The sequence below is a fragment of the Zalophus californianus genome, chromosome 17 (genome assembly GCF_009762305.2).
Source record: "Zalophus californianus isolate mZalCal1 chromosome 17, mZalCal1.pri.v2, whole genome shotgun sequence".
Taxonomy (NCBI): domain Eukaryota; kingdom Metazoa; phylum Chordata; class Mammalia; order Carnivora; family Otariidae; genus Zalophus; species Zalophus californianus.
The window spans coordinates 45130635-45274813 of record NC_045611.1 but is presented as its reverse complement, the minus strand read 5'-3'; the positions used below and the strand labels follow the sequence as shown (position 1 = coordinate 45274813).

General features: G+C 37.7%; 2 protein-coding genes across 4 annotated transcripts; one reads left to right on the top strand and one right to left on the bottom strand.

Annotated features, from left to right (window-relative positions):
• Positions 1 to 47878: 47878 nt before the first annotated feature.
• On the bottom strand, positions 47879 to 108859 carry LOC113935561 (zinc finger protein 569). Of its 2 annotated transcripts, none has more exons than XM_035725284.1 (6): positions 108782 to 108859; positions 107338 to 107493; positions 92853 to 92910; positions 60109 to 60251; positions 59702 to 59797; positions 47879 to 52312 (listed from the first exon to the last, which is right to left on the bottom strand). In XM_035725284.1, exons 4-6 carry the CDS (start codon positions 60245 to 60247, stop codon positions 50490 to 50492), a joined length of 2058 nt encoding a protein of 685 aa, XP_035581177.1. In that variant the 5' UTR covers positions 60248 to 60251; positions 92853 to 92910; positions 107338 to 107493; positions 108782 to 108859; the 3' UTR covers positions 47879 to 50489. The 2 variants fall into 2 exon arrangements, with proteins under 2 accessions (XP_035581177.1, XP_027473496.2); XM_027617695.2 differs by having other exon boundaries at positions 60109 to 60235; positions 108782 to 108858.
• Positions 108860 to 117622: 8763 nt separating this feature from the next.
• LOC113935586 (zinc finger protein 570) lies at positions 117623 to 143139 on the top strand. Of its 2 annotated transcripts, XM_027617795.2 has the most exons (6): positions 117623 to 117802; positions 118538 to 118723; positions 123694 to 123820; positions 124152 to 124247; positions 135947 to 135976; positions 139231 to 143139. In XM_027617795.2, exons 2-6 carry the CDS (start codon positions 118619 to 118621, stop codon positions 140586 to 140588), a joined length of 1716 nt encoding a protein of 571 aa, XP_027473596.1. In that variant the 5' UTR covers positions 117623 to 117802; positions 118538 to 118618; the 3' UTR covers positions 140589 to 143139. The 2 variants fall into 2 exon arrangements, with proteins under 2 accessions (XP_027473596.1, XP_027473597.1); XM_027617796.2 differs by lacking the exon at positions 135947 to 135976 and having other exon boundaries at positions 139231 to 143138.
• Positions 143140 to 144179: the final 1040 nt, after the last annotated feature.

Genomic DNA, 144179 nt, shown 5'->3' with positions numbered 1-144179 from the left:
GGTTTAAAATCTAATTTGTCTGATATAAGGATTGCCACCCCAGCTTTTATCTATTAGCATGATAAATGGTTTTCCACCCCCTCACTTTAAATCTGGAGGTGTCTTTGGGTCTAAAATGAGTCTCTTGCAGACAGCATATCAGTGGATCTTGCTTTTTTATCCAATCTGATACCCTATGTCTTTTGCCTGGGGCATTTAGCCCATTTACATTCAGGGTAACTATTGAAAGATACGAATTTAGTGCCATTGTATTGCCTGTAAGCTGACTGTTACTGTATATTGTCTCTGTTCCTTTCTGGTCTATGTTACTTTTGGGCTCTCTTTTTGCTTAGAGGACCCCTTTCAATATTTCTTGTAGGGCTCATTTGGTGATCGTAAATTCTTAGTTTCTTTTTGTCCTGGAAGCTTTTTATCGCTCCTTCTATTTTCATTGACAGCCTATCTGGATAAAGTATTCTTGGCTGCATATTTTTCTCGTTTAGTACCCTGATATATAGTGCCAGTGCTTTCTGGCCTGCCAGGTCTCTGTGGATAGGTCTGCTGCCAATCTAATGTTTCTACCATTGTAGGTTACAGACCTCTTGTCCTGAGCTGCTTTCAGGATTTTCTCTTTGTCAAAAATATCTTTTTGGTATTAGCCATTCTGACTGGTGTTGAGGTGATATCTAATTGGGTGCTCCTTACTATTAGATGTCAGGGTGTTGACCTATTTTTATTGATTTTGAGGGGGTTCTCTGTGACTCCTGGATTTTGATGCATTTTTCCTTCCCGAAATTAGGGAAGTTCTCCGCTATAATTTGCTCCAATATACCTTCTGCCCCCCCTCTCTTTCTTCTTCTTCTGGGATCCCAATTATTCTAAGATAGTTTCACTTTATGGTGTCACTTATCTCTTGAATTCTCCCTTCGTGATCCAGTAGTTTATCTCTCTTTTTCTCAGCTTCTTTATTCTCTCTCCATTATTTGGTCTTCTATATCACTAATTCTCTTTTCTGCCTCATTTATCCTAGCAGTTAGAGCCTCCATTTTTTATTGCACCTCATTAATAGCCTTTTTTATTTCAACTTGGTTAGATTTTATTTCTTCAGAAAGGGATTCTCTAGTGTCTTCTATGCTTTTTTCAAGCCTAGCTAGTATCTTTATAATCGTTATTCTGAACTCTAGTTCCGACATCTTACTAATGTCCATATTGATTAGGTCCCTGGCAGTCGGTACTGCCTCTTGTTTTTTTTTTTGTTTTTTTTTTTTAAGATTTTATTTATTTATTTGACAGAGAGAGACACAGCGAGAAAAGGAACACAAGCAGGGGGAGTGGGAGAGGGAGAAGCAGGCTTCCCGCTGAGCAGGGGGCCTGATGCAGGGCTCAATCCCAGGATGCTGGGATCATGACCTGAGCTGAAGGCAGACGCTTAATGACTGAGCCACCCACCCAGGTGCCCCTCTTGTTCTTTTTTTTGAAGTGAGTTTTTCCGTTTTGTCATTTTGTCCAGAGAAGAATGGATGAATGAGACAACAAAATGCTAAAAGGGTAACAATGACCCCAGAGAAATATACACTAAACAAATCAGAAGAGACCTTGCAGAAAGTGGTCGCTTTTCTGTTCATAGAGTTGCTGCTATTTTCTTCGATCTCTTGTTGAGTTTGTAGGTGTCAGAACGGTTTGACAGCTATCTAGCTGAATTCCTGGAATTCCTGAAATTTAGGTCTCCTATTCCTCCGCCATCTTGGACCACATCTCAAGTACCCTCTTTAATACCCATCACTCATCCAGCCCATCCCTCACCCACCTCCATCAATCCTCAGTTTGTTCTCTATTGTTAATAGTCTCTTATGGTTTGTTTCCCTCTGTCCTTTTCCCCCCTCCCCATATGTTCATGTTTTCTTTCTTAAATTCCACATATGAGTGGAAGGCCCGCAGGGAGATGGAGAGGCCGTATCACTCTCTTAAATGTACTCCAAGCAGGAGAACGACTTCTCCCCATGTTACCCTGGGGGCCCTCAGGCTGCCCACCCTTGGGCTTCACCCTGCTTCCCCACTGGAGCACCACTGAGCTCCCTAGGCCTGACCCTGACCATGTCACAGACATCCAAAACTTCAGACTCTGCACTCCACTGTTTATAAAAAACTGGCAGTATTGTAACACTCCTTTTTTCCCATCAATGGTTTTGGGGAATATTTTTCTTGTGCAGTCCCCTGCATGTGTTTTCACTCTTTTTTTTTTCTTTTCCACACTTTCTTCTTTCTCTCTCACTACTCCCTCCCCAGTCAGGGCTCCCTACCCTGGGCAGCACTCATGGCTCTTTTATCCCATGAATCAACTCTCTGCAGTTCCTACTTTCCACAGGTCGTTTTTCCATTTTGTGGATGTGCAGTTTTGTTCTCTAAGACTTCCGATTGATTTCTTGGGTGTTCAGAATGACTTGATACTTATGTAGCTGTGTTCCAGTGAGAAGGGAAGCTTAGGGCCCCTACTTCTCCGTCATCTTACGTCTTTCCCCTACGCCACATCTTCTTCATCCATTCATCAGTCAGTGGACACTTGGGCTTTTCCCATAATTTGGCTCTTGTAAATAATGCTGCTATAACATCAGTGTGCATGTGTCCCTTTGAATTAGTATTTTTGCATTCTTTGTATACCACATCTTCTTTATCTATTCATCTATTGATGGACACTTAGGTTGCTTCCATATCCTGGCTATTGTAAATAATGCTGCAACAAATATAGGGGTTCATATATCTTTTTGAATTAGTGTTTTTGTTTTCTTCAGGTAAATATCTGGAATGGAATTATTAGGTCATGTGGTATTTCTCTTTTAAATTTTTCCAAGAACCTCCACACTGTTTTCCATAGGGGTTACACTAATTTACATTCCCACCAACAGCGTACAAGAGCTCCTTTTTCTCCACATTTTCACCAACACCTGTTACTTCTTTTTGATAAAATTTTTAAAAGATTTATTTATTTATTTTAGAGAGAGTGAGTGAGCATGAGCAGGGGGAGGGCCAGAGGGAAAGGAAGAATCTCAAGCAGATTCCCCACTGAGCTTGGAGCCCATCATGGGGTTTGATCTCGTGACCCTGAGATCATGTCCTGGGCTGAAATCAAGAGTCGGATGCTTAACCAGCTGAACCACCCAGGCACCCTGTTTCTTGTCTTTTTGATTTTAGCCATTCTGACTGGTGTGAGGTGATATCTAATTGTGGTTTTGATTTGCATTTTCCTGATGATTAGTGATGTTGAGCATGTTTTCATGTGTTTGTTTTTTTTTTTTTTTTTTAAAATGTCTATTTAAGTCTCTTGTCCATTTTTTAATCAGATTCTTTTTGGTGTTAAACTTCTTTCACCCAGGAAAACCATGTCTAGTTCCTTTATTTTAACTGCTCCATAATATTCCACCTTTATTTGCCCATTACCTGAGTGATGGATACTAGATTGCCTCTCAACCCACCATCAAACACCACCCCTTCAGTAACACAACAAACAAGACTGATTAAAATTCTTATAGATCTCTCTTAAGGAAATGTAAAAATTTCTCTGGATTATTTTCCTGGGAATGGGATTGCTCTATCATAGGGTTCACTTGTACTTAATTTGACTAAGAACTGCCAGGCCACTCTCCAGAAGGGCTGTATATTCCTGCCAGTGGTGTATATGGGTTCCTCTTTCCCACACTACTACCAAGATCTGGCATTATCCAGCTTTCTAACTTTTCACCATCAGGCAAGTATAGTTGGTATCTTGTTTAAATTTTATTTATCTGACTACTGAAAAGTTTGACTATTGTTTATTTGACTTCTTAACTGTTTGGTTTTCCCATTCTGCAAATTGACTTTTTGTATCTTTTTTTTTTTTTAACTGGGGTATTTATCTTTTTCTTTTTGGTTTGCATGACTTAGTTGTGTATTCTACTTCATAGTCTAGTTGGTAGTTAATGGTAGTGTTAGATGTTACAAACATCTTCTCTTAGCCTTCACTTTTTTCTGGTAATTTTGGGGTCCTTTGCTTAATAAACATTAATTTTGGTGTAGTAAAAGCCATTAATTCCTTTTTCTACTTAGTTTTTGCTTTCCTGGATCTGTTTAAGGTCTCCCCAATTTAGATTACAAAAATATTCTACAAGATTTTCTCCCATTAGTTTTATCTTTCACAATTAGGGTTTTATTCCACATGGAATTGTAATTTGTATAGGGCACAATGTAGTAACCCACTTTTATTTTTTCTCATGTAATGAACAGTTTCCTAATACTATTTCCTTTTTTTTTAATGATTTTATTTATTTGAAAGAGTGAGAGTGAGCAGGAACGGGGGAAGGGGAGAGGCAGGAGAGGCAGAAGCAGACTCTCCACTGAGCAGGGAGCACAATGCAGGATCCATGGGATCATTTTGATTGAAGGTATAGTTTCAGTACTCCCATATAAAGGAATGTCACAAGAGTCACAAGATTTATTATCACTTAGGGATCCCAGAAGTGAAGGGGTGAAATTGAGCTTGGGGAAGGGCAGTCTTCTATCCCAGGTCATGAGCAAGCAGGACTTAATGAACAGGGTAGCAAGCACCTATTACTTATAAGGTGGTTGGGGTGGAGGTCACTAACTTTTCACAGGCTTACCTCTAAGTGGTTATTTAAAAAGGTGCCCCAGAAAAGTAAAGTTCGGCATCCTAAACTCAAGTCCTTTTCTAAATGTTTAGACTCTGGATGTGAGCAGGGTTATCATAGTGTAAAATGCCTAGGTACCACCTTAGAAAAACAAAGGTGTTTTCCTCAACGGTTGTTTTTCTCATCACACAATGGCCTAGAGACTACATCCTGGAAGCCAAGAGAAAAGGCCAGAACTCTTTTTGGGCAAGGTTAAATTCTTTACTACACAGTCTGTCTGATATTATGCCAGCACAATGCCATTTTCATTACCTCAGCTTTGTAGTTTGTTTTTAATCTGATGAGGCAAGTCACTTCTTGATATTCTTTTCTACGGTTGACTTAACTATTCATGGATTTTATTCCTCTAAATAGATTTTAGAGTAAGATTTTAAGATAGCTCAGAAAATTCCACTGGAATCTTACTGGGAATCTCATTGAATTTATATATTAATTTGGAGAAAATTGATATCTTTATTTTGTTGTCATTTGATCCAAGAAGGTAGAATATCTTTATCATTATATTTACTCAGAATTTCTCCTTTAACAGTTTAAAAACTTTTCCATAGAGCTTTGTGTGCTCTGTGTTAATTCCTAGATACTCATTGCTCATGTAGAGAAATACTGTTGTTTCTAATAAATTAATCTTGAATCCAGCAAACTAGCTAATTTCTCTTCTAACAGTTTACATGTTGATTTGGGTTTTCTAAGTAGATTATCTTAATTTCTTCAAACATTGACAGTTTTCTTCTTTCCATTCAAGGCCTTCCACACCTTATTGTCTTAGAGCATTGTTCAGGAATTCTAGTAATGTCACTTACTAGTAGTAGTGGTCATTCTTGTTTCTTCATTATGAACTACAATTTGCCATAGGATTTTGGTGTGTAAGTTGCATCTAATTATCAAAGATCTCTTTTAGCCATAATTTGTTAGAGGTTTTTGTTTTCAGTGACTAGTTCTTGAATTAAATCAATTCAGTATTCACCTATTGAGATTACTGTATTTTTACCCTTTTACGCTATTAATGTGGGGAATTATTGGGGTTGACTTTTGGTGTGTTGAACCATTATTACAGTCCTAGAATAAAATTTACCTGAATGAGAAATAGGCTTTGAGTATAATTTAAATTCCTTTAAAGGTTATTGGTACATTCTATTTTTTAAAAAGATCTTAATTACTTTACCAGAGAGAGAGAGCACATGTGCACAAGCAGGGGGAGTGGCAGGCAGAGGGAGAAGCAGGCTCCCCATTGAGCAAGGAGCCTGATGTGGACGGGACTCTATTCCATGACCCTGGGATCATGACCTGAGCTGAAGCAGATGCTTTACTGACTGAGCCACCCAGGCGTCCCTTATTGATACATTCTAGAGTTCTATTTCCTCTTGTGCCTAGTTTGGTATTTTAAATAATTTGTCCAATTCATTTTGGCTTCCAAAGTTATTTGTGTATAGTGGCTCCTAATATTTTATTTCTTTAATCTCTTCTTTGTGGTTAGTTATTTCTGAACTTCTTTCCTATTTACTAGACAATATTCAGAATTTTGCTTCTTATTTCATATCCATGCCTCCTTGCCCTTCTCTCCTAGGCTGATGTCTCCAGTTTCCTTGTGGGTATAGTCTTTTGGTTTTGTGGATGGGAAGAAAACTTGGAAATCTCTTTGTTTTGAATACAGACTTGCAACAAACTTCCTATTTTCAGCCTCCTCCACTATGACATCAGCCTCCTTTTTCTTGCATCTCCTGACTCTCCTGAGTCTTTCTAGGGTTCTATGAGGCAAATCACCTCATTTTTCATTGGTATGTCTTTCTGCATGTACTAAATTGCAGAATTATCTGCACTGCTGAATCAGTCATTAGTATTTCATACTTTTATCTTCTTTTAAAAACTATACAGTCACTATATGCAACACAGTGCAGTCCTAAAAATCATCATGCTATGCCAAATGGCCCAATAAAAACCACACGGCTTATAAACAAGAATAGAGGCACAATGTCCAAAATTTTCACCATTGACTCAAAAAATATAGGAACTTAATAAAAAATGGCAGCACAGTTTTTTTAATGGCTAAGTACATTGACTATTATAATAAATACAGTAATTTACCTTGAAAAAGACCTGAAGTTTTCTTATGGGTGTGGGCATCTATGTTCCCAGTGGCCAGCCAGTCCAGCTCTCACTCCTGCCACCGAATGTGCAAGAAGTAAATGAAAGAGAGAGAGAATAACAGTAAGAGAAAAGACAAATACAGCAAAGGACACAGAGGGAAATAGATTGAGAGGAAAGAAGGGGAAATGAAAGGGAGATATGAGGCTGCAAGGCCAGGAGGACCATGTTGTGAGTTATTGTGAAGTTATGGGTAGATGGTTATCTGAAATTGGACAAAAAGTTGTAACACATGGATCGGTGTGACGCATTGTTCTTATGAGGTGTGTGTCTATATGTGGTTAGTGTTTTCCCATATAGCTTGGTTCAGCTGAGTTACTTTTTGCATTCACTTAGTGTTCCTCAAATGAAATTACACTTAAGCAAATCAAAATCCATATTATGCTCAAGTTATTTCCTAATGTATAATCATGTTAATACATGCTCACATTTAAAAGCAAGGATTATCACAGAACTGACTATATTTGAAATCTTTGCCCATTGTTTTCTCCTTACTTGTCCTTATCCATGTGAATGAATTCCTGTTATGTGGTTTCAGGAGGAAGACATGTGGTCAATATATTATGCTTAACCAGAAGTCCTAAAATGACTATTCTTAGAATCATAGCTCTGTATCTTTTTTTTAAAGATTTTATTTATTTATTTGAGGAGAGAGAATGAGAGACAGCATGAGAAGGAAGAGGGTCAGAGGGAGAAGCAGACCCCCTGCTGAGCAGGGAGCCCGATGTGGGACTCGATCCTGGGACTCCAAGATCATGACCTGAGCTGAAGGCAGTGACTTAACCAACTGAGCCACCCAGGCGCCCATAGTATCTCTGTATCTTGCTAGCTGAGGTATGGACTTAACCCCCATTGATCTTTTTTTTTTTTTTTTTTAAGATTTTATTTATTTGACAGAGAGAGACACAGTGAGAGAGGGAACACAAGCAGGGGGAGTGGGAGAGGGAGAAGCAGGCTTCCTGCTGAGCAGGAAGCCCGATGCAGGGCTCGATCCCAGGAGTGTGGGATCCTGACCTGGGCCGAAGGCAGATGCTTAATGACTGAACCACCCAGGTGCTCCTATCTTTGATTCTTTATTTGTAAAAGGAAGGCAGTAACTTTAACCTAATTGTATATTGTTGAGAATAAAATGCACACACCTGATATAGAATACTAGGAGAAACTGAAAAAGTTGTTACAGATGCTATTTTTATAATTCTCAATTTCTTTATGGAAAATGTAGGATATATAACCAGAGTCATTCAGTGAGAATTACATTTTTTATAGTTCTGAAACATCTTTATTGTAGTATAATTAACAAATATTAAACTACACATATTTAAAGTTGTTCAAGTTGATACATTTTGACATATGTATACACATGTGAAACCATCACCACAATCAAGATTGCTAACATGGGGCACATGGGTGCCTCATTCAGTTAAGCGTCTGACTCTTGGTTTCAGCTCACATCATGATCTCAGGGTCATGAGATCAAGCCCCATGTCAGGCTGCACACTCAGTGGGGAGTCTGCTTGAGATTGTCTCTCTCTCCTTCTTCCTCTGCCCCTCCCCGTCCTCTCTCATGCACACTCTCTTTCAAATACATATATTTTTTTAAAGATTGCTAACATATTCATCGTCCCCAAAAGTTTCCTCATGCTCCTTTGTAATCCTACCCTCCTGTTCCCTTGTACCTCCTCCCAAATACCCATTCTCTCCCTATAGATTAGTTTGCATTTCCTAAAGTTTTCTATAATATGTACTCTCCTTTTATCTGGCTTCTTTTACTCAGCATGATTATTTTGAGATCCATTCATGTGGCAATAATCCATTCCTTTTTATTGATGAATAGAATTCCACTGGGTGGATACTACAATTTATCCATTTACCTATTGATGCAATTTTTTTTTTCCTGAGGATCTGGCTATTATAAATATAGCTGTTGCACATTTCTACAAGTCTTGGTATGGACATCTGACTTCATTGGAAAATATTTAGGAGTGGAATGCTTTAGTCATGGTAGTTATGTGTTTAACTTTAAAAAATATTTTAAAAAGTTTTCTAAACTGTTTTCCAAGGTGGTTGTACCATTTTATATTCGTAAAAGTAGTGCATGAGAGAACCAGTTCCTCCACGTCCTTGCCAACACATGGTATGGTCAGTCTTTTTAATTGTACACATTATAGTAGGTACACAGTGTATCATGTGGTTTTAATTTGCACTTTCCTAATAACTGATGATGTTATGATGTTGAGCATCTTTTTATGCTTATTTGACACCTGTATATATTCTTTTTTTTTTTTTAAAGATTTTATTTATTTATTTGAGAGACAGAGAGAATGAGAGAGAAAGCACATGAGATGGGGGGAGGGTCAGAGGGAGAAGCAGACTCCCTGCTGAGCAGGGAGCCCGATGCGGGACTCGATCCAGGGACTCCAGGATCATGACCTGAGCCGAAGGCAGTCGCTTAACCAACTGAGCCACCCAGGCGCCCGTATATATTCTTTGATAAAATATCTATTGAAATATTTTGCCATTTTTTGTATTTACGTTTAAAAAACTTAAGTACAGTTGACATGTAATGTTAGTTTAAGGTGTACAATACAGGGGCGCCTGGGTGGCTCAGTTGTTAAGCATCTGCCTTCAGCTCAGGTCATGATCCCAGGGTCCTGGGATCGAGCCCCGCATCGGGCTCCCTGCTCCGTGGGAAGCCTGCTTCTCCCTCTCCCACTCCCCCTGCTTGTGTTCCCTCTCTCGCTGTGTCTCTCTCTGTCAAATAGATAAATAAAATCTTTAAAAAAAAAGGTGTACAATATAGTGATTGAACAACTCTATGTTATGCTATGCTCACCATGAGTGTAGCTACCATCTGTCAGCACACAATGCTATTACAATACCATTGACTATATTCCCTATGCTGTACCTTTTTTTCCTGTGACTGGTTCATTCCACAGCTGGAAGCCTGTATCTTCTACTCCCCTTCAGCTATTTTGCCCATCCCCCTCCCTCCCCTCTGACAACCATCAGTTCTCTGTATTCATAGGTCTGATCCTGCTTTTTGTTTGTTTTTTAGATTCCAAACATAAGTAAAATTATATGCTTTGTTTTTAGATTCCATATACTAGTGAAAACATATGCTCTTTGTCTTTTCCTTGTCTGACTTATTTCACTTAGAATAATATCACCTTGTTCCATCTGTATTGTTGCAAATGGCATGATTTCATCCTTTTTATGGCTGAGGAATATTGTGTGTGTGAGTGTATATATACATCCTGTTAATCCGTTCATCTGTTGATGGACACCTGGGTACATATATCTTTTTGAATTAGTATTTTGTTTTCATTGAGTAAATACTCAGCAGTGGAATTAGAGGATTTTAAGGTTTTTAATTTTTTGAGGAGTTTCCATACTGTTTTACAAAGTGGCTGTACCAATTTACATTCCCACCAGCAGTGCACAAATACTCCTTGTTCTTCAAATCCTTGCCAACGATTGTTATTTCTTGTCTTTTTTATTTTAGCCATTCTGGCAGGTGTAAGGTGATAATTTCATTGTGGTTTTGTTTTGCATTTCTCTAATGATTAGTAATATTGAGCATTTTTTCACGTGTCTATTGGCCATTTGTATATCTTCTTTGGAAAAATGTCTCTTCAGGTCCTCTACCCATTTTTAATTGGATTATTTGTATTTACGGTTTGGATTGTATAAGTTCTTTATATATTTTGGGTATTAACCCTGTATCAGATGTATCATTTGCAAATATCTTCTCCCATTCAGTAGGTTGCCTTTTTGTTTTGGTTTCCTTCACTGTGTAAAACTTTTTATTTTGATGTGCTCCCAATAGTTTTTCTTTTTGTTTCCCTTGCCTTACCAGACATATCTAGAAAAATGTTGCTATGACCAATGTCGGAGAAGTTACTGCCTATGTTCTCTTCTAGGAGTTTTATGGTTTCAGGTCTCACATTTAGGTCTTTAACCCATTTTGATCCTTTTATGTATGGTATATAAAACTTACCTGGTTTCAGTTTTTTGCATGTAGCTGTTCAGTTTTCTTAGCACATTTGTTTTTTAATTTAAATTTTTTCATCGTGGTAAGTGTACTCTTTAATCCCCATCACCTATTTCACCCATCCCCCCACCCACCTCCTCTCTGGTTTGTTCTCTCTAGTTGAGTCTGTTTCTTGATTTGTCTCTATTTTTTCCATTGCTTGTTTCTTTTATTTCTTAAATTCCACATATGAGTGAAACCATATGTCATTTGTCTTTCTCTGACTGACTGACTTCACTCTGGCTCCATCCATGTTATTGCAAATGGCAAGATTTCATTATTTATGGCTGAGTAATATTCTATTGTGTATATTTATACCACCTCTTTATCCATTCATCTATTGATGGATACTTGGGCTGCTTTCATAATTTGACTATTGTAAATAATGCTGCTCTAAACATAGGGAGCATGTATCCAGTTGAATTAGTGTTTTTGCATTTATGGGTGAATACCCAGTGGTGCGATTACTGGATTGTAGGGTAGTTCTATTTTTAATTTTTTGAGGAAACTCCATGTTGTCTTTCACAATGGCCACACCAGTTTGCATTCCCATCAACAGTGCATGAGTTCCTTTTTCTCCACATCCTCATCAACACCTGATGTTTCTTATTGATTTTAGTCATTCTGATAGGTGGGAGGTGATATTTCATTGTAGTTTTGATTTGTATTTCCCTGATAGTAAGTGGTGTTGAGTATTTTTCATGTGTCTATTGGCCATATCTTTTTGGAGAAATGTCTGTTCATGTCTTCTGTCCGTTTTTCAACTGAATTATTTTTGGTGTTGAGTTGTATCAATTTTTGTTTTTTTTCTTTTTAAAATTTATTTAAATTCAATTAGGAAACATAGTACATCATTAGTTTCAGATGTAGAGTTCAGCAACTGATGACTTGTATCAATTTTTTATATTTTTTGGACACTAACCCTTTATCAGATATGTCATTTGTAAATTACTTTGCCCATTCTGTAGGTTGCCTTCTAGTTTTCTTGATTGCTTCCTTTGCTGGGCAGAAACTTTTTAGTTTGATATAGTCCCAATAGTTTATTTTTGGTTTTATTTCCCATGCCTCAGGAGACATATCTAGAAAAATGTTGCTTTGGTTAATGTCAGAGAAATTACTGCTTATGCTGTCTTCTAGGATTTTTATGGTTTTAGGTCTCACATTTAGGTCTTTAAACCATTTTGAATTTATTTTTGTGTGTGGTGTAAGAAAGTGATCCAGTTTCATTCTTTTGCATGTAGCTGTCCAGTTTTCCCAATACCATTATTGAAAAGACTGTCTTTTTCCCATTGGATATTCCTGCCTCCTTTGTTGAAGATTAATTGACCATATAATTGTGAGTTTAGTTTTGAGTTTTCTATTTTGATCCATTGATCTATGTGTCTGTTTTTGTGCCAGTACCATACTGTTTTGATTACTGTAGCTTTGTAATATAACTTGGAGTCTGGAATTGTGGTACCTCCAGCTTTGCTTTTCTTTTTCAAGATTGCTTTATCTATTTGGGGTTTTTTGGTTCCATACAAATTTTAGGATTGTTTGTTCTAGCTCTGTGAAAAATGCTGTTGGTATTTTGATAGGGATTGCATTAAATGTGTAAATTGCTTTGGGTAATGTAGACATTTTAACAATATTTGTTCTTCTGATACATGAACATGGAATGTTTTCCATTTCTTTGTGTCTTCTTCAATTTCTTTCATCAGCATTTTATAGTTTTCAGAGTATAGGTCTTTCACCTCTTTGGTTAAGTTTATTCTAGGTATTTTTTTTTTTTTTTGGTGCAGTTATAAATAGGATTATATTGGGGTGCCTGGGTGGCTCAGTTGTTAAGCATCTGACTTTGGCTCAGGTCATGATCCCAGGGTCCTGGGATCAAGCCCCGCATTGGGCTCCCTGCTCAGTGGGAAGCCTGCTTCTCCCTCTCCCACTCCCCTTGCTTGTGTTCCCTCTCTTGCTGTGTCTCTCTCTGTCAAATAAATAAAATCTTTAAAAAATAGGATTATCTTAATTTCTCTTTCTGCTGCTTTATTATTGTCTAGAAATGAAGAGATATCTGTACATTGACTTTGTATCTGAGAATTTACTGAATTTATGAGTTTTAGAAGTTTTTTGGTGGAGTCTTTAGAGTTTTCTAGATATGTTATCTGCAAATAATGAAAGTTTTACTTATTCCTTGCTGATTTGGATGCCTTTTATTTCTTTTTGTTGTCTAATTGCTGTGGCTAGCACTTCTAGTACTATGTTGAACAAAAGTGGTGAGAATGGAAATCCTTATCTCTTGTTCTTGACCTCGGGAAAAGCTCTCAATTCTTCCCCCACTGAGTATGATGTTTGTTGTGGGTTCTTCAGATAAGGCCTTTATTATGTTGTGCTATGTTCCCCTCTAAACGTACTTTGTTCAGGGTTTTTATCATGAATGGATGTTGTATGAATCATCATGAATGATGTATTTTGTCAAATGCTTATTCTGCATCTGTTGAAATGATCATATGGTTTTTATCTTTTCTCTTATTGATGTGATGTATCACATTGATTGATTTGTTAATATTCAATCACCCTTGCAACACAGGAATAAATCCCATTTGATAGTGGTGAATTTTTTAAAAATGTATTGGATTCAGTTTGCTGATATTTTGTTGAGGAGTTTTGCATCTATGTTCATCAGAGATACTGGCCTGTAGTTTTCTTTTTTTTGTGGTGTCTTTACCTGGTTTTGGTTTCAGGATAATGCTGGCCTCACAGAATGAGTTTGTTTTTTCCTTCCTCTTGTATATTTTGGAATAATTTGAGAAGAATAAGTATTAACTCTTCTTTAAATATTTGGTGGAATTCACCTGTGAAGCCATCTGGTCCTGGACTTTTGTTTGTTGAGAGTTTTTTGATTACCTACTCAGTTTCCTTGGTAGTAATCTGTCTGTTCAAATTTTCTATTTCTTCCTGCTTTACTTTTGGTAGGTTATATGTTTGTAGGAGCTTATCCATTTTTTCTAGGTTGTCCAATTTGTTGGCATATAAGTTTTTATAATATTCTCTTACAACTGTGTTTCTGTAGTGTTGGTTATTATTTCTCCTGTCTCATTTGTGATTTTGTTTGAGTCCTTTCTCTCTCTCTCGATAAGTCTAGCTAGAGATTTATTAATTTTGTTGATTTTTTTTTCAAAGAGCCAGTTCCTGATTTCATTGATCTGTTCTATTGTTTTTTTTTAAGTTTCTTTATCATACTTTCTGCTCTTATCTTTATTATTTCCTTCCTCCTGCTGGGTTTGGTTTTTGTATGTGGCTCTTTGTCTAGCTCCATTAGGGGTAAGAATACGTTGTTTATTTGAGATATTTCTTGCTTCTTGAGGTAGGCCTATATTGCCATAAACTTCACACTTGGAACCGTTTTTGCTGAATCCCAAATATTTTGGACCATTATGTTTTCATTTTCATTTGTTTCCATGTAATATTTTTTTATTTCTTCGTTGATTTCTTGGTTGACCCAGTCATTGTTTAGTAACATGTCATTTAATCTCCATGTATTTTTGCTCTTTCCAGATTTTTTCTTGTGGTTGATGTCTAGTTTCATAGTGTTGTAGTCAGAAAAGATGACTTGGTATGACTTCAGTGTTTTTGAATTTGTTGAGACTTGTTTTGTGGCCTAATACGTGATCTATTCTGGAGACTGTGCCATGTGCACTTGAAAAGAATATGTATTCTTCTGTTTTAGGATAGAATGTTTTGAATGTATGTGTTAAATCCATTAAATTCATTGTGTTATTCAAAGCCACTCTTTCCTTGTTGTTTTTGTTTCGATTATGTGGCCATCAGTGTAAGTGGGATGTTAAAATCCACTACTATTACTGTATTGCTATCAATTATTTCCTTTATGTTTGTTATTTATGTATTTGGGTGCTCCCATGTTGGATGCATAAATATTTACAATTGTTAAATCTTTTTTTTTAAGATTTTATTTATTTATTTGACAGAGACAAAGAGCACAAGTGGGGAGGAGAGGGAGAAGTGGGCTCCCTGCTGCAGGGCTTGATCCAGGACCTTGGGATCATGACCTGAGCTGAAGGCAGACGCTTAACTGACAGCCATCCAGGTGCCCCAGTTGTTAAATCTTCTTGTTGGATTGTCTCCTTTATGATTATACAGTGTTCTTCTTTGTCTCTTGTAATAGAATTTGTTTTAAGGTCTAAAGTGATAGAAGTATTGCTAAACTGGCTTTCTTTTGATATCCACTTGTATGATAAATAATTCTCCATCCCCCAACTTCAGTTTGCAGGTGTCTTTCAGTCTGAAATGAGTCTCTTGTAGGCAGCATATAGATGGGTCTTGTTTTTTTATCTACTCTGTCACTCTGTGTTTTTTCATTAGATTGTTTACTCCTTTTACATTTAAAGTAATTACTGATAGATATATTTTGCCATTTTGTTACTTGTTTTGTAGTTGTTTCTATAGATTTTCTCTGATCCTTTCTTGCTTTCTTCTATGGTTTGTTGGCTTCCTTTAGTGATATAATTGAATTCCTTTCTCTTTTTTCTTTGCATATCTGTTACTGGTTTTTGATTTGTGGTAGCATGAGGTTTGTTATACTATCTTCTGCATATACCAGTCTATATTAAGTTGATGGTGGTTTAAGTTGAACCCATTCTTTACTTTCTCCTTTACATTTTAGGTATATAGTGTCATAGTTTACATCTTCGTATTTAATGAATCCATCCACTGATTTCTTTTTTTACAGAAAAACTTATTTTTACTGCTTTTGTGTTTTTAACTTTTCATACTCTCACTTCTGTTCTTTCCTTTCCACTCATAGAATCCCCTTTAATATTTCTTCTAGGGCTGGTTTAGTGGTCATGACTCCTTTAGTTTTTATCTGAGAAAATCTTTACCTCTCCTATTCTGAATGACAGGTTTATGGATAGAGTATTCTTGGGTGCAAATTTTTCCTTTCAGCACTTTCAATATATCATGCCCCTCCCTTCTGACCTGCAAAGTTTCTTCCCAGCACATTTATTGAGGAGACTTTTTCCCATTGTATATTCTTGTTTCCTCTGTCATAGATTAACTGACCATATAAATGTGGGCTTTTTTTCTGGGTTCTCCATTCTGTTCCATTGATTTGTTTTTGTTTTGGTACCATGTTTTTTTTTTTTATTATTATGTTAGTCACCATACAGTACATCATTAGTTTTTGATGTGGTGATCCATGATCCATTGTTTTTGTATAACACCCAGTGCTCCATGCAGGACGTGCCCTCCTTAATACTCATCACCGGGTTAACCAACCCCCTCCCCCTCCCTCTAAAGCCCTGTTTGTTTCTCAGAGTCCATAGTCTCTCATGGTTCATCTCCCCTCCAATCCCCCCCCCGCTCATTTTTCCCTTCCTTCTCCTAATGTCCTCCAAGCTATTCCTTATGTTCCACAAATAAGTGAAACCATATGATATTTGACTTTCTCGGCTTGACTTATTTTACTTAGCATAATCTCCTCCAGTCCCATCCATGTGGATGTAAAAGTTGGGTATTCATCCTTTCTGATGGCTGAGTAATATTCCATTGTCTGTGTGGACCACATCTTCTTTATCCATTCATCTGTTGAAGGGCATCTCAGCTCTTTCCACAGTTTGGCTATTGTGGACATTGCTGCTATGAACATTGGGGTGCATGTGGCCCTTCTTTTCACTACATCTGTGTCTTTGGGGTAAATACCCAGGAGTGCAATTGCTGGGTCATAGGGTAGCTCTATTTTTAATTTTTTGAGGAAACTCCACACTCTTTTCCAAAGTGGCTATACCAACTTGTATTCCCACCAACAATGTAAGAGGGTTCCCCTTTCTTCACAACCTCTCCAACATTTGTTGTTTCTTTCCCTGTCCATTTTTGCCATTCTAACTGGTGTAAGGTGTATCTCAATGTGGTTTTGATTTGAATTTCCCTGATGGCTAATGATGACGAACATTTTTTTATGTGTCTGTCAGCCATTTGTATGTCTTCTTCTGAGAAGTGTCTTTTCATGTCTTCTGCCCATTTTTTGACTTGATTATTTGTTTTTTGGGGGTTTGAGAAGTTCTTTATAGATCTTGGATACCAGCCCTTTATCTGTAGTGTCATTTGCAAATATATTCTCCCATTCTGTGGGTTGCCTCTTTCTTTTGTTGACTGTTTCCTTTGCTGTGCAGGAGCTTTTTATCTTGATGAAGTCCCAAAAGTTCATTTTTGCTTTTGTTTCACTAGCTTTTGGAGCTCTATCTTGAAAGAAGTTGCTGTGGCTGATGTCAAAGAGGTTACTGCCTATGTTCTCCTCTAGGATTTTGATGGATTCCTGTCTCACATTGAGGTCTTTCATCCATTTTGAGTTTTTCTTTGTGTATGGTGTTAGAGAATGGTCGAGTTTCATTCTTCTGCATGTGGCTGTCCAATTTTCCCAGCACCATTTATTGAAGAGACTGTCTTTTTTTCATTGCATATTTTTCCTGCTTTGTCAAAGAAGATTATTTGACATAGAGTTGAGGGTCCATATCTGGGCTCTCTATTCTGTTCCATTGGTCTATATGTCTGTTTTTGTGCCAGTACCATGCTGTCTTGGTGATCACAGCTTTGTAATATAGCTTGAAATCGGGCAACGTGATGCCCCCAGCTTTTTCTTTTTCAACATTTCCTTGGTGACTCGGGGTCTCTTCTGATTCCATACAAATTTTAGGATTGTTTGTTCCAGCACTTTGAAAAATGTCATTGGAATTTTGATCGGGATGGCATTGAAGGTATAGAGTGCTCTGGGTAGCATAGACATTTTAACAATGTTTATTCTCCTGATCCATGAGCATGGAATGTTTTTCCATCTTTTTGTGTCTTCTTCAATTTCTTTCATGAGTGTTCTGTAGTTCTTAGAGTATAGATGAGTATAGATCCTTTACCTCTTTGGTTAGGTTTATTCCGAGGTATCCTGTGGCTTTTGGTGCTATTGTAAATGGAATCGTTTCTCTAATTTCTCTTTCTACAGTTGCATTGTTAGTGTATAAAAAAGCAACTGATTTCTGTGCATTGATTTTGTATCCTTCCACATTACTGAATAGCTGTATGAGTTCTAGTAATTTGGGGGTGGAGTCTTTTGCGTTTTCCACATAAAGTATCATGTCATCTGCAAAAAGTTTGACTTCTTTGCCAATTTGAATACCTTTTATTTCTTTTTGTTGTCTGCTGTTGCTAAGACTTCTAGTACTATGTTGAACAACAGTGGCAAGAGTGGGCATCCTTGACGTGTTCCTGATCTTAAGGGAAAGGCTCTCAGCTTTTCCCCATTGAGGATGATATTCACTGTGGGTTTTTCATAGATGGATTTTATGAACTTGAGGAATGTTCCCTCAATCCCTATACTCTGAAGAGTTTTAATCAGGAAATGATGTTGTATTTTGTCAAATGCTTTTTCTGCATCAATTGAGAGAACCATATGGTTCTTCTCTCTCCTCTTATTAATGTGTTCTATCCCATTGATTGATTTGCGAATGTTGAACCAACCTTGCATCCCGGGAATAAATCCCACTTGGTCGTGGTGGATGATCCTTTTAATGTACTGTTGGATCCTATTAGCTAGGATTTTGTTGAGGATTTTGGAATCCATATTCATCAGGGATATCGGTCTGAAATTCTCCTTTTTGATGGGGTCTTTGCCCAGTTTGGGGATTAAGGTAATGCTGGCCTCATAGAATGAGTCTGGAAGCTTTCCTTCTGTTTCTATTTTTTGAAACAGCTTTAGTAGAATAGATATTATTTCTTCTTTGAATGGTAGAATTCCCAGGGAATCCATCAGGCCCTGGACTCCTGTTTTTTTGGGAGGTTTTTGATCACTGCTTCAATCTTGTTACGGTTATTGGCCTATTCAGGTTGTCAATTTCTTCCTGTTTCAGTCTTTGCAGCTTATAGGTTTCCAGGAAAGCATCCATTTCATCCAGATTTCTCAGTTTATTGGCATACAGTTGTTGATAATTTCTAATAATTGTTTCTGTTTCCTTGGTGTTAGTCGTGATCTCTCCCCTTTCATTCATAATTTTATTAATTTGGGTCCTTTCTCTTTTCTTTTGGATAAGTCTGGCCAGTGGTTTATCGATCTTATCAATTCTTTCAAAGAACCAGCTTCTAGTTTCGTTGATCTGATCTACTGTGTTTCTGGTTTCTAGTTCATTGATCTCTGCTCTAATCTTAATTATTTATCTTCTGATGCGTGGCTTAGACATCGTTTGTTGCTTTTTCTATAGTTCTTTAAAGTGTAGAGTTAGTTGGTGAATTCGGGATTTTTCTATTTTTTTGAGTGAGGCTTGGATGGCTATGTATTTCCCCCTTAGGACCGCCTTTTCAGTATCCCATAGGTTTTAGACCAATGTGTTTTCGTTCTCATTGGTTTCCATGAGTTGTTTAAGTTCTTCTTTGATTTCCTGGTGGACCCAAATATTCTTGAGCAGAGTGGTCTTTAGCTTCCAAGTGTTCGAATTTTTGCCAAATTTTTTCTTGTGATTGAGTTCCAGTTTTAAAGCATTGTGGTCTGAGAATATGCAGGGAATAATCTCAATCTTTTGTTATCGGTTGAGACCTGATTTGTGACCCAGTATGTGGTCTATTCTGGAGAAAGTTCCATGTGTGCTCGAGAAGAATGAGTATTCTGTTGTTTTAGGGTGGAATGTTATGTATATATCTATGAGGTCCATCTGGTCCAGCGTGTCATTCAAAGCTCTTGTTTCCTTGTTGATTTTCTGCTTAGATGATCTGTCCATTGCTGAGAGTGGAGTATTGAGGTCTCCTACAATTAATGTATTGTTATCAATATGACCTTTATTTTGGTTAACAGTTGGCTTATGTAGATGGCTGCTCCCGTGTTGGAGCCGTAGATATTTACAACTGTTAGATCTTCTTGTTGGATAGACCCTTTAAGAATGATATAGTGTCCTTCTGTGTCTCTAACTACAGTCTTTAGTTTAAAATCTAATTTGTCTGATATAAGAATTGCTACCCCGGCTTTCTTTTGAGGTCTGCTGGCATGGAAGATCGATCTCCATCCCTTCACTCTGTCTTGATGTATCTTTAGGTTCAAAATGAGTCTCTTGTAGACAGCATTATGGATGGGTCCTGTCTTTTTATCCAGCCTGCAGCCCTGTGCTGTTTCATGGGAGCATTTAGGCCGTTCACGTTGAGAGTGATTATTGAAAGATAGGAATTGTCATCATGTTGCCTGTGAAGACCTTGTTTTTATAGATTATCCCTGTAAATTTCTGTTGTATATCTCTCTTGGGGTCTTTCTCCTTTTTTTTTTTTTTTAAAGATTTTATTTATTTATTCATGAGAGACGGAGAGAGAGAGGGAGACAGAGAGAGAGAGAAGCACAGGGAGAAGCAGGCTCCCAAGGAGCAGGGAGCCCGATGCGGGACTCGATCCCAGGACCCTGGGATCATGACCTGAGCCGAAGGCAGACGCTTAACCATCTGAGCCACCCAGGCGCCCGTCTTTCTCCTTTTATAGAGCCCCCCCTTAATATTTCTTGCAGAGCCGGCTTAGTGATCACATATTCTTTCAATTTCTGCCGGTCTTGGAAGCTCTGCATCTCTCTATCCATTCTAAATGACAGCCTTGCCAGATAAAGTATTCTTGGCTGCATGTTCTTCTCATTTAGTACTCTGAATATGTCTTGCCAGGCCTTTCTGGCTTGCCAGTCTCTCTGGATAGGTCTGACGTTATTCTAATGTTCCTCCTCTGTACATAAGGAATCTCTTCCCTAACTGCCCTTAAGATGGTTTCCTTGGTTCTAAGATTTGCAAGTTTTACTATTACATGCCGGGTGTTGGCCTGTTTTCCTTGATCTTGGGAGGGGTCCTCTCTGCCTCTAGGACGCGAATATTTGTTTCATTCCCCAGATTAGGGAAGTTCTCAGCTACGATTTGCTCAAGTATATCTTCTAGTCCTCTCTTGCTCCAGTCCCTCCGGGATTGCGATAATTCTGACATTGGAACACTTCATGGTGTCACTTATTTCTCTGATTCTATTTTCATGGATTCTGAGTTGTTTTTCCCTGGCCTCCTCTTTTCCCTTTTTATCTATTAAATTGTCTTCCAGGTCGCTTATTCGTTCTTCTGCCTCAGTTACCCTAGCTGTTAGATTATCTACATTAGATTGGATCTCATTGATGGCATTTTTAAGTTCTGCCAATTCAGCTTTCATTTCTGCCTTAGAGACTCTATGTTGCCATTAATTGATTTCTCCATTCTAGCTATTGTCTTCACAATTGCCAGCCTGAATTCCATCTCCAACATCTTGGTTATATCTCAATCCATTTGTAAATCTGTGGCATAAGTCATAATCTCTGAGTCTTTCCTATTTTGGGGGTTCCTCCTCCTAGTCATTCTGTTGATGGGTGTTTTAGGGAGTGTATAGAGTCCAAATTATTGACCACAGTCCAAGCAAGATGCACCTGTTTTCTAGGGACCTTAGGGTTGCTGACCTCTTGTTTTCCCAGGCTGTCTTCTGGGGAGAGGCGTGCTGTGCTGTTACTCAGGCAACCCTGTTTGGGCAGAATGGCCCTGCCCCCTGGGGGGGATGGGCTCAGTGAAAACCGTTTTGGGGGGGCTTTTGTTCTCTAGCGGCTTTCCACATCTCTTTATGAGAGTCAGACCAGAAGAGACCCATTTCCAACCCTTTGCCTCAGAGCAGAGAGATCGCAGTCTGTGCTTCAGTGAGCTCTCCAGGCCACACTATCTCCGTTTCTGTCTGTGCTGCTATAAACTGCAGTGTCCTGGGTTGTGCTCCCCTCAGCAGGGCTCCCAGTCCTCGCCTCCAGGTTGGGATGTCTCTGCCCTTTGTGCTTCTAAAACCACCAGCTGTCCCCAGTTCCCACGCATGACCCTGCAGCTCCAGTTTCCATCGGGGGGCTGCCCTAAAGTCCTTTCCCCGCTGCTACTGGTCTGCAAGTCTGTGTCCCGTCCCTGGCACAGGAGGCTATTGCTCACTGGCGGTGTAGGATCCCCATGGACAGACTCCTCCTGTTGCCATTTATCCTCCGATATCTGCCTGTGGAATCACGCTCCCCGCTTCGTACCTCAAAAACAATTGCCTGTGATATTCTGTTTGTAGAGATCCAGATCTTCTTACATCTCAGGCTGATTTTGTGGGTGCGCAGAGTGGTCTGGTAGATATCCAGCTCAATTCTGGGGACCAGTTGGAATAGGGTCCCCTACTCTGCCATCTTTTCAAAATTCCCCCATATGGTTTTGATTACTATAACTTTGTAGTGTATCTTGAAATCTGGATTGTGATACCTCCAGCTATTCTTTCTTAAGATTGCTTTGACTCTTCTGGGTGTTTTGTGGTTTTTAGTTATTCATTATTCTAGTTCTGTGCTTTTGGTATTTGGTAGGGATTGCTTTGAGTCTGTAGATTACTTTGTGCAGTATGGATATTTTAACAATATTAATTCTTCCAATCCTTGAGCATGGAATATCTTTCCATTTCTTTGTGTCATTTTCAGTTTCTTTCAACAATGTTTTATAGTTTTCAAAGTACAGTCTTTTACCTCCTTGGTTAAGTTTATTTCTAGATATTTGGTGCAATTGTAAATGGAATTTTTTTTCATTTTTCATTCTGCTACTTATGAGTATATAGAAATGCTACCAATATCTGGGTATTAATTTTTTATCCAACTTTACTCAATTCATTTATTCTAATAGGTTTTTGGTGGAATCTTTAGGGTGTTTTATATATCATGTCATCTGCAGGTAGAGACAGTTTAACTTCTTTTTGGTACTGATGCCTTTTCTTTTTCTTGTCCAATTACTTTGGCTAGGAATTCCAGTACTATGTTGAATAAAAGTGGTGAGAACAGACATCTTTGTCTTGTTCCTGATCTTAGAGGAAAAGCTTTTAGTTATTCATCATTGAGTGTGATGTTAGCTATGGGTTTTTTTTTTACATATGGCCTTTGTTATGTCAAGGTATGTTCCCTCTATACCCACTTTGTTTTGATCATAAATGCATGTTATGTTTTGTCAAATACTTTTTCTGCATTTAGTGAGATGATCATGTAATTTTTATCCTTCATTTTCTTAATGTGGTATATCATATTGAATGTTTTGCAAAGATTGAACCATTCTTGAATTTATAGATAAACCCCACTTCATTGTGGTGAATGATCTTTAAATGTATTGTTGAATGCAGTTTGCTGATATTTTGTTGAGGATTTTTGCACCTATATTCATCAGGGATATTGGCCTGTAATTTTATTTTTTGGGGGGTGGTTCTTTTGTCCATTTTGTTATCAGGGTGATGTTTGCCTTGTAGAATGAATTGGATGCTTTCCTTTCTCTTCTACTTTTTGAAATAGTTTGAAAAGATACTCTTCTTTCAATGTTTGATAGAATTCATTGGTACTCATGTATGGTCATCCCCTGTGGTAGACTGTGTTGCGTTTGGTGACTTTCACTGGCTGGATGGAGCTGTTGCTTACATGGGCTGGGGGTTGTGGGGTAACTCTGCTGGGGCTGCCCCTGGCAGGACGGCTGGGGCCGAAGTGGACACACACTGGGGTGTTCCTGAGGCACTCCGCATAGAGCGTTCTCTGGCAGGAAAGCTGATGCTGATGCAAGTGCAGGGTGAGGTGTCCTGGGACCCTACACACAGAAGGCACCTTGGTAGGATACAGAAGCTGAAGTGGTCACAGTCCAATGCAGCCCCTGTGCTCTCTGTGCATAGGGCACCTTGGCAGAACAGCAAAAAGCTGACATGGATGTAGACTGGAGTGGTCCCTGGGTTCTACATGGGACACCCTGGCAGGACAACAGAAGCTAAAGTCATTGTAAGCCTGAGTTTTTCTGTTCTGTGTAGATGATGCCCTTGCAGGATGGATGGAGCAGAGGTGGGCATCAGCCAGTGTGGTCTTTGGGCTCTCTATTAAAAGTATGCCTGGCAGGACAGCTGAAGCTGAGGTGGATGTCAGCTGGATGTCCCAGGGTTCTCTGTACTGAGGGTGACCTAGCAGAACAGCTGAAAGTGAGGTGGATGCAAGCTAGGGTGTCCCTGGGTGCTCACTGCTCATGGCAGTGTGTGCCCTGGTGGAGTGATGGCACTTAGGCTAGTATAGGCAGCGCCAATCCTAGTGCTTTCCATGCAGGGGGTGCCTCTGTGGGGTGGATGAACCAAAGCAGGCATGGGCCATTGTTTCCTGGGGTGCTCCATGAAGGGTGGGCTGTCCCGTGCTCTCCAAGCAGGAGGTGCTTCGGCAGTGTGGCAGGGCTGAAGCAGGTATTAATGGGAAGGTCCTGCAGTATTCTGTGTTGGGGTGCCCTAGCAAGCCATCTAAAGCTGAAGTGGCGTAGGCCTAGTATGTTCGAAGGTGCTTTGTGCCTGTGTCACCCTTGATGCAATGGCTGGAGCTGTAGGGAGCACTGACCAGGTGTATCCTGGTGTGCACTGCCCTGTGTCTACCTTGGTGGGACAGTTGGGGCTGGTGTGGGCTAGGGGCCTGGGGCTCACTGATGTGGCAGACCAGGTTAGGGCACTGGATCCTGCTCACATTCATGATATCAAGATGGAGGGAGAGTGTAAACCATGTTTCTCACCAGCCCCCCAACCTGGAGAGTTCCAGGAGCTTTTCCAGCATTTGGCAGAATTCTAGGGTCGGCTCTTCTATATGTTAGTTGCTCTTTTAAATTGTGGCTTTCTTTCTGTGTCCCTGAGTGTCTGGGGCTGGTCTAGGCTAGGAACATGCGCCACTCTTGAGGTGACAGGCCAGCTGTGGGATCTGGACCCTGCTCCAGTCTGCACTCTCAAGGTGGAGGAGTAGTGTAAATCATGGTGCTCACCAGCCCCACCAACCTGGAGAGAGTTCCAGTAGCTCTTCCACCATTTGGTGGAATTCTAGGGTTGGATTTTTTTTTTTTTAAAGATTTCTTCATTTTAGAGCAAGAGAGCCAAGTGTGTGTGTGAAGGGTGGGGAGGGGGGGGAGCCGAGGGAGAGAATCTGAAGCAGGCTCCCTGCTGAGCACAGAGCCTGACATGGGGTCTGATCTCATGACCCTGAGATCATGACCTGAGCCAAAATCAAGAGTTGGACGCTCAAACCACTGAACCACCCAGGCACCCCTGGGGTTGGATCTTTTATATAGTAGTTGCTCTTTTAAACCATACCTTTTTACCTGTGCCCCAGGGCAGATGAATCTGCTTCTGGTCCCTCCATGCTATCCTTTCCCACTGCAATTTACTTCATCGGAGATGGGTGTTCTCTCCATTACCAAGTCTCAGTCTCTCTCGCTGTTCTCAGTTGTTCTAGGTTTTGTTCTGCAGAAGCTGTTCAGTCATCCCTCAGTTCTTTAGGAGGAACTGATGTATAAATAGGTATAGATCTGGTCTGTGCAGGAAGTGAATTCAATGTCTTCCAAGTCCAAGTCACAATCTTGGACTAGACTTTCATGAATTAAATATATTTAAGTACCTCTTTATACCAATGGGGTAGAAGGTATATTCCTAAACAGGGTTAATTACTACATAATTGCTGAATTAATCATATAGGCTATCCTTATGACAAATATGAATTTTATTGAGTCTTAAGGAGAAAACATTGTATAGTAAAGGGCATATACTGTGGTACCAACTAGATATGAAATTTATTCCTAGCTATGCCATTTTCTCCATGTCCTTGGAAAAAAAAGCCTCAGTTTCCTTATCTGCAAAATGGGGTTGCTGTGAGAATTAAATTGGAAAAAGACCTAAGCTAACTGTACCCAAGAACTGGTCAATTATTATTAAAGACAGGATGCACAGTATTTAGGTATAGGGGGTGAGTAGGGATTCCTGATGAAAAGTGAGTTAGATATTCTTCAGAGTAAAATCATTTGACTAAATTAGATTACTTAAGTTATATTTACTAATGTGGTTATGTGTATTCCAAATGACATGCAGCCTCAGGTGCCTCATCTGGGACATTCTCAGACTCGTTTACCTAAAAAGTGGCAGCTAATGTTCTCTCCCCTGAGCCTTTAACACATTGTTGCTCATAGGGTACCTGGAAGATGATGATGGAGGTTTTAGCCATAGAAGGGGCTCAAATATTATTCTTCCCTCCCTCTTCACATTCCAAGGAGCATTACTGAGGTAGCACTTTTTTTTTTCCACCCATGTAGGGCTTTTCCTCCCACTATTACAGGTGTAGGATACTCCCAAATCCTGCCCTTCCCATGCAGGAGATGGAGACTTAGCCTTGACATTTCTTCTCTGTCATTTGCTTCCTCTGGAAATGACTCGCCTGGAATCAACAAGATATCTGTGATGGATTAAAAATAAGCCAGGAGTCATTTGACATTTTTCTTATTGTGGAGAAATATCTAATGCCTTACCTCCTGAATCTGGGATGTTCTTAATGGTTTGGTTGACCATAGAATATGGCAGAATTAATGTTCTTTTACTTCTGAAGCGAGGTTATAAGAAGCCTGTAGCTTCTGCCTAGTTGTCTTGGAACACTCAATCTTGGGATGCTCCATATTGGAACCCAACCACCATAGTGTAAAAAAACAAAGCCAACCTGGGGTCATATTCAACTGCCATTCATATAAGTGAATAAATAGTGAGCATCCCAAATTTCATGAAAGACCTAAAACTACACATACAAGAAACTCAATGAACTTCAAGGAAGATAATCTCCAAGGTCCACACCAAGACACGTAAAATAAAGTGGTTGAAAGACAAAGAGAATATCTTGTCACAGACAAGGGATCGTCAATAAAATTAACAGCTGATTTCGCATGAGAAATCACATGGGCTAGAAGGCAATGGGATGAAAAATTAAAGTACCAACCAAATGTGTATTGGCAAAACTTCCCTTTGAAAATGAAGGAAAAATTAATACATTTCCAGATAAACAAAGGGCAAGAGAATTTGTCTCTACTAGACCTGCCCTGCAAGAAATGCTAAAAGGAGTTCTAAAGGCTGAAATAAAAGGACACGAGACAGTAACTCAAAGTCATACAAAGAAATAAAGATTACCAACAAAGGTAACTACATAGGTGTACATATGAAAGCTAGTGTATTTCTGGCTTATCTGTTTCCTACATGATTAGAAGAAAAAAGCATAAAACAATAATTCTAAATCTATGTCAATGGGCACATGATATATAAACACGTGATTTGCAAAATTACAACAAAAATTTGGGACAGAGTTGGATAGGAGCTACTGAACTAATTTGGCATTAGTTCAAAGTAGATTGGCATAAAGTTAGAATGTTAACTGTAATTCCCATAGTAACCTCTAAGAAAATGTATTAAAAAGGAAGGGAAATAAAAATGTCACACTAGAAAAAGAAGGTATTAGAAGAGTTGAGGGACAAAAATCATATGGAAAATAGTAATAGCGGAATGAGTCCTGCATAATCAGTAATCATTTTAAATGTAAATGAACGAATTAAAAAACGAGTCAAAACGGATTAAAAAATGAAAGAAAAAACAATGCAACTATATACTGCACAGAAGAGACTCATTTTAGACCCAAGACACTAGTAGATACAACGTTAAATTATGGAAAAAGATATTCCATGCAAATAACAACCAGAAGAGTTCTGGGGTAGCTATATTAGTATACAAAATGTGTTTTAGGTTTAAATTGTTACAAGAGACAAAGAAAATTATATAATGATGAAAGGGTCAATTCATCAAGAAGATAAAGATATATGCACCAGACACTCAAAATATATGAAGTACACATGGACAGAATTGAAGGGAGAAATAGTTCCACAACAGTAGTTGGGAGACTTAAATACCTTACTTTCAGTAATGGATAAAACATATAGACAGAAGATCCGTAAGTAACTGGAGGACTTGAACAATACTAAAACCCAAATAACCCTAACCAATATATTTGGACACTCCACCCAACAACAGCAGATACACATTCTTCTCAAGTGCACATGAACATTGCAATTCTTATTTAAAACAAAAGACTACAAAGTATTTTCTCTGACCAATAGAATGAAGCTTGGCATCAATAGTAGAAGGAAACTAAATTTCACAAATATGTGGGAATTAAACAACATACTCTTAACTGGTTAGTCAAAGAAATCACTGTGTAAATTAGAAAATACTTTGAGATAAAGTACAATAAAAAAAAATATACCAAAATTTATGAGAGGCAATGAAAACAAAATTTAGAAGGAAATTCACAGCTGTAAATGCCTACTTAAAAAAAAGAAAATGTCAACCTAACTTTATATCTTAATTAGAAAATGAGGAGCAAACTAAATCCATAAGGATTTAGGGGGGGAGGAAGGAAGAAAATAGATTAAAACAGAGATAAACAATATACAGAATAAAAAAATATAGAGAATCAATGAAACCAAAAATTGGTTCTTTGAAATGATCAACAAAATTGACAAACTTTAGATAAACTGCTTAAGAAAAAAAGAGAGTGCAAATAATTAAAATTGGAAATAAAAGTGAGAACATTACCATCCTTACAAAAATTGAAAAGGATTTTAGGTGAAAAACAATTGTACCTCAAATAATGTAGATTAAATGTATAAAACTCTAGGGGCGCCTGGGTGGCTCAGTCGTTAAGCATCTGCCTTCGGCTCAGGTCATGATCTTGGGGTCCTGGGATCGAGCCCCACATCGGGCTCCCTGCTCCGCGGGCAGTCTGCTTCTCCCTCTCCCACTCCCCCTGCTTGTGTTCCCTCTCTTGCTGTGTCTCTGTCAAATAAATAAATAAAATCTTTAAAAAAAAAAAAATCTACATAAACAGAAATTACCAAGATTGACTCAAAAGAAATAGAAAATCTAAAGTGACTTACAACAAAAGATTGAATCAGTAGCTCAAGACCTCCAAAAAAGAAAAGTCAAGAACTAGATGGCATCATCAGTGAATTTTAAACATTTAAAGAAATGTAACACCAGTCCTACTCAAACTGTTCCAAAAGAGGAGGGAATGCTTCCTTGAAGCCAGCCTTATCCTGATACAAAGCCAGACAAAAATACCACTAGATATGAAAACTGATGAATATCTCTCATGGCCACAGATACAAAAATCCTGAACAAAGTATTAGCAAATCATATCCAGTAGCACATTAAAGGGATTATTACAGCATGATCAAGTGGGATTTATGCCAGGAATGCAAGGTGGTTCAACATATGAAAATAAATCTACATAACACACTGCATTAATAGAACAAAGGGGGAAAACCCCACATCATCTCTCAATTGATGTAGAAGCAGCCTTTGAAAAAAGTCAACACCTTTTCAGGATAACAGTGCTTAGCAAACTAGGAAAAGAAGGGAATTTCCTTAACGTGATAAAGGGCATTTATGAAAACCCACAGCTAACATCATTCCCAGTAGTAAAAGACTGAAATCTTTCTCAACATCAGGATCAAAACAATGTCAGCTTTTACCACTGATACTCAGTTTGCTGCTGAAAGTTGTAGCCAGAAAAATTAAGAAAAATAAATAAAAAGCATTCCAATTGGAAAGGATGAAGGAAAACTCCAATTGGAAAGGATGAAGGAAAACTATCTCTGTTTGTAGATGACATGATTCTAATATAGAAAAGCCTAAGATATCCACACACAAAAACTGGCCATTAGAGCTAACAAATTGAGCAAAATATAGGGTACAGGATCAGCACATAAAAATCAACTGTGTTTGTATTCACCAACAATTAACAGTCCCCAAAGGAAAGTAAGACTATGATTCTATTTATAATAGCATTCAAAAGAATAAAAAAACTAGGAATGAATTTAAGGAAATGAAAACTTCAAAATATTGCTGAACAAAACTCAAGTCATAATTAAATGTAGACATTTCATTTTCATGGATTGGAAGACATAATATTGTAATAGTGTGCTAGGGCTACCATAAAAAAATACCACAGACTGGACGGCTTGAAAAACAGAAATTCATTTCTCACAGTTCTGGAGGCTGGATATCCAAGATCAGGGTGTTGGCAGATTTTTCCTGAGGTCTTTCTTCTTGACATGCAGATGGCCACTTTCTTGCAGTGTCCTCACATGGCCTTTTCTCTGTGTGCTTTCCTGGTGTCTCTTCTTATAAGAACATTATTCCTATTGGATTAGGGCCCCACCCTTATGCCTTCATTTGACTTTAAATGACTCCTTACAGGCTCCATCTCCAAATACAGTCACATGATTGGTTAAGGCTTCAACATATGAGTTTTGGGGACACAATTCAGTTTATAACAACTGGTAAGATATCAACATTCCCCAAAGTGATGTACAGATTCATTGCAATTCCTATTAAAATTCACAGTCTTCCTTTGTAACCTGGAAAAGCTGATCCTCAAAATCATACAGAATTTCACCAGCCCCAAATAGCCAAAACAATATTGAAAAGGAAAAGCAAAGTTGGAAGATTCACACTGCAACTTCACTACTTACTTCCAAGCTACAGTAATCAAAACAGTGTGGTACTGACGTAAGGAAAGACATAGGGACTAGTGGAATAGAGTTGAGTCTAGAAATAAACCCAAACATCTATATTCTTTTGATTTTTGATGATGATACCAAGACCATTCAATGGGGGAACAAATAGTCTCTTTAAGAAATGGTGCTGGGACTACTGGCTAAATACACGTACAAGAATTTAAGTGGACCCTTGACTGACTCCGTATATAAAAATTAACTTGGAACTGACCAATGACTCAAATTTAAGAGCTAAAAGTAGGATGGTTCAAGATGCCAGCATGGGAAGATCCCGAGCTTATTTCCTCCAGTGAACACAACAAATCTATGACTACAGATGGGAATAACTCCCTCTGAACTAGAAACTGGATGAATTGAGATGGGTAAAATAAACATGGATACGGTCTTGCTAAGGGGAAAAAACACACCCCAGGTGTGGTGTTCCATGGTTGGGAGGTACCTCAAAAGTAGAGAACTTTTATCAGAGGAACAAGAGATTCAGGAGAGAGGAGAGATAAAAACACCTCGCTTTGAAAACCAACAGGGAATATGTCTAGGGAAACTACAGAAATGTAGATAAAGGAAAACTCGCTCTTAAAGGGCTTATACAGACTCACTTGGCCTGGAAACCAGTAGAAAAACACCAGATCAAAAAGTGCATAGATCATACATGAGGAGATTCACTTACTAATCTTGGAGCCTCTGTTGGAAAGGCAAAAGGAACCTGGGCCTTTTCCCTGGGACTGAGACACTGGTGGAAGTTATTTTTGCTCTCTTATTCTGCCCTGATGATTCTGCTCTGGCAGGTGCCATTCTTTAATCCTCCCTATAGACTGTTGATGCCAGAGGGCATAGGCTGCTGAGTGCCCCACACAATCCTGCACTTTGGCGAGGCCTTGCAGCCAACAGGATGATAACCCTGCTTACTGGCCTCCCCACAGCAGTTTCAGCCAGGCTGAGGGCCAGCCCTGTGCATGGCACATATGCAGCAGTAAGGCTCCACCAGGACAAGAGGGTGCACACCCCCCACAAACTGGATACCCCTGGAGCAGCTGGCTCTAGTGGCCAGGGGGGATTGCACTTCAGGGCTCCATAGGCCATCTCCACCTAAGGCCATTCCTTCAAGTCTGGGAGATGTAGCTGAACTACCTAATACATAGAAACAAAGAGGCAAAAGGAGGAGACAGAAAAATACGTTTCAAATGAAAGAGTAAGACAAAACCTCATGAAAATAGCTGAATTAAATGGCAATAAGCAGTCAACCTAATGAGTTCAAAGTAATAGTCACAAAGATGGTTTTTGTACTCAGGAGAAGAATGGATGCACACAGTGAGAACTTAGAAAATAGAAGGAAGTACCAATCAGAGCTGAAGAATACAATAACAAATGAAAAATAGAGGGAAGAAACAGCAGATGATACAGAAGAATAGATCAGCAATCTGGAAGACAGGACAGAGGAAATCTTGCAAACTGAACAGCAAAAAGAAAAAAAGAATTTTTAAAAATGAGGATAGTTTAAGGGACCTCTGGGACAATGTCAGATATACTAACATTCACATTAGAAGGGCCCAGAAGGAGAAGAGAGAAAGGGCAGAAACCTTATTTGAAGAAATAATAGCTGAAAAATTCCCTAAGCTGGCAAATGAAACACCAGGTCCAGGAAGCATAAAGAGTCTCAAACAAGATGAATGCAAAGACATCCACACCAGGACACATAATTAAAATGTCAAAAATTAAAGATAAAGAGAATCTTAAAAACAGCAAGAGAAAAGCAACTCATTATGTATAAGGAAACCCCCATAAGATTAGATTATCAGCCGATTTTTCCCCCCCCAGGAGATACTTTTCAGGCCAAAGGGAATGGTGCAATGTATTTGAAGTGCTGAAAAGAAAAACGCATTACAACCAACTATATACTACCTGGCAAGTTTATCATTCAAAATTGAAGAGGAGGGTTCTGGTCCAAGATGGTGAAGTAAGACCTTGACCTCCCCTCCTCCATAGAACACACCAAATTATACCTATTTATAGTGCAGTTCCTCCTAAAGAAGAACTGAGGGCTGACTGAACCGCTTCTACACAAAATCTAGAATGGCAAAAGAGAACAGCAAGAGAGCTGGAGACATGGTAATGTACGGAACTCCCATCCCCACTGCTGTGAACTGCAGTGGGAAGGGACATAACTGAGCAAGTGCGAACAGATTCGTCCATCTATCCTTGGGCACAGGTTTAAAAGAGCAACTAGGTTATGAAAGAGCCAGCCCCAGAACGCTGCCAAATGGCAGAAAAGCTGCTGGAACAATTGTGGGGGGTGGGGTCAGAGGGACTGGAGGTTTACTTTCCTCCCTCCACCTCGAAAGTGCAGATGGGAGCAGGGTCTGGACACCATAGCTGGCCTGGCACTTCAGGCCAGGTCCCCTAACTCACACCAGTTCTGGATGCACTGGGGCACAGAAAAAAAAAAAAAAGCCACCATTTAAAAGAGCAACTAGCATATAAAAAAGCCAGCCCTAGAACTCCACCAAATGGTGGTGGGGGGGAGGGGGTGGGGGACTGCTGGAAAACTCTACATACCTAATGGGCATGCTGCCTCAGAGAACACTGGGGATCCCTAGCCCACACCAGCCCTGGATGCACTGAGGAACAGAAAAAAAAGCTCTGGTTTGAAAGAACAAGCAGCATGGAGCCACCCCTAGAACTCCACCAAATAACGAGGGAGCTGCTGGAACTTTCCCCTGGTGGGAAGGGCTGATGATGGACATGGTCTATGCTCCCCCTCCACATGGAAAGCACAGACCAGTCAATGGTCCAGGTACCTTAACTAGCCTGTAGCCTGATGCCTCAGTAAGCCACAGGCTCATGGCCCACACTAGTCCAAGTTATCCCACCGGGGCAGCCACTGGGCAGTGCACACCAGAACACCCCTGCTTAAAGTGCACTGCAACCCCAGCCTTGCACCGGTGATGCAGGCACACTGGACCCTGCAACACTCCAGGCCCTCACCAAGTCAGCTTCAGTTTCTTTGCTAGAGCACCCCTGGCAAGAGACAGCTTCGGAGACTTCTGGCTGGCATCTGCCTTGGATCTAGCTGCCCTGGTAGGGTGCCCTGGTGTGGAGTACCTTGGGAATCCCCAGCCCATGTCTACTGTGGCTGCAGCCACCCTGCCAGGCCAAATCCTACATGGAGTGCCCTGCCACACTGCTGCCTGCACTTGCCTCAGCCAGGGCACCCCATGCTCTGAGCACACTGAGACACTCCAGCTTCTAACCACTTAACTTCAGCCATCCTGCCATTGCACGTTTTGCACACAGAGCCCAGAAACCACATTGGCTCACACCAAGTTTAGCTTTGGCTGTCCTAGCAGAGTGTCCCAAGTGCAGGGCACCCCGAACTACCCCCTGGCCTCTACCCCACCGCAACATACTAGCCACTCCTCCAAGGCATCATCTGTGCAGAGTTCTGGTTTACACCCACTCAGCTTCTGCTATCCTGCCAAGGTGCCTTCTGTGCACAGGGTCCCAAGACACCTCACCTTGCACTTACATCAGCTTTCCTGCCAGGGAACACTCTATGTGGAGTGCCTCAGGAACACTCCAGTGTGTGTTCACTTCAGTCCCAGCTATTCTGCCAGGGCAGCCCAGAACAGAGTACTCCACAACCCCCAGCCCATGCAAGTCACAGCTCCAACCATCCATTAAAAGTCACCAAGTGGGGCGCCTGGGTGGCTCAGTTGGTTGGGCGTCTGCCTTCGGCTTGGGTCACGATCCCAGGGTCCTGATCCCAGGGTCCTGGGATCGAGCCCTGCATCGGGCTCCCCGCTCCACAGGAGGCCTGCTTCTCCCTCTACCACTCCCCCTGCTTGTGTTCCTGCTCTCGCTGTGTCTCTCTCTGTCAAATAAATAAAATCTTAAAAAAAAAAAGAAAAGTCACTAAGCACACACAGTCTACAGGGGTGACCATACCTGAGACCATTCCTTCAAGTTTAGAAGTAGCTGTTCTGCTTAACTCATAGAAACAAGCACAGAATGTCAAGCACAACGGGGAGACAGAGAAATATACTCCAAAAGAAAGAATACAACAAAACCATAGAAAAAGAACTAAATGAATCAGAGATGAACAGTATGCCTGACAAAAATTTAAAGTAATAACTGTGAAGATGTTCACTGGGCTGGAAAGAAGAGTAGAAGAACTCAGTGAGACCTTCAAAAAAGAGAAAACATAAAAAACCAATCACAGTTGAAGAATACAATAAGTGAAATGAAAAATATACTAAAGGAATCAACAGATTAGAGAGAGTATGCAGAAGAATGGATCAGCAATCTGGAAGACAGGATAATGGGAATCACTGAAGGTGAACGGCAAAAAGAAAAAAAGGATTTTTATGACCCCTCTGCTTCAGGTTTTGTGAAATGCTGCTTTATGTGTAGAGAAATAAAAGAGAGTAGGTGGGAAATTAAAAAAAAATAATAATGAAGTTAGGTTAAGGATCTCTTGGACAATGTCAAATGAAAAAAGGTTCACATTATAGTGGTCCCAGAACACGGAGAGAGAAAGGGGCAGAAAACTTACCTGAAGAAATAATAGCTGAAAACTTCCCTAGCCTAGGGAAGGAAATAATAGATATCTAGGTTCAAGAAGCGTGAGAGTTCCAAACAAGATGAACCCAAGAAGGTCCATGCTATAATACATAACAATTAAAATGCCAAAGGTTAAAGATAAAGAATTTTGTAAGTGGCAAGAGAAAAGCAAAACATTATGTATGAGGGAAACCTTCTAAGGGTATCAGCTGATTTTTCAGCAGAAACTTTGCAGACCAGAATTGAGTGGTATGATATATTCACAGTGCTAAAAGGAAAAAAACTGCAATCCAGGAAGATTATCATTCATTTTTGAAGGAGAGAGTTTCCCAGACAGACAGACATTAAAGGAGTTTATCACAACCAAACTGGCCTTACAAGAAATGTTAAAGGAAGTTCTTTAAGGGGAAAAGAAATGGCTATAGAGAGAGGAAAATTATGAATAAAAAGATGTGAAATATGACAGCATATACAATAAAACCTGGAGGAGGGAGTAAAAAAAAAGTTGATTTCAAAGAATGTGTTTGACACTAAATGACCATCAACTTAGAATATGCTGCCATTTACTTTGGTTACCGCAAGGTTCATATATATCCTGAGATTCAAAACCTATAATAAATACCCAAAAAAGAAACAAAGCCAAATATAACACTATAGAAAACTCACCAATCACAAAGAAGGAACACAGAAAAGTACAAAAACAAGAAAACAATGAACAAAATGGCAATAAGCACATACCTCTCAACAATTACTTTAAATGCAGATGGGCTAAATGCTCCACTCAAAAGACATATGGTGGTTAAAAAAAAACAAAAAAACAAGACCTGGGGCGCCTGGTTGGCTCAGCCAGTTAAGCATCTGCCTTCAGCTCAGGTCGTGATCCCAGGGTCCTGGGATCGAGCCCCACATCGGGCTCCCTGCTCTGTGGGAGTCTGCTTCTCCCTTTGCCTCTGCCTCTCTCTCTCGTGAATGAATAAATGCATGCATGCATGAATGAATGAATAAAATCTTTAAAAAAAAATAAAAATGCCAAGACCCAGCTATATGCTATCTACAAGAAACTCATTTCAGACAAAGAAACACACAGGCTAAAAGTAAAGGGATGGTTAAACATTTACCAGGCAAATGGGAACAAAGCAAAAGCTGGGATAGTAATACTTGTATCAGACAAAACAGACTTAAAAAAAAAGCATAATGATAAAGGAATCAACACAACAGAAAATCCAACATTGGAGCACTAAATATGTAAAGCAAATATTAACAGACATAAAGGGATATATTGATAGTACTACAATAATAGGAAGGGACTTTTTTTTTTTTAAGATTTTATTTTATTTGACAGAGAGGCACAGCGAGAGAAGGAACACAAGCAAGGGAAGTGAGAAAGCGACAAGCAGGCTTCCCACTGAGCAGGGAGCCCGATGCAGGGCTCTATCCCAGGACCCTGGGATCATGACCTGAGCCAAAGGCAGACGCTTAACGACTGAGCCACCTAGGTGCCCCAGGAGGGGACTTAAACACCCCACTTACATCAATGGATAGATTAACCAGGCAGAAAGTCAATGAAGAAACAATGTCTTTAAGCAAATTATTAGACTAGATAGACATAACAACTACAGGACATTCCATCCAAAAAGAACAGAGTACACAGTGTTTTTAACTCTACATGACACATTCTCCTTGACAGAGCACATGTTACATCACACACATCACACTATATATAGGAACTCATCAATCACAAAGAGAGCAAGAGAAGAAAAGAATATAGAGAAGAACTACAAAAACAACAAAATGGCAATAAAGCACATACCTCTCAATCATTACTTTAAATGTGAATGGCCTAAATATTCCATTCAAAAGACACAGGATGACAGAATGTATAAAAAAAAAACAAGACCTACCTATATAATGCTTACAAGATGCTCAGCTCAGATCTAAAGACACCTACCAAGTGAAAATGAAGAGATGGAAAAACATTTACCATGCAAACAAGTTTAAAAATTTGTATAATACTAATATCAGACTACATAGACTTTAAAACAGACTGTAACAAAAGGAAGGTCATTACATAATGATGAAGGGATAAGTCCAATAAGAGGATGTAAGAATTGTAAATATCTATGCACCCAACATTTGAGCACCTAAATACAGAAAGCAAATATTAATGGATATAGAGAAATTGCTGGTAATTTGATAGTATGAGGGGACTTTAACACCCCACTTATATCAATGAATAGGGCAGCCATGCAGAAAATCAATCATGATATCAGTGTCTTTGAACAACACATTAGACCAATTGGTCATAACAGATAAATACAGAACATTCTATCCAAAAACAACAGAATACACATTCTTTTCAAGTGCACATGGAACATTCTCCAGAATACATTGCATGTTAGACCAAAAAACAAGTATCAAGAAATTTAAGAATACTGAAATCATAGCACACATCTTTTCTGATCACAATGTTATGAGCTAGAAATCACAAGAAAAAAACAAAACTGGAAAAAACATGAACACATGGAAGCTAAACAACATGCCACTAATAAGCAATTGGTCAAGGAAGAAATTTTAAAAATACATAAAGACAAGTGAAAATGAATACACAATGGTTCAAAATCTTTGGGATACAGTGAATGCAGTTTTAAGAGGGAGATATATAGGGATACAGGCCTACCTCAAAAGCAAGAAAAATCTCAAATAATCTTACACCTAAAGGAATAAGAAAAAGAATAAATAAAGGCCAAGGTGAGTAGAGAGGAGGAAATAAAGAGAGCAGAAATAAAGGATGTAGAGACTAAACAGAAAGAAAAAAAGAAAAAAATCAATGAAACCAAGAGCTGTTTCTTTGAAATGAGAAACAAAATTGATAAACTTTTAGCCAAACTCATCAAGAAAAAAAGAGAAAGCATCCAAATAAATACAATCAGAAATGAAAGAGGATGTATTTAGCATGAGCCCTGAAAGAGGCTATATGGAAAGCTGAGCGTCAAGGCAATAAATATTGCAATTACCCAGTTTAAAAAAAAAAAAAAGAAATGAAAGAGGAGAATAACCAACAAAATAGAACTACAACGGATTATAAGAGAGTACTATGAAAAATTATATGTCAGCCTATTTGACAATCTAGAAAGAGATACATTCCTAGAAACATACAATCTTTCAAAACTGAGTAAGGAAGAAATAGCAAATCTGAACAGACCAATTATTAGTTTATTACTAATTATTGAATCAGCAATTTAAAAAATTACCCCAAAATAAAAGTCCTGTATCAAATATTTTTTCATGGACTTCTACCAAACATTTAAAAAGAATTAGTACCTTTTCTCCTGAAACTATTTCATAAAGTGGAAGAGGAAGGAAAGCTCCCAAATACATTCTACAAAGCCAGCATTACTCTTCCAAAACCAAAGACACCACTGAAAAAAAACCCCAAAGCAAGAAAAGAGCCAATATCTCTGATGAACATAGATGCAACAGTCTGCAGTAAAATATTAGTAAACTATATTCAACAATACATTAAAAGGATTATTCCCCATGATGAAGTGGGAATTATTCCAGGGATAAAAGGATGGTTCAGTGTTTGCAAATTAATCAGTGTGATACACCACATTAACAAAATGAAGGATGAAGATCATACGATTATCTCAATAGATGCAGAAAAAGTATTTGACAAAATTGAACATGATTTGTGATTAAATTCTCAACAAAGTAGGTTTAGAGGGAACATACCACAACGCAGTGAAGGCCACATATGAAAAATCCACAGGTAACATCATACACAATGGTGAAAATAGAGCTTTTCTTCTGTTCTTCTAGGATTAGGTAATTAGAGAAGAATAAGAAATAAAAGTCATCCATTTTAGAAAGAATTTAAACTGTCACTACTTGCAGATGACATGATAGTATACATGAAAACCCTAAAGATGACACACACACACATGCACACACAAACTATTAGAATGAGTGAATTCAGTGAAGTTGCAGGATACAACGTTAATACCTGGAAATAGGCTGTATGTCTGTATGGTCATACCAAAATAGCAGAATGAAAAATTAAGACAACAGTTCCATTTACAATTGCACCAGAAAGAAAAAATACCTAGGAATGAACTTAACTGGGGAGGTTAAAGACCTATATTCTGAAAACCCTAAAACACTGATGAAAGAAACTGAAGATGACACAAATGGAAAGCTATTCCATGCTCAAGGATTGGAAGAATATTGTTAAAATGTCCATACTACACAAAGCAATCTACAGATTCAATGTAATCCCTATCAAAATACCAACAGCATTTTTCACAGAACTAGAACAAATGCTAAAATTTGTATGGGACCACAAAAGACAGAATAGTCAAAGCAATCTTGAAAAAGAAGAACAAAGCTGAAGGTAACACAATCCCAGATTTCAAGATATACTACAAGCTATAATAATCAAAACAGTATGAAACTGATACAGAAGTAGATCAGTGGAACAGAGAGCCCAGAAATAAACTGACATTTATATGGCCAATTAATCTATGATGGAGGCGGCAAGAATTTACAGTCTCTTTAATAAATGGTGTTAGGAAAGCTGGACAACTACCTGCAAAAGAATGTACTTGGACCGCTTTCTAAAACCATACACAAAACCTCAAAATGACTTAAGGACCTAAATATAAGACTGTGAACCATAAAATTCTAGAAAAGTATACAGGTAGTAATTTCTCTGACATCAGGCATAGTACAAGTTCTCTAGATATATCTGTTAAGGCAAGGGAAACAAAACCAAAAATAAACAATTGGGAGTATACCAAATGAAAGTTTTGAACAGCAAAGCAAACCATTAACAAAAGAAAAGGCAACTTAATGAATTGAAGATATTTGCAAATGATATATCTGACAAGGGGTTTATATCCAAAATAAAGAACTTATACAACTTAACAACCTAAAAACAAGTAATCTGATGAAAAAAATGGGCAAATGACCTGAATAGATATTTTTCAAAAGAATACGAAGATGGCCAACAAACACATGAAAAGATGCTCATCACTAATTATCAAAAAATCCAAACCACAATAATTTATCATCTTATATCTGTCAGAATGGCTAAACTAAAGACAAAAAAATAATAAGTGTTGGTAAGGATGTGGAGAAAAATGAACCCTCATGCACTTACTGCTGGTAGGAATGGAAATTGGTACAGCTACTGTGGAAAACAATATCATGGTTCCTCAAAAAATTAAAAATAGATATACCATATGATCCAATATTTCCACTATTGGGTATTTACTGAAAGAAAATGAAAAGAGTAATTTGAAAAGATACGTGCATCCCTATGTTTATGGCAGCATTATTTAGAATAGCTAAAATATGGAAGCAAGTGTTTATCAATAGATGAAACACATTAAGGAAGATGTGGTACAATGGAATAATACAATGGAATATTATGTAGCCACAAAAGAAGATTAGATCTTGCCATTTGCAACATCATGGATGGACCTAAAAGGTATTATGCTGTGAAATAAGTGAGACCAAGTAACATAAATGTCATATGATTTCACTCATATGTAGAGTCTAAAAAACAAAAGAAATGAATAAAGAAATAAAAATGGAATCATACCTATAAATACAGAGAACAAGGTGATCATTGCCAGAGGGGAGGTGGGTAGAATAGGGTGAAGGGGAGTGGTGGAAGATACGGCTTTCAGTTATGGAATGAATAGATCACGGGAATAAAAAGCATAGTATAGGGAATCTCATCAGTGATTATGTAATACCATTGTATGGTGCCAGATGGTATAACAGAGAGAAGCTGAATCACTATGTTGTACACCTGAACATAATGTAACATTGTGTGTCAACTACAGTTAAATAAGAAAAGTATAGAAACCTTTGAAGAGGCAATAATGAGTTTCCCAGATATGCAAAAGCTAAAGGAACTGTTTGCCATTGAATGAGCTTCATAAGAAATATTAAAGAGACTTTTTTAATCAGAAAAGGCCATAACTGGATATAAGAAAATATATGAAAGAGAAAATCCCATTGGCAAAGGTGATCATATAGTAGTGGACCAACCACTTATAAAGCTGCTATTAAAGTTAAAAGACAAAAGGAATATGAATCATATCTACAACAGTTATTTAAGGGATACACACAAATGTCAAATATGACAAAAAACTTATTACACGCAAGGGGGGTGGTGAAAAAAATGTAGTGCTTTTAGAATGTGTTTGAACGTAAGAGATCACCAATCTAAAATATATTGCAATCTACAAAAATAAAGAGAAAGGAATCCAAACATGACACTAAAGAAAGTCATTAAGTCACAAGGGAAGAGGGAGAAGAAGAAATGAACTACTAAAACAAAAAAACAACAAAATGGCAATAAATACATATATAATTACTTTAAATGTGAATGGAATAAATGCTCCAATCAAAAGATAGGGTGGCTGAATGGATTAAAAATCAAGAAGAACCTATATGCTGCTTACAAGAGACTCACTTCAGATCTAAAGATACAGACTAAGGCAGAATGGATGGGAAAAGAGTCTATGCAAATGGAAATGAAAATAATACTGGGGTAGCAATACTTATTTAACAAAACAGTTTAAAACCAAGGTGTAACAAGACAAGTGCATTACATAACAAATGAGTTGATCCAATAAAATACAACACTTGTATATATTTATGTGTTCAACATTGGAGTACCTAAATATATAAAGGTAGTATTAATAGACACAATGGAAAAAATTGACAGTCATACAATAATAGTAGGGGTCTTTAACACCTCACATCAGTGGGTAGATCACCTAGATAGAAAATTAATAAAAAAGCATTGGCCTTATACACATTAGAACAGATGGATTTAACAGATATATACAGAACATTCCACTCCAGAATACACATTCTTTCAAGTGGACATAAAACATTCTCCAGGATAAATCACATGTTAGGGCAGAAAACAAGTCTCAATAAATTTAAAAGACTGAAGTCATATCAAGCATATTTACCAACCACATGTATGCAACTAGGAATCAAGAATAAGAAGAAAACTGGAAAAACACAAACGTGGAGACAAAACAACATGCTAATAAACAACCAATGGGTCAATGAAGAAATCAAAGAGGAAATTAAAAAAATAGCTTGAGGCAAATAAAAATGAAAACACAATATTCAAAATCCATGAGATGCAGCAAAAACTGTTCTAAGAGAAGTTTATACCAATACAGGCCCAGGTAAAGAAACAAAAGGAAGGAAAGCTTCCAAACATTCTGTGAGGCCAGCATTACACTGATACCAAAACCAGACAAGGAAGGGAGGACAGGAGAGAGGGAGGAAGGTAGTAAGCAGCAATTATCCCTGATGAACATGGATGCTAAAATCCTCAACAAACTGAATTCAAAAATACGTTGAAAGAATCATACACCATGGTCAAGTGGATGGTTCAATACATGCAAATCAAGCAATGAGATACACCACATTAACAAAAAAGTATAAAAATCTTGTGATCATCAAAAGATCCAGAAAAACCAATCTGACAAAATTCATCACGTATTTATGATAAAAACTCTCAACCAAGTTTATACAGGGTGTGTACATCAATACATAATAAATGCTGTATATGATAAACCCACAGTAAACATCATACTCAGTGGAGAAAAGCTAATAGCTTTCCTCTCTAAGATCAGGAACAAGACAAGGATTCCCACTCTCACCACTTTTATTCATCATAGTATTGGAAATCCTAGCCATAGCAATTAGGTAAGAAAAATAAGTAAGGTGGGGAACCTGAGTTGCTCAGTCAGTTAAGCGTCTGCCTTCGGCTTGGGTCATGATCCCAGGGTCCAGGGATCAAGCCCCGCATCGGGCTCCCTGCTCGGCGGGAAGCCTGCTTTCCCTCTCCCGCTCCCCCTGCTTGTGTTCCCTCTCTGTCTCACTCTCTGTCAAATAAATAAATAAATTCCTAAAAAAAAAAGTAAGGCATCCAAATCAGAAAGGAAAAAGTTAAACTGTCACTATTTGCAGATGACATGATATTGTATATAGAAAACCCTAAGACTCCACCCAAAATCTATTAGAATAAATGAATTCAGTGAAGTTGCAGGATACAAAGTGAAAAAGTAAAATCTAAAATTAGTATTTATTAGTAACAATCTGTTGCCTGTCTATATACTAATAAAAATTATCATAAAGATAAATTAAGAAAAGTCTCATTTACAATTGCACTAGAAAGAATTAAATACCTAGGAATAAATTTAACCAAGGAGGTGAAAGAACTGTTCTTTGAAAACTATAAGACACTGATGGAAGAAAGTGAAGGTGACACAAACAGGGCGCCTGGGTGGCTCAGTTGGTTAGGCGACTGCCTTCGGCTCAGGTCATGATCCTGGAGTCCTGGGATTGAGTCCCGCATCGGGCTCCCTGCTCGGTGGGGAGTCTACTGCTCCTTCTGACCCTTCCCCCTCTCATGCTCTATCTCATTCTCTTTCTCAAATAAATAAATAAATCTTAAAAAAAAAAAAGTGACACAAACAAGTGGAAAGATACTATGCTCATGGATTGGAAGAATTTATACCCAAAGCAACCTACAGATTCAGTGTGATCCCTATCAAAATCTCAATGGCATTTTTCACAAAACTAGAACAAATGATCCTAACATTTGAAGAGAACCACAAAACACCTCAAATAACCAATGCAATCTTGAGAAGAACAAAGCTGGAGGTATTGTGCTGTCTTATTTCAAGCTATACTACAAAGCTATAGTAATCAAAATAGAATGATATTGGCACAAAAACAGACATATATATACAATGGAACAATATAGACAGCCCAGAAATAAACCCAGGCTAATATGGTCAATTAATCTATGACAAAGGAGGCAAGAATACACAATGGCGAAACACAGTCTCTTTCATAAATGGACCAGTTTCTTATACCGTATACAAAAATAAACTCAAAATGGATTAAAGACTTAAATTTGAGACCTGATACCGTAAGATTCCTAGAAGAAAACATAGGCAGTAAACTCTGACACCAGGCTTAGCAATATATTTTTGGATCTCCTTAGGCAAGGACAACAAAAGCAACAATATACAAATGGACTACATCAAATAAGAAAGCTATTGCACAGCAAAGGAGACCATCAATAAAAAGAAAAGGCAACATACTGAGAGAATGTATTTGCCAGTAGTATGTCCAATAAACAGTTAACATTCAGAATATTTTTAAAAAGTTCTCATACAACTCAACATAAAAGTAGTCTGATTAACAAAGGGCAGAAAATCTGAACATTTTTCCAAGGAATATGACACATGAAAAGATGCTCAACATCACTTAACTATCAGGGAAATGCAAGTAAAAACCACAATGTGATATTACCTTGTATCTATCAGAATGGCTTTTATAAACAACAACAACAAAATGTTGCCAATTGCAACAACATGGATGAACCTAGAGAATATTATGCTAAGTGAAGTCAGACAAAAAAAGACAAATACTGTATGATTTCATTTATATGTGACATCTAAAAAACAAAACAGAAACATAGACACTCATAGATATAGAGAACTGATGGTTAGTGGGGAGCAGGTGGTTTGGACAAAATAGTGAAGGGTCTTATGAGGTACAATCTTTCAGTTATAAGACACAGGATGTAATATACAGCATAGAGAATATAGTCAATATACTATAAAAATTTTGGTGACAATAATTGGATTATTGTGGTGACCAATTTGTCATATATATAAATATTAAATCACTATGTTGTACATCTAAAACTAATACTGTATGTCATTTATTCAATTTAATAAGAATGGAAAAAAATGAAAAGTGTAAACTCTTAGAAAACATAGGAGTAAATCTTCCTGACCTTGGATTTGCCAGTGGATTTAGATTTCACCCTAGAAGCAAAAGAAAGAAAAGACAAATTGGAGTTTAGAAAAATCATAATCTATTATCTGTGAAAGGACATTAAAAAGGTGAAAAGAGAACATATACAATGGGAAAAAATGTTTGCAAATCATAAATTTTTGTTGTCTTCTGGATGGCTTTTTATTTGATTTTAGTAAGGAAAGAACAGGGAAATGAAGCTGATTTAAAAGTATCTACTGAAAATATCTACACCTACCCAGAAATTAAGTTAGTTAACTGGCATTCTTGCCTCTCCCCAGTTTTATTGAGATATAATCAAGATACTTCACTGTATAAGTTTTAAAACATAACGATCTAACTTAAATATATTTTGAAATCTAACATTCTATAGATACGAAAAAAAAAAACTTGGGATGAGAAGTTTTAGATCTACTCTCTTAACTTTAAAATATACCATATGGCAGTGTTAACCACAGTCATCATGAGGTACATTACATCCCTAGTACTTATTTATCTAATAACTGAAAGTTTGTACCTTTTGGCCACCTTAATTCCCCCTCCCACCGCCTCTGGTAACCACAAAACTGACCTCTGAGTATTCTATTTTTTACATTCCACATGTAAGTGAGAGCATATGGTATTTGTCTTTCTCATTTGACTGACTTCACTTAGTGTAATGCCCTCAAGGTCCATACGTGTTGTCGCAAATGGCAGGATTTCCTTTCTTGTGGTTGAATATTCCATTGTACGTGTGCATGTGCCACAAATTCTTTATCCGTCCATCCATCGATAGACACTTAGCTTGCTCCCTGGTCTTAGCTATAGTAAATTATCTTGCTGTGAACATGGAAGTGCAGATACCTCTTTAACATAGTGTTTTTGTTTCCTTTGGATGTATTCCCAGAAACAGAATTGCTGGATTATATGGTAGTTTGTTTTTGTTTTTTGAGGGATCTGCATACTATTTTCCATAGCGGCTTGAACCAACCTCAATACCAACAGTGCACAAATGCTCCCTTTTCTCCACATCCTTGCCAGCATTTATCTTTTGTCTTTGGTGACAGCAGTTTTAACAGGAGTGAAGTGTTACTTCATTGTGGCTTTGATTTGCATTTCCTTAGTTACTAGTGATGTTGAACATCTTTTCATGTAACTGTTGGACATTTGTATATCTTCTGCTCAAGAGATTCAAATCCTAACACCACTCAGCTTGTTTGTGGCTCTGGTCATTTTAATTAAAGAGAAAAAAAGCAATCAACTTTTCATCCTCCCCTTTATCAGAGCCCAGTGAACTGAATTTCTGCTCCCATCCAACAAGCTCTAGCAACAAGGTGGCGCTAGTTATCACTGTTTCCTCTCCATTCTTCACACTCCTGTTTTAGCTGGGCTGAATGGGAGACTGAACTTCCACCCCTATCCATTGAAAATAGGGTGGGCATCAGTGCTCCACTTTTGCTTGAGTTGAGTCAGTGGGCCTCAGTAGGGAGCCAAGCATCCACCCCCACCTGGACCCTCAAGCTATGCCTAAACAGGGTGACTGCCTGCAAAAAGGGAGGTTAAGTAGGATCTAGAGTCTCAGAATGCAGTACACAAAATGTCCATAATAGAAATGAAAATCACTCATTGTATCAAAAACGGGAATATCTCAAATTTAATGAGAAGACAAAAGACATCAACACCAAGGTGACTGGAGTTATCTGGCAAGGAATTTAAAGCAATCATCATAAAAGTGCTTCAGTGAAAAAATTATGTACATACTTAAGCCAAGTGGAAAAAAACTCAAGGAAAAACATAAGGAACATGAAATATTTTGAAATGAAAAATACAGTAAAGAAAACAAAAGACTCAGTGGATGTCCTCAAGAGCAGAATGGCGAGTACAGAGGAAAGTATCGGTGAAATTGGAGATAGAACAAGATAAATTACCCATTATGAACAACAGAGAGGGAAAATATGCTAAGTCTTACAAGGGAAGAATAAAAAAGTTTGAGGCTGAAAAAGCACCCAAAGGAATAATGGCAGAAAATTCCCCAACTGTGGCAATAAATATAAGCCTACAGATTCAAGAAGCCGAGCAAACTCTAAACAGTGTAAGCCCAAAGAAATTCATGCCAAGATGCATGATAATCAAACTTAAGAAAACTGAAGACTAGAAACAATTCTTGAAAGCAGCTAGGGAGAAACAACACATTATGTATAGAAGAACGGTCCAAATGAGAGTTGTTTTTTTTTTTTTTTTTTAAGGATTTTATTTATTTGAGAGAGAGCACAAGCAGGGGAAGCAGCAGGCAGAGGGAAAGGGAGCAGGTTCCCCACTGAGCAGGGAGCCCAACACAGGACTTGATTCCAGGACCCTGGGATCATGACCTGAGCTGAAGGCAGCCACTTAACTACTGAGCCACCCAGGCTCACCCGAATGAGATTTCTTATTAGAAAATGTGAAGGCCAGAAAGAAGTGGCACCTTTTTCAAGTGCTGGAAGATTGAGCAATCAGAATTTTCCATCAGCAAGAAGTATCCTTTAGGAACAAAGGTGAAATGAAAACCTACTCAGATGATGGAAAACTAAGATAATTTGTCACCAGGAGACCTACACTAAAAGTAGCTAAAGGAAGTTCTTTCAGCAAAGAAACATGGAACATGAGGAATGACGAAAGAACAGAAAAAGTGAAGATAAAGGTACATTTAATAGACTTATCTTTCTCCTGTAGAGCTTCCTAAATTATGCTAGATGGTTAAAGCAAAAATGGTAACACTGTCTCATATAGTTCTCAAGGTATACAGAGGAAATATTTGATACAATTATATAATAAAGTGAGGGGAAATGAAAGAATCTCAGTTGAGATAAGGTTTTGAACTGGTTAAATGTTGACACAAGTCGACTATGGAAGTTATGTATGTATAATGTAATGCCCAGAGCAACTACTAAAAAATCCACAGAGATACACTCAAGAACTCTAAAGTAGAATTCTAAAACATGCTAAAGTAACCCACAGTAAGGCATGAAAAGGACAGAGGAACAAAATAGAGGGAATGACCAACCAATAAAGTGGCAGATTAATGTTCATAGCAGGTTTGTGTACTAACCAAAAATTGGAGGGTGCCTGGGTGGCTCAGATGGTTAGGCATTTGCCTTTGGCTTGGGTCATGATCCAGGGGTCCTGAGATCAAGCCCCACATAGGGCTCCCTGCTGAGTGGGGAGCCTTCTTCTCCCTTTCCCTCTGCCTGCCACTCCCTCTGCTTGTACTCTCTCCCTAATAAAAAAAATAAAAAATCTTTAAAAAAAAATTGGAAACCCAATGTCTTTCAAAGGCTCAAAACTATGATATATCCATACCATGGAAAAATACTGGGAAATTAAAAAAACAAAAAATGAATGTATCAGGAACAGTGGGGATTTATCTCAAGGGAATCATGTTGAATGAAAAACACCAATCTCAAAAGGTTATATAGTATACGATTCCATCTATTTTTTAAGATTTTGAGAGAGAGGGTGAAGGGGAAGGAGGGGCAAAGCGTCTCAAGCAGACTCTGTGCTCAGCACAGAGCCTGACATGGGACTCAGTCTCAGGACCCAGAGATCATTACCTGAACTGACACCAAGAGTCCAACACTCAACGAACTGCACCACCAAGGTGCTCCAATTAAAACATCTTTTGAAAGTCCCAGTAGAAAACAGACAAAATATATGAATGAGCTATTCACAGAAAAGGAAATCTGAGTTCCATAAATATTTGAAATCAAGGTCTAAATATAAAACATTTTAGATGTGGTACAGGGAAGTGAGCTTTCATATCCACTGGGCACATACCTTACTCATCTAAAATCACCAGCATCTGCACCCTCATTTAAGGATTCAGAAACCAAATAAAGCTTTGTTGAGATATGCTAAAATTCCGTTGCTCTGATGCAGGCATCTATACTTGGCTTGACACTGTCAGAACACTAATCATGTTTTACATGTATGAATGGTCTCTCCTCAGTTTGAAACCAAGCCAAATGTAGGTGATTTTCTTTTCCAGATGGAGAGCCAATTATCTCAACAAATGACTATTTCTTTTGTTTCTTCACTGCTTTCAACTAGAGAATTTGTGTTTGAAATGAAAATAAAAAATTTTAAATTTGCATCAAGTAAATGCTATGTATATACTGCTGGTTTTTATTATCTGAATTAATATTGTGAGGAGAGGGTAAGCATAGTATCATCTTAATTCAGTTTGGTTTGTGTATTATTAAAGATAATTTTCTATAAATGTTAGTATTTGATCATAATCCATTTTTAAGTTTTTTCTATAGGTCGTGTCCTTCACCCATTTGATTCTTAGAGAAATAGGAAAATAAAGGCAAGACTACAAAAGATAGCAACATAATCTTAACAACCAGATTTGTTACAAGCATATTTGCTTTCATTCTTTTATTAAAGAAATGTTACAGATAAATATAACAATTCCATCTAATCCTCTCCCACTTCCTGAAAGGCAACCAATGTCATAAATGGATGTATGACCAATACACAGTACTGTTCTTTGCATTATTTTATTAATACAAATGTTACATCTTTTCATTGTACATTTTGCTTTTCTCTCAATATTTATATTGTGATCTATGTAACTATATGTTAAATTTGTACCTTCTCTCTAAATACTGCATTCTATCATGGCAATAATTACATGGTATTAGTCTATCCTTCTACTAATGAGAATTTGTTGTCCAATTTCGTAATACAAATCACGACGAACATAGAGATGTATATCTTCGTGCCTCTGAATGCAATACACCAAAGTAGAAAAGACTAATTCATATTTATGTGTTTTTAGAGTGATCCAGTTACTCTAAAGTAAAAAAATCTTTTTCATTTTCATCAGAGTTTTAGAATTTTGCTTTTTATATTCTGGTCTTCAATCTACCTGGATTTTATTTTTGGATATGGTATAAAGTAGAGAGCTATCATTTTTGTTCATATGACTCTTCCATTTATTCAATAGGCCATTCTTTCTCCAGTGACTTCAATAGCAGTACCATACACAAAATTTCGATTATCCTTCGTCAATCCTTGTTTTGTTTCCACTGATTTATTTACTTATCAGGAACACATTGTTTAGACACACCAGCTTTAAATAAAATATGTGATGCCATCTGGTAGACTGTGTCTTCTCTTTTTTCACTTGTTTCAGCTATTTGTGGTCCTTTATATTCTCATATAAAATTTTAAATCAGTTTGTGAAATTCTTAAAATTTAGTGAAAACTTTGAGTGGAAGTACCTTAGAGACTTATGAATTTATATTTTTGAAAATGTGTTTTCAGACAGTGTTATTTTTCTCAAAATTTCAGGTCCTATTTTGTGCCCGTCAAAATGTTTTCTAACTTTATATATATGTGTGTGTCTTGTAATTACTGTTGTTTATCCTTAAACATTTTACATCAACACATTTTCGAATTAACTATTTCTTGTGTAAGAGGATATTTTTATAGTTTCTCTCTTTTTCCCCCAATCTTCTTTTTCTTAATGCAATGGCTAGGATAGGAGCTCAACTGTGATGCTGATATGCTGGTACAGATACCTCATTTCATATTTTAATAAGATTGCTGCATAAATATCAACAGAGGTCTATGAAGGTTTTTGATGTTCAGTTTATTCATTACACAATTTGTCATGTTGTGTAAGAATTCTCATGTTTCACAATTATGTGACTTCTTCCAAAGGCTTTTCACATTCATAGTTTTCTGCTCTAGAACCGATTATGTAATGTGAAAGGAGATGCTAATTCTGAAGGCTTTTCCATCTTCACACTATTCATAGTGTTTCCATTTCTACTGAGTATGAATTCTCTGGTGTCTAACAAGGTGTGACTTTTGGCTAAAAGCCTTACCACACTCATTACAATGATAAGGCTTCTCACCTGTATGTTTTCTCATATGAAGTGTAAGAGATGAGATTTGAGAGAAGGCTTTTCCACATTTACTACAGTCAAAGGGTTTCTCACCTGTATGACCTCGTATATGTATAGTAAGGGATGAGCTTTGAGAGAAGGCTTTTCCACATTTATTACATTCATAAGGTTTCTCACCTGTATGACCTCTCATGTGCACAATAAGAGAAGTTCTTTGAGAGAAAGCTTTTCCACATTCATTACATACATAGGGCTTCTCACCAGTATGACTTCTCATATGTAAATTGAGCAATGAGCACTGAGAGAAGGCTTTCCCACATTTATCACATTCATAAGGCTTTTCTCCTGTGTGACTTCTCAGATGAAGAGTAAGGGATGCAATTTGAGAAAAGGCTTTACCACATTCATTACAATCATAAGGTTTCTCTCCAGTGTGAACTTTCTGATGTGTAATAAAGTTTTGCTTTTGGCTGAAGGCTTTACCACATTCATTACATTCATAGGGTTTCTCTCCAGAATGAATTTTTTCATGGGCAATGAGATTTGATTTCTGGCTAAAGGCTTTGCCACATTCCTTACATATGTAGGGTTTTTCTCCAGTGTGAATTCTCTGGTGTCTAACAAGATTTGACATCTGAATGAAAGCTTTCCCACATTCATTACATTCATAAGGTTTTTCTCTAGTATGAATCTTTTGGTGTGTGATGAAGTTTTTCTTGTGGCTGAAGGCTTTTCTACATTCCTTACATTCATAAGGTTTTTCACCAGTATGACTTCTCATATGTACAGTAAGGGCTGAACTTTGAGAGAAGGATTTTCCACATTCATTACATTCATAGGGTTTCTCACCTGTATGAATTCTTACATGTATAATAAGCATGGAAAACTGAGAAAAGGCTTTTCCACATTTATCACATTTATAAGGTTTTTCTCCTGTATGACTTCTCATATGAAGAGCAAGGGATGCAATTCGAGGGAAGGCTTTACCACATTCATTACATGCATAAGGTTTCTCCCCGGTATGAACTTTCTGATGTGCAGTGAGGCTTTGCTTCTGGCTGAATGCTTTCCCACATTCATTACATTCATACGGTTTCTCTCCAGTATGAATTTTTTCATGATCAATGAGATTTGATTTCTGGCTGAAGGATTTCCCACATTCCTTACATGCATAGGGTTTCTCCCCAGTATGAATTCTTTGATGTCTAATGAGATTTGACATTTTAATGAAAGCTTTCCCACATTCATTACATTCATAAGCCTGCTCCCTACTATGAATTTTATGATGTTTAATGAGTTTTTCCTTCTGGCTGAAAGCTTTTCTACATTTTTTACATTCATAAGGTTTCTCTCCAGTATGAATTCTCAGGTGTCTGATGAGGTCCAAGGTTTGACTGAATCCTTTCCCACAATGATTACACTTAAAGGGGGTTACTGCAAGATGGGATGGATTAATGCAAAATGATTTTATAGGTTCATTATATTCAGAATGTTCCTTTCTTATAAAGATTCTACTATTATTATGACAGTCAAAATTATTATGTTCTAAACACTTCCCAAACAAGTCATATTCATAGAGATTGTGACTGGAAGGAAAAAAGTCCGAGTTAAGAGGAAATGCACTTGCAAATTTCTTACGACATTCATTGACTTTTTCTTCAGTCAGTGTTTTTGTGAATTTATCTTCAAATTGTGTCAAAAGTCTGTCCCGGATTTTCTGTTCATCAATTCCCCACATTTCTCCTAAAACAGATTGCAAATAAATAATCACTTGAAAAATTTTCCAATATTGTAAAATGAAGAAAATTTCAGAAAATATGCTATCATGGGATTGATTCTTGGCTTAAGGCTTAGTTTCCCATTATAAAGCAAATTTCATGTGCATAGATCTCCTATTTTCTAAGCTTTAGGAAATCCCAGGAAAAATAGGAGTAGAGGAAAATAAGAATACAAATAGCTTTGATTGTGTTTAAAAATGGGATCTGAAACAAAATAGATGACTGCTGGGTAAATAAAAGGGAGAATGCAGAATGTACAAATAAAGTAAGAAGATAGGAAAAAACAAAAATAGGAAGTTAAAAATCATTCTGTAGGACTCTGTTAAAATAAACTCTTACAAACTTCTCGATATAAATAATTTTGTGGAAAATGCAAATTACCAAAACTGAACCTGTAAGAGGCAGGAAACCTGTATGAACCAACTTCCACAAAATAAAGAGAAAAATAATGAAAAAGCAATTCCATAAAAACAAATCAGAAAGGCCCAGAGAGATTCACATGAGACTTTGAACACTTAGGGGACATTTGCTTTCATGATTTACAAAATGTTATAAAAGAAAAAAGAGAATTTCCAATTTTTTGTGTGTGAAACATAACATTAATACCAAGACCTGAAAAAGATAACAACCAAAAAAGCAAACTACACACCAATTTTACTTATGCATACCAAGGTAAGTTTCTACCTAAAATATCAAAATAACCCAAAGGAAAAAAAAAGTGACCTAGAACACATGAAATATAAGCTACATCATACTTGAGTAGGTGTTACTGTTTTTTTTTTACAGATACAAAAGTGTGTTTTACTATTAGAAAAATCTTCTATAAGCAAATATATTAAAAGGTCAAAGTAAAAAAATCAAGTAATCATTTCCAAAGATATTTTTAAAAATGATAAAACTAAACATCGATTTTCCACAAAGAAACCTTCAAAAAAAAAATGGGAATACTTATTTAACTTGAGAAAAAGTACCGTGCAACTTAAACATGAGCACCATATTTAAGAAGAAAAATCCACCCCCAGCCAAAAAAAAAAAATCCCAAAGAACTGACATAAGTACTATCACCACTATTATTACAGTACTTCATAATGCATTAAGAGAAAGAAATCAGAGGTAGAAAAACGTGGAAAGGAAAGATAAGATTAACATTTTTGTCAACAAAACAATTTACCTGCAAAATCAAAAGTGAAAAATTATTATAAAAGATAAAAACGTCATTAAAGTCACTATATATTGGATATTAATACTTGGTTTCAATAGCATTCATATACACAAACACTATTTAGAAAACGTAAGACTATACTTAACAATCACAACAAAAAAATATGAAAAATATGGGAATCCAAGATCTTCAGAAAACTAAAATGCACACACAGATTTGACCAAATGGAGAAGTGCTACAGGTTGAACTGTTTGTACTGCAAAAAAGATATGTTGAAATCCTAATTCCCAGTACCTCAGAATGTGAAGTTATTTGGAAAAAGGGTCACTGAAGATGGAATTAGTTAAAATGAGGTCATACCAGAGTAGGGTAACTCATAATCTGACTGGTGTTCTTACAGAAAGGATGCAACATGAACAGACAAACATAGGGAGAACACTATGTGAAAATAAGGACACAGACTGACTTTATGCCATCAAAAGCCAAGGAATATCTAGGGCTACTAGAAGCTGAAAGAGGGAAGGAAGGGTCTTTCCTCTACAGGTTTCAGAGGGAGCATGGCCTGCCAACACCTTGATTTAGTATTTCTAGCCTCCAGAACTGTGAGAATAAATTCCTGTTAGTCTAAGCCACCCAGTTTGGGGTACTTTGTTATGGCAGCCCTAGGAAACTAAGAAAAAAAGGTATATCACATTGCTGGTAATGAACATTCAACAGCAAAAATGACACTTATTCACAAGCTAACCTGACAAAGTAATTTCAATAAAAATGTTTGAAAATACAGGTACAGCTCAAAGGAAAATGAGGCTACGGGTTGCCACCTTAGAGAGGAAATGTGTAAGAGAAGAGCTACTTTTCAATATGTATCCTTTTGTACTTCAGAGATGTATTACGTATTTTAAAAAGTAAATAAAATTGTTCTGAATACTGCAGTAATAAAGTGAGAACAAACAACGGGCAGGTAAAAATTTGATCAAAGAGTTGGAACATAAAACTGGAAGAGCCTACTTAGCATGACTGGATAGGGAGTAAGTACTGTGAGAAGGGAAAACAAAGAGGGAGAAATTGAGCTTAAATATGGCATAATAAATACATGAATTTATTTCATCCCACCCCAAATCACACCAATGTGAGATAAAGAAAAATGCATAAACTAACAAAGACTATCAAAAAGGAGATGGAAGATCACTGTCTTAAGAAATGGAAGCAGAGGTGGTGTGGTCTGGGTGCGGAACTGTGCAGGTCACGTCTTGCCATCTGGATTCGTTCTTGGTGTGTGAGACCCAATTGTGCGAAATATGAATTGGCAAGTAAGGTCAACATTCAGACCTAGAGCAAGATGAGATGATGAAAAATCTTTGCAGCCAGTTGGGCCTGTGATTGCCCAGCTGCCTCGCGCTGAGCAACCTCTAGGGGAGGAGCCACCAACTAAGCGTCAGAATAGTATACCTGATCAAGAGAAAAAACAAGGAGCATCTATGGTTCAAGGGTCTGCCCTGGAACCTTATCAAAAGGAACTGGCTGGTGAAAAGACTGGGCGTGAGCGTGGAGATGGTTCTGCTGTCAAAGGGAGGGGACTTGCAAATCTAGAGCCCCTTAAGATGCCAGGGGCAGGTGAATGGAAACCACAGGTTTAAACGAAAACAAGCTGAAGCCACATGGGCAGTTCTTGTGTTGAAAAGTGGCTAAAATTCTCTCAATAAAGTTTTGCAGTTTTGTCCAAAGAAGAAAAAAAAAAAGAAATGGAAGCAAAAATGCTATCAAGTCAGGGACATGAGGCAGAGGATACAAAATAAAAGAACTGGCTCAAGCACAGAGTAAGTGCAAGCCTACATACTGAAGGATAACATTCAGTTCCCTGTTCCTGCTGAGCTCCAAGACTGGAAAATGGAGATTGTTCTCCCTCTCTGCCAGACTGATAATAAAGGAAGGAAAATTCCTGTGCAGCTGTAAAGCAGATAAAGTTAGAGACTTGGTTGCAGATTGCAAATGTAGAAAAGAAGGCAGAATACTAACCTTTTGGGTCACTTAGGGGAAGAAGAGAAGTTCCTTAAGCAAATGATGTTGAAAAAGGTAAGATTAGGTTGTCAAAGTACCATCCAAAGAGAAATGAAAAAGAATTCCAAGGGCACAATCAAAATATCAGATGTGACACAAGACTCCATGTTTTAAGATGGTGGAATGGAAAAGCAGCTGATTCTACAAATAATGGGAATGAATTCTCATTGATTCTTGAATGATCCTAGGGGTGGCTATAACCCCAACTATAATAAATGAGTTAGTGTTGACAAATACAGTGAAGGCTGGCACAGGGGAAGAAGGATTCTAAAAGACAGCTGTTCATGCTGATCTTGGGCAGAACAAGCAGCTGACAGTGTCAAAATGGATATCACACCTTGAAGGTTAAAATTAATTATCCCATGATTACAACAATGAAATTTGGGAGTGTAGACTGGTTACAGGAGACTTGTTATCCCAAGATATCCCAGCCAGGACTGAACAAGGAAGCACTGTAACATTTACTTTTTTAGGAAGTCTGTTGGGGTGGTAGTGTAAGATTCAGAGTTATGAGAAATGTTGCAGCTGCAGTTCCTTTTTGGATGAGGAAAAATAAAGCCTAAACATACTTTTATACATAAAACCATGTAGAATAAAGGGCTTCAATATGAAGAACAAATGCATTCATATACATCAAGAATTGGTAAACTTTTTCTTAAAGTGTCAGATAGTATATATTTTCACACAATCTTTGATACAACTATTCAATTTTGCCATTATACTGTGAAAGAAAACCTACACAAGATGTAAATGGGTGTGGCTATGTTTTAATAAAACTTTATTTACAAAAATAAGTGGCAGGCCTACAAACCAGTTTGCTGATGATCCCTGTTGTAGACTGGAGTACTCATTTTCTTTCCCTAACATTACCCTTTTTTAAAAAAACAAGTCAAGGAAGAGCTAGCCTACCACTAAAAATGAGAAGGTGCTGAACTCAGATCTATAAAAAGTATTACAAGAAAAAAAGCATAAAAGAAACATGATATAAAGCAGACAAAAGGCACCAGCTAAAACAATTATGGCACACAGTAAATGAAAATGTTGACTATTTCCATGAATGGAAAAGCTTAATGAAAATAAATCTATACATCAAGAGCTCAAAATATAAATAAATGAGGAAGAAACAATAAGAAAACAGAAAGGGATGGCAGAACCAAGGAAAGAAACGGAAGAGTAAAATAAAAACAAAGAATACCATGCAAGTTGGGGGGGGAAAGAGACTAGATAGTACTTTTAGTATTGAAGTTATGGTATGGTAACCTCACACTGAAAAATAAGATAATGGTAAAACAAACTTTGATGCGGGGTGCCTGGGTGGCTCAGTCATTAAGTATCTGCCTTCGACTCAGGTCATGATCCCAGGGTCCTGGGATCTAGCCCCGCATCAGGCTCCCTGCTCAGTGGGAAGCCTGCTTCTCCTTCTCACACTCCCCTTGCTTGTGTTCCCTTTCTTGCTGTCTCTGTCAAATAAATAAAACCTTTAAAAAAAAATTTTTTTTTTGATGCATTACTGGGCTTATAGAAAGTAGCATAAATCTCCAAGAACACCACAATACTCTCCATCCCACAACTGAGTATAATACACTAAAAAATGAGAAAAACAAAAATAAGTATTAGCCAAAATCAGGTCTGCAAGAGGGATTTAGAAAACAAGCTGGAAGATGAATCTGACTTGACTACCTAGGCAAATGAAAGCCCTATGAACTGAAGCATAAGCCTCAGGCCAGGAATAAGGAAAAAGACCAACTGAGGTTCCTACAAAAAGGACATTCAAAGAAGGTCAACTGGTCTTCACTTGGTAATGCCTGTTGGCACCTACCAGAAGCACATGTGAATCACCTTCAGAAGAATGCAACCCCCCAATTCCGGACAGTAAGATTATTGCAAAAAGGTTTAAAAATGCCGAATTCACAATCAGTAGTCATCAAGCATGTGAAGAATCAAATACAATAAAATCATCAAAAGAAGATATTTAACCAAGGACTTAAAATATTAGAATTGTCAGATACAAAAAACAGAAGAGCTATATAGAATATTTTTAAAGAAGCAAATGATAAAAACACAAACATGAACAAGCCACAGAAATTAATAGAAAGGGCCAGAAAGACGTAGGGGGGAAAAGCGCCAAAAACAACAAAAAAACAACAACAACAACAAAAAAGGGAGGAATTTCTAAAAGTACAAAATAGTACTACTGAATTTTTTTAAACAAATGAGATAAAAGATGAATAAACACAGCTGAAGAGAGAATGAGTAAATCTGAAGCTATATCTGAGTTAATTACTGAGAAGTCAACATAGAAAGAGAGGCGGAAAATAGTAAAGAAAATGAAAAAAAAAAAAAAAAGATGGAGGTAAAAAGATCTAGCCTTTATCTTTAGGAGTCCCAGAAGGAGAGTGTAGAGAGAATGAAGGAAAGCCAATATCTGATGATGTTGGCTAAGAAGTCTGCAGAGTTAGTGAAGACAAAAATAAGAGAACACTATGGGAAATTTTATACAAACAGATTGGAAAATAAAGATGAAACAAGTGGTTAAATATAACAGACTACCTCGGAACATCTGTATATGGTAAACACCTTTACAGATACAGAGCAAACTTAAATATTTACAGAAATTACGTTGTTCAACTCTGTACAAATTAATTTGAAACTCAGAATTAAGTGGGTAATTTTCCAGAATATAACCTATTACCAAAAACTAATGCCAAAAGAGACAAAACATCTACAAAGAACAGTTATAAAGTAACAAAGGATAAAAGCTATCAAGAGCATTTTCCTTCAATAACCCACAAGGTCCAAAGAGGTGAACAAGTAAGATAAACCAAAATTTTAAGGGAGTTATGTGTTATTATAAGTATTTCAGAACAAGAAGAAATGGTTTTAAATTCTATTTATGAAACCAGCGTAACAATGAATTCAAAGCCTGAAAAAGCTGGAACAATTATTTACATTCATGGCAGAAATGTGAGGATGAGTAATTACTAAGAAGTATGTAGACATAATTCACCTATATACATAAAGGAAAAAAATCATAGGATAATCTCTTGTAAGAAAAGATTATTTTAACTAAATGAAAATTAAAAAAAACTTAAGGTGGCAAAAGTACTTCAAAGAGGAATGTCCAACTGTGAAAAAATACTGGAAAAACATACAACAGATAAAAGGCTAATCATAATCATATCAGTATATTCATACAAATTAAGAATTCAACAGAAAAGGGGGCAAAAGACATAAGCCGTTTATAAAGAAAAATATAGAGAGAGTTTAAACATATGAAAACATCCTTGACTTCACTCATAATAAAGAAAATACAAATTCCAAACTAAAATGAATTGTTTTCACCTATCAAATTGGGAAAGTTTTTAAAAATGCTAAGACTATGCTGGCAGAAATCACTGGTAGAAATAAAAATGTAGTTTCTTTGGAGGGCAAAAAAAGATTTGGCAATATCTACCAAATTAGAAATATACATGTGTGTGTGTTTATACATACTGTCTATATGTGTATGTATGTATACATATATGTATATAGGTACACGTGTGTATAAACACATGCAGACAATTCTGTGCACAAATACATGACAAATGTAGCAGAAAACTATCAGAAAAGTATCACTGACTTTAAAACTTATTGAGTAAAACAGCTGTAGCCATTACTGAAGTATGAGAGCAAAAGCCAAAAATACAGTGGGAAATGTGACTACGAGTACAAAATACAATGCTAAGGCATTTATAACAGAAAGAAGAGGAGAAAGTCTTCAACATAAGTTTATTTGAACAACTGGTTATGTGAATATGTGAATGCAAAAGGAAAGGATTCTATGTAACAAGGTGGGGAGAGACTGAAGATGCTAATAATAAAATAATTGTCAAGGTAAAGCTGGAAATTAGGAAATATTGGTATTTAGCACACAGGTAAAAAGGCCAACTAGTCCTTTAAGTTCTATGGAAAGAAGAATGTTATCTAGAAAAGACCATCTTAGGTTAATAAATTATTCACACAAATTATCACTTAAAAGTCCACAGTCTTTAGGAAAATAACTTTGAAAAACATTTCAGAGGGGTCAACTAGTCATGGATTAATCATTAAAGAGTCATGGCCCCTTCTCACCCATCTGTTCCCTCCCTAACTAACCTGGACAGTGTCGCCTTAACACTTCTTCCTCCACCACCCAAGGTTCTTCTTCTTGCTCCAACTTGAAAATCACATCAGGTTTGGTGAATGGACAGCCTGTCGAAGGGAAGTAACATAAAACGTGGGCATAAATACCAGGAACAAAAAAAATCATTCAAGAATTGACACTGGCCCAGGGAAATCAGGCTTTCTGAAGGACAAGGACATGGTTTATGGGGATACTGCCCCTGAAACATAAGCAAGGATGACCTTTTGTTTTGAAAGCTGCAGCACCCACATTCATGTGAGTAAAGGCACCTAAAGGCCAAATTCACTCTAACATTTAAAGGTTCCACACATTTCAGAAATTTGGGGGAAAAAAGGTACTTTACTCCCAGAATTTGAGTTATACAAGAAACTACCCTTACCCACTGTGATTAAGTTGTTATAGTTTTCTAGCATCACATTCCGGTACAGGTTCCTCTGAGCAGGATCCAACTGCTGCCACTCTTCCTGGGTGAAGTCAATAGCCACATCTTTGAATGTCACTGTTCCCTGTAACAACATACTCCTACTCAATCTGAAGTCATCCATTTTAAATGATGTGGACAAAACATACTGAACCATGTTCTCATAGTATCCAAAGGTAAGAGGTTATTTAAAAATTTACCTGGTTTTGTTATTTTCTAAAAACAACAACAACATATTAACAATATTCTGTCAGTTTATATTCATTCACAGAATCAGGAAGCACGTATCTTTAATACCTACCATGGGTTAAAGAGATCTCGGGCACCAATTTATACTGAGTGTGGAAAAGGGAGGAATATACAACTTTACTCAACTGGTTTGGGAACTCACTAGATGCCTGTGACTCACTGAGGCAGGAAAAAATGAAAACTGGATTTGGATGGAAGCAGAAGCAGGGAGAGAATGAAATGCACAATTTGAAGTACAGTAGCAGCTGGATGTACTATTCATTAGATCAGGAGAAATCTAGAAAAATGAGGCTGTATTGTTCATAAGCCTATAATAAGTGTCTGAAGCCATGAAAATGGGATATGAGTGTTAACAAAGTTCCCATATATTAAAAAGAACAGACAGTAGCATACAAATAACAGATAAATTAAAAAAAAAATTCATTAAGAAAGTTTTTTAAATGGTCTGAACTAGAATTACAACTAGAACCATGAGAAAACAGTATCAAGAAAACTTTAGAATAAGTTCCAGAAATGAGATGCTGGTGACAAGTTTCATGAGAGCAATATGATTTATATATAGAAATATAATGCAATCTTCCTAATTAAAAACTGAAACATTCAAAAGAGTATAAACATAAGAAAAAAAATCTTCAACAGCAACAGAACAAAGATCTGTCCAAATTTCCTATGCTTTGAGGAATTTCTAGGAGAGACTGGGTGAGATAAAAAGAAATCACCAGGAGCTAATTCACAATCAGTATTTTTAAGAATTTTTTTGTAGGTCTAGAAGGACCCTATGAGGGGCGCCTGGGTGGCTTAGTCGGTTAAGCATCTGCCTTTGGCTCAGGTCATGATCCCAGGGTCCTGGGATCAAGCCCCACATCGGGCTCCCTGCTCAGCAGGGAGTCTGTTCCTCCCTCTCCCTCTGCCTCTCTCCCCAGCTTGTACTCTCTCAAATAAATAAGATATTAAAAAATAAATAAAAGGGGGGCCCTGGGTGGCTCAGTTGTTAAGTGTCTGCCTTCGCCTCAGATCGTGATCCCAGGGTCCTGGGATCGAGCCCCGCATTGGGCTCCCTGCTCGGCGGGAAGCCTGCTTCTCCTCTCCCTCTCCCACCGCCCCTGCTTGTGTTCCCTCTCTCGCCGTGTCTCTGTCAAATAAATAAATACAGTCTTAAAAAATAAATAAATAATAAAAAATAAATAAAAGGACCCTATGAACATGAACATCTACTAACACAAAGGGTTCAGAGTAGGCTGTGGGACTGAAATCCTCTTTTGGAATCCTATCTAATAAATATCAAGGTCTTTGAAATAAACTGGTTTAAGAAACCAAAGGCCATATGCCTGAATAAGACATCCCCCATTTGTTTTCCTGCCTCAACAACAATTTGGTTTCCATCTATGGACAAAAGTACCTTTGTGGGAGCTGCTGGATAGAGCACCATACACCAAGAGACTAAGGAGGAGACTTGCCTACTCATGCATGGGTAACAGACATATAAGAGCTCAACCCAAGGTGTGGATTCTGTAATGATCCATGAACCAACTCTACCCCTCTTGGTTGTGGTCCAGAACCCTTGGAAAAAGTGGTCTTAGACAATCATTCGTGGGTAAGAGAACTTTTGTGGAAATCCAGTCCACAGCAGAGAAGTTCCAACGTATTGCTGGGAGCAAAAAATATGAGTTTGGACCCATCACAGAGGGTAAGAGGAACAGTTTGATTTTACTCATCACCTATCTCCCAAGGCAGCACACACAGCTTAGGACCATGAGAGATGTTCATGGTCAATGAACTTATCTGTGGAGGAAAGTGAGAATGTATGAGTAAGCACTCGGTTTCCTAGCTGTGTGGGACAGTGCCAAAGTGGTTCACTTCTTCTCACCCCATCTAGAGTACTGAATTCTGAGCTGCATGACTGGAGGGTAGAATGAATCTGGTTGAACAGGAGATAGGAGTCTCATAAGGCATTAAAGGGATCCAGATCCTACTGTGTTGCAAACTCCACTAAGAAGCCTGCTCATGAGCTGCTCCATGTACTTTGCCTAGAGATCCCTTCCCCCATGGGCACCCTCAGAGCTCTGCAGACCACACCCCTACAAACTCCCACCCTGTAGCAGAGAGCTAGTCTGAATGCAGGCCAGGGAGAGACCACAAACGTGAGCTTTAGTGCCACCTTTGGAAAAACAAAAAAGAGGCTGTCAGCAAGCACCCTGGTGTGCTACAGGATCAAGAAAAGGCATACAAGCTTAAGAATTCTGCCATAAGAGAGAGCAAGAATAGTGGGGCAGGTGTATTGATAGAAGTTCTGAGAAAGCCTCAGAATCCCTAGCAGTGCTGATGGAAGTTATTTCTCTCCTGAAGGTAGTTAACGACTGGAGGAGGGGAGAGCTACTTCAAATGCAAAGATAGCAATGCAAAACTTCAAGAACCATGAAAAAATCAGGAAACATGATACTGCAAAAGGAACAGAATAATCTACCAGTAACTGATCTCAAAGACATGGAAATGTGATTTTTCCAATAAAGAATTCAAAATAGCTGTTTTAAGGAAACTCAAAGAGCTATGAAAAAATACAGAAACATGATATTAGGAAAACATACATGAATTAAAATGATAAATTTCACAAAGAAATCATAAAAAAAGAACCAAACAATGGAACACCATATCAAAAACTAATGATGTAATGTATGATGACTAACAACGTAATAAAATTTAAAAAAAAAAAAAAAGGACCAAACAAATTCTGGAGCAGAAAAATACAATAAATGAAATGAAAATGCACTAAAGAGCATCAATAGCACAATGGATTAAGCAGAAGAAAGAATCTGTGAGTTAGAAGACGGGAACTATAAATTACCTAGTCAGAGGAGAAAGAGTGAAGAAAGTCTATATGAATTATGGTGCATCATCAAACGAAACTACATTCACACTATGAGAATCTCAGAATGTGAAGAATGAGAAAAAGGGCAGAAAGCCTATTTAAAGAAATAATGCCTAAAAACTTCCAAATCTGGAGAGAGATTTTGATATCCAAGTTCATAAAGCTCAAAGGTCACCAAACTCAATTCTAAAAAAATCTTCTCCAAGACACATAAAAATCAAAAACAAAAAGAATCTTAACAACAGCAAGAGAAAAGAAGCTTGTAACTTACAGAGAACCCCCATGAGGCTAACAGATTTTTCAGCAGAAATCTTACAGGCCAGGAGAGAGAGCAGGATGATGTATTCAAAGTACTGAAGGAAAAAATCCACAAACCAAGAATACACTATTCACCAAAGTTGTCCTTCAGAAATGAAGAAGAGAGAAAGATTTTCCCAACAAGAGTTGAGGGAGTCCATCACCACTAGAACAATCTCCCAAGAAATGCTGAAAGAAGTTCAAGCTGAAATGAGACACTAATTAGTAACATGAAGACAAAGGTATGTAACACACTGGTAGAAGTAAATATATAGATGAATTCAGAAAACTTTAATACTATAATATGGTGGTTGTTAAACACTTAACTCTAGTATAAAGGTTAAAGGACAAGAACATCAAAAACTAATGACATACTTATATGTTGGCTAATTGAATTTAAATTAAAAAATTTAAGAAATAACGATAGCTACAATAGCTTGTTAATGAATACAATACTGCAACATCAAAAACATTAAAAAGGGGAGTAAAAAATAGATTATTTTTGTCTGTGATTAAAGTTAAGTTGTCACTAGCATAAAATAGAATATCCATAAAGTGTTTTATGTAAGCCTCATGGTAACCATAAAGCAAAACCTACAGCAGATACACAGAGGATAAAAAGAAGGGAATCAGAGCATGCCATTACATAAAATCATTCACCAAAGCAAACAGCAAGAGAGAAGAAAACCACAGGAGAACTAAAGAATAGCCAGAAAACTATGAATACAATGACATAAGTTCTTACCTATTAATAATTATTCCAAATGTGGATGAATTCTTCAATCAAAAGTCATAGAGTGTTTGGATGGATAAAAAATAAGACCCAACTACATGCTGTCTACAAGAGACTCACTTCAGTTTTAAGGACACATATAGGTTCAAAGAGAAGTTACGATAAAAGATTCTCCACACATGCAGAAACCTAAGGTAGCTATCCTTATATCAGGCAAAACAGACTTTAAACTAAAAACCATTAACAAGAGACAAAGAAGGTCATTATAAAATGATAAAAAAAATCAATTCATCAAGAAGATATAACAATCATAAATACATATACACACACATTGGAGCACCTAAATATTAAGCAAATATTAACATCTGAAGGGAGAACTAGACGACAATGTAAGAATTGTAGGGGGCTTCACTTTTAATCATGGATATATCATCCAGATAGAAAATCAAATAAGGAAACACTGGAATTCAACTATACTTTAGAACAAATAGACCTAAAAGACATACAGAATATCCCATCCAAAAGCACCAGAATACATATTATTCTCAAATGTACAATGATCATTCCCCAGGACAGATCTTTTGATAGGTCAGAAAACAAGTCTTAGTAAATTGAAGAAGACTGAAATCATATGAGGTATCTTTTCTGACCAAAATGGAATGAAACTAGGGAACAATAACAGGAGGAAATCTAGAAAAATCACAAATAAGTGAAAATTAAACACCACACCCAACAATCAGTGGGGTCAAGGAAGAAATCAAAAGGGAAATTAAAATATACCTAAAAAGAAAATGGAAACACAATATACCAAAATGTATGGGATATAGCAAATTCGTACTAAAATGAAGTTAAAAGCAATAAATACACACATTAAGAAAAAAACATAGATCACAAATAAACATAACTGTACACTTCAAGGACCTAGGAAAAAGAACTAACCAAGTTGAAAGTTAGCAGAAGGAAGGAAATAAAGACCAGGACAAATAAACACCAACCAAGAAAACAACAGAAAAGATCAATGAAACTAAGGATTTTTCTGACAGACATAAAAAAATTAGAAGAGTCGAATAAAATCAGAACTCAAAGAGGAGACATTACAACACATTTGTTGTTGGTAATTCCATTACCACAGAAATACAAACGATCGTCAGAGACTACTATGAACAATTATACACCAACAAATTGAATAACCTAAAAGAAATAGATAAATTCCTAGAAACATACCACCTACCAAGACCAAATCATGAAGAAACAAAATCTGAACGGACCCATAACAAGAAAAGAGATTAAATGGGTAATCAAAAATCTCCCAAAAGAGAAGAGCCAGGATTGGATGGTTTTCCTGGTGAATTCCAGCAAACATTTAAAGAAGAACTGGCAAAAATTTTTCTGAAATTTTTCTAAAAACTGAAGAATACTCCCAACCTCATTTTATGAAACCAGCTATACCGTGATACCAAACCATGTAAGGACATTAGAAAACTATAGGCCAATATAATAGCAAGCCAAATATATTAGCAAACCAAATTCAACAGCACATTAAAAGGATCATACACTATGATCAAGTTGGACTTATTCCTAGGATTCAAGGATGGTTCAACATATGCAAATCAATAAATGTGATACACCACATTATCAGAATGATAAAACCATATGATCATCTCAATAGGTGCAGAAAAAAGGTAGAGAAAAATACCATTTTACAATAACAATTCTCAAGAAAATGAGTATTCAAGTAAAATATCTGAACATAATAAATGAATAAATGACAAACCTACAGGTAACATCATACTTAATGGTAAAAGGTCAGTAACAAGGTGAAGGTGCCCACTCTCATCACTCCTATTCAACACAGTCCTGGAAGTTCTAACCACAGCAATCAGGCAAGAAATAGAGATAAAAGGTATCCAAAGAGAAAAGAAAGAAGTAAAACTGTCTTTGTTTGCCGATGATATGACCTTACATATAAAAAAATCTCCTAAAGACTCCACCAAAAAACTGTTAGAACTAATCAGTGAATTCAGTAAAGTTGCAGGATATGAAATCAACATACAGAAATCAGTTACATCTATACATTAACAAGATATCTGTAAAAATATGAAATAAAATCCCATTCATAATACCATCAAAAACAGTAAAATACTTTGGAATAAATTTAACCAAGGATGTGAAAGATCTGTATAGTAAATATTACAACACTCTGATGAAATAAATGGGAGAAGACACAAACAAATGGAAAGATATCCCATGTTCATGGATCAGAAGAATTAATATTGTTAAAATGTGCTTACTTCCTAAAGCCATCTACTGATTCAGTGAAATCCCTATCAAAATTCCCAATGTGCAATGGTCCTGGGAGAATTTAAGGGAACAATACCACAGCCATTTCCCTCCACGTTATTTCTGTCATGTGTTCATGATTGCACATTCTAAGTTTACACAATAAAACCTCTATTTCTAATGTCTATAAGTTCTTAGTTTACTAAAGGAAGTACCACATGGTCTGGGTAAATAAAACCAGATTTAGTACTCAAAAAAAAAAAAAATTCCAATTTTTCCATAGACATAGAAAAAAAATTTGTATGGAACCACAAAAGACCCCACATACCCAAAACAATCCTGAGAAAAAACAAAGCTGGAGGAATCACCTTTCCTGACTTCAAACTATAATACAAAGTTACAATAATTAAAACAGTATAGTACTGGCATTAAAACAGTATGGTACTGGCATAAAAAGACATATAGGCCAACCAGAATCAAGAGTACAGAAATAAACCCATGCATACAAGGTCAATTAATATTTGACAAGGGAGTAAAAAATACTCATGGGGAAAGGATAGCCTCTTCAATAAATGGTGCTGGGAAAATTGGATAATCACACGCAGAAGAATGAAAATGAACCCCTAGTACAACATGCACTAAAATTAATTCAAAATGGGTTACTAACTTAAATACAACACCAGAAACTATAAATCTCCTAAAAGAAAACATAGGGAAAAAGCTCCTTGACGTTAGTTTTGGCAATGAGTTTTTGGATATGACATCAAAAGCACAAGCAACAAAAAGCAAAAATAAAGTGAGACAAGAGCAAACTAAAAAGCTTCTACACAACAAAGGAAACAATAAAAAAGTGAAAAGGTGATCAATAGAATATAGGAGAAATTATTTGCAAAACATGTATCTGATATGGGATTAATATCCAAAATATACAAAGAACTCATACACTTCAATAGCAAAACATCAAACAATCTCGTTAAAAATTGACCAGAGACCTGAACTGACATTTTTCCAAAGAAAACCTACAAATGGCCAAAAGGTATATGAAAAGATATATCACATCACTAGTCATAAGAGAAATGATGATTACCCCAAAACCACAATGAGGTATCATCTTACATCTGTTAGAATGGCTATCATCAAAAAGAAAACAGATTAAGAGTTGATGAGCATGTGGAGAAAAGGGACCCCTTGTGCACTTTGGTGATATGGCCACTATGCAAAAGAGTATGCAGGTTCCTTAAAAAATTAAAAATAGAGGGCGCCTGGGTGGCTCATTGGTTAAGCGACTGCCTTTGGCTCAGGTCACGATCCTGGAGTCCCGGGATTGAGTCCCGCATCGGGCTCCCTGCTCGGCGGGGAGTCTGCTTCTCCCTCTGACCCTCCCCCCTCTCATGTGCTCTCTCTCTCATTCTCGCTCTCTCAAATAAATAAAAATCTTAAAAAAAAAATAGAATTGCCATATGATCCAGCAATTCTGTTCTGGGTATATGTCCAAAGGAAATAAAATAAGAATCTTGAAAAAATATCTGCACTCCCATGTTCACTGTAACATTATTCACAATAGCCAAGATATGGAGACAACCTACATATCTAAGGATGAATAAATAAAGATGATGTGGTATGTACACACACACACACACACACACACACACACAGGATTTTACTCAGCCATGAGAAAAGGAAGTCCTGCCATCTGCAACACTGGGTGGATCCTGAGGGTATTATGCTAAGTGAAGTAAGTGAGACAGAGAAAGACAAATACTCTATGATCTCACTCATATGTGAACTCTTAAAAGCCAAACTCTTAGAAACAGAGTAGAGTGGTGGTACCAGGGGCTGGGAAGTGTGGGAATGGGTATAAATGTGAAATGTTGGTCAATGGGTATAAACTTCTAATTATAAGGTAAATAATTTCTAAGTATTTAATGTACAGAGCAAGGTGATTACAGTTAAGAACAATGTATTCTTGGAAGTTGCTGAGAGAGTAGGTCTTAAATGTTCTCAACACAGAAAGAAATGGTAATCATGTGACAGGATGGAGATATTAGCTGATCCTATGGAGGCAATAATTTTGTAATACACAAATACATCAAATCAACACCATTTATTATTTTTTAAGTAAGCTCTATGCCCAATGTGTGGGTCAGACTCACAACTCTGAGATCAAGAGTTGCATGCTCTGCTGACTGAGCCAGCCAGGTGCCCCACCACTGTACACTTTAAACTAACACAGTATTATATGTAAATTATATCTTAATAAAGCTGAAGAAAGAATTATTTAAAAAAGAAAGCAAAATGTCAAATTTTTAAGACCCTGAAATTCAGGGAGTTGTTGGGAATTCCCCTAACTGGGATAATGACCAAACTAAGCTTGAACAAAGGACCTGGTTAAGAAGTAGGACTGAGGAAAAAACATAATGCAGAAAGCTGGGATCAGCAAAATGGTTTCACTAATCACACTGAAGGACAGAAGCATATAAGATGAATTCTTGATAATACTGCCTCAGCCTCAGATTTCTCCTAAGATGGATCAATAAACTAGTAAATAAAATTTAAAAACCAACACCACAGATTTGGCAAGAAAATCCTAACTGCACCCAGCTCAAGAGTGAGAGAATTCAAAAAGAAATCATTAAAATAATCTTGAAAATACTTAAGAAAAATAATTTTGTAAACATGAAAATATAGTCTTAAAATGAGAAATCTAGGACTTACATACATAAATCTCCATATTTAAAAGTTGACGTTTTTAAAAAAGATTTTATTTATGTGTCAGAGAGAGAGGATGCGGGATTTCATCCCAGGACCCTGGGATCATGACCTGAGCTGAAGGCAGACACTTAACTGACTGAGCCACCCAGGCGTCCCTAAAAGTTGATGTTTTAAACATAAATAATGAAGCAGACAAACACTAACCCTCTCCATCTACCCTGCTAGCACTGTGTGCCCCCACCTGATGTCCACATGCCAACCTTCCCCATCCAACTCATCCACCTCAGCATGCATCTCTCTAAAGCAGCTCCTACCTCGTCACCCTGGCAGGTAGCCCTGGACAGACTTGTGCCGCTCCAACTGACTCCTGCCTTGGGGAGGAGGACCAATAACCCCACACACCAGTGCACATGCAGTTCCTGCAGCAGGGTCTCTTAGCTCATTGTACAGGAAGCAAACCCTGCCCTTCAGTGCACCTACAGCTGTGATAGGCTAATTGTAGACAGGTAGGCTAAAAGTTGGCCCTACCCACCAACAAGCCCATGTTGGTGGCAGCCAGGTCCCTCAATGACTCGGAGCAAATCCTGCTCAGTGTGCCCACAAAAAGCAAAGCAGGGGGCACCAGGGTGGCTCAGCTGGTTAAGTGTCTGCCTTTGGCTCAGGCCATGATCCCAGGGTCCTGGGATTGAGCCCCACATCAGGCTCCATGCTCAGTGGGGAGCCTGCTTATCCCTCTCCTTCTGCCACTCTCCCTGCTTGTGCTCTTATTTATTAAATAAATAAATAAAATCTCAAAAGCAAAGCAGATCATTGCAACTAGCTTGGCTGAAGGCAAATACAGCTCAGGCACAACAGGAGAGAGCATGAAGCCTACACAGGGGACACCACTGGAGGACCTGGTTCTGGTCACCAGTAAGGATTGCATTACAGGGAACCACAGGACCTTTTCTCATAAGTCCTCAACTTTCAAGATAAGGAGATGTAGCTGGCCTACCTAATACACAAAAAACATACACAGAAAATAAGACAAAAAGAGATAGAATATGTCCCAAATGAACGTACAAGACAAAATCAAGAGTAAAAAAGCTAAACTAAAGGGAAATAAGCAATATGCCTGATAAAGAATTCAAAGTAACGATCATAAAGATTCTGACTGGACATTAAGAGTGGATGAACTCAGAATTCAGTAAAGCGATAGAAAATATGAAAAAGAACCAGTCAGAGCTGAAGAATTCAACAATTGATATAAAAAATATACTAGGGGGAATTAACAGCAGATTAGAGAATGTAGAATGGAGCAATGATCTGGGAGAAATGAAACAAGGTGAACAGCAAAATAATAATAATGTGAAGAAGGAGGTGGAGGAGGAGGAGAGGAAGAGGAAGGAAGAAGAAAAGTGAAGAAGAGAGATTTAAAAAAGCAGCAGATGCAGAATAATAGGTTAAGGGAACTCTGCAAGGTCATTAAGAGAAATAACATTTATATTACAGGTATCTGAAAAGGAGAAGAGAGAGATGAGGGGGCAGAAAACTTGGGAGAAGTAATAGCTGAAAACTTTCCTAATGTGGGGAAGGAAAGAGCCAAGTTCAGAAGCTACAGAGAACCCCAAACAAGATGACCCCAAGTAGGTCCACACCAAGACACACAGTTTTAATGGCAAAAAGTTGATAAAGAGAGAATTTTAAAGCAGCAAAAGACAAGAAGTGTTACATACAAGGGAAACCTCATAAGGCTATTAGCTGATTTTTCAGCAGGAACTTTGCAGGCCATTAAGAAAGTGGCATGAAATATTCGAAGTGCTGAAAGGGAAAAACCTACACCAAGAATAATCCACACAGCAAGGTTATCATTCAGCATAAAAAGACTATGGACTCAAGAAACAAACTGAGGATTTTAGAGGGGAGGGGGTGGGGGGATGGGTTAGCCTGGTGATGGGTATTAAGGAGGACACATACTGCATGGAGCACTGGGTGTTATACGAAAACAATGAATCATGGATCACTACATCAAAAACTAATGATGTATTGTATGGTGACTAACATAATAAAATTAAAAAAAAAAAAAAGATAGTTTCCCAGACCAAAAAAAAAAAGTTAAAGGGGTTCATCACCACTAAACCATCTCTACAAGACATGTTAAAGAGAACTCTTTTAAGTGGAGAGAAAAGGCCAAAACTAGGAGTGAGGAAATTATGTAAGAAAAAAATTCACATATAAAAGCAAACATATAATAAAGGTAGTAGGTTAATCACTTAAAAAGCCAGTACAGAAATTAAAACACAAAAGTAGCAACATCGATTACATCTATGAAAATTAGTCAAGGGACACAAAAGAAAAAGATGTAAAATATGACATCATATACATAAAATGTGGAGGGGGAGTAAAAACTTAGTGCTTTTAGAATGTGTTCAAACTCAAGCAACAACTTAATATACACTGCTATACACAAAAGATGTTACATATGAACCCAAAGGGTAACCACAAAATCAATATAATACCTATACAAAAAATAAAGGGAATAAAACCCAAGCATAACAGCAACCATCCAACCACAAGGGAAGAGAGCAAGAGAAGAAAAAACAGAAGAGCTACAAAAATAAGAAAACAATTAACAAAACGGAAATAAGTACATACCTATCAATAATCCTATTAAATGGAGACTACATGCTCCAATCAAAAGACACAGGGTACTAAATTGATAAAAAACCCAGTATCTATCTATATGCTTGCTGCCTATCAGATTCACTTCAGACCTAAGGAAACAAAGAGACTCAATGTGAACAGATCGAAAAACATATACCATGCAAATAGAAGCCAAAAAAAAAAAAAAAAAAGCTAGGATAGCAATACTTTCATAAAACAGAACAGACTTAAAGACTAGCAAGAGACAAAGAAGGGTACTGCATAATGATAAAGGGATCAATCCAAGTGAAGGATATAACAATTGTAAATATCTATGCACCCAAAACATATATAAAAGAAATTGACATAAAGGGAACATTTGATAATAATACAGTAGTAGAAAAGGCTTTAACAACCACAACACACTTACACCAATGGATAGATCCTTCAGACAGATAATCAACAAGAAAACAGTGGCTCTGAATGACACATTAGACCAGATGGACCTAACAGATATATACAGAACATTACTTCCCAAAACAACAGAATACACATTATGTTCAAGGGGAAATGAAAAATTCTCCAGGACAGATCACATTTAGACTCAAAAGAAGTCTCAATAAATTTAAGACTGAAATCATATGAAGCATCTTTTCCAACCTCAATAGTATGAAAATAGAAAAAAAAAACTGGGAAAAACAAAAACACTGAGGCTAAACAACATGTTATTAAACAACCAATGGGTCAACAAAGAAATCAATGAGGAAATTAAAAAAAAAATCAAATGAGGAAATATGGAGACAAATGAAAATGAAAACAGCAGTCCAAAATTTAGGGGATGTTGCAAAAGCTGTTAGAGAAGCTTATAGTGATAAATGGCCTACCTCAAGAAACAAGAAAAATCTGAAATAAACAATCTAATCTTACACCACAAGGAGTTTGAAAAAGAAAAACAAATGAAGCCTAAAGCCAGCAGAAGAAAGGAAATGATAAAGATTAGAACAAAAATAAAGGATACAGGAACTAAAAAAACAATAGAAAAGATCATTGAAACCAGGAGCTGGGTCTTTGAAAAAATTAAAAAGAGAAAGGACCCAAATAAATAAAATCACAAATGAGAGATGAGAAATAACAACACCACACGAATTCAAATAATTATAAGAGAATTATGAAAAAGTATATGCCAACAAATTGGAGAACCTGGAAGAAACGGATAAATTCCTCCAACATATAAACTACCAAAACTGAAACAGGAAGAAATAGAAAACCTGAATAGATAAAGAACCAGAAAAGAAATAAAATCAGTAATAAAAAAACTCCCAACAAACAAAAGTCCAGGACCACATGGCTTCAGAGGTGAATTCTACCAAACATTTAAAGAAGAGTTAACACCTATTCCTCTCAAACTATTCCAAAAAGTAGAGAAGGAAGGAAAACTTTCAAATTCATTCTATGAGGCCAGAATTACCCTGATACCAAAAGCAGATAAAGACATCACTAAAAAAGAGAACTACAGGCCAATATCCCTGATGAACATAGATGCAAAAATTCTCAATAAAATACTAGCAAACTGAATCCAACAATACATTTAAAATATCACTCATCACGATGAAGTGGGATTTACTCCTGGGTTGCAAAGGGTGGTTCAATATTCACCAATCAATTAACATGATACATCACATTAATAAAAGAACAGATAAGAACCACATGATCGTTTCAGTAAATGCAGAAAAAGCATTTGAACCAAGTACAGCATCCATTCATACTAAAATCCCTCAACAAAGTAGGATTAGAGGGAACGTATCTCAACATAATAAAGGCCACATATGAAAAACCCACAACAAATATCCTAAATGAGGAAAAACTGAGAGCTTTTCCTCTACTGTCAGGAACACGACAGGGATGTCAACTCTCACCACTTTTATTCAACATAGTACTGGAAGTCTTAGCCACAGCAGTTAGACAACAAAAAGAAATAAAAGGCATCCAAACAGGTATTGAGGAAGTAAAACTTTCACTATTTGCAGATGACATGATACTATATATATAGAAAACCCAAAGACTCCACAAAAAAACTGCTGGAACTGATAAACGAATTCAGTAAAGCCACAGGATACAAAATCTACAGAAATCTGTTGCATTTCTATTCTTCAATAATGAAGCAGCAGAAAGAGAAATCAAGGAATCCCACTTAAAACTGTACCCAAAACAATTAAGATACCTAGGAATAAACCTAACCAAAAGAGGGAAAGACCTGTACTCTGAAAACTATAAAACACTGATGAAAGAAATTGAAGATGACACAAAGAAATAGATATTCCATGCTCATAGATTGGAAGAACAAATACTGTTAAAATGTCTGTACTACCCAAAGCAATATACATTTAATGCAATCTCTAGCAAAATATCAACAGCAGTTTTTCACAGAACTAGAACAATCCTAAAATTTGTATGGAACCATGAAAGACCCAGAATAGACAAAGCAACCTTGAAAAAGAAAAGCAATGCTGGAGGCATCACAATTCTGGACTTCAAGTTATATTACAAAGTTGCAATAATCAAAAAAGTATGGTACTGGCACAAAAACAAACACACAATCAATGGAACAGAAAACCCAGAAATGAACCCACAATTATATGGTCAATTAATCTTTGACAAAGGAAAGAATATCCAATGGAAACAACAGTCTTTTCAACAAATGGTGTTGGGAAAACTGGACAGCAAAATGCAAAATGCAAACACTAGTTCAAAAAGATATATGAACCCCTCTGTTTACTGCAGCCTTCTTTATAATAGCCAAGATATCAGTGTCCACTGATAGATGAACGGATAAAGAAAATGTGATATATATATACATACATACAAATATGATGGAATATTACTCAGCCATAAAAACAACATAAATGTATCCAGAGGGTATTACGCTTAGTGAAATAAGCAAGAGAGGGAAAGACAAATATCAGCTGTTTCATTTCTATGTGAAATCTAAAATACAAAACAAATGAACATATAAAAAAAACCAAAATAAAGACTCAAATACAGGGAATTGGTAGTTGCCAGAGAGTAGGTGGGTGGGGAGAATAGAGGGGATTAAGACGTATGACCTCCCAGGTATAGAATGAGTAAGTCACAAAGATGAAAATTACAGCATAGAAAATATAGTGAATAATTTTTAAATTTTCTTGTACAGTGATTGATGGTGTAACCACTTATCATGGGGAACAATGAGTAATGTAAGAATTGCTGAATCAATATACTATACACTTGAAACTGAAATAGCTTGTGAATTACACTCCAATAATAAAATAAAAGGAAGTATGAAATATACATGATCTAAAAAGAAAAAGAAGAAATCCCATAATAGTGTGCTACTTTAGCATAGAATATTACTCTTCTACCCCAGGATGTATTCTTCCTCTTTTCCAAAGTATTGGCTGGGCTCATGGCCTCCTGAAAAAAATTATCATTCTTCAATTCCTGGAATCTATGTATTTTTATACAGTCATATTCTAGATAATGAGATGAAAGTAGAAATATTATGTGCAACTACCGGTGAGTTTAAAGGGATGAGATACCTCTTCTGTCTTCCTACTTCCTGTGGAATGGTAAGGAAATGTGATAACCAGGCAAATCTAGTCATTTGGGTCAATGAAGCAGAAGCCAACTATTAGAGGATAATGAGAAAGAGCAATGATATAGAAGGATTCTGGTTCCCTATTCCTTGGAGATAGAAGACTAGATCTGTTTGTTGGTACCTGAACTTCTACATGAGGGACAAATAAAATTCTGTCTTGTTTAAGCATCTGTTATCTAGGATTGCTGTCATAAGCCGTCAATAGGCAAATCTATAGAGACAGATAAAAATGCTCATGCCAGACAGAGAGCATTTCAAAGTACTATCTTTGCAGCAACCATGGAGGTATGTTCTTAGATCTCCTTCGAGAGAACCAGCTTTGAGAAGCATAGTTGGTGAACATCCTCCAGCTGTTCATCTTTGCTTCTACTATTGAGTTCATGCTGAGACCATGATCTTCCCAAGCTACTCCCAGCCAAGACTAACAGTGAGAGTATTAGAGCCTGAACCATTTCTACCTGATATGAGACTCTTCTAATGGGAGAGCTTTGGTCAGCAACTTTCCACTGGCCTGGCTAAGGCTCTGTCAGAGTTGCATGGTGATCTGAGTTAGCAGAAGAAAAATCAACAAGTTTAGAGAGAAAGAGATCAAAAGTAAATATGCAATCTAAGGAAGAAAGAAAAATTTAAAAAATGAACGCAGACTTAGAGAAATGTGAAACAGCAATAATCACATGAACATATGAATATATGAACATCAGAGAGGAAAGAACAGAAAAACATTGAAAGAAATGGCTGAAAACTTCCTAGTTTTTGATTTTTAAAAACCCCCTAATACAGAAATCCAAAACCCTCAAAGAACCCTAAGCAGGATGAACATGCAGATACAAACCTAAACACATCATAATCAAGAGGTTAAAAGTAGAATTCCAGGGAAGACGGTGGAGCAGGAGGACACTAAGCTCACCTGTCCTACAAATACAACTCACATGACAGTAAGTAACCCAGAAAATGTCAGAACAACTCACTACAGCTAAATATAGAGAAGAGGCACCATCAAATAGGGTAGGAAGGGTGGAGACATGGTCAGGAACTAAACAGACCCACGGGACTGTATTCGAAGGGAAAGGATGCCGCTGGCACAGACAGTGGAGAGAAACAGACACTCTCATTGGGGAGGTCCAGTGAGATGAATTCCCCAGAATATTGGCTTTGAAAACCAAAGGGGCTAAGACTGAGAAGTTCTTACAGTAAGTGGGACTCAAGGGGCGCCTGGGTGGCTCAGACGGTTAAGTGTTTGCCTTCGGCTCAGGTCATGATCCCAGGGTCCTGGGATCAAGCCCTGCAGCGGGCTCCCTGCTCGGCGGGAAGCCTGCTTCTCCCTCTCCCACTCCCCCTGCTTGTGTTCCCTCTCTCGCTGTGTCTCTCTCTGTCAAATAAATAAATAAAATCTTTAAAAAAAAAAAAAAAGTAAGTGGGACTCAAATCCTGGAACTTTAAAAATCAGCAGGCTCAGGTCTGGGAGAAGTTGGAGAGAGGAAACTGAGCCCCTATCCATAAAGAGCATAAAAAGCCCCACAGAGATATAACATAGAAACAGCAGTTTTAAAAACTCCCAGGGTATACGGGAGGGAGATTTGTTTACTAATCTCAGAGCGTGTGCTAGAGAGGCAGGGATCCTCGGGAGGCTTTTCCAGGAATAGCAAGAACCAGTACAGTGGCTACACTGGCTACCTAACTTGCTAACAGTGTGCCCTGCCCACATGCCTCTGCGGACACACTCCTTCCAGCCAGGCCTCAGCTCCAGGTCCCCTTACACAGCAGAGCTGGGCAAACCTTGCTAACAGTATGCATTCTGTGGATTCGCTTCTGTGGATTCGCCCCCTGCAATATGCTCTTAGGAGAGCCCAACCAGAGCAGTGCCACAAGCCTGGCAGTGTGTAAGCAGCCCTCACAGGGGCCAACACCACTCCAAAGTGACCCCTGCCCTGGTGAGAGGGGAAGATAACCATGCACAACAATCAGACTATGGCCTTAGTAATAGGCTGGGAGCAACAACACAAGAAACAACAAGTGTTGGCAACAATGTAAAGAAAAAGAATCCCTTGTGCAATTGTTGTAGGCATTGTGGAAAATACTATGTACGTTCTACAAAAAATTTAAAAAACTATCATGACCCAGTTATTACCCTACTGGTATTTACCCAAAGATTAAGAAAATACTAATTAGAAAAGACATATGCACCCCTATGTTTATTGCAGTATTATTGATAATAGCAAAATTATGGAATCAACCCGTTTCCCATTGATAGATAAATAAAAACGATGTAGTACACACACACAGACCATCCAATGGAATACTACTTAACCATAAAAAGAATGAGATCTTGCCATTTGTAGCAACATGGATGGAGCCAGAGAGTATAATACTAAGTGAAACAAGTCAGAGAAAGACAAATATCATATGATTTCACTCATATATGAAATTTAAGAAACAAAACAAAGAAAAAAAGGGGGGAGGGCCTGGGTGGCTCAGTCCTTAAGTGCCTGCCTTCGGCTCAGGTCATGATTCCAGGTCCTGGGATCGAGCCCCGTTTCGGGCTCCCTGCTTGGCGGGAAGCCTGCTTCTCCCTCTCCCACTCCCACTGCTTGTATTCCCTCGCTGTATCTCTCTCTGTCAAATAAATAAAATCTTAAAAAAAAAAAAAGACAAAGCCAGAAACAGACTCTTAACTATAGAAAACATACTAATGGTTACCAGAGGGGAAGTGGATGGAGGGATGGGTGAAATAAGTGAAGGGGATTAAGAGACACTTATAATGATCACTGAGTAGTATACAGAATTGAATTACTGTATTTTATACCTGAAGCTAATATAACACTGTAGGTTAACTATACCGGTTTTAAAATAAAATAAAACTTTAAAAATGCTGAAAGTAAAGATAAAGAGAAAACCTTATAAACAGCAAGAGAAAAGTAATCCATTATCTACAGATCACAATAAAATTTAACAGCTGACTTCTCATCTGAAACACTGAAAGCCAAACGGCAATGAGACAATATATTCAACATGCTTAAAGAAAAAACACTATCTAGCAATATTTTTTTAAAAGATTTACTTATTTGGGGGGCGGAGCAAGATGGTGGAGGAGTAGGAGACCTGGATTTCGTCTGGTCCCAGGAATTCAGCTGGATAGGGATCAAACCATACTGAACACCTACGAACTCAACAGGAGATCGAGCGAAAGAATACCAACAACTCTCTCAAGAGAAAAGCGACCACTTTCTGGAAGGTAGGACCGTGCAGAGAAGTGAATCCAAGGCAATATTTGATATTCGGGAGGATAGACGGCGGGGGGGAAGGGGGCCTCCAGCCACTGCTTCTAGCAAGTGATAGAGCAGTGGAGCACAAAATTAGAACTTTTAGAAGTTGGCACCGCTGAGGGACCTTGCTCCAGTGGCTAAAGAGGGGGTGGAACCCTCGCGGGACAGTGTGGTCTCAGGACCCTCGGGGTCACAGAAAGACGGGGGGTGCCTGAGTACGGCAGAGCTCCCAGGTATCGGAGTGGGGAAGCCAGCTGCAGAGACGGAGCAGAGGAGTGGGCTCTCAGCTCAGAGTTGCCATAAACTGTGATCCACAGCACAGTCGGGCCACTGCTCTTCCAGCAGGGACCCAACAAGGGGCAGATCCTGGGAGACTCCCCTTCCTCCCCTGGGAGGAGCGGTGCGGGAGCACACCGCAGGAATCTGCTGGGTTTGGAGAATTCACACGGGGTTGGGTGCTGGAGATAGAAACACTCAGTCACAGGCCAGGTGAGCATGGAGTGCAGCCGGAGACTGGGGAAACAGGAGTGACTGACTGCTTTTCTCCGGCTCACTGAGGAGTGGGACCCCGAGTTCTCGGCTCCCCTGCGGTAGAGATTGGGAAGCCGCCATTTTCACTCTCTTCCAAAGCTGAACGGAAAGCTTGCAGGGAACAAAAGCTCCCAAGAGCAAACCCGAGCAGATTACTTACCCCGGACTGGCAAGGGTGGGACAATTCCGCCTCCGGCAAAAACATTTGGGAACCATGGCAAAAGGCCCCTCGCCTAGATCAGCAAGAACAGCCAGCCAAGACCAAGTTTACCGATCAATGAGAACGGCAGAACTCCAACACTAGAGGAATACTGCACATAGAATTCATGTTTTTTTTTTAACCACGATTCTTTAGTCTTTCAACGTCAATTTTTTAAATTTTTTTGAATTTTTCTTTTTCTGTCTTTCAACCAACATCTTATCAATCCCTTTTTTAAAACACATTTTTATTTTTCATTTTTAGAGTCATATTCTATCCCTTCATAGCAGTTACCCTTACTTTTGCATATAAGTTGTTTTCTCTTTAAAATTTTGAGATACAGTTTCTTCTAACAGATCAAAATATACCCTAAATATCTAGTGTATGGCTTTGTTCTAGTCTCCTGCCTGATCACATTCTCTTTTTTTTTCCTTTTAAATCCTCTTCTTTCTTTTTTCAAACAACTTCTTATCAAATCCTTTTATAAAATCTTTTATAATTTTCATCTTTACAATCATATTCCATCTCTTCATCGTATTAACCCTTATTTTTGTACATATATTTTTTCTTTCTTTAAAATTTTGGGAGGCACTTTCTTCGAACAGACCAAAATACACCCAAAATCCAGTGTGTGGCACTGATCTATGTACCAGTCTGATCATATTCTGTTTTTGTTTTGTTTTGTTTTGTTCTGTTTTTGTTTGTTTTGATCTTTTTCTTTCTTTTTCTTTTTTCTTTCTTTCCCTTTCATTTCCCCTGGTTTCAGGTCTTTTCTGATTTGTTTAGAGTATATTTTCTGTGGATGTTGTTACCCTGTTACCATTTTGTTCTCTCATTCATCTGTTCTCCTCTGGACAAAATGACAAGACGGAAAAAATCACCTCAACAAAAAGAACAAGAGGCAGTACTGACTGCCAGGGACCTACTCAATATGGACATTAGTACGGGGTCAGAACTAGAGTTCAGAATGATGATTTTAAAGATACTAGCTGGGCTTGAAAAAAGCATGGAAGTTATTAGAGAAACCCTTTCTGGAGAAATAAAAACTAAAATCTAACCAAGGCGAAATCAAAAAGGCTATTAATGAGGTGCAATCAAAAATGGGGGCTCGAACTGCTAGGATAAGTGAGGCAGAAAAGAGAATTAGTGATATAGAAGACCAAATGATGGAAAATAAAGAATCTGAGAAAAAGAGAGATAAACAACTACTGGATCATGAGGGCAGAATTTGAGATAAGCGATACCATAAGATGAAACATTAAAATAATTGGGATCACAGAAGAAGAAGAAAGAGAGGGGCAGAAGGTATATTGGAGCAAATTATAGCAGAGAACTTCCCTAATTTGGGGAAGGAAACCGGCATCAAAATCCAGGAGGCACAGAGAAGCCCTCTCAAAATCAATAAAAATAGGTCAACACCCCGACATCTAATAGTAAAACTTACGAGTCTCAGAGACAAAGAGAAAATCCTGAAAGCAGCTCGGGACAAGAGATCTGTAACCTACAATGGTAGAAACATTAGATTGGCAACAGACCTATCCACAGAGACCTGCAGGCCAGAAAGGACTGGCATGGTATATTCAGAGCACTAAATGAGAAAAATATGCAGCCAAGAATACTATATCCAGCTAGGCTGTCATTGAAAATAAAAGGAGAGATAAAAAGCTTCCAGGACAAACAAAAACTAAAGGAATTGGCAAACACAAAACCAGCCCTACAAGAAATATTGAAAGATGTCCTCTAAGTAAAGACAGAGCCTAAAAGCAACATAGACCAGAAAAGAACACAGACAATATACACTAACAGTCACCTTACTGGCAATACAATGGCACTAAATTCATATCTTTCAATAGTTACCCTGAATGTAAATGGGCTAAATGCCCCAATCAAAAGACACAGGCTATCAGATTGGATAAAAAAACAAGACCCATCGATATGCTGTCTGTAAGAGACTCATTTTAGACCCAAAGACACCCCCACATTGAAAGTGAGGGGGTGGAAAACCATTTACCATGCTAATGGACACCGAAAGAAAGCTGGGGTGGCAATCCTTATATCAGACAAATTAGATTTTAAACCAAAGACTGTAATAAGAGATGAGGAAGGACACTATATCCTACTTAAAGGGTCTATCCAACAAGAAGATCTAACAATTGTAAATATCTATGCCCCTAACATGGGAGCAGCCAATTATATAAGGCAATTAATAACAAAAGCAAAGAAACACAATGACAACAATACAATAATAGTGGGGGACTTTAACACCCCCCTCACTGAAATGGACAGATCATCTAAGCAAAAGATCAACAAGGAAATAAAGACTTTAAATGACACACTGGACTAAATGGACTTCACAGATATATTCAGAACACTCCATCCCAAAGCAATAGAATACACATTCTTCTCTAGTGCCCATGGAACATTCTCCAGAATAGATTGCATCCTAGGTCCCAAATCAGGTCTCAACCAGTACCAAAAGACTGGGATCATTCCCTGCATATTTTCAGACCACAATGCTTTGAAACTAGAACTCAATCACAAGATGAAAGTTGGAAAGAACTCAAATACATGGAGGCTAAAGAGCATCCTACTGAAGAATGAATGGGTCAACCAGGAAATTAAAGAAGAATTAAAAAAATTCATGGAAACAAATGAAAATGAAAACACAACCGTTCAAAATCTTTGGGATACAGCAAAGGCAGTCCTAAGAGGAAAGTATATAGCAAAGCCTTTCTCAAGAAACAAGAAAGGTCTCAAATACACAACCTAACCCTACACCTAAAGGAGCTGGAGAGAGAACAGCAAATAAAGCCTAAACCCAGCAGGAGAAGAGAAATCATAAAGATCAGAGCAGAAATCAATGAAATAGAAACCAAAAGAACAGTAGAACAGATCAACAAAACAAGGAGCTGGTTCTTTGAAAGAATTAACAAGACTGATAAACCCCTGGCCAGACTTATCAAAAAGAAAAGAGAAATGACCCAAATCAACAAAATCATGAATGAAAGAGAGATCACAACCAACACCAAAGAAATACAAACAATTATAAGAACATATTATGAGCAACTCTATGCCAGCAAATGAGATAATCTGGACGAAATCGATGCATTCCTAGAGATGTATCAACTACCAAAACTGAACCAGGAAGAAATAGAAAACCTGAACAGACCTATAACCACTAAGGAAATTAAAGCAGTCATCAAAAATCTCCCAACAAAAGCGCAGGGCCAGATGGCTTCCCAGGGGAATTCTACCAAACATTTAAAGAAGAATTAATACCTATTCTTCTGAAACTGTTCCAAAAAATAGAAATGGAAGGAAAACTTCCAAACTCGTTTTATGAGGCCACCAATACCTTGATCGCCAAACCAGACAAAGACCCCATCAAAAAGGAAAATAACAGACCAATATCCTTGATGAACACGGATGCAAAAATTCTCACCAAAATACTAGCCAATAGGATCCAACAGTACATTAAAAGGATTATTCACCACGACCAAGTGGGATTTATCCCTGGGCTGCACGGTTGGTTCAACATCCGCAAATCAATGTGATACAATACATTAATAAAAGAAAGAACAAGAAACATATGATCCTCTCAATCGATGCAGAAAAAGCATCTGACAAAGTACAGCATCGTTTCTTGATTAAAACTCTTCAGAGTATAGGGATAGAGGGTACATACCTCAATATCATAAAAGCCATCTATGAAAAACCCACAGCGAATATCATTCTCAATGGGGAAAAGCTGAGAGCTTTCCCAATAAGGTCAGGAACACGGCAGGGATGTCCACTATCACCACTGCTATTCAACATAGTATTAGAAGTCCTAGCCACAGCAATCAGACAACAAAAAGAAATCAAAGGCATCCAAATTGGCAAAGAGGAAGTCAAACTCTCACTCTTTGCAGATGATATGATACTTTATGTGGAAAACCCAAAAGACTCCACCCCAAACCTCTAGAACTCATACAGGAATTCAGTAAAGTGGCAGGATATAAAATCAATGCACAGAAATCAGTGGCATTCCTATACACCAACAAGACAGAAGAAAGAGAAATTAAGGAGTCAATCCCATTTATAATTGTACCCAAAACCATAAGATACCTAGGAATAAATCTAACCAAAGAAGCAAAGAATCTGTACTCAGAAAACTATAAAATACTCATGAAAGAAATTGAGGAAGACACAAAGAAATGGAAAAACATTCCATGCTCATGGACTGGAAGAACAAATATTGTGAGGATGTCAATGCTACCTAGAGCAATCTACACAGTCAATGCAATCCCCATCAAAATACCATCAACTTTTTTCAAAGAAATGGAACAAATAATCCTAAAATTTGTATGGAACCAGAAAAGACCTCGAATAGCCAGAGGAATGTTGAAAAAGAAAAGTAAAGCTGGCGGCATCACAATTCCGGACTTCCAGCTCTATTACAAAGCTGTCATCATCAAGACAGTATGGTACTGGCACAAAAACAGACACATAGATCAATGGAACAGAATCGAGAGCCCAGAAATGGACCCTCAACTCGAGGGTCAACTAATCTTCAACAAAGCTGAAAAGAATATCCAATGGAAAAAAGACAGTCTCTTCAACAAAAAGTGTTGGGAAAATTTGACAGCCACATGCAGAAGAATGAAACTGGACCATTTCCTTACACCACACACAAAAATAGACTCAAAATGGTTGAAAGACCTAAATGTGAGACAGGAGTCCATCAAAATGCTAAAGGAGAACACAGGCAGCAACCTCTTCGACCTCAGCCGCGGCAACTTCTTCCTAGAAACATCGCCAAAGGCAAGGGAAGCAAGGGCAAAAATGAACTACTGGTACCTCATCAAAATAAAAAGCTTTTGCACAGCGAAAGAAACAGTCAACAAAACCAAAAGACAACTGACAGAATGGGAGAAGATATTTGCAAATGACATATCAGATAAAGGGCTAGTATCCAAAATCTATAAGGAACTTCTTAAACTCAACACCCAAAGAACAAACGATCCAATCAAGAAATGGGCAGAAGACATGAACAGACATTTTTCCAAAGAAGACATCCAAACGGCCAACAGACACATGAAAAAGTGCTCAACATCGCTCAGCATCAGGGAAATCCAAATCAAATCCTCAATCAGATATCACCTCACACCAGTCAGAATGGCTAAAATTAACAAGTCAGGAAATGACAGATGTTGGCGGGGATGAGGAGAAAGGGGAACCCTCCTACACTGTTGGTGGGAATGCAAGCTGGTGCAGCCACTCTGGAAAACAGTATGGAGGTTCCTCAAAAAGTTGAAAACAGAGCTACCATATGATCCAGCAATTGCACTACTGGGTATTTACCCCAAAGATACAAATGTAGGGATCCGAAGGGGTATGTGCACCCCAATGTTTATAGCAGCAATGTCCACGATAGCCAAAGCGTGGAAAGAGCCAAGATGTCCATCGACAGATGAATGGATAAAGAAGATGTGGTATATATACACAATGGAGTATTATGCAGCCATCAAAAAGAATGAAATCTTGCCATTTGCCACGACGTGGATGGAACTGGAGGGTATTATGCTGAGCGAAATAAGTCAATCAGAGAAAGACATGTATCATATGACCTCACTGATATGAGGAATTCTTAATCTCAGGAAACAAACAGGGTTGCTGGAGTGGTGGGGGATGGGAGGGATGGGGGGGCTGGGTGATAGACACTGGGGAGGGTATGTGCTATGGTGAGTGTTGTGAATTGTGCAAGACTGTTGAATCACAGATCTGTACCTCTGAAGCAAATAATACAGTGTATGTTAAAAAAAAAAAAAAGAAGAAGATAGCAGGAGGGGAAGAAAGAATGGGGGGGAAATCGGAGGGGGAGACGAACCATGAGAGACTATGGACTCTGAAAAACAAACTGAGGGTTCTAGAGGGGCTGGATGGGAGAAGGGGATAACCTGGTGATGGGTATTAAAGAGGGCACATTCTGCATGGAGCACTGGGTGGTACAGCAAACAATGAATCACGGAACACTACATCAGAAACTAATGATGTAATGTATGGTGATTAACATAATAAAAAAAAGATTTACTTATTTTACAGAGAGAGAGAAAGAGCACGCGCATGCATCGGGGGTGGGGAGGCAGGAAGGGAGGCAGACAGAGATTCCCAAGTAGACTACACTCAGTGCAGAGCCCAAGGCGGGGCTTGATCTCACAACCCTGAGATCATGACCAGAGCCAAAACCAAGAGTCAGATGCTTAACCAACTATGCTTCCCAGGTGTCCCTCAACTAACAATCATATATCTAGCAAAGTGATCTTTCAAAAATAAAGATGATTATAGTAAATAAGCGAGACATAAAAGGTAACATATTTTATGATTCTACTTATATGAATTATACAAAATAGGCAATTTTATAGAGACATAATGCAGACTGGTGGTTGCCAAGGGCTAGGGGGAGAATGGGATGGGGGAGTAAATGCTTAACATGGGGTTTTATTTTAGAGTAATGAAAATGTTTTGGAACTAGATAGAGATGGTGGCTGCACAACATTGTGAATGGCACAGTGAATGCCACTGAATCGTTTGATTTAAAATATTTATTTTATATTCTGTGAATTTCACCTTAAGAAAAGGAATACGAAATATATTTCCAGATAAACAAAAACAGAGAATTCACAGCAGGCTGGCCTCACCAGAAATAATAAAGCAAGTTCCTCAGACTCAAAGGAAGTGACACCAAACATCAGTTAAAATCCTCATGAAAAAATGAGGAGCTCAAGTAAAGGACTTAGCCAAATGCGGAGTACACAGTAGGCTTGTCAATTTAATTTTCCTAGGCACTCTGCTCTATGTTTCTGGAGAAATGAACCTGTTATTTCCAGATGAAAAACAGATAATATGGCAAGAAAAGTACAAAATGGGATATTCTTTCTCTAGTGCCTAATTTTCTTACTTCTGAATAGATCCACTTTGTCATCAATATCCTGGGCCCTTCCATGGCCTTCTTTTATACTACGTCAGGCTTCACACTGGCACTCACAGACTCCAAATATGTGTATCTATATTAGGTTTCCTTATTTCTTGTGCCCTTTTTCCATTTTAGTTCTATTGAAAAAGACAGAGGGTAAATTGGAAGAGGAAAACCTTCTCCTTCCCCTTGGAGGCCTGGGAGAGAAAAGACAGACCATGGACATAGAAACGTAGGCAGTTAAATATGTGCTCAGAACTCCCCACACTCCAGCACATTAAGGTGGAGTCAGATACGCAGTAGTTAAGAGGGCAAAGTGTCATGGTCAAGTTGGAAGGACGTTAAATAGCCTTTGGTTCCCATTGTAGCATACATCCTGAGTAGGGTGTGATAGGGCCCTTGCAGAAGACAAGGGGGCCCCACAGGTTGTGGGATATATGGAATCCAGGAACTCTTTGAAGGACATGACAGAGACTCAAGAAATCTATGGAGGGAGCAAGATCTAAAGGAGGACAGTTGAAAAGGAGAGGCTCTTGTACCATGACTGAGATGAAACATAACACAAATTCATCAGCTATAGAATGCCAAAAGAAAGGAGCCAGCTAAAGCAGATTCACTGGAGACCAGCCAGCTCACATTCATGAAGGGACCAGGGACCATCCTCCTTCCCAAGTTATAAAGATCTTTTTCCATACCTCAGACACCACCTTAATAGAGGATGGGGGTACAGAGGGGAATCTGAATGACTAATTATTCAAAGAAACAATTTACTAATGTACTAAGTTTCGAACCAGACTGCTTTAAAACTAGTTTTTCGTTCTATTAAACAGAACTCATAAAGGGTATCAGAACATATTTTTAATAAACTATATTTTTAATGCACATCTCAGTGTAGTATGAGTAATTGTGACCCTTATACATATGAAATCACTGAATAAAGTTAATGGACAAAAAATATGGAGTAAGATGTGAGGAGGTAAACGAGAGTCAGACAATGTTCAAATTCTCTAAAGAATTTATAAGCACAAAATTGACTTTACTAGAATAGCACTGGCATTGGGCAAAATTCATCTTCATAGTTTTGGACATCTCTGTCCAAAGAGCATTCACTGAGTACTTGTGGTAGGCGCTACAGGAACTCTGCTAAATAAAACAAGTTTGCAAGGCACTTATATCTTGGTTCCACCCTAACTTCTAATGCCAGACGTCAACCTACAAAAAGCATGCTTTCAAGAAAGTTCTGGGGGCGCCTGGGTGGCTCAGTTGTCAAGCATATCTGCCTTTGGCTCAGGTCATGATCCCGGGGTCCTGGGATCGAGCCCCGCATCGGGCTCCCTGCTCTGCGGGGGGGCCTGCTTCTCCCTCTCGCACTCCCCCTGCTTGTGTTCCCTCTCTCGCTGTGTCTCTCTCTGTCAAATAAATAAAATCTTAAAAAAAAAAAAAGTTCTGATATCTGTCAAATATACCTTATTACAAATTACTGTATTCACTCTCCAGGAAAAAAAAATACCCAAGTGGGTACACACCCACCAGGGTTAGTTTTGTAGTTGACAAAATTAACAGAAAAACGGAGAAAACATTGATCAAGATCATATATACAAGTATTTGACAAAACTTAACACCAATTTATGACACTCTTAGCAGACTAGGAATAAAAGGAAATTTCCTTGGGTGCCTGGGTGGCTCAGATGGTTGAGCGTCTGTCTTCGGCTCAGGTCATGATCCCAGGGTCCTGGGATCGAGTCCCGCATCAGGCTTCCTGCTCCTTGGGAGCCTGCTTCTCCCTCTGCTTCTCTCTCTCTCTCTCTCTACCCCCCTCTCTCTCCTCTCTCATGAATAAATAAAAAAAAAATCTTTAAAAAAAAAAAAGGAAATTTCCTTGAACCAGATTATTTAGAAAAATACCTACACCAAATTATCATACTTACTCATGAATTACTGAATATATACCCCTAAGTATATGGGACAAAGATCACTCACTACCACATCTATTCAACATTCTATTATGTTTAACAATCAAAATTAGGCAAGAAAAAAAAGGGGGCATGAGGGTTTAAAATGAATAAAACTGTTCATTTGCAGATAATATATTTGTAAACATAATTCAGTGTCAAATTCTCAGCAGTTTTAATTGTGGAAATAGACTAATTCTAAAATTTATAAGGAAATATAAATAGCTACAAACAGCTAAGGCAATGCTGAAAAAGATGGAGGATTCACTTGCATTATCAGATCAAGACTTATAAAATAGATATGGTAATTAAGATAGTGTGGGATTGACACAGGAAATCAAAACAATGGAAAAGGACATAAAGTCAGAAAGACATATATTAACATGAATAAGTCTGAAAACACAATGTGGAGTGGAAAACAGATGAGCTGCAAAACTGTAAGTCCATCAGGTTCCCAGTTATTTATTTATTTATTTTTAAGATTTATTTATTTATTTGAGAGAGAGAGAATGAGAGATAGAGAGCATGAGAGGGAAGAGAATCAGGGAGAAGCAGACTCCCTGCTGAGAAGGGAACCCGATGTGGGACTCAATCCCAGGACTCCAGGATCATGACCTGAGCCCAAGGCAGTCGCTTAACCAACTGAGCCACCCAGGCGCCCAGGTTCCCAGTTATTTAAAAAATCTAAAACACAGAGCAACATTAAGTAGTGTTCATATATACAAATTTATGTGGTAAAAATATAAAACCATGAACTCTATGGATACAGATAGAGTGACTGCCTCTGGGGACAAAGTATCTGTAATATTCTGATTATTTTGTTGAAAAAAATCCTGAGGCAAAATGACAAAATATTAAAACATGCTAATTTGGGGAGCTGGGTATGTGGCTGCTTATTCTACTTCTCCTACCTCTTCCTAGATTTTAAAATAATAAAGAAGAAAAACAAGAGAGACAGAGGAAGAAGCAGCTCTTTATTAGTTCTATTTTGTGTTTTTCTAACTCACTGACTTGAACTTTATTCTTACCAATTCCTTTTTTAATTTTCTCATTTTGTTTCTAATTACTAGAATGGTGTATTTTGTTCATTTACTTTCATTCTTTTACGTTTATTAACATATTTTTTCAGCCTGTAGGTTTTCTTCTGTTATTTTTCAAGATGTTCTGTAACAAATTTTTATGTCCCCATTGATCTGAGTTGCTTATGCTAGTTAAAAAAATTCCATGTGAATGTTTTTCTTTTTGAATCTTTTATTATTAACTTCATATTTAATTGCATTGTGGAACTATTGCCACGTATAGTTTCTACTTTGGAAAAGACAATTTTTAAAGATTTTATTTATTTGACAGAGAGAAAGACAGTGAGAGAGGGAACACAAGCAGGGGGAGTGCGAGAGGGAGAAGCAGGCTTCCTGCTGAGCAGGGAGCCTGACGCGGGGCTCGATCCCAGGACCCGGAGATCAGGACCTGAGCCGAACGCAGATGCTTAACAACTGAGCCACCCAGGCACCCCTCTTTTGAAATTTATTGAATTTTATTCACACCTAATACACGGTCAGTTTCTAGGTTATTTCATATCCAAATAAGAGATAGTAACTGTTTCCAGGCTATAAGCTATCTTAATCTATTAGCTCTATCAAATTATTATTGGTAGATATATATCTATTTTTTTGTCTAGCTCATCTAGCATGAGCTAAGACAGATGAAAGTTTCCCTACTGATATGTATCTTTTTATTTTCAGTGTTCCTTATAGTAAATTTGCTGCAGGTTATTTGATAAGGAAGCAGTCCTAAACTATTTATCTTTATTATCTATTGCACCCATTTTAAAACACTGTTCTTTTTGTTTAAAGCTTACGTTTGACTTTTATCTTACCTGATATTAACACAGACTTTTCCTTTCTTTTAAAGTGAAATTTTGGACAACCACTTTGGAAAACTGCTTGGCAGTATCAATAAAAGGTAACCTATGTATGTGACCTATAACTCAGCAATTCTACTTTTGGTTTACATACAAAAGAATGTGTACATATGTGCAACAAAAGACATTCACAAGAAAGTTCATAGCAATAATATTTGTAATTGTCCTCAAATAAAAACTACCTAAATGGCAATCAATAATAGAATGGATAAATAAAATTGTATTTTATTCACATAATTGAATAATATAAAGCAATGAAATTAACCAAACTACAACTACATGCAATAATTCAACATGAATCTGACAAACATAGTATTAGGCAAAAGAAGCCAGACACAGAGTATATACATTAATAAGGTTCAAACTTAGGCAGAGATAATCTGCGGTGATATAAGTTGAATAGTGCTTAGCCCTGGGATAGGGGTGATGACCTTGGAAAGGTGCAGAAGAAATCTCATGGCTGTTAGGGTAATGTTCTAATTCCTGATCTATTGCTTTTGTAAGTTACAGTGTTCACTTTGAAAATTAACTGAGTTTGAAGAAAAAAATGGATAAGCAGAGAAGCTGCTAATTGGGACACATAATCAAAGAAAGATATATCTCAGTATCTGAAAGCTTTGAGCTGAGGGTGAAACAGCAGTAAAGTGAGATATGTTTAATAGCTAAGAGTGCAGGATAAATCTGTAAAGAGAAAGATTCCAAAGGAAGTATGAAGGATGAAGTTCTGAGGAAAAGGACTTATCCTTGAAGAGGAGGCAGACATCAACTTTTTTTTTTTTTTTTTTTAAGATTTTACTTATTTGAGAGAGAGGGCATAAGCAGGGGGGAGGGGCCAAGGGAGAAGCAGACATCTTGCTGAGCAGGGAGCCCCATGCAGGGCTCCGATGCAGGGCTTGATCCCAGGATCCTGAGATCATGACATGAGCTGAACGCAGATGCTTAACAGACTGAGCCACCCAGGCGTCCCGATATCACTTACTTTAAGAGTAAAATAAACAAGGAACCATGGATTCAAGTCACTAAAACCACAAATATTCACAAAAACTATGCATACCAGGCATAGAATGTCCTAGGGGCTGGAGACACACCAGTAAACCAAATACTCTGAAATGTTCACATTTCAGTGCCTAAAATTATAATAATTTACCAGAAATTATTAGACTGTGGCCCAATCTGTAGCAAATACTCATTGAAAAATATAATTATGTAGAGTCATTTGAGAGACACATATCTCATCTATTTCTTCAGATATTCTAGTATTCTTTAAAATTATGTATGATACATATAGAATAATGTGGTAAAATGCACTAATTTTTTTTTTTAAGATTTTATTTTTAAGTAATCTCTGCACCCAATGTGCGGCTCAAACTCACAACCGCAAGATCAAGTGTCACATGCTCTACTGACTGAGCCAGCCAGGCGCCCCTAAGATGCACTAATCTTAAGTGTACAACATGATACATTTTTATACATTTAAATATTTATGTAATCAGGTCAAAATAACCACATTTTCAGCACTCCAGAAGATTCTCTCATATCCCTTCCCAGTTAACATCCTTTTAGGGGTAACTACTATCCTGATTTCTAGCACAAGAGATTAGTTTCCCCAGCTTTCAAACTTCATATAAATAGAACCATCTATTTTGTTTCTGGCTTCGCTCACTCCAATGTTTATGAAATTTATCTTTATTGTTGTGAGTAACCAGTATCTGCCATTTTTTTTTTTTAAATTGTTGTGTGGTCTTCCATTGAATGAAAGGGATAATTTATTCCTTTTTCTGATAATCTTCATTTGCATTCTTTCCAATGCTATTTTAACATATATTCTTTATTTTATCCTTTATCAAAACAGATCATCAAAATAGCTGGGTTTGTCAACTACAAGAGGTCACACTATAATATATTTATTGCCCTAGGTACCAAAGGAAAGCTTACTTCTCCTAAGAAAAGTTCATTTTAATCCTTATTTACAATGCAAATTATGTAATGAATTTTTTGCTCTAGTTTGTTTCACCTATAATAATGAAATTGAAAACTGAAGCCCAACTTTAATCTCTCTGAATGAACACCTTTCTGCATCACCATATTTTTTTTAAAGATTTTATTTATTTATTTGACAGATAGAGAGACAGTGATGTTCGACAGATAGAGAGACAGCGAGAGAGGGAACATAAGCAGGGAGAGTGGGAGAGGGAGAAGCAGGTTTCCTGCCAAGCGTGAGCAGGGAGCCCGAGCAGCAGTGTGGGGCTCAATCCCAGGACCCTGGGACCAAGACCTGAGCCTAAGGCAGACCCTTAACAACTGAGCCACCCAGGCATCCCTGCATTACCATATTTTAACTCTTCCCTGGTCTTAATCTTCCAACTCTATTTCCTCTGAAAAAGCTTTATCTATAGAGGATTTTCCAATTTACTATATGGATTACTATAATTCTTTTAAACTACACTGTAGAATAAAGCAGAGAACAAATATACTACTTAAAATTTACCTGGGATTCAGTCATTTCCTCTTCTTTCTGGTAAAAGACAGGGCTTGAAAAGGCAGAACTGGGAAAGAGAAGAAAAGCCATTAGATCAGGCATGCTTTGTGGTTTCAGAACCTGCACCCACAAGGTGGACTAAAGGTCACCCTGTAAATGATTCTTGGATCCATCAGAAAGGCCAAGAATATTCATACCAGAGGTACTGATAGGTTTAAGGATGACTGGTATGATCACATATTGCTTAGGCATAAGGTGGATAAGAATAAAAGTTCATATGTGAGAGATGTCCCATGAATTTGTCAATAGTTCTGTATCAGGGAAAAAAACAGTTCACAAGGAACAGGAAGATATATAGCTTCATGAAAGAACATAACCAAGAAAATTATGAAATTTACAAAATACCTAAGGTATTTTAAAGTACTGAGACATTAACAACTAAATGGGAATTTAACCAAAATGGTAACATATTTCAAGGAAGGAGTAAGGAGAAGTTTGTGTCTGAGTGATGAGTATCAGAGATATTGGTGGTGCTAAGAGAGTTAAATTCTTATTTGCCATAGTAAAATATATAAATATAAATCTGAAAAGTGTCAAATAATAACAACATAAACATGATTTGGAAAAACTGAAGAAATATAAGAAATCACACTTAGGAGCTGAAAGTGCTTCTCTTTGAGAACAGCAATTAGGGATGGGGAAAACAGAAACAGGGTATAGTTTTTCATATTATTACAAGTCTAGTAGCACTGTTTCGTTTTTTAAAATAAAATTCACATATTTTCCCCAAAATAAAATTTAATCAAGAAAACACATATCATTGCAATCAATTCAAGCAATACTACAGTGTATAATGAACAGCACAGATGTCCTCCCCTGTCCCCATGCACCGTCCCTTTCCCAGTTTTAATTTGATTAAGGAAAATTAATCTATTAATTTATTCAGCAAAAAAATTTTTTTGGTTGTTGTTGGCTTGTAATTAATTTTTGTCACTCATCTGAAGTTTTTTCTTAAAGTATCTTTTTAAAAAATCGCTAGAACAGATGAATTATAGTGGAAAAGAACAGTGACCTGAGATTTGCTTTCTAGTCTCTCTACCACTAATAAGCACTGTGACCCTGGGAACCCCACATTCTTAGAACCATCATAATCAATCTTTAAAAGAGGACAGCAGAATAAGATGGGTGTCTCAGCAGTTCCCCAGCAACAACAGTGCAAAATCCTGGAAAATCTGATACCTTGCTAAGGATAGAGAACCAGCATATTCCAAGCCATATGTGGCAGATAATGTTGCCAACAATAGCCACTGTCCTCACCTTATTCCTTAAAAACTAAACCTTGATTTTTCACAGGGCAATATACCTCCTCCTAGGGATGAATCATGACTGATCTAGGTCAGTGAAAGTAATTCTATTCCCCTTTTCTGGTTACACACTTTCCTAGCATCCCTTGCAGCTACAAGTTGCAATGTGACACAATATTGGCTAACAGGAGTTAAGGTATTTATTAGGGGAGAAGGGTTATGGAAAAATTTGTGGTATGTTATTTATTTTTTCTGCATATTATCTCCTGAACATAGCAGCCCCTTGGACCTGGGGGTGTATACCAGCATATTCTGTTATCAGGACTGTTCCAGTTCTAGTATGGGCATGGGTCTATGTGGGCACAGATTAAAAGAGGAATTATTATATTAAGAGCAACTGCTTACAGTGAATTGAAGTCATCAACTAGCTTAAGAGTGGACACCAGTTAGGACTCCCCCAACTCTCCTTCCCTAAATCATTGAATTTCTCAAGGCAAGAAACAGAAAGTGGGGGGAAAATGACTCCATTAATTTCTCTGAAGCACCTAATGATGGATTTTCTTTTAAGATTTTATTTATTTGACAGAGAAAGCACAAGCAGGCAGAGCAGCAGGCAGAGGGAGAGGGAGAAGCAGGCTCCCCGCTGAGCAGACAGCCCGATATGGGGCTTGTTCCAGGACCCTGGGATCATGACCTGAGCTGAAGGCAGATGCTTAACCAATGGAACAACCCAGGTGCCCCATGATGGATTTCATCATAGAATTTCTAATAGCAGCAGGGGTGTCTGGGTGGCTCAGTCAGTTAGGCATGTGACTTCAGCTCAGGTCATGATCTTAGGGTCCTGGGACTGAGCCCCACATCAGGCTCAGGTCACGATCTCAGGGTGCTGGGATCATGCCCTGCATTGGACTCCCACTCAGGGGGGAATCTACTTGAGATTCTCTCTCCCCTCTCCCCCTTCCCCTTCCTCTAACCCTCCCTTTTTCCCTCCCCCTGCTCTGCTCTCTTTCTCAAATAAATAAATAAAATCCTAAAAAAAAAAAGAATTTCTAATAGCAACAGTATGTGAACTGGATGGTTCAACAAAAATGACTTTATATTTTGTTAAGGACTTACAAATCAGGAAAAGAAATGAGAGCTTTTAACGAGGGTTTCTTCTCTGTCACCTTCAACAGTTATGTCCTACATTTATATAATAGTACAGGTAAATAAATGTCTCATTCTGCCTTCCATTTTGGGTTCCACCTCCATCCTCATAGATACCTATAAAAAAGATTGCTAGGAATGTGATTGGGATTGTGTTTAATCTATAGATCAAATTAAAGAGAAATGAAAAAATGAGTCTTCCAATCCATGAATATATTTCTCCACTTATTTTTTATTCATCACAGTTTTTTTTTGTTTGTTTTCAGCATATAGTGCCTACACATATTTTTTAAGATTTTATTTATTTGACACAGAGTGAGAGAGGGAACACAAGCAGGGGGAGTGGGAGAGGGAGAAGCAGGCTTCCCGCTGAGCAGAGAACCCGATGTGGGGCTTGATCCCAGGACCCTGGGATCATGACCTGAGCCGAAGGCAGACAATTAACGACTGAGCCACCCAGGCGCCCCTGCCTACACATATTCTGTGAGATTTATTTTTAAGTATTTTATTTTGGGGCATGCTAATAAATTTTTATTTCAAACTCCAATTGCTCATTGCTGGAATATAAAAATGATTTAACTTTATATACTGATTATGTATCCTACAACCATGCTAAATTCATTTAAGAGGTCTAGGAACTTTTTAGTAGTTTCTTTGAGGTTTTCTATCTAAATAATTGTGTTGTCTGCAATAGAAACAACTGTATTTCTTCCTCTCTGATTTGTATGCTTTTGTCTTTCTCTTGCTTTACTGCACTAGTTAGGACTTCCAAAACAATGATGAACAATGGTGGTGTCAGAGGACGTCTTCACTTTGTTGCCAATCTTAGAAGTAAAGCATTATCTCAGCACTAAGTACAATATAAGCTCTAGGATTTGGGGGTTTTTTTGTTTTGTTTTGTTTAATCTTTAGTAAAGAACATTTCCTTCTGTTCATTTGCTGAGAATTATTTTTTTCATGAATAAATATTGAATTTTGTCAAGTGCTTCTTTTGCATCTATCAAGATGATCATACAGTACTTCTTTAGTCTCTTCTGGTGAATTACAGTAACTAATTTTCAAATAATGAACTTAAAATTTATCTTGGGGGCACCTGGGTGCCTCAGTTGGTTAAGTGGCCAACTCTTGATATTGGCTTAGGTCATGATCTCAGGGTCCTGGGACTGAGCCCTGTGTTGAGCTCCCCACTCAGTGGGGAGTCTGCTTGAGGATTGTCTCTCCCTGTTTATGTTCTCTCTCTAAAAGAATCTTTAAAAAAATTATCTTGTATTTCCAAAATGAACCTATTTAGACATGTTATATTATCCTTTTTATACTGGTAGATTCAATTTTTCAATTCAATGTTGAGGATTTTTGTTTCTAAGTCCATGAGAAATACTAGTTTGCAGTTTTCTTTTCTTGTAATGTCTCTGTCTGGTTTTGATATCAGGGTAAGGCTGGTCTCATAACATGAGTTGGAAAGTGTTCCGCTTCTTTTACTTCCTGGAAAAGCTTATATACTATTGTTATGATTTCTTCCTTAGATGTTTGCTATTTCACTTGTGAAATTATCCGGGTGTGTAGTTTCCTTTTTAGAAAGTCTTTTTGTTTATTAAGATATAATTGAGAGGCGCCTGGGTGGCTCAAGCAGTTAAGGGTCTGTCTGCCTTCGGCGCAGGTCAGGATCCCAAGGGTCCTGGGATCAAGCCCTGCATCAGACTCTCTGCTAAGCGGGGAGCCTGCTTCTCCCTCTCCTGCCCTTCCTGATTGTGCTGACTCCCTCTGTCAAATAAAATCTTAAAAGAAAAAAAGTATAAGTGATATATGGCATTATATAGGTTTCAGGTGTACAATATAATGATTCAATATTTGAGTACATTGTGAAAGGATCACCAAAATAAGTCCAGTTAATATCTAACACCTTACATAGTTACAAGAATTTTTTTATTATGTGAAAACTTTTAAGATCTACTCTCTTAGCAACTTTCACATATGCAATACGGTACTGTTAACTATAGTCACCATGCTGTACATTACATCCCTAGGACTTAAAACCAGAAGGCTGTACCTTTTGACTACCTTCACCTATTTCTCTCATCCTCTACCCTACCCTCTGCCTCTGGCAACCACCACTCTGTTCTCTTTATCTATGAGCTTGGTATTTTAGGGTGGTGTTTGTTTTTTTATTTTTTTTTTTAGATTTCACATATAAGTGAAATTATATAGTACTTCTCTTTCACAGACTTATTTCACTTAGCATAATGCCCTCAAGGTTCATCCATGTTGTCACAAATGGCAAGATTTCATTCTTTCTTATGGCTGAATAATATCCCATTGTATGCATGTATACATTCATTCATTCACACACACACACACACACACACACACACACACATTTTCTTTACCTATTCATCTATCAGTGGGACACTTCGGTTGCATCCAGTATCTTGGCTATCGTAAATAATGCTACAACAAACATGGAGTTACATATATCTTTCTAAGTTAGTGTTTTTGTTTTCTTCAGATAAATACCAAGAAGTGGTATTGCTGATCATATGGCATTTCTATTTTTATTGCGGAGTCTCCATACTATTTTCCATACTGGCTCTAGCAATTTACGTTCCAATCAACAATGCATAAGTGTTTCCTTTTCTCCCCATCCTTGCCAACACTTGTTATTCCTTATCTTTTCAATAACAGCCATTCTAACAGGTGTGAGGTGACACCTTATTGTGGCTCTGATTTGCATTTCCCTAATCACTGAAGATCACTAATCACTGAATATCACTTTATCTTTTTATGTATCTGTTGGCCATATGTATGTCTTTTTTGGAAAAATGTCTATTCAGATCTCCTGCCCATTTTTAAAATTGGATAGTGTGGGGTTTTTTGCTATTGAGTTTTATGAGTTCTTTATATATTTTGGATATTAACTCCTTATCAGGTATGTGATTTGCAGATATTTTCTACCCTGTAGTAGACTGCCTTTTCATTTTGTTGGTTTCCTTTGCTATGCATAAGCTTTTTAGTTTTATGTAGTCTCGTTTGTTTTTAATTTTGTTGCTTTTGGTATCATAGGTTTTTAAACAACAAATTCAATTTCATTAATAATACAATGATTCAGGTTATTTCTTACTGAGTAAATATTGGTAGTTTGTGTCTTTCAAAAAAAGTACCCATTACCTAAGACACTTATTGAAGAGACTTTCTTTTTTCCATTGGATATTCTTTCCTGCTTTCTTGAAGATAGTTGACCATATAGTTGTGAGTCCACTGGAGAATTCATGGACTTTGAGTATTTGTAGTATTCCTTTACTGTCCTTTCAAGGTCTGTCAGGTGAGTGAGACCCTGTCTTTCAACTCCAAAAATGGCAATTTGTGTTTTGTCTCCTTTTCTCATGGTCAGACCATCCAGAGGTTTAACAATTTTATTGATCTTTTCAAAGGACTAGTTTTGGTTTGCTGATTTTCTCCATGATTTGTTTTCAATTTTACTGAATTCTGCTGTAGTCTTTAATATCCATTTCTTTTTATTTGCTTTGGGTTTAATTTGCTCCTTTTCTCCCATAGTTCTTAAGTGGAAGTCAGTACTGATTTGAGCTTTTTCTAATTACTTATAGCATTTTAGTACTATGAATTTCCCTCTAAGTACTGAGTTAGCTGTCCCACATGTTATGATATGTTGCATTTCCATTCAAAATATTTTTTAATTTCCTGTGAGATTTCCTCTTTGACTCATGGGCTATTTAGAAGTATGTTGTTTAATTTCCAAGTGTTTGAAGATGACCCAGATATCTTTCTGTTCCTGATTTCTAGCTTTATTCTGGTATGGTCTGAGAACACATTTTAAATGGCTTCTATTGATTTGAAATTGCTAAAGTTTGTTTTATGGCCCAGAGTATGATCTATCTTAGTGAACGTTCATGTGTACTTGAGGAAGACACATATTTTGCTCTGGTTGGGTGGAGTGCTCTATAAAGATCATTAATATCTGAACACCAAAAAATTGACATTAAACACTTGAATGTTGGCTGATAAATGTTTGTCAGTTCTTCTATATCCTTACTGACCTTTTGCCTCCTTTTTTCAACAATTACTGAGAGAGGAGCTTTAAAGCTCCCAATTATAAGTGTGCATTTGTCTATTTCTCCTTAGGGTTCTATCCGGTTTTGTTTCATTTGTTAGCTACACCTACATTTTGGAACTGTCATGTCTTCTTAGAGAAGTGACCCCTTTATCATGATATAATGTCTCTTTTCATCCCTGATAATATTCCTTGTTTTGAAATCTACTTGTCTAATATTAAAACTGCTACTCTATCTTCCTTTTGGTTCATACATCTTTGATATATTTTTCTCTGTCATTTCCTCTCAGTGCATCAATCTTTATATTTAAAATGGGTTTCTTGTAAACAGCATTTAGGAGATCTCTTATCCAATGTTGCTAAACATCTTTATCTTTTAACTGGTGTGTTTAGATCAACATTTAACATAATCATTGGTATAGCTGGATTAAAATCTATCATCTTAGCTGTTTTCTATTTGCTCCATTTGTTCCGTTTCTTTGTCCCCACATTTTCTGCTTTGGCTTGGCTTAATTGAGTACTTTTTATTATTCCATTTTTCTCTTGTACTGAATTATTATTTGTACCTCTTTAAAAAAATGTTAGTGGTTTCCCTAGGTTTTACAATATACTACACTGCTTTACTTGTACTAGAGTAAATTTATAATGATCCATTCCAAATTCCTCCCTCCCATCCTTTGTGCTATAGTTGTCATAACATCTCAGACAAGATGTGCTATTCATTGCAAATGTTATTTTTCTTCCTCCTCTGCAAAGAACTTACTGTGATATATAGCAATTTGTTCAATTTCTGAACTACCATGTATTATTACCTCCTAAAATGAGCTCCAATACAGTTAAAATACACATAACAATTTAGGCATCACCACCACCACCATCACCATCTATGCCTGCCTGAATCCAAATTTTGCCTAATATCCAAAAATCATTGAGAGCCCTACCCCTGGCTACATTTACACAATTCTCTAGATAGCCTGAGCTAACTTACACACTGGGGATTTGGCTCCATGGTGGATAACTGAGTATTTTATTTCCACCACCACCCCAACTCTTCCCCAGTCTTCACTCCACTACTCTCATGTGTCTGTGGATTCCATTTGACAACAAATGTTTAAATCACATGATGTGCCATTTATAATTATGTGCCTTTAAAAGTAGAGAGCATTTGTCAACTATACTCATATTTAAAAATTTTTTTTTAAAAAGCTAAGAAAAAAAAAAAGAGCACTTGTTCCCTTAAAAGCCACTGTATATCATTTCCCCACCACCTGGAAACCCTCTCCTGATTACTGATCAGCTCCATCATTCAGTAAACCAATTCCTTCTTGTCCTTAAAGAAGTCAAATTAAGAACTACTTTATCCCTTGACTGAGAGATTTCTCTCTCTCTGGATCTATTTTACTCCCATATTCAGGATGCTCAAAAAACACCAAGCAGGGTAAATACCAAAATTCCATACCCAGGCATATCATACTGAAATTAAAGAAAACCAAAAGAAAAAAAGAGAGAGAAATGATCAAAGAAGCCAGAGAAAAAGAACAACTTAGGGATAGAGCCACAAGCATAAGAATTACAGCAGAATTCTCATCAGAAACCATATAAACAAAACAAGAGTGGAGTAAAATATTTAAAGTATTAAAAGAAAATCCCACCAACCTAGAATTCACTACCCAACAAAATTACCCTTCAAAAGTGAAGGAAACTAATATTATACAGTATGTTAACTGGAATTTAAATAAAAACGTCTTTTAAAAAAGTGAAGGAGAAATAGGGACACCTGGGTGGCTCAGTCGGTTAAGTGTCTGCCTTCTTTAGGCAGAAGAAAAATGATATAGGTCAGAAACTTGGACCTACATAAAGAAAAGCAGTACATCAGAGAAGGAATAATGAAGGTAAAATAAAATCTTCTGGCTCTTTCATTCTTAATTTATCTAAAAGATAATGTTTGGGCACCTGGGTGGCTCACATGGTTAAGCGTCTGCCTTTGGTTCAGGTCATGATCCCAGAGTCCTGGGATCGAGTCCCACATCGGGCTCCCTGCTCCTTGGGAGCCTGCTTCTCCCTCTGCCTCTCTCTCTCTCTCTCTGTCTCTCATGAATAAATAAATAAAATCTTTAAATATAAAAATAAAAAAAATAAAAGATAATGTTTACTGGGGGGCCTGGGTGGCTCAGTTGGTTAAGCATCTGACTTCAGCTCAGGTCATTATCTCAGGGTCCTGAGACTGAGCTCAGCGGGGTCTGCTTCTTCCTCTCCCTCTGCCCCTCCCCTTGCTCATGCACTCTCTCTATAATAAATAAATAAAACCTTTAAATAAATAAATATAAAAGATGTTTATTTAAAGAAATAATCGTACTAGGTGATTAGGTGCTTATATGCATTAGGTGATTATAGCACATGCATAAGTGAAATGATGACAGGAATGAGAGGGTGGACTTGGGAATACAGTCAACCCTTGAACAACGCAGGTTTGAACTGTGTAGGTCTATTTATATAGGGATATTTTTCAATAAATGCAGTACAGTACTGTAAATGTATTTTCTCTTCCTCATGATGTTCTTAACCTTTTCTCCAGCTTACTTTACTGTAAGAATACAGTGTATAATACAGATAACTTAAAAAAATGTGTTAATCAACAGTTTGTTTTGTCAGTAAGGCTTCTGGTCAATAGTAGGCTATTAGTAGTTAAGTTTTGGGGGAGTCAAAAATTATAGGTGGATTTTTGACTGCTCAGGGCTTGACACCCCTAACTCCCACGTTGTTTAAGGGTCCACTGTACTCTGTTATAAAGTTCCCTGCACTATATCCAAAGTACTATAGCATTTTGAAAGTGAACACGGATTAGTTAAAGATATATATTGTAAAATCTAGAGTAACACCAAATTTTCTTCTTAAAAGGATAAGATATAGTAAAACAGTAGGCAAAATGGAAACATACAAAATGCTCAGTGAAAAACAGAAGTCCTGGGTGGCTCAGTTGGTTAAGCGACTGCCTTCGGCTCAGGTCATGATCCTGGAGTCCCGCATCAGGCTCCCTGCTCGGCGAGGGGCCTGCTTCTCCCTCTAACCCTCCCCGCTCTCATGTACTCTCTCTCTCTCTCATTCTCCCTCTCTCAAAATAAATAAATAAATCTTTAAAAAAAAAAAAAAGGAAGGGAAAAAAAGAAATAGCAAATGCAGCAAACAGAAAACAGTTACAAAGATGGTTGATATTAATCCAACTATATAAATAATCATATTAAGTCTAAATGGTCTAAACACACCAATGAAAAAACAGAGATTGCTAAGTGGATAAAAACACCAAGAACCTGGGGTGCCTAGGTGGCTCAGTAAGTTAAGTGTCTGACTCTTGAGCTCAGCTCAGGTCTAGATCTCAGGGTCATGAGTTCAAGCCCCATGTAGGACTCCAATCTGGGCGTGGAGCCTACTTATACCAAGACCTAACTATATGTGCCTACAAGAAACACATTTTAAATATAAACATTCAGATAGGTTAAAAGTAAAGGAATAGGAGTGACATCAGCAAAAATGTAAGAGTAGGAAACTCTAGGCTTCCATGTCTGCCCAGAAACTGAAAGAGCTGGCAAAACCTGTCAGAATCAACCTTACAGCAATTCTGGAAAATAGTCAAAGGTTACAACCAAGTAAATGCTTAAACAGGAGAGGTGAATTAAACACAGTAGGAGATCTGTGTGGCATTATAACTAACCTATTCACAATCACAAAAGCAAGAAAAACACTAAGGTACTAGGAATATTACAAACAAAAGCTGTGTAAGAGCCTAATCAAGAAAATTTATTCAATTTATTGATGTTCATAAAAGTAGTGTTAATAAATATGCTTAAAAATAGAAGTGAGCATGATAAAAATAACACTTTTCCCAATATTACCTATAAAATTAATATAATTCCAATAACAATTCAAAAAACGTTTTTTATTCAACTTGTCAAGCCAATCTTCAAATTTAAGATGAGCTGAGAACAGTGAGACTAAAAAAACATGGAAATTGTAAGCTAAAATTTATCTAAGAGGGATGGCATGAATATACACACATTAAGCATATTTGCTCATATTAAAAAATGAAATGTAACACTAAAACATTTCTAAAAGTTACTAAAAAAAGGACGCCTGGGTGGCTCAGTTGGTTAAGCGACTGCCTTCAGCTTGGGTCGTGATCCTGGAGTCCCGGGATCAAGTCTTACATCGGGCTCCCTGCTCAGCGGGGGGTCTGCTTCTCCCTCTGACCCTCCCCCCTCTCATGCTCTCTTTCTCTCAAATAAATAAATAAAATCTTTAAAAAAAAGAGTAGAGAGAAACAAGATGGTAGAGGCAAAATAGAATATAAACAAGACTCCTTGACCTTTTCTGACAATGCTATGAAACTAGAAGTTGACCACAAGAAAAAATCTTGAAAGACCACAAATACATGGAGGTTAAACATGCTACTAAACAATGAATGGGTCGGGGTGCCTGGGTGGCTCAGTCAGTTAAGCATCTGCCTTCAGCTCAGGTCATGATCCCAGGGTCCTGGGATTGAGCCCCGTGTCAGGCTCCCTGCTCAGTGCAGAGTCCGCCTCTCCCTCTCCCTCTGCCTCTCCCCAACTTGTGCTCACACACGGGCTCTGTCAGATAAATAAACAAAATCTTAAAAAAACAAAACAATGAATGGGTCAACCAGGAAATCAAAGAAGAAATTAAAAAAAAATACATGGAAACAAACGAAAATAAAAACACAATGGTTCAAAACCTCTGGGATGTAGCAAAAGCAGTCCTACAAGGGAAGTATACAGCAATACAGGCCTACCTTAAGAAGCAAGAAAGCAGAAAGAACACCACAAAGCTTAAAGCTAGCAGAAGGAAGGAAATAATAAAGAGTAGAGCAGAAATAAATGACACAGACACTAAAAAAACAATAGAACAGATCAATGAAACCAGGAGCTGGTTCTTTGAAAAAATTAATAAAATTGATAAACCTCTCGCCAGAATTATTGAGAAAAGAGAAAGGACTCAAATAAATAAAATCACAATGAGAGAGGAGAAATAACAACCAATACCACAGAAATAAAAACATGGATGGACGAGCAAATAAAACATACAAAAATAAAACCAAAGTAAAAACCGGGTAATTCTAAATTTTTAAAATTGGAAATAGCAATATAAACTCATGAAGTCCATCCTGTTAAGAATATATTTCCTGCTACAAAATTAATGAACACTGAAAATATGCCAAGTGAAGGAAGCCAGTCACAAAAGATGACATATTGTATGATTTCATTTATATGAAATGTCTGGAATAGACAAATTTATAGAGACAGAAAGCTGATTAGTGGTTGATTAAACTAGGATGAGGGAGGGGAAAAGGACATTGACTGCTAATGGGTATTTTAGTAGGGACAAAAGTGCTCTAAAATTACATTATGGTAATGGGTGTACCTGTGAATTTTTTTAAAAAAACATTGAATTATACACCTTAGATGGATAAAATATATCAAGCTGTTAAAAAATAAAAAGGGGGTGCCTGGGTGGCTCAGTCGGTTGAGCATCCAACTTTGATTTCCGCTCAGGTCATGATCTCAGGGTGGTGGGATCAAGCCCCGAGTCAGGCTCTGTGCTCCACACGAAGTCTGTTTGTCCCTCTCCCTCCACTCCTCCCCCCACACTCTCTAAGTAAATAAATAAAATCTTTTAAAAATTAAAAAAATAAATAAAAAGAATATATTTCCTAGCTCTGTCCACCAAGAAAAAAAAAGTCTAGAAACAATGACCATGCCAGTAACAATAAGCCTGTAACTGTGGTCTCAAAATATCATTTCCCAATAAAAGGAATCAGGGCACCATAAAGAAATGCTTGATTCCATGCCTAGGGCAGGAAATGTTCAAAATGATCTTGGAATAACCTTTCATACCAGAAATGTAGAACACTATCAAAGACTTCTGGAGATGTGTCGGAAAGACTTATAAACCATCTCAAAGAGATAACCAAAGGTGGGAAAATTTGAGCTTCACAAAGAAAATAACCACAATGGTTTGACTCATACCAAATATGTTAAAATCCATGCATATATAACAGTAAAATAATAACTCACTGGAAAATGCTAAGGAACCAATTCAATAGCCTGAAACCTATAAAGGGAAAGAATCAATTTATTCTGCTTTTCCTGTAAAAACTTTCCTCAAGGTATCCAAAGAATTGATGACAGAAATTTTTTCTTTAAAAAATATTCCAGCCAGTAAATGAAGAAGGGATATAAAACTCGAATACCATCATTTTGTAACCCCTACTGAAATACAGCTGATAATCTTCCATGTTTTCTTAAACTGGTATGGTGATAAAAAGGAGGGAAAATATCCTCCTAAAGGGAGGATATTCCCTCCCTAAAGGGAAAAATATCCTCCTCTCTCTCTGCCCCACTTCCTCTAGTATTTCAACCGAACAGTTCTCAACCCTATCAGGAACTTCCATTTCTTCGTTCTACCAATTTTCCACTGTCCCTCACCTTCCTATCCTGACTTTTCTACCTACCTGGCCTAAAATTCACAGTCAATCAATATAATTAATTCCTGCCAACTTAGACACTCTTGCCTCTCACATTATTCCTAATTAGTTCATGAAACAAACACTATGATTAAATCCAACTCCATCTACCCCTCCATTTCCCTCCCCTCTTCCATTTAAAGAAAAACCTGAGTTGTCTATACTTGGTATCTCCAATTTTTTTTCTCCATTTCTCTCTTTAGCCCCATACTCCACTGAAACTGCTCTTCAGGATCACCAATAACTTTCATGTTGCTAATGTCAACATTCCTTTCTCAGTCCCCATTTTACTTGGCCTATCAGCAGCACTGACACAGTTCTAATTAACACACATTTTTCCTTTGGTTTCCAGTATATCAAACTCACCTAGCTTCCCTCCAACCATTCGAGCTAGTTCTTTTCAGTCCTTTTTGCTGGTTCCTCTCATTTCCCAGACTTTGCTGGAGTGACCCAGAGGTAAGTCCTTTACCTCTACCTTTTTCTACCTACCTTACCCTCTAACTGATTTCATTCAGTCCATTCGCTTTAAATATCATCTATATACTGATAATTCCCAAATTTATGTCTTCAGCCTAGATCTCAGATCCTTCTTTTGAACTTCAGACCTGTATATCCTACTGCCAACTTAGTATCTCTACTTGAATGTCTAGTGGACATCTCATGCTTCATATACTAAATTCCAAACTGAAATCTATCTCCCTATGCCCCAAGTCAGTTTTTCCTACTTTCGTTCCTTTCTCAGTTAATAACTCCATTCTTGAAGTTGCTCAGATTAAAAAATATTGTGTCATCTTGTCACACATTCCACATCAGTTCCATCAGCAAACTGTATCAGCTCTATCTTTAAATTTTATCTAATGCGTGATGACTTCTCACCATTTTTACTACTCTAGTCCAAGTCACTGACATCTTTTCCCTAGATTATTGTAATTATTGTGTTGTATTCCTAACTGGTCTATCTGCTTCTGCCCTTGCCCCCCACCCCATCCTTCCTCCTGTAGTACTCTTATCAGAGCAGCCAAAGTGATCCACTTATACCGTAAGCAGATAATATCACTCCCATAATCAAAACTCTCCAACAGCTTCCCATCTCATTCACAGTAAAAGCCAAAATCATAATATAGCCTATCCAGATCCAACCTGATCTGCCCTCCTTCCCTCCATTTACCCGCTCTCATTTCACTAGTCTTCATCTCATTTGCTCTATTTCAGTCACACCAGCCTCTTTGCTGTTAACAGGTATGTTCCCACCTCAGGACTTTTGTAACTGTTGTTCACGCTGCCTGGAATAACCTTTCCTCAGTTATATGCATGAACAGCTCCTTTACTTCCTTCAAATCTTTATTACTACCTTTTCAGGATGCCTTCCCTGGCTACCCCATCTAAAACTCTTAATTCCGTTCTCTAATTCTGTATGTCCTTATATGTTATATTTAACTCACTTACCTCATGTATTATCTGGCCCACAACAGTGTAAGTACCATGACAGCAGAGAGTTTCTCTTTTGTTCAATGCTATATCTGAAGCATCTAGAATTGTTCCTGTCACACAGACAGCATCCAATAAATGGTGTGTTGATGAATAAATGAATACCTGAAGAATCTAGAAAATAAATTTGAAAACAGAATACTGCTTTAGAAAAATATTTTAGAAAATACATAATTCACTCAAAAAGATTTTTAAAATGCTTGACCAGCAGTAACCAAACTGCAAATTAATTTTACATCTATGAAGTTAGCAAAGATTACTAATAGTAGATAACCATTGTTATCAAGGTTGTATGAATACAGGCAATCTTATACTATGCCAATAATAGTGTAAATTATGCGAACCTTACAGGAGAATAATTGGATAGACTTAGGGAGTTGTTTTTTTTTTTTTTAAGATTTTATTCATTTATTTGACGGAGAGAGAGAGACAGCAAGAGAGGGAACACAAGCAGGGGGAGTGGGAGAGGGAGAAGCAGGCTCTGTGCCGAGCAGGAATCCCGATGCGGGGCTCGATCCCAGGCCTCTGGGATCATGACCCCAGCCAAAGGCAGATGCTTAACTGAGCCACCCAGGCGCCCCTAGACTTAGGGAGTGTTTAATAAGCACATACTGACCTATCAGTTCTACCTGTAGAAGCCTGCCCCTCCCCCCCAAATTAGAAAAGTGCGTTATAACATATGACAACTAGTTGCTGATAAACACATTGTTCATAATGGCAAGAAACTGGAAAAAACAAATTACCCATCAACAGGGGTAAATGTATTGAAAAACTTTAAAATGACGACATAAATTTATAACTATTTAGATGGAAAGATACTGTGTATTATTAAATGACAAAGGTAGGTTAAAGTGTACGTATAGTGTGATACTAATTTCCAAGCTATTATGCACATATATATTAATATATGAATGCATGTGCATGTATTCGCAGAGGGGGTTAAAGATGGAAAGTGAATTTTGATAGTTGCTGGCAGACTTATGAATGATTTTTGTTTTCTTTGAGCTTTTCTGTATTTTGCGATTTGGAGCGGGCAATCGGGGGCAAGGAGCAAGAAGTTAGTACGCACACAAAACAACGTAGCTAATATACAAAAATAAAATTTAAGACAAATAAATGCTGAAGGTGTTGGGGACACTGATAGCTCTCATAAAAACGTATTTCCAATGACCATAAGGCAAAGCAAAGAAGCCCTGATACAAACAGTCGCACGAATCTACACACGCAACCGTACTCTACCTCTCATCCACGGGGTTTCTCATGCACTCACGAGCCCACATCACGCACGTTCGCATCCACGTTCCTAATGAAACATAAAAGGAAAAGCACATCCACAAAATGCGCTCACACGCACGTTCTCACGGCTACACTCTGGCAAACGGTCATATCACTCCACACTCACAGTCCTTCACGCGCCACTCCCACGGCCTCAGGGAACCATCCGCACCGGCACAGCCCTGCCGGCATCCTCCTCCAACAGCACAGGCACCGGGTCCGCAGGCCCCTACTCCCAACCAGCACAAAGGGTCCCAGACCCGGAGCTCGCGGCCTGCCGAAGACTCACCACGCAACCCGCGGACACAGGCCCAATTCCACACCTCAATGCCGCCCAAATGGTCCAGCCGGTGCGGACCGAGTCAGAGACGCCTCTAAGGTCAGCGCCAGCTGTGGCTGAGGGCAGCACGAGCCTCGGTCCGTTAGACGCCGGACAACACTTCCCAGAGGCCCCTGCGGCTCAAGGGGGCGGGTCGGCTTTCCTGCCGGCGAGGAGCCGGAATAATCTACCGCTGCGTTTAAGGACGCCCAGATCTGCCGAGGAGGTTCAGCTGAGTTTTGCTGCAGCTGCTTCGCTTGAGCCCGGCACTCCACTCGGAGCCCGGGAGTGCAACTTGGTGCTGAGAAGAATCTGGAAATGTTCGCAACTTTTAGGCTACGGACTACATTTCCCAGAGGCCTTCACGGCCAAGTCACTTTTCTGCGAAAAGTCTCTTCCTCATGGTTGGCTGGGTCTCCTGTTCCCGGGTTACGGTGCCTGATCCGTGAAGGAAGCACCTCTGAGTCGGTTTAGTTCCGTCTGGTCCAGGCCCCAGCCGGACTTCAGGGGGGTTGAAGGTGTGGGAAAAAATCAGGGGCCTGTGGCCGGACCAGCTTGAGCCTCAAGCTTTTGGCGGCAGTCAGAAAAGAGAGGCGTGGCGTTGTGTGACCGTGTATGGGAGATAATGGCCGTGGAGCTTGGGGTTGGGTGTCTAAGGAGTGGTGAGACTCTGAGGTCCAGTGACTTTGGGGGTCGTGCGAATTTGCGACCATTTGTGTGACCATGGTCAAGTTGTATGTTCTTGTGACCGTTTGATTGCGACCCTGCAGTTTTTTCAGAGACAATGTGCTGGTGTTAATTCTTTGTGTTTCTGCTTTTCTGACTGGCCCCTGTTACAATATTGAAACTTAAAGTTTACGCCAATAAACCACAGCCACCAAGATAATAAATGGGAGGAATTTTAGAGGTTTGTGAATCCATATTACTGAAACACCCAAGCTTTTTAATTCTGTGTTAGTCCACATTCGGTGTGTGTTACATGGACAAAGGTGATATTGGTAATTTAGAAAGATATTGTTGAAGAGGGCAAAGACATTGGGCCATCAAATGGAAAGGTCATGTCAGGAATTCTAAATAGCCGCAACATCGGGAGTGAAAACTACGGGAGAAAGCAGAGAAAGAACCAGGAGCAAAAACCTAAAATCTAGCAAACCAGACTAGATGTCACTTTTGCCCTAAAGATCTCATTCTTTTTTTCAGCATTTCATGTGGGTTCGGCTCTGACTTCAGAAAAATTAAAAAACAGTTGACAATGAGAGTTGAAGACTCTGCAATAATTTTGCAGTAGAGACTAAAATGGAGAAAATGGCTATGTAAACACTAGCCCAATGCTTTTCTGCCATGGTATGTTGGAAAAGAGAACAAAATGCCGCAGACTACAGCATGCTGAGTATCAGAAGCTTGGGGTTGTTGAAGGTATGGGAGAGGCTTCTGACTCAGAAGCTTACCATGAAGCTATATAAAGGCCATATGACCGGGCGCCTGGGTGGCTCAGTGTTAAGTGTCTGCCCTTGGCTTAGGTCATGATCCCAGAGTCCTGAGCCTTCCCGGCTCAGCGGGAAGCCTGCTTCCCCTACTTGTGTTCCCTCTCTCACTGTGTCTTTCTCTGTCAAATAAATAAAATCTTAAAAAAAAAAAAAAGGCCATATGGCTATGTTACCTCTAGGATGCAAAAGATAGTCTTTCACTAGATGATAAATGGCACTTTTTCCGAGTAGTGTGAATCTATGTCTGGGGAGGGACAAGAGACTCCCAGTCAAACGCTACATGAGAGAGAACATGTCCTCCAAATAAGTTTTGCTTGTCTTTTGTCTCTACCAATAAATTTTTTTCTGTCTACTGAAGGAATTATTTTTGCTTATCATTTTGTTGAGATGATAAGAGTTAGCTGTTCTATGTCCCTCCAGCTTCCTGATTTTCTATACTTGTAGATTTGTCTATTTCTCCTTTTATTTCTGTTAACTTTGCTTTACATATTTTGAAGCTCTCTTATGGATGATAGATATTTTGAGTTGTGATAGCTTTTCTTATGGATTTATCCAACAGGGTATTATGGAATTTATTCTTTATTTATAATAATTGCTTTTTTATCTTAGTCTATTTTGATATTACTATAGTTTCACCATCCTTCTTTGGGTTATTGCATGGTTTATCTCTTTCTACTCTTTTGCTTTTAACCTGGTTTATTTTTAAGGTGTGTCTGTTATTAAACAGCATTATTTTAAAAATAATGAATCTTACTCTTTAATTTGACGTATTTAGTGAATTTACATTTAATGTATTTGGGTTTTGGTCTACTACTTTAGAATTTATTTTCTTTTTGGCCTGGCTTTTTTAAAATTTTAATTTTTTATTTGAGATAAGTCTAGATTTGCATGCAGTTGTAAGAAGTAATTCAGAGATCCCATGTGCCCTTTATCCAGTTTCTCCCAATGGTAACATCTTCCAAAATTATATATAGTATCACAACCTGGATATTGACATTGATACGGTCAAGATTTAGAATATTTTCATCATCACGAAGATACTTCATGTGTCCTTTTGTAGCCACATCCACTTCCTTTCTGCCCACAGCCACCTCCTTAAGGCTGGGCAACCCTAATCTGTTCTCCCATCTCTGTAATTTTACCTTTCAAGAATATTAGATAAATGGAATGATAAAATATGTAATTTAAACACTGGTTTTTCATGGAGTTTAGTTCCCTGCAGATTCAGATATGTTGTTACATGTTTCAGTAATTCATTCCTTTTTATTGCTGAGTAGTACTCCATGTGGATATATACTACACTTTCTTTAGTCAATCACTTATTGAAGGACATGAGTTGTTTCCAACTTTTGGCCATTATAACTAAAGCTACTATCCACATTCATGTACAATTTTTTGTGTGAATATAAATTTTCATTTCTTTTAGGTAAACACCTAGGAAAGGTTTTAGAAGGAATTTGTCAACTTATACCAAAAACAGAAATGAAAAAAAAAAACCCTATCTGAGATTTTGATTGAGATTGTGTTGAAAATACAGATGAATTTGGGAAGAATTGACATCTTTAAAATGGTGAATCTTGTGACGCATGAACACAGTATATGTCTCCATCTATTTAGATCTTCTTTCTCAGGAAGATTTTGTAGTTTTTTACATAAAGGTAATGAAATCTTTTGTCAGATTTACCCCTATTTCAGAGTTTTTGATGCTATTGTAAATGGCATTTTTAAAAATTTCAATTTCCAGTTGTTCCTTGCCAGCATATAGAAATACAATTGATTTTTGTATGTTGATCTTGTAGCCTATTACTTTGCTAAAGTCATTTAGTGTTTCTACTAGAATTTTGGAGATTCCATTGGATTTTCTACATAGGTGATCTTGTCACCTGTGAAAAAAGACATTGGTACCTATTCCTATCTGTTGCGAATAGTGATACCCATTTCTTTTCCAATCTGCAGGTACCACCCACAAAATTTGGTTGGGATGTTAAGACTGATGATCACACATACACACACCCAAGAGGGTTATGAAAAGTTTTATTACTCACATAATGAAGCTTCCTAGGAAAAGCAGGGCAGGTTTCCCAAGAAAGTCTGCAAATGGTTTGCAAAAGCAAGGAACTGAAATTGGCAGGGGGTTTTTATGTCAGAGGCTTGTGTGGTTTAAATCTCCTGCAAGTGCCAAAGGAGGGAGCACATGTTAGAGAATTAACCACATATTTTTTAGCTATTGATTTTTTTAAAAAATATTTTTTATTTATTCATCTGAGAGAGACAGAGCGAGCAAGAGCATGAGCAGGGGGTAGGGTCAGAGGGAGAGGGAGAAGCAGACTCCCCACTAAGCAGAGAGTCCGACATGGGGCGGACTCCCAAGACCCTGAGATCATGACCTGAGCCTAAGGCAGACGCTTAACCAACTGAGCCACCCAGGCGCCCCTCAGCTATTGATTTCTAATTCAGTTTCATTTTGGAAAGAAGTTTGTTTTGCAGTTCAGAATATATTCTATCTTTGTAAATGCCCCATGTGCACTTGAAAAACAGGATTTTTTTTTTTTGCTGTTGTTGGTTGTAGTGCTCTGTAAATATCAATTAGTTCAAATGACAGTGTTTTTCAAAGATACAAATGTAGGGATCCGAAGGGGTACATGCACCCCAATGTTTATAGCAGCAATGTCCACAATAGCCAAACTGTGGAAAGAGCCAAGATGTCCATCGACAGATGAATGGATAAAGAAGATGTGGTATATATACACAATGGAATATTATGCAGCCATCAAAACGAATGAGATCTTGCCATTTGCAACGACGTGGATGGAACTGGAGGGTGTTGTGCTGAGTGAAATAAGTCAATCAGAGAAAGACATGTATCATCTGACCTCACTGATATGAGGAATTCTTAATCCCAGGAAACAAACCGAGGGTTGCTGGAGTGGTAGGGGGGGTGGGAGGGATGGGGTGGCTGGGTGATAGACATTGGGGAGGGTATGTGCTATGGTGAGCGCTGTGAATTGTGCAAGACTGTTGAATCACAGATCTGTACCTCTGAAACAAATAATGCAATATATGTTAAGAAAAAAAAGAAGAAGAAGATAGCAGGAGGGGAAGAATGAAGTGGGGGGAAATCGGAGGGGGAGACCAACCATGAGAGACGATGGACTCTGAAAAACAAACTGAGGGTTCTGGAGGGGAGGGGGGTGGGAGGATGGGTTAGCCTGGTGATGGGTATTAGGGAGGGTACGTTCTGTGTGGAGCACTGGGTGTTATGCACAAACAATGAATCATGGAACACTACATCCAAAACTAATGATGTAATGTATGGTGATTAACATAACAATAAAAAAATTTTAAGAAATGACAGTGTTTTTCAAATCTATGTTTTAGCTTATTTTCTCAGTCTACTTCTTCTAGCAATTACTGAGAGAGGTATTGGAATCTCTGACTTACCATCGTGGATTTTTCTCTTTCTTCCAGTTTAATCAGTTGTTGTTTCATGTATTTTGATGGGTGCATAAACATTTATGATTGTTATTTTCTCTTGATGAACTGACCTTCATTATTATAGAATGATCTTCTTTATCCCTATAATTTTTGTTCTGAAACCTACTTTGTAGATATTAATACAGCTACTCCAGTTTTTTTTAACAGCTTTATTGAGATATAATTCACATGTCATACAATTCACCCTTTAAAGTGTACAATTCAATTTTTGGTATGTTCAATCATTAAATTTTATGTTACTATAAAATGTATAACAGAATTTGCCATTTTAACAATTTTAAGTCTGCAATTAAGTGCATTCACAATGTTGTATAATAACCAACATTGTCTATTTCCAAAATTTTTATTACCTAAAATGGAAACTCTGTAATCACTAAGCATACTAGGCAATCCAGTCTCAATTCCTCCCTCCCCACAGCCCCTGGAAACCTCTATTTTCTTCCTCTATGAATTTGCCTAATCCACATATTTCATATAAACAGAATACAATATTTGTCCTTTTGTGTATGGTTTATTTCACTTTGCATAATTGTTTCAAGGTTCATCCATATAGTAGCATGTTATCAGAACTTTATTCCTTTTTATGGCTGAGTAGCATTCCATTGTATGTACATACCACATTTTGTATATCCATTCATCTTTTGATGGACACTTGGGTTGTTTCCACCTTTTGGCTATTTTGAATAATGCTATAATGAACACTGGAATACAAGTATCTGTTCAAGTCCCTGCTTTCAATTCCTTTGGGAGTGGCATAGCTGGGTCATACGGTAAATCTATGCTAAGCTTTTGAAGAATTGCCAAACTCTTTTCTATAACAAGTTGCACCATTTTATATTCTCACCATCATTGTACAAAGGTTTCAAGTTCTACATGTCCTCATCAACATTTGTTATTTTGATAATACCAATCCTAGTAGGTATAAAGTGTTATAGTTTTATTTGCATTTGCTTAACTAATAATATTGAGCATCTTTGTATGTGTTTATTGGCCATTTTTATCTTCTTTAGAGAAATATATATTCAAGTGTTTGGTCATCTTTTAATTGGGTTGTCTTCTTGTTGAGCTTTAGGAGTTCTTTATATATTAAACCCTTATCAAATACATGATTTACAAATATTTTTACCCATTCTGTAGGCTGTCTTTCCACTTTCTTGATAATGTCCTTTCTTGTTAATATTTTTAATTTTGATGAAGTCCAGTATATCTATTTTTTCTTTGGTTGCTTGTGCTTTTGTTATCATATCTAAGAATCCATTGCCAATGAAAAACAAACTGAGGGTTCTAGAGGGAAGAGGGGTGGGGGGATGGGTTAGCCTGGTGATGGGTATTAAGAGGGCACGTTCTGCGTGGAGCACTGGGTGTTATGCACAAACAATGAATCATGGAACACTACATCAAAAACTAATGATGTAATGTATGGTGATTAACATAAAAAAATTTAAAGAAAAAAAAGAATCCATTGCAAATCCAAGGTCATTCCAGCTTTCTCTACACAGCATTAGCATGGTGTATCTTTTTCCATCCTTGTACTTCTAACTATTGGTAGAGTTATATTTAATTTCTCATAGGCAGCATATGGTTGAGTCATGCTTTTTTATGCCATCTGAAATTCTGTGCCTCTTAATTGGATGTTCAGATAAATTATATTTAGTCTGACTATTGATATAAACCTTCCATCTGTGTTTTGTTCCCTTCTCTTTCTGACTTCTTTTGGATTGAGTGATTTATGATAATTTGATTGCATTCTATCTCCCTTGTTGGATTATCAGCTATAACTTTTTGTTAGGTTAGTAGTTGCTGTAGGGCTTAGAGTGTACATCTTTCATATATTATAGTGTTTGTTCAAGTGATACTATATTACTTCACATAGAATGTAGGAACCTTAGAGGTACCTGTGGTCCAGTTGGTCTGACTCTTGATTTTGGCTCAGATCATGATCTCAGGGTTCTGAGATGGAGCCCCACATTGGGCTCTGCATGCAGCATGGAGTCTGCTTGTCCCTTTCCCTGCCCCCCTGCTCTCTCTCTCTTTCAGATGAATAAATAAATAAAATCTTAAAGAAAAAAAGAATGTAGGAACCTTAGGATAGTTTATTTCCATTTACTTCTCCTGGCCTTTGTACTATTGTTATATGATTTGCATATACATCCAAAGCTACATTGTTTTTGTTTTTGTTTAAACAGTAATTTATCTTTTGGTGAGATTTAATTAACAAAGAAAGTCTTAACGCATTTACCCTGTAGTATCATCTCTAATGTTCTTCATTCTCTTCTGTAGATCCAGATTTCTATTTGTTATTCAATTATACAAATATTTAGCCTCTTGAGGTTGTCCTTCTGCTCAGTAGTATTCTATTAGCTATTTTTTAAGTTTATTTTGTCTGTGCCTATCCCAGCACTTTGAAGAGCATCTGGCACACAGTAGGTGCTTTCTAATCAGAAACCACAGAGAAAAATTTCACACACAACCACATCCATTAGACTAATGCTCAGGACCTGTCACACACACTATCCTATTACATTCCTACTCCACTCTCCACCAGTCAGTCCCTTTCTATTATAACACATTCTCACAGGTAACATCACAAATGTTACACAATAACACAATCTTACACATGGTCACAGAAAACCAGCATGCCCACCCTGACACCCAGAGTTTTACACAGAAACACAATGACAGAATCAAAGGGTCACATACCAACTCACAAAATTAGTCATGTGACAGAACTTGTGGGGAGACAATAAATAAAAACTTAAAATATAAACATTATTGGGCGCCTGGGTGGCTCAGTTGGTTGAGCGACTGCCTTCGGCTCAGGTCATGATCCTGGAGTCCCGGGATCGAGTCCCGTGTCGGGCTCCCTGCTCAGCGGGGAGTCTGCTTCTCCCTCTGACCTTCTTCCCTCTTGTGCTCTCTCTCATTGTCTCTCTCTCAAAAAAATAAATAAAATCTTAAAAAAATATATAAACATTATTGTTCTATGGGAGTATAGATCAAGGCGGCCAGAGAGGTGTGATCAGGGAAGGCCTTTTTGGGGATGTGACATTTGTATCTGAAAGGACAGAATAAGAGAACTTTGAAGATACCCAGCAGAAGAGCCATTTTAGGAAGGGGGGACACATTCACACCCATAACCACCAAATCACAAATGCAAGAACCGTATGCAAAAGGTGACACTCTCCCTTCCGATCTTCAAAGTAACCCATTCCCGAACCAAAAACACCAGGGAAGGCGAGACTGGGTGGAAGTATAGTGCCCCTGCGCACTCTACTCTCTGCTGTCCCCGTCCTACACACTTTTTTCGGATACCTCAGCTCAACGGTAGGAGCTCGCCCCTCATCCCATTTGTGTGGACGCGCATACACGAACCGCACCCTCTGCGGCTACTCCGCGCCTCTAAGTTCTCCGCTCGGTTGCAAGGGGAAGTGGACCAAGCACTTGTGCCTGCGCACTTCAATCCCAGTCCGTCTAGTCGACGCTCGACCGGGTTCCTTTGACCGACCCAGGCCCCAAAGTGAGATTTGGGTTCCCTCTGTAGGGCCAGGAAGAAGCCGGCGTGCGAGGACCCGGGGCAGAGGGGGCGGTGTTACCAACCCCCAGCGGCGGCGCGCCAGTGCAGTCGGACTCCGCAGCGCCGCTTTTTCTGATCTGGACTACATTTCCCAGTGGCCCCTGCGAGCACTGGGCCAGCGGCCCCTTTGTGTCCTCCGGAGGCCCAGTCGCTTTTTTCCGGGCCCGCGGGGGTGGGTTCCCATCAGATTCTCAGGGCCGGAGGTGGGCCGGAATTGAGATTGCCAGAGCCTCCGGGGCGGGGACGGGATCTTCCCGCAGTTCACTTCTGCAGGTAGGGAATGGGCTGAGGAGTGGCCTGTGGGTCACCCGGACGTCGGTGCCCGAGCCCTCGGTGTGACTCTAGGTGCGAGATGGTGGTTGGTTGTCATACAGTGTGAGACTGTCACCCGATGTGCCTGTGCACGTCGTATCTGTGACTGTGGGTGCGAGCGAGTCGATGGTTGATGCTACGGAGTGTGAGACTGTGAGTGGGGGTGGGAGGGTATTGTGTCCCCCGTTGTTCCAGTACCCACGGCTTCTTTGTGACTGGGGTTGTGTGAATGTAAACGTCGGTTGTGATACCCTAGTTATTGAGACTTGGGGCTGTGGAAGAGCGTGACGGTGTGAGACAGCCCATACCCATGGCCGCTGATTGTTCTGTGTGTGGGACCGTGGTTGGCGCTGTAGTTTTTTAAGAATGAGTATGTGGGGGGACTGAGTGAGACTTTGTGCCACCAATATCTTTTGAAGCTAGCCAGGTGATGCCAGTGTGCCACCAAGTTTCAGAACCACTGGTCTATTGCAGGGGAGAAAGCCTGGAGTCAGGAAGACCTTTGTTTGAGCTGGGTACTGTTATTCATTAGTTGTGTGCCTTTATGTAAATGATTACATTCCTTGGAGTCTTTATTTGTAAAAATCTAGGAAAATCTATTGCTAAAGTAATAAATTAGGAAGTGATTTAGACACGAGTTAAATTGCATTGCAAACAAATTTCTAGGTCTCCAGTATGCTTTCTCTCTATTGGAAGGAAGGGTGCAGCAGAAGGAAAGAGAAGCTGAAAAATTCTAGGCTGGCGATCCTGGATGCTGCAAGGAAACCCTAGTTTTTCATGTTCTCTTCCCCATCTCAGTCATCTGAGGACACTGCCATTTCCCAAGAGAAGAGCCAAGAAGAGGAAAGAATGGCTGTTGGACTTCTTAAAGCCATGTACCAGGTGAGTTGGTGTTTCCTATTTCCTAAAATATTTTCCTGCTCTTTAAACCAAACAGACATTAACTTTGCTTTTGCTGAAACTTTTCTGGGTAACTAATCATGTCACTTGTTAAAATCCTCCAGCAGTTGATTCCCACCTCATTCAGGATAAATGCTGAAGTCCTTGCCTTAGCCTGCAAGGCCCTACATAATCTGGTCCCTGACTATCTTTTTGAACTCAGCTAGTCACTCCATTTGTAACTCACTCACTCAGTTCTAGCCATTCTAACTTCCTTGTAGTGAGCTGAGCACTTTTTTTTTTTTTGAGCTGAGTACATTCTTTTCTCTTTTTTTTTTTTGGATTTTATTTGTCAGAGAGGGCACAAGCAGGTGGAGTGGCAGGCAGAGCAGGCAGAGGGAGAAGTAGGCTCCCTGCTGAGCAAGGAGCCTGATGCAGGACTTGATCCCAGGACCCTGGGATCATGACCTGAGTTGAAGACAGCTGCTTAACTGACTGAGCCACCCAGGCGTCCCTGAGCTGAGTACATTCTTAACTCATAGCCTTGCACTTGCTGTTCCCTCTGCCTGGAATGCTGTTCCCCAAGATACAGACTAACTTCTTCATTATAGTCTCTGCCAAAATATTCATTCCCTCAACAAATGTTTATTGAGCACCTGTTAAGTAAGCAGGCTTAGTCCTTGGTCCTCTTCTCCACCTACACTCACTCCTTTGGTAATCTTCTTCTGTCTCATGGCTTTAAATGCCATCTACATGCCAACCACCACCAAATTATATATAGTCCAGACCTCTCTCCTGAAATCCATACTTGTATATCCAACTACCTACTTAGCATCTTCATTTGGTTGTATAATGATACCTCAAACTCAAATGTCTCAAACTTAGTGAAACAAGCCATTGGAAGTTTGGGGGCATAGAAGTGACATGATCTAATTCTCACTTAATAGAATCACTCTGGCTGCTATTGAGAATAAACTGATTGGGACAAGGATAGAAACAGGGAAACCAATTAGGAAACTTCTACGTACTTCCCTACCTCAGGTGCTCAAGCTAAAAGTTTTCCATCATGAAGTTCTGTTTGTTCTACGTTCAAAACATAGCCAGAAGTTGACCACTTTTACTACCACACTGCTTCTGTTCTGGTCCAAACTGTCACCTCTCACCTAGGTTAGTGCTATGCTCTTCTAACTTTTCTGTCTACTTCCACCATTCCTCTCTTTTAGTCTATTCTTAACAGAGCAAAGTGATTCTGTTACACATGTCGTATGATATGATTCTTCAGGGCAGGAATAGAAATAATAGAAAGTACAGACAACTCTTTCAAATAGTTTAGCTGTGGTAATTTAAGTGTGGTCAACAAGGTTTTTTCAAGATGGGTTTATAGCTGTATTCGGATGTTTTTAAGATTCAGTAGAAAGGGAAATTTGAAGATAAAGAGAAGTGAAGAGGGGATTGCTGGAACACTGCTTGAGGAGGAAGAGGGCCTGCAGTCTAGTGGACAAGTGGAGGGGTTGGCCTTTGCTCAGAAAGTGGCTATTCACATAGACTAGTAATAGGAGCAAGTTAAGGTATGTTGGGACAGTGCAGATAGATGTGTAGATATTGTGGGAGTTTGTGGAAATTCTCTTAGAATGGATTTTGTTTTTTGAGTGAAACAGAAAGCAAGATCATTAGTAAGGATGAGGAAAAAGGTATTGAAGATTTGAGGAGAGAGGGAAAGTATGGAATGGTCATTTAGGGGAGTGGGACCTGAATGGACGAGAGCAATGTATCATATGGGCATTTTGGCCTTCTTGAAGTTAGTGTCATGAATTTAAAGTGAGACCAGTTAGCATGATTGGTGTGATTTTCTCCAGCAAAGTACAGCTGTTCAGGGTACAGAAATAGAGTATGCTGAGAGATGGCAGTGGTTTAACCAGGTGGGTAAGGGCACGGAAGTTGAGGGTATATGCATGGGGGTGATTATAATAAATGGTTGTGCTAGGAAGTGAGAGGATGTGGGATTGAGAACAATGAAAACGTGGTAAGTCAGTGATTTGTAGGTTCTAGTGGGGTCAAAGAATTATCCTACTTGGGGTACCAGAGGGCAAAAGCTGGAAGACAGGAGGTAGAAGTCAGAGTGCGAGAGTTGTGACTAGGGAGGGTTTGCTACTTATTGGTAATGACAAAGTTTGAGGCACGGCATTGGAAGTGAATGACTATTGAAGTGTGGAGGACAAGACTACTGGAGGAGACAAGGGACACAGAACTGAGAGGCCTGGTTGTTGGATTATTTATACAGATATTGAAATGACCAAAGATTATGTGTGATAGGAGTAGCATTGGAGAGAGTGACAGTGAGCCAGGCGCTGAAGTGTTCAAGGAATGACAGAGTATTGGTATCTACCAGGAATTGGTAAACAACTAAAACAGGGAGGGATGATAGAGTCTAATTTCATGAGATTTAAAACTATGTGTCTTTTAGGGACGTGGGCGGCGTAATGGTCTAGAAACAAAGGTAAGGAGCAAAGAAATCACCTGCCTTACCTCCACGTGCTGTGGTACAAGGAATGTGGGAAATAAGACAGTCACCACATGACAGGGATTCAAGGGAAGTAGTCAGTGCTCTCAGCTGGGAGCCATGTTTCTATGAGGGCAGAAAGGTGAAAAGAACTGTTGACTTTCTTCATCCTGGTTTGATTACAATTATGAATGGATTTTGAAACCAAGTATTTGGTTAAAGATAAAAATTTTATTTTTAATTTTTTTAAAATTCCAGTGTAGTTAACTTACAGTGCTATATTAGTTTTCAGGTGTACAATATAGTGATCTAATGGTTCTATATATTACTTGGTGCTCATCAAGACAAGTGCATTCCGAATCCCCTTCACCTATTTCACCTATCTGCCCCCCCGCCAACCTCCCATCTGGTAACCATCTGTTTGTTCTCTATAGCTAAGAGTCTGTTTTTGGTTTATCTCTCTTTTTTTCCCCTTTGTTCATTTGCTTTCTTTCTTAAATACCACATATGAGTGAAATCATATGGTATTTATCTTTCTCTGACTGGCTTATTTTGCTTAGCGTTATACTCTTTAGTTCCATTATATTGTTGCAAGTGGCAAGATTTCATTCTTTTTTATGGCTAAATATTATTCCACTGTATGTATAGAGAGAGATCAAATATTTTAAGAGATCATTTGTTAGAGGTCAAATATTTTAAAGTAGTAATTTAAGCTCATTATGTTGACATTGTCATTATTTTCATTAACTTTCATTAAAAGAATCATTGAAAAATGTATGTCATGCGCTCCTGGGTGGCTCAGTCATTAAGCAACTGCCTTCGGCTCAGGTCATGGTCCCAGGGTCCTGGGATTGAGTCCCACAACGGGCTCCCTGCTCCGCAGGAAGACTGCTTCTCCCTTTCCCACTCCCCCCTGCTTGTGTTCCCTCTCTCACTGTGTCTCTCTCTGTCAAATAAATAAAATCTTAAAAAAAAAAAGAAAAATGCATGTTATATATTAAAAAATAGTTATACATTTATTATATATGTTTATGTAAGGTAAGGAAAACATTTTTGGAAGCATATATGGCATATGAACCAAACTCTTAACAGCAACATTTCTGCAACAAATGTTTCTGTTATGTTATTGGTAGGGCAGAGATGAAGAAACTCACAAACTACTTCATATAATTATAAATAAGAAAAATGTTACTGAGTATTGTAAAACACTTTTTAAAAATAACTTTGAAAGAAATAATTTTTTTAAAGATTTTATTTATTTGAGAGAGAGAGAGAGAGAGAGCAACAGAGATAGTAAGAGAGAGCATGAGTGGGGAGGAGAGGGAGAAACAGGCTCCCTGCTGAGTAGGGTGCCCCACGCAGGGCTCAGTCCCAGGACCCTGGCATCATGACCTGAGCTGAATGCAGATACTTAACTGACTGAGCCACCCAGGCACTCCAGTAAACACTTTAATAATTTTTATTCTGTAGAGACAGTTTAACTATGACCAAATTGTATCAAATGCCCAATAAATGTTTTCTTGCCTTGACAGATTCACCTCTTCTAAAAATTATATGTGTGTGTGTGCGTGCGTGCGCGTGCGTGCGCGCACACGCACACACATACCTTAGTTTTCATCAGGTGGTCACATTATAGAAACCTAGAATCCAGCTGAATCATAGCATAGCTCCAAGTTTTTAAGAACTTTGCCCAGCCTGCAGGCAGAAGCAGTATTCTGAGCGGAACACCCATTTCTTTATACAAAATTTTAAGTTCTCTGGATTAAAGTATTTGAATTTTAATAGAATTGATTTGCTCTCCTTGGTCTAGCACAATTTTCAGAGATATAGCAAGCACTTTCTGGTCTCATTTTTCTTTTAAAGATTTATTTATTTATTTGAGAGAGAAAGAGAATGTGCGCAAGGGGAGGGGCAGAGGGAGAGAGAGACACACAGGGCTCAATCTCAGGACCCTGAGATCACGACCTGAGCAGAAAACACCCAATAGTGGGATGCTTAATTGACTGTGCCACCCAGGCACCCCAGCACTTTCTGGTCTCATTTTTGATCCTCTCATAGTTTCTTGAACTTTTCAAACCATTCATCAATTCAGTTTATTCAGCAAATATTTGAATGCCTCATGTGTGCCAAATACTGTTCTATAACTAGGGATACAGCAGTGAGCAAAGCAAAAATGTACTCTGCCCTCATGGACTTCACATTTTAGTGGAGGCTGGGAGCAGACAGTAACAAAATAATTAAGTGCCATGCCGAACAATAAAGGAGGGTTAGGGAAATAGGGAACAGGAGTAAAAGCTTGCTATTTTTATACAGAATGATTTAAGAAGTACAAAAAGCCTGAGGGGGAACATGCTTGACATCTTTGGTTTGAGGATGTAATGGTAGGGAGAGCCCAGTATGCCTAGGGCAGAACAAATAAGGTGAATATGGTAAGAGATGAAGTTATCTCATTCATTTATTTGTTTTATTTCAGGAGCTGGTAACCTTCAGAGATGTGGCTGTAGATTTCTCCCAAGAGGAGTGGGACTGTCTAAATTCTTCCCAAAGGCATCTGTACAGTAATGTGATGTTGGAGAACTATAGGATCTTGGTGTCCCTGGGTAAGACTATCTTGTCCGTGTAAAATTGAGTTTCTACACATAAGGGCCTCTTTGCTACCACCACTGTGCATCTTTGGATGGCATCCTCAGTGCTTGGCTGAATGTCTTTTGCTGTGCCAAAGTAATGGTTTAATATTTATAAAGTTGCCAGTGGACGGGTCTATTATTAATCTGTGTTGGAAGCTTCAGCCTTCCTATATTTTGAATACACATCCTTTACACATTTATCCCTGTCTTACTGTAAACTCCCCCTTCCCTGTTGATCAAAGGATTGGTTATGAGTTCTGGGATATCTACAGCATGACCAAATTGTTTCTTCTCATACATGCAGGACTTTGCTTTTCTAAGCCCAGTGTGATATTATTGTTGGAACAAGGGAAAGAGCCCTGGATGGTGAAGAGAGAGCTGGCAAAAGGCTTGTGCTCAGGTGAGTGAAGAGGAAATAGGCAAAAACCTCTGGAGGTGACAGCTCAGCTTGACTTAGAGGCATCTCTTCACTCTTCTTTGTTGGCATGTTCTCAGATGTTCTAGGTCTTACTAGAAACTTGAGGCCTTTTAGAGTGTTCTCCCAAATTTGTTATTCTTCACTGTCCCTCCTTTAATACTTTGCTCCCTCCTTTCTAAGAACTCATTTATCTATTCTGAGTCACATTCCTTCCCAGTTTCATAAGTCTCTTGCAGTCTTTAAAAAACTTTTCCTAATCTGATAAACTTTTGAGTTGTACAGACAGTTGTAACTAAAGTGCCAGGTTCAAGTCTTGACGCTTACATGCAGTAAAATTTTGGGCAAGTTACTTAACCTCTTTGTACTTTTATTCTGTCATCTGTAAAATGGGATATACTTTTAAAGTGCTTTAATAGTTCCTTTCTCATATTGTGAACTCAAAGGCTGTTGGTTGCTATTGTAGTAGTGTATCTCCAAATGCCTCATTTCTCTCTGAATGGTAAGTTCATTCATTCTTTCATTCCTTTCATCAACATTTATTGAATTTTTATTTTTTTAAAGATTGTATTCATTTATTCATGAGAGACAGAGAGAGAGAGAGAAGCAGAGGGAGAAGCAGGCTCCCAAGGAGCAGGGAGCCCGATGCGGGACTCGATCCCAGGACCCTGGGATCATGACCTGAGCCGAAGGCAGATGCTCAACCATCTGAGCCACCTAGGCGCCAACATTTATTGAATTTTTAAACAGAGTACCCGCAAAATGCTAGAGTGCTACATATTTGTAGAAGTTATCAAACAATTGATGGGCCAGTAGCAGGGATACAGTATTAGCTATAAATGGCATATGTGAAAAGCTGACACGAGGAAGCCCAGAGAAAGGTGAGAGGCCAAGGAGTCTGGGTAACAGAGAAGATGATGGTCTCTAACAACAACACAGGTGAGAAGCTAGAGAACATTTGAGACAGAAGAAATGAAGAGTTTAGGTTTGTGGCATAGGAAGGATTTTTAGATAGACATAGGAAGCATTAAGGTAAAATGGAAGACTAAAGTTCAAAAGAAAATGAGGGTCACTGTAAATATTTCTGTTAATACCACTCCCCAACTCACCCCCTCCAGTACTTCTCCCCAGTCTTTTATGTCTTTGTTCAGCTTTTTAAGAACAATGTTTGATATGGAACTGTACTGTCAAAGAATATATGGTTAAATTGTATTTATTAATTATTATTACTAAATAAATCTCACACACATGTATGTATATTAGGATATCTATATCTATATTAATATATAGATACAGATATTTTAAATAATAATAGAACAAAACCCATGTACCTACTTCTTAGCTTAATAGAGAATTTTGGGGGAGCCTGGCTGGCTTAGTTGGTAGAGCATGCCTCATGTTGGGTATAGAAATTACTTAAAAAAAAAAAAAAGAAAATTTTTAATGCCATTATAGGCCTTTGAGGGCCCCTGCCTGATGATAAACCATTCCCTATCCATGGCCCATCCCCACCCCTTACTGGGGAAACCATTATTCTACAACTTTGCTTATCTTTTCTTGACTTTTCTTAATAGTTGTGCCATTACCCTTAAACAAAATATTATATTTGTGTATTTTCATCTTTTTACATGTGAAAATATATGGTGCATGTAATTCTTTTTTTTTTTTTTTTCAACTCAAAATTATGTTCCTGAGGGGTGCCTGTGTGGTTCAGTTGGTTAAGCATCTGACTCTTGATTTCGGCTCAGGTCATGATCCCAGGGTTGTGAGAGTGAGCCCTGAGTAAGGCTCCCTGCTCAGTGGGGAGTCTGCTTCTTTCTCTCTTTCTGCCCCACCCCTCACTTTTAGTTTTCTTAATTGTTTGCTGTGCAGGTTTTTATTTTGATGTAGTCCCAATAATTTATTTTTGCCTTTATTTCCCTTCCCTCAGGGAACCTATCTAGAAAAAAGTTGTTACAGCCAATGTCAGAGAAATTACTGTCTGTGCTCTCCTGTAGGATTTTTACCGTTTCAGATCTCACATTTAGGTTTTTAATCTATTTTTAGGTTTTTTGGTGTGTGTATGGTATAAGAAAGTGGTCCAGTTTCATTCTTTTATGTGTTGCTCTCTAGTTTTCCCAACACCCTTTGTTGAAGACACTGTCTTTTTTCCATCAGATAGTTTTTCCTGCTTTGTCAGAGTTAATTGACCATATATATAATTGTGGTTTTATTTCTGGATTGTCTATTCTGTTCCGTTGATCTATGTGTATATTTTTGTGCTGATACTATACTGTTGGTTTTTTAAGATTTTATTTTTAAGTAATCTCTACACCCAACGTGGCGCTCAAATTTACAATCCCAAGATCAAGAGTTGCCTGCTCCACCAACTGAGCCAGCCAGGTGCCCCTGGTACCACACTGTTTTGATTATTACAGCTTTGTAATATAACTCAAGTCTGGAATTGTGATGCCTCCAGCTTTGCTTTGCTTTTTCAAGGTTGCTTTGGCTATTTGGAGTCTTTTGTGGTTCCATACGCATTTTAGGATTATCTGCTCTACTTCTGTGAAAAATACTGTTGGTATTTTGATAGGGATTGCATTAAATATGTAGATCGCTTTGGTCAATATAGGCATTTTAACAGTATTTGTTATTCCAGTCCATGAGCATGGGATGTTTTCTTTGTGTCATCTTCAATTTCTTTCATCAGTGTTTGATAGTTTTCAAAGCACACGTCTTTCACCTCTTTGATTAGGTTAATTCCTAGGTGTCTTACTACTTTTGGTGAAATTGTAAATGTGATTGTTTTCTTAATTTCTATTTCTGCTGTTTCACTTTTGGTGTATGGAAATGCAACAGATTTCTGTACATTTTGTATCCTGCAACACTTATAATCACCACTAATTTATCAGTTTTAGCAATTTTTTGGTGGAGTCTTTTGAGTTTTCTACATATAGTATGTCATCTAATAGTGAAGGCATCCTTATCGATTTGGATGCTTTTTATCTCATTTTGTTGTGTGATGATAGCAGGCACTCTTGTTCACTTTTGGTCTTAAAAGTGCTTTTCATATTTTGAAAGAGTGCTTCCATATTGTGTTATAAATAGCCCTGATATTTAAAGGTTTTTGGTAGATATCTTTTTGTTTCTGTTTTTTAGTTTCATTATAGAAAGCTTTTGAGTTTTAACAAATGTTTTTCTCTGTAGATGATTAGATGGTTTTTAGTTTTTCATCTGTTAATGTGGTGAATTACATATTACATTTTTAATGTTGAACTAACTTTGTAGTCCTGAGGCAAACCCATCCTTAACTTTTTCATTCACGGCTACTTGCTGTTTGCCAATATATTGTTTAGGGTTTTTTGCATCTACGTTAATCAGTGAGTAAGGCTGATGTTCAGTTTTTCTTTCATGTACTCTTCTTGTCAGATTTTGGAATCAAGATACTAGTCGCATAAAATTTATTGGTGGGTAGTCCTCTTTTTTCTTCCTTAGAATAATTTGTGTAAAATAAAAATTCTTTGTTTTTTGAATGGTAGAACTTTGTTCACCTTGGCCTGTGATTTTTTTTCTTATGAAAAGAATTTAAACAACTAATTCAATTTGTTATAAGATCCTGTTTTTCCTATAATCATGGAGTTATAGTATTTTTCTAAGAATTTTTATGACCTATGTAAATATTCAGATTTATTAGATTGAAGTTGTCCATTATCTTATCTAAAGTTGGCAGTATATATAATTATGACTTCTTTTTTCTTCCAAAAAGGGAGAAACAAATTTTTCCATGGATTTATCTTTTTTTTTTTTGTATTTTCAGACATTGTTCACTTCACTGATCCTCTCTAATTTATCTTTTTAAAAATTTCATGGGGGTACTTGGGTGGCTCAGTCAGTTGAGCATCTCCCTTCTGCTCAGGATCCCAGGGTCCTGGGATCAAACCCCACATCAGTCTCTCTGCTCAGTGGGGAGCCTGCTTCTCCCCCTGCTTGTGCTCTCTCTCTGTCAAATAAATAAAAATCTTTAAAATTTTTTCATATATTTCTCTTATTATTTAATTCTTCCTATGTTTGTGTATGCTATTCCTACTTTTTTTTTTAACTTTTAAAGTTAGATAATTCATTGTTTCTGAGGATTTCTCTTTTCTATTATAAGCACTTAAGACTATTAGGAATAGGGGCACCTGACTGGCTCCCTCAGTGGAGCATGTGACTCTTTGGGAGTGTGAGTTCAAGCCCTATACTGGGTATAATGATTACTTAAACATAAAATCTTTTTTTTTAAAGATGATATTAGGACTATATTCCACATATTTTGATAGGTTACATTTTTGTTATCATGTATATCTAAGCATTTTCTAATTTCCATTAAGTTTTTTTCAGACCCGTGAATTACTTGGAATTTTTAGGTTCCAAATTCAAGTTTTTTGTTTAACTGCACTGTGGTTAGAGAATATGGTCTATTTAACTCAAATTCTTTAAAACTTATTTTATGTCTCAGTGGTTAATTTTGGTAAATAGTTGGTATGTCCTAGGAAATAATATGTTTCTGGTTGTGCAATATATAGCATTTGATATATGTTCCTTGGATTAGCTCATTAATTTTGCTATCAAATCTTCTGGATCCTTATTGGATTAAAAAAAAAATCTCTGAGAAGTCAATTATAGGAAGACATGTTTAAAAAACTCTGATGGTAAATACATAAATTTTTTTGGTAACTCTGACTACTGATTTTTTATATTTTGAAACTATTTTATTAGGTCACGTTTTTGGAATTGTTTTATCTTTCTGGTAAATTCTTCCATATATTATTGTTACCCTCTTTAAATCTAGTGATGATTTTTCCCTTAACTATATTGCTTGATATTAGTGTAGCTCTACTAGCCTTCTGTTGTTAATACTTCCTTGGTGTAGTTTTTCTATCCCTGTACTCCCTTACTTTCTGTGTTTGTCTTGTAAAGAGTATATATAGCTAAAGAGTTTTTTAGTCTACTCTGATAATCTGTACCTTTTAACTAAATGATGATAGTCAGTTACATATTTTGGTATTACTAATAGAACTGGACTTATTTCCACATCTCATTTTCTTTTATAAATTCTTCTCCTATTTTTTTCCTTGTTTCTTGACTTTTACTCCATCTGCTAATTTGAAAGTTAAAGTCTTATTTCTATTCTTCTATTAGTTAGCTTAGAAAATTTAACATTTATGGGGCGCCTGGCTAGTTCAGGCAGTAGAGGATGTGACTCTTGATCTTAGGGTTGTCAATTTGAGCCCCAGGTTGGGTGTAGAGATTACTGAAAAACAAAATCTTTAAAAAAAAAGTTAACATTTATAGTCACCTTAACAAAGTCTAAAGTTAATCCTTACCTTTATTTTCCTCCCTTAAAAATATAAGAACCTTAGAATGTTTTAATTTCACTTACCCTCTTTTCAGTTCTTATTTCTTTTAATCCCATAAGTGATTATTTTGTTTCATGAAGTTACAAAATTAGACGATTATTTTGTTTAGTTAATGTTGTTTAGATTTACCCATGTTTCATTTTCTTCATTCACCATTCCTTTTTATATCCCAGAACTTTTTCCTGTATTAACTCCTTTATCAATAAATATACTATTTATACAAACTATTTTGTTATTATTAATTTGTTCATTTGTTTTGTATACTTATTTTGCTTTCATGCATGTAAGAATCTTAAATATATGCATGCATAAGTTGACAGTTACTAGTTTTATCAGTACCTTAAAGATACCACTCCATACTTTTCTGGCTTCTGTTGTTGCTATTGAGATGTCAGTATATTGTTTAGTAGCATTAAGTATATTCATACTGTTTTGCTACAGGCACCAGAATCTTTCCACAGAACTCTTTTCATCTTGTAAGACTGAAACTCTATATGCACTAGACAGTAATTCTCCATTCTCCCCTTCCCTAGTCCCTGGCAACCACCATTCCACCTTCTTTCTATGAATTTCATTATTCTACGTACCTTATATAAGTGGAGTCATACAGCATTTGTCTTTTTGTGACTGCCTTAATTTACCTGGGATAATGTCTTCAAAGTTGAATCATGTTGTAGCATGTGTTACAATTTCCTCCTTTTTAAGAGTGGAATAACATTAGATTGTATGTATGTACCACATTTTGTTTATCCATCCATTTAATGACAGACACTTTGGTTGCTTCCATCTTTAGCTATTGTAAATAATGCTCCTATGAACATAGGAACACAAATACTTTTTTGAGACCTTGCTTTCAATTTTTTTGGGTATATACTTAGAAGAGAAATTGCTGGATCTTACTTTTAGTTTTTGAGGGACTGCCATACTGTTTTCCATGGAGGCTCTCCCATTTTACATTCTCACCAACAGTGCCCAGGGTTCCGATTTCCCCACATTTTCATCACCACCTGTTATTTTCTTTCTTTCTTTCTTTTTTAATAGTAGCCATCCTAATGAGTATGAAGTAGCATCTTGTGGTTTTGATCTGCATTTCCCTAATAATCAATGATGTTGAACATCTTTTCATCCTTGTTGGCCATTTGTATATCTTCTTTGGAAAAATGTCTGTTCAAGTCCTTAGCCTATTTTTTAATTGTGTTCTTGTTCAGTTGTAGGAGTTCTTTATATATTCTGGATATATATGCATTTTCAGATGCATGATTTGCAGATGTTTTCTCCCATTCTGTGGGTTGCCTTTGTACTTTGTTGATTATAACCTTTAATACATAAAAGATTTGAATTTTCATGAAATTCAGTTTTACTTTTCCTTTGGTGCCTATGCTTTATGATATTGTAACCAAGAAATCATTGCTAAATTCAATGTCATGAGGCTTTTTCCCTACGTTTGCAACTAAAAGTATTTTCGTTTTAGGTTTTACATTTAGGTCTTTGATCCATTTGGGGTTAACTTTTGTATATGATGTAAAGGAAGAGCCCAGCTTTATTGTTTTGCATGTGGATATCCAATTTTCTCAGCACCATTTGTTGAAAAGCCTGTCCTTTCCCCATTGAATGGTCTTGACACCCTTATCATCTCTTTGTCTTCTTTGGAAAAAAAATGTCTATTCATGTCTTTTGCCGATTTCTGAATTGGATTATTTATTTTTTGGGTTTTGAATTTGATAAGTTATTTATAGATTTTGAATATTAACCCTTTATCAGATAGGTCATTTGCAAATATCATCTCCCATTCAGTAGGTTGCCTTTTAGTTTTGTTGATTGTTTCCTTTGCTGTGCAGAATTTTTTTATTTTGATGAAGTCCCGAGAGTTTTTTTGTTTTTGTTTTTGTTTCCCTTGCCCAAGGCATATCTAGTAAGAAGTTGCTATGGCTGATGTCAAAGAGGTTACTGCCCATGTTCTTCTCTAGGATTTTTTTTTAAATTTTTTTTAAAGATTTTATTTATTTATTTGACAGAGAGAGACATAGCGAGAGAGGGAACACAAGCAGGGGGAGTAGGAGAGTGAGAAGTAGGCTTCCCTGCAGAGCAGGGAGCCCAATGTGAGCCTCGATCCCAGGACCCTGGGATCACGACCTGAACCGAAGGCAAGCACTTAACGACTGAGCCACCCAGGCGCCCCTTTCTCTAGGATTTTAATGGTTTCCTGTCTTATATTTAGGTTTTCCTCCATTTTGGATTTATTTTTGTGTATGATATAAGAAAGTGGTCCAGTTTTCCCAACACCATTTGTTGAAGAGACTGTCTTTTTTCCATTGGATAGGTTTGTCAAAGATTAATTGACCATATAGTAGTGGGTTCATTTCTGGATTTTTTATTCTGTTCTGTTGATCTGTATGTCTGTTTTTGTGCCAGTACCATACTGTCTTGATCACTACACTTTGTAATATAACTTGAAATCCAGAATTGTGATGCCTACAGCTTTGCTTTTCTTTTTCAAGATTGCTTTGTCTATTCGGGGTCTTTTGTGTTTCCATACAATTTTTAGGATTGTTTGTTCTAGCTCTGTGAAAAATGCTGTTGGTATTTTGATAGGGATTGCATTAAATCTATAGATTGCTTTGGGTAATATAGACATTTTAACAATATTTATTCCTCTAATCCATGAGCATGGAATGTTTTTCCATTTCTTTGTGTTATCTTTAATTTCTTTCATCAGTGTTTTATAGTTTTTAGGTACAGGTCTTTCACCTCTTTGGATAGGTTCATTCCTAGGTATTTTATGGTTTTTGGTACAATTGTCAAAGGGTTTGATTCCTTGATTTCTCTTTCTGCTACTTCATTATTGGTATATAGAAATGCAACAGATTTCTTTCTTTTTTTCCTTCCAAGATTTTATTTAAGTTCAGGTTAGTTAACATATACTGTAGTATTACTTTCAGGAGTAGAATTTAGTGATTCATCACTTTCATATAACACCCAGTGCTCATCACAAGTGCCCTCCTTAATGCCCATCACCCATTTAGCCCATCTCCCCCACCCATCTTTCCTCCAGCAACCCTCAGTTTGTTCTCTATAGTTAAGAGTCTCCTGGGGCACCTGGATGGATTAGTTGGTTGAGCATCTGACTCTTGATCTTGGTTCAGGTCTTGATCTCACAGTTGTGGGTTTGAGCTCCACACTGGGTTCTGTACTGGGCATGGAGCCTACTTAAAAAAGAGAGAGAGAGAGAGTCTCTTATGATTTGCCTATCTCTGTATTTTTATCATATTTTATTTTCCCTTCCCTTCCCCTACATTCATCTCTTTTGTTTCTTAAATTCCACATTTGGGTGAAATCATATGGTATTTGTCTTTCTCTGACTTATTTCACTTAGCATAATAGTCTAGTTCCATCCCTATCATTGCACATAGCAAGATTTCATTCTTTTTGGTGACTGAGTAATATTCCATTGTGTGTGTGTATACACACACACACACACACACACACACACACCACATCTTCCTTATCCATTCATCAGTCGACAGACATGTGGGCTCTTTCCATAATTTGGCTATTGTTGATAGTGCTGCTATAAACACTGGGGTGCATGTATCCCTTCAGATTTGTAGTTTTGTATCCTTTGGATAAATACCTAATAGTGCAATTGCTAGGTCATACGGTAGTTCTGTTTTTAACTTTTTGAGGAACCTCCATACTGTTTTCCAGAGTGGTTGTATCAGTTTGCATTCCCACCAACAGTGTAAGAGGGTTCCCCTTTCTCCACATCCTTGCCAACATCTGTTGTTTCCTGAGTTGTTAGTTTAGCTATTCTGACAGGTGTGAGGTGAGGTGGTATCTCATTGTGGTTTTGATTTGTATTTCCCTGATGATAAGTGATGTTGAGCATTGTTTCATGTGTCTCTTAGCCACTAATGCAACAGATTTCCACACATTTATTTTGCCCTATGACTCTACTGAATTCATGTATCAATTCTAGCAATTTTTTGGTGGAGTCTTTTAGATTTTCTATGTAGAGTATCATATCATCTGCAAATAGTGAAAGTTTGACTTCTTCCTAATGATTTGGATGCCTTTTATTTCTTTGTGTTGTCTGACTGCTATGGCTAGGACTTCCAGTACTATGTTAAATAACAGTGGTGAGAGGGGCGTATGGGTGGTACAGTCAGCTAAGTGTCCGACTCCTGGTTTCGTCTTAGGTCATGATCTCAGGGTCATGAGATAGAGCCCCATGTTGGGCTCTGTACTCAGTGTGGAGTCTACTTAAGTTTCTCTCTCCTTCTCCCTCTGCCCCTCCCACTCATGCTCTCTAATAAATAAATAAATCTTTAAAAAAAAAATAACAGTGGTGAGAGTGGACATCCCTGTCTTATTCCTAACTGTAATGGAAGAGTGCTGTTTTTCCCTATTGAGAATGATAATAGCTGGGTTTTTCATATATGTTGGCACCCTTATCAAAAGTCATTTGACTATATGTGTGAGGGTTTATTTTGGGGCTTTCTACTTTCTATTCCATTAGTCTGTATGTCTATCTTTATGATAGTATCAGACTGTTTTGATTACTGTAGCTCTGTAGAAATTTCTGAAATCAGGAAGTATGAGACTTTTTTCTTCCTTTTCCAGATTTGTTCTGGAACTTTGATCTTCCCTTTCAGGATTATTTTCACTATTTGAGGTCCATTGATTTTCCATATGAATTTTTGGATCAATTTTTCTTATTTCTGAAAAAAAAAAAAACCCATCATTGGGATTTGATAGGGATTGCACTGAATCTGTAGATAGCTTTAGGTAGTATGGACATCTTAGCAATATTAATGTTCTAATCCATGAATTCAGGATATCTCCATTTATTTACATATTATTTGATTTCTTTCAGCAATGTTTTGTAGTTTTCACTGTACAAGTCTTTTACCTCCTTGATTAATTCCTATTTTATTCTTTTTTATGCTATTGTAAATAGAGTTGTTTTCTTAATTTCCTTTTCAGATTGTTCATTGTTCATGTATAGAAATGCAACTGATTTGGATGTGTTGACTTTGTATCCTCCTACTTTGCCGAATTTATTAGTTCTAATGGGTGGTGGGGGCATGTGGAGTCTTTAGTGTTTCTAATATAAGAGCATGTCATCTACAAACACATAATTTTACTTCTTCCTTTATAATTTGGATTTTTAAAATTTATTTTTCTTGACTAATTGCTCTGGCTAGAACATCCGTACTATATTGACTAGAAGTGGTGAAAGTATGCATTCTTGCCTTGCTCCTGGAAATCTTAGAGGAAAGCTTTCAGTCTTTCACCCTTAAATATGATTTTAGCTATGGGCTTTTCATATATGGCTTGTATTATGTTGAAGTAGTTTCCTTCTATTGCCAGTTTGTTGGTGTTTTTGTCATGAAAGGGTGTTGGATTTTTGTCAAATGCTTTTTCTGTACCAATTGAAATGATGTTTTTTTCCTTCATTCTGTTAATGTGTGTTACATTAATTTTTGCTGAACCATCCTTGCATTCCAGCAATAAATTCCACTTGGTCACGGTGTATAATCCATATAATATGGTGTTGAATTCAGTTTGCTAGTATTTATTGATGATTTTTACATCAATTCTCATAAGAGATATTGGTCTCTAGTTTTCTTATGGTATCTTAGTGTGGCTTTGGTATCAGAGTAATGATGGCCTCATAGAATGGGTTTGGAAGTCTTCACTCCTCTTCATTTCTTTGGAAAAGTTTGAGGAGGATTTGTGTGAATTCTTTAAATGTGTGATAGAATTCACCACAGACACTATGTGGTCCTAGGCCTTTTCTTGTTAGAAGGTTTCAGATTACTGATTCAGTCAACTTACTAGTTATAACTAGGGTCTGTTCAGATATTCTATTTCTTTATGATTCAGTCTTGGTAGGTTGTGTGTTTCTTAGAATTTGTCCATTTTATCCAGTTTACCCCATTTGTTGGCATGCAGTTGTTTATAGTACTCTCTTATAATCCTTTTTATTTCTGTATAATTGGTAATAATGTGGCACCTTTCATTTCTGATTTTAGTTATTCGCGTCTTCTTTTTTTTTCTTAGTCAGCCCAAAAAAAGTTTGTCAGTTTTGTCGATCTTTTTGAATAACTATCTCTTGGTTTTGCTGATTCTATTACTTTTCTACTTATTTTGTTTATCTGTGCTTCAATCTTCATTATTTTCTTCTTTCTCCTAGCTTTGGGTTTAGTTACTCTTTTTCTAGTTTGTTAAGATGTAAAGTTAGGTTGTTGATTTGAGCTCTTGTTCTTTAATGTAAGCATTAACAGCTATACATTTCCCTTTTAGCACGGCTTTTGATGCATCCCATAATTTTTGGTATGTTATATTTTTATTTCCATTGGTTTCAAGATAACTTGTGATATTGTCTTTGACCCATTGGTTGTTTAAGTGTTTAACTTCCACATATTTGTGGATTTTTTCCAGTTTTCATTTTGCTATTGATTGCTAGTTTCATTTTATTATGATTGAGAAAGATAATTTGTGATTTCAATCTTTTAAAATTTATTAATGCATCTTTTATGGACAACACATAGTCTATCCTAGATACACATGTTTACTTTTTTGATATACTTTAGGATTTAAAAAAATTCTTGAAGTCAGTTTGCCAAACTGCAAAATCTGAAAGAACAGTCTACAGAAGACTGTGCTTATTTCAGACACCAACTGCAAGTTTGGATCTTCAGGGCCACGCTCATTCCTGACATGCTGGCTACTGATAAGGGGGTACCTGCAGTCACCCTTACGTTTGATAATTCACAACAGTGACTCACAGAGGTCAGGAAAGAACTATATTATGATTACAGTTTTGTTTTAACAAAAGATACAAAGAACCAGCCAAAAGTAGAGACACCAAGAGCAAGGTCTGAGAGAGCTGCAAACATGAAGGGGCCCTCCAGACATTTCAGTATTCAAAAGAATAGGCTCTCAAGAGAGCATCATTGTACAGGGTATTTGTGTTTCGGTTTCATTATGTAGGCATGATTGAGTGAGTCATTGCCCAGTGCCCAACATGATTCAATCCCCAGCCTCTTTCCCTTCCCAAAAGTCAAACTGATATCATGGTGGCTCAGAACACCAACGATTTAAGTCACGTGGTTGGTCTTTCTGGCATGGCTAGCCTCCATCCTAAATCATCACATTAGCAAACACTACATAGGGGCATGTCATGAGTCATAAACTGTAGTTATGAACTAGCAGATGTGGTCCAAGGGGCTCACTATGAATAACAGTGACACTCCTTCCAGGAATATAGAGGATTTAGAGGGTTACTACTTGGGAACCACTGACAAAATCCTGCCAAATTCTTTTTTTTAAGATTTTTATTTATTTATTTGACAGAGAGAGACACAGCAAGAAGAAGGAACACAAGCAGGGGGAGTGGGAGAGGGAGAAACAGGCTTCCCATGGAGCAAGGAGCTGGATGCGGGGCTCGATCCCAGGACCCTGGAATCATGACCTGAGCCGAAGGCAGACGCTTAACGAGTGAGCCGCTCAGGCGCCCCCCCTGCCAAATTCTTAATTACACAATTTTTTAAAAAATTCACAATGCAGTTCTGATTGTGAATCGAAGTAATAGATTGATTTAGAATTAATGTCTTTACATTGTTGGTTCTTTATATAGAAAAGCAAAGTATGCATCTTCTCCCTTTATGCAAATTTATGGGGGAGCGCCCCTTAACATTTTTTTTTAACACTTATTCCTTCTTAATCTGTTTTGTTTTGTTCTCTTTTCTCAAATATCTTAATGTTGGCATGCTTTAGGGTTGTTCATTATTTGCTCCTTTCTCTTCTCTTTATCTACACTTATTCTCTTGGTAATATAGTCTCTTTAACTACCATGTATTTGCTGGTGGGCACCTGGGTGGCTCAGTCGGTTAAGCGTCTGCCTTCAGCTCAGGTCATGATCTAAGGGTCCTGAGATTGAGTCCGCATTGGGCTTCCTGCTCAGAGGGGAACCTGCTTCTCCCTCTGCCTGCTGCTCCTCCTGCTTGTGCTCTCTGACAAATAAATAAATAAAATCTTTAAAACAAAACAAAACTACCATGTATATGTTGGCAATTCCTAGAGACCTCTATCTTAAACTCAGTCTTATGGGTCCATCTGCCTTCTCAGGAGTTCCATTTCATTATCTAAAAACCACCTTGGGGCACCTGGGTGGCTCAGTCATTAAGCATCTGCCTTCAGCTCAGGTCATGATCCCAGGGTCCTGGGATCGAGCCCTGCATCGGGCTCCCTGCTCTGCAGGAAGCCTGCTTCTCCCTCTCCTTCCGCCTCTGTTTGTGTTCCCTTTCTCTCTGTGTTTCTCTCTCTGTCAAATAAATAAATAAAACCTTAAAAAAATAAAAAACACCTTAAGTTTATTATATTCAAAACTGAATTCCAGATCTTCCATATCTCTGCACCTAAACCTGCTGTGCCCATGGCCTTCCCTTTCTGTTGATGGCTAATCCATCCTGCCATTGCTCAGACCATAGACTTTGATGGCTTGCTTATCTCATTTTTCTGTTACATTTCATATCCAATCTGTTACATTTCATATTCAATCTGTCATCCTCTTGGCATTTCCTACAATATACACCTAGAATCTGACCATCTCGCTATACCTCCATTGATAGCTCCTTGGTCTGGTTACTTATCATCTTCACCTGGATTACTAAAATCATAGGTCCCCTTGCTTCTTCCCTATTTGCCACCTTTCAGTATATTTATTAAACTGTAAATAGGTATCACTCCTCTACTCCACAAACACTTCAGTAGTTCTCTGTCCCACTCAGGGTAAGAGCCAAATTCCTTAGAAAGCATATAAAGCTTAAATAATCTTTTCTCTCCTGACTTCATCTACTACACCTCTCCAGCAACACTGGCCTTCTTGCTATTCCTCAAACATAGCAAACATGCTTCTGCTTTTAGGCTGTTTCCTTTGCCTAGAATGTGAGTGACAAACTTCTTCACTTCCTTCAAATCTTTGCTTAAATGTTAACTTACTAATTATTCCTACCTCTTGCTTCACTAACATTCCTAATCTCTTTTACCCTGCCTTTCATTTCCTGTAGCAATTAGTACTTCCTAATATACAATAATATTTACTCATTTAGCATTTATTTCCTATCTCTCCTAAGAATATAAGGTCCACAAAGTTAAGGATCTTTGTTTTGTTTCCTATCAAAAGCATTTAGGAGAATATATGGCACAAGTTTCAATGAATATTCTTGAAAGAAGCAACTATAAAAATGGAGGTTATTTCAGTGCCTGTGTTATTCATACATGCATAAAATTACAACCAAGTCCCTCCCCCTCTATAATTCCTTATTGACCTGAGATTTACCTTACTGACTTTCTTAAAATTCTATTCATTCCTCCTCAAGTTTCTGTGTGTCCTATTTTCAGTTTCTTGCAAACATCAGAACTACAAAAGCAAATGTTCTTGTAGTTTTATTTATTAAATTTATTTATTATTTATTATTTATTTATTTATTGAATTCACATACTTCACTTTATGAATGTACTTTCACAAATGTTCCTTCTGGTACATGATAGAAGAGACATTTTTTTAAATTACTGTTTTTCAGGCTGGGAATCTATGTGTGAGACTGAAGAATTAACTTCAAAGCAGGACATTTATGAAGCACAATCATCACAGAAGATAACAGAAAAACTCACAAGCTATGGCCTTGAGTATTCCAGTTTGAGAGAAGAATGGAAATGCGAGGGCCATTTTGAGAGACAGCCAGTAAATCAGAAGGTATGTTTCAAAGAAGAGACAATCACTCATGAAGAAGCCCTTATTAATAAAAGAGCACAAGAATATAACAAATCTTGGGGAAGTTTCCATCTGAACACACTGCTTCATACACAACAGATAATCACCAAAGAGGAGAAAGTACATAAACATGATACACATAAGAAAATCTTTAAAAAAAATTTAATGGCCATTAAGCCCAAGAGTATCTATACAGAGAAGAAACTCTTGAAATGTAATGACTGTGAAAAAGTCTTTAGCCAGAGCTCATCTCTTACTCTTCATCAAAGAATTCATACTGGAGAGAAACCATATAAATGTGTAGAATGCGGAAAAGCCTTCAGCCAGAGATCAAATCTTGTTCAACATCAGAGGATTCATACTGGAGAGAAACCCTATGAATGTAAGGAATGTAGGAAAGCCTTCAGTCAGAATGCACATCTTGTTCAACATCTGAGAGTTCATACTGGAGAAAAACCTTATGAATGCAAGGTGTGTAGGAAAGCCTTTAGCCAGTTTGCTTACCTTGCTCAACATCAGAGAGTTCATACTGGAGAGAAACCTTATGAATGTATTGAATGTGGGAAAGCATTTAGCAATAGATCATCCATTGCTCAACACCAGAGAGTTCATACTGGTGAGAAACCATACGAATGTAATGTCTGTGGGAAAGCATTTAGCCTTCGTGCATACCTTACTGTACACCAGAGAATACATACTGGAGAGAGACCCTATGAATGTAAGGAATGTGGGAAGGCTTTCAGCCAGAATTCACATCTTGCTCAACATCAGAGAATTCATACTGGAGAAAAACCTTATAAATGTCAAGAATGTAGGAAAGCATTCAGCCAGATTGCCTACCTTGCCCAACATCAAAGAGTTCATACTGGAGAAAAACCCTATGAATGTATTAAATGTGGGAAGGCTTTTAGCAATGACTCATCCCTTACTCAACATCAGAGAGTTCATACTGGAGAGAAGCCTTATGAATGTAACGTTTGTGGAAAGGCTTTTAGTTACTGTGGATCCCTTGCCCAACATCAGAGAATTCATACTGGAGAGAGACCTTATGAATGTAAGGAATGCAAGAAAACTTTCAGGCAGCATGCACACCTTGCTCATCATCAGAGAATCCATCTTGGGGAGTCCCTCTCACCACCCAATCCAGTCAATCACCAAGTCCTTTAGACACTATCTCATAAATATTTCCAGAATTTATACTCTTCTCTATCTCTAATGTTGTTACCCTAGTCTAAGATTCATCTCACCTGATCACCATGCTGTAGCTTTCTAACAGGTCTTCCTGTATCAACTTTTGGTCCCTTTAAATTCATTTCCCATCATGCCCCCAAACTGATTTTTTTGAGTGTAAGAATGCATCACTGCCTCCATTTAAAACTTTTTGGGGGCTTACTATTGTTCTTAAGCTAATATCCACAGTCTTAAAATTGTCTATGAGGCACTTCATTATCTGGTTCTATACCTTTCAGCCTTATTTTATTCCAGTCTCCTTCTCTGAGCACTAGGCACTTCCCAGGACTAAGAGCTTAGATTCTGGAAAATCATAGCTCTACCACTACTGTGGCATTATGTGACTTTGAGTAATCTGTTTGACTTATCTAAACCTCAGGGTTTTCTTTAATTCTTAAAATAGGGATAATAAAGGATACTGTATTGTAGAAATGTGATTATTAAATGAAATAGTGTCTGTTGTAGATTGATGCATATTAATAAATTTGCATGTAAAGTGCTTCACGTAGCACATTAAACATAGCAGATATTCAATAAATCATAATAGCTAACATGTATTGAGTGCCTACTATGCACCAGGCACTGTTCTACATATTCAACATATATTAATTCACTTACTCCTCACAGCTAGAACAAGATTCCTCAATGGACAAAGGAAAACATCCCTGGGAAGCAGCAGATCAGAATTGAGAAAACCCAAAAATTTTAGAAACATAAGTGGGAGTCTTCATACTTTAGATAAATAATCAATATAGACACAAGTAGTAGACCTACATCTACAACCAGTTTTAGGAAGTTTCTAAAGAGAATTGGATAAACCAATCAATATAAAGAAAATGAGGATTCACAGAGAGGAATATAGAACTCATTTTTATCAAGAAAAAGAATAGAGTATCACAATTAACCAAAAAAAGGCACCAGGCCCAGGCAATTGTATTGGGTGAATCTAGGTAAATTTAAGAAGCATTTATATTGTTTCATACCAGAGAAAAAGTATAAAGTTTGTAAAATTTTTAACCTATGGTTGTAAAATTGAAATGAAAAGGGGATTGAGGGAAAAAAGTTACAGACATATATAGGCTTTTACATATTTGAAATACACGCTTCCACTCATTCAGTGAATATTGAGTAGCTACCGTTTGCTGGACACTGTTTTAGATATGAGGAGACAATAGTGACCAATACTAAGACTATGTCCTCATGGAGTTATTTAAAGTTATTTAAAGCTGAAATTGAATTGAAATTGCTTATAGTTAAATATAAAACAATAGATTCTCTAGACTCAGCAAAATGAAGAATAATAAACTGAGTAGTAGCATATAATCTAGGCTAAAGAGACTCAGGATAATAATGTTACGTTATTCCTAATTCACAAATTAGCTGCAATTAGAACCAAAATTCCTCAGGTCTTTTTGCCCTTTAATTTCACAACTTTGTTCTGAAATTCATCTGTGAAGTATGAATTCTTAAGACAGCAAGAAAATTGTTGAACCTGACCTATTTGTAGAAATTCTGCATATGATAAAGATGGTTTATACCTGTAAATAAAGGATGGATTTGCGTTTACTAGAATAATTGTTTATATCCATTACAGTAAGGGAAATGCAAATAAAACCACAGTGAAGTATTTCAAAATCATCATATTGGCAAAAGCGTCACAGAGCCAATAACTGGAAAGATGTGGAGCAGTAGGAATGTTCATACAGTGTTATTGGAAGTAGTTGTATTTAGGATAATTTAGCAATATCTAGTAAAGTTGAAAATGTGGTTACTCTCTGACCCAGCAGTTCCATACTTAAACCTCTTATAGTCTCTCCTCATGTGTTTAGGGTGATGTACATGAAAGTCTATTTCAGCATCATTTGAGAATGAAAAGTTTAAAGCAATCAAAATAACCATTAGGGTGAATGTAAGTTATAGCCCAAGTTAAAAGGAATGAAGTAGAGATACTTCTATCAACATGGATAAATCTAAAAAAAAAAAAACACACAAAAAACCAAAAAACAAACATGAATAAATGTTAAAACAATATTAATGAAATTGAACTAGAGAGTATTTTGTATGAGACGGTACCACTTATATAAAGTTTGAAAATATGCAAATTGATGCTATGTGTATATGGCTAAATACCATATAGATTTAGTGTTACAACATTCATGGAACTAATAATTAAATCCAAAACAGTAGTAACATCTGTCTGCAGGGGGAGAAAAATGAGATTGAGAAAAGGATGCAAAGGGAGATATCTTTTAATCATTTACTTCTTTAAAAAATAAGCAAATATGGCCAATTCTTATAAATTGATAAGGCTGGTTGTTGGTTTATAGGTAGGTTCTTATTCTCTGTATCTTTCGTAATAAAAAAAAATAAAGAACATTTAAATATTTGCTTTTGTCAAGTTATTTCCTTACTATACCTCAGGCATGACACTGGTGTTCCCATCCATATTCACCATTCTCTTCAGAGAGAAGCTGACACATAATTGATCATATAGTTTTTCTCTTCATTCTTTTAATGTAGCACATTACATTGATTTTTTTTTTTTTTTAAGTAGGTTCCACAACCAGTGTGGAGCCCAATGCCAGGCTTGAACTCATGACCCTGAGATCAAGACCTGAGCTGAGATCAAGACTTGGAGGCTTAATTGATTGAGCCACCCAGGTGTCTAACATTACATTGATTTTTATAGGTTGTACCACGCTCACAGGACTGGGATAAATTCCATTTGGTCATAGCATATAGTTCTTTTACTAGGTTGCTGAATTCACTAGCATGTTATTATTGCTAATATCGTGTTGAGGATTTTGTATCTATTTTCATTTGTATTCACAAGGGCTACTGGCTTGTAGCTTTTTTTTTTTCTTGTATTGTTCCCCCCCCTTTTAAAAAGATTTTATTTATTTATTTGATAGAGACACAGTGAGAGAGGGAACACAAGCAGGGGGAGTGGGAGAGGGAGAAGCAGGCTTCCCGCTGAGCAGGGAGCCCGATGTGGGGCTCCATCCCAGGACCCTGGGATCATGACCTGAGCCGAAGGCAGACGCTTAATGACTGAGCCACCCAGGCGCCCCCTCCGCCCCCCCTTTTTTTTGGCTTTAATAACAAGGTAATGTTGACCTCATAGAATGAGTTTGGAAGTGATTCCTCTAGTACAAATTTTGGGAAGAGTTTGAGGAGTATTGATGTTAATTCTTTAAATGTTTGGAAGAATTCACCAGTGAAGCTATCCGGACCTGGGCTTCTCTTTGTCAGGAGGCTTTTGCTTAATGATTTAATTTCCTTTTTTTGTTAAAGGTCTGTTTGGATTTTCTATTTCTTCTTGCATTGTTTTTGTACTTTGTGTATTGCTAGGGGTATATTTCTAGTTTTCCCATTTCATCAAGATTATCAGATTGTTTAGCCTACAACTGCTATAGTATTCTCTCATAATCCTTTTTATTTCTGTAAAATTGATAAAGTCCTTACTTTCACTTCTGAGTTTAGTAATTTGAGTCTTCTCTCTCGTCTGTTTTAATAGTCAATTGCCAA

Excerpts from the sequence above, each read along its gene's own strand:
- LOC113935561 (XM_027617695.2), bottom strand. Across the intron at positions 60,236-92,852 it reads AGGAAATGACTGAATCCCAG|GGAACAGTGACATTCAAAGA; the intron begins GTAAATTTTAAG and ends ATGTTGTTACAG. Across the intron at positions 59,798-60,108 it reads TAACAACTTAATCACAGTGG|GCTGTCCATTCACCAAACCT; the intron begins GTAAGGGTAGTT and ends TCCCTTCGACAG.
- LOC113935586 (XM_027617795.2), top strand. The coding sequence starts at position 118,619 with ATGTTCTCTTCCCCATCTCAGTCATCTGAGGACACTGCCATTTCCCAA. Across the intron at positions 124,248-135,946 it reads GGCAAAAGGCTTGTGCTCAG|CACGGCTTTTGATGCATCCC; the intron begins GTGAGTGAAGAG and ends TTTCCCTTTTAG. Across the intron at positions 135,977-139,230 it reads GATGCATCCCATAATTTTTG|GCTGGGAATCTATGTGTGAG; the intron begins GTATGTTATATT and ends ACTGTTTTTCAG.